The 113,899-nt window shown below is 43.5% G+C and overlaps 2 protein-coding genes across 4 annotated transcripts in view; one reads left to right on the forward strand and one right to left on the reverse strand.

Annotated features, from left to right (window-relative positions):
* LHFPL4 (LHFPL tetraspan subfamily member 4) overlaps positions 1 to 3,021 on the forward strand; it is a 168,213-nt gene extending 165,192 nt beyond the window's left edge. For both annotated transcript variants that reach the window (XM_073591999.1, XM_073592000.1), the window contains one exon: positions 1 to 3,021. This exon is cut by the window's left edge and continues 1,707 nt beyond it. The gene's annotated coding sequence lies outside the window, so the exon portion shown is untranslated.
* Positions 3,022 to 28,510: 25,489 nt separating this feature from the next.
* Positions 28,511 to 92,389, reverse strand: SETD5 (SET domain containing 5). 2 transcript variants are annotated; one of them, XM_073592001.1, is made up of 23 exons: positions 92,184 to 92,389; positions 82,741 to 82,846; positions 80,566 to 80,777; positions 80,334 to 80,392; positions 77,617 to 77,804; positions 77,229 to 77,267; positions 73,074 to 73,316; positions 72,777 to 72,925; positions 70,625 to 70,742; positions 66,300 to 66,409; positions 62,946 to 63,195; positions 61,897 to 61,974; positions 59,232 to 59,480; positions 58,421 to 58,732; positions 55,914 to 56,156; positions 54,543 to 54,666; positions 52,198 to 52,448; positions 47,077 to 47,133; positions 42,122 to 42,604; positions 40,319 to 40,614; positions 39,038 to 39,171; positions 35,506 to 35,585; positions 28,511 to 32,943 (listed from the first exon to the last, which is right to left on the reverse strand). In XM_073592001.1, exons 1-23 carry the CDS (start codon positions 92,252 to 92,254, stop codon positions 32,386 to 32,388), a joined length of 4,410 nt encoding a protein of 1,469 aa, XP_073448102.1. In that variant the 5' UTR covers positions 92,255 to 92,389; the 3' UTR covers positions 28,511 to 32,385. The 2 variants fall into 2 exon arrangements, with proteins under 2 accessions (XP_073448102.1, XP_073448103.1); XM_073592002.1 differs by lacking the exon at positions 47,077 to 47,133.
* Between the last annotated feature and the right edge of the window lie 21,510 nt (positions 92,390 to 113,899).

Below are 113,899 nucleotides of genomic sequence, written 5' to 3' on the forward strand. Positions count from 1 at the left end.
GTTAATACATCTTTAAACATTTATATTTTTATATAATATGCAGTACTGTGCAAAAGTTTTAGGCAGGTGTGAAAAAAAAATGCTGTAAATGAAGAATGCTTTGAGAAATAGAAGTGTTAATAGTTTATTTTTATCAATTAACAAAATGGAAAGTAAATGAACAGAAGAGAGATGCAAATCAAATCAATATTTGGTCTGACCACCCTTTGCCGTCAAAACAGCATCAATTCTTCTAGGTACACATGCACACAGTTTTTGAAGGAACTCGGCAGATAGGTTGGTCCAAACATCTTGGAGAACTTATCATAGATCTTTTGTGGATGTAGGCTGCCTCAGATCCTTCTGTCTCTTCATATAATCCCAGACAGACTCCATGATGATGTTGAAATCAGGGCTCTGTGGGGGACAAACTATCACTTTCAGGACTCCTTGATCTTCTTTACTCTGAAGATAGTTCTTAATGACATTGGCTGTATGTTTAGGGTTGTTGTCCTGCTGCAGAATACATTTGGGTACCAATCACACACTGATGGTATGGCATGATGGAAATGTATTTGCCTGTATTTCTCAGCATTGAGGACACCATTGTTTGGGCAAAGTTGAGGACAGTAGGCGCAGTGGTCAACCACAGAAACCTAATGCAGCAGATGAAAGACACATAGTACTTACTTCCCTTTTACATTGGAAGATGTCCAGCAGTGTCATCAGCGGAAACCAGTGGGACACAGGTACACCCATCTACTGTCTGGAGAAGTCTGGCCAGAAGTCTTCATGAAAGAATTGTGGCCAAAAAGCCATACCTCCAAGGAAACAAGGCTAAATGACTCAACTATGCACAAAAACATAGGAACTGGGGTGCAGAAAAAATGGCCACAGGCGCTCGGGACTGATGAGTGAAAATGGGAAATATTTGGCTGTAGCAGGAGGCAGTTTGTTGGGGAAGGAATTGAGATCAGTACAATAATAAGTGTCTGCAGGCAACAGTGAAGCATGGTGGAGGTTCCTTGCAAGTTGGGGGCTGCATTTCTGCAAGTGGGGTTGGGGATTTGGTGAGGGTCAATGGTGTCCTCAATGCTGAGAAATACAGGCAGATACTTATCCATCATGCTGTACAATCAGAGAGGCATGTGATTGGCCCCAAATATGTCCTTCAACAGGACAACAACCCCAAACATACAGCCAATGTCATTAAGAACTATCTTCAGTGTAAAGAGAGCCCTGGTCTCAACATCATGGAGTCTCTCTGGGATTATATGAAGAGACAGAAGGATCTGAGGCAACCTACCTCCACCGTAGATCTGTGCTTAGTTCTCAGAGATGTTTGGAACAACTTACCTGCCGAGTTCCTTTAAAAAATGTGTGCAAGTGTACCTAGAAGAAGTGAAGAATTGATGCTGTTTTGAAGACAAAGGGTGGTCACACCAAATATTGTTTTGATCTGGATTTCTCTTCTGTTCATTTACTTTCCATTTTGTTAATTGATAAAAAAAAATATTATTGCTTCTATTTTTGATAGCAGATCTATGCTTAGTTCTCCAAGATGTTTGGAACAACCTACCTGATGAGTTCCTTCAAAAGCTGTGTGCAAGTGTACCTAGAATAACTGATGCTGTTTTGAAGGCAAAGGGTGGTCACACCAAATATTGATTTGATTGATTTGGATTTCTCTTTTGTTCATTTACATTTATTTCATTAATTGCATGCAATGCCTAAAACATTTGCATAGTACTGTACGAATGGTATATATATATATACAGTGGGGACGGAAAGTATTCAGACCCCCTTAAATTTTTCACTCTTTGTTATATTGCAGCCATTTGCTAAAATCATTTAAGTACATTTTTTTCCCTCATTAATGTACACACAGCACCCCGTTGTGACAGAAAAACACAGAATTGTTGACATTTTTGCAGATTTATTAAAAAAGAAAAACTGAAATATCACATGGTCCTAAGTATTCAGACCCCTTGCTCAGTATTTAGTAGAAGCACCCTGTTGATCTAATACAGCCATGAGTCTTTTTGGGAAAGATGCAACAAGTTTTTCACACCTGGATTTGGGGATCCTCTGCCATTCCTCCTTGCAGATCCTCTCCAGTTCTGTCAGGTTGGATGGTAAACGTTGGTGGACAGCCATTTTTAGGTCTCCCCAGAGGTGCTCAATTAGGTTTAAGTCAGGGCTCTGGCTGGGCCATTCAAGAACAGTCACAGAGTTGTTGTGAAGCCACTCCTTCATTATTTTAGCTGTGTGCTTAGGGTCATTGTCTTGTTGGAAGGTAAACCTTCCGCCCAGTCTGAGGTCCTGAGCACTCTGGAGAAGGTTTTCATCCAGGATATTCCTGTACTTGGCAGCATTCATCTTTCCCTCGATTGCAACCAGTTGTCCTGCTGAAAAACACCCCCACAGCATAAAGCTGCCACCACCATGCTTCACTGTTGGGACTGTATTTGTACAGGTGATGAGCAGTGCCTGGTTTTCTCCACACATACCGCTTAGAATTAAGGCCAAAAAGTTCTATCTAGGTCTCATCAGACCAAAGAATCTTATTTCTCACCATCTTGGAGTCCTTCAGGTGTTTTTTAGCAAACTCCATGCGGGCTTTCATGTGTTTTGCACTGAGGAGAGGCTTCCATCAGGCCACTCTGCCATAAAGCCCCGACTGGTGGAGGGCTGCAGTGATGGTTGACTTTCTACAACTTTCTCCCATCTCCCGACTGCATCTCTGGAGCTCAGCCACAGTGATCTTTGGGTTCTTCTTTACCTCTCTCACCAAGGCTTTTCTCCCCCGATAGCTCAGTTTGGCCGGACGGCCAGCTCTAGGAAGGGTTCTGGTCATCCCAAACGTCCTCCATTTAAGGATTATGGAGGCCACTGTGCTCTTAGGAACCTTAAGTGCAACAGACTTTCTTTTTGTAACCTTGGCCAGATCTGTGCCATGCCACAATTCTGTCTCTGAGCTCTTCAGGCAGTTCCTTTGACCTCATGATTCTCATTTGCTCTGACATGCACTGTGAGCTGTAAGGTCTTATATAGACAGCTGTATGGCTTTCCTAATCAAGTCCAATCAGTATAATCAAACACAGCTGGACTTAAATGAAGGTGTAGAACCATCTCAAGGATGATCAGAAGAAATGGACAGAACCTGAGTTAAATATGCACAGCAAAGGGTCACAGCAAAGGGTCTGAATACTTTGGACCATGTGATATTTCAGTTTTTCTTTTTTAATAAATCTTCAAAAATCCACAATTCTGTGTTTTTCTGTCAATATGGGGTGCTGTGTGTACATTAATGAGGAAAAAAATGAACTTAAATGATTTTAGCAAATGGCTGCAATATAACAAAGAGTGAAAAATGTAAGGGGGTCTGAATACTTTCCGTCCCCACTGTATATTATATATATATATATATATATATATATATATATATATATATATATATATATATATATAAAGATTCCAAACATGGAAGAAACCAGATAGAAGTCAGAGTCAGCTCACATTGGTCCATTGGAACAGTGCTGAGTATAAATCTACTTTAAGATCCTGAAACTTTAACTTTTGCCTGGAGTTCTACTTTAACAGACCATAATAAAATGCTCTAATTAATGAAGAAGAAATGGTTTCCCATGCCCTCACATTCCCATTCAGAAAGCCCAGTTTACAAAATAATAGGAAAATTTGAAAAGGTTCCAACCAGAGTGAGCAAACTTTATTGAAGTTTTTGGGATAACCTTGTGGGGAGTATACCAAATGTACAAATGTCATGATGTATTTATTAATGGCTTCTAAGATGTACGGGAGTCTTGGAGGAAAGTGGCTTCTACTTTTCAAATTGATTGCTTTTCTTGCCTAATAAAAAAAAGTCCAAGAAGACTTCAGGACGTGTTGGTTGGTATGTATTCTTCCACCAGTCCTAAGAAACCTTCCCGGAATTTTATTTCTCCAAAAACAAGAAAGATGAACAGCAAACAAAAGACGTGTAAACTGGAAGAAGAACAACTGGGCTTGTTATGTCTAGTCATGTGAGGATCCTTATCCTGATGTTTCAGAATTGTGGCTTGAGCCTACTATGGCAGTTGAAGAGAAAAAAAAAAAAACATTTCACACCTTGCTTTTTTCTCCTCTGTTTTTTTAAAATCCCCTAACTAGGGAAAAACAAAAATGAAAATGTTAATTTCCCAGAGAATTTGGTGAAATACATTGAAGTCAAGAAGAAAAGTGCAATTAAGGTGGTTTTTTGGTGGTTTTTAGGGGGATATCTAACAGCAGTCCTGGTTACATAAGCTTTTTTCAATTATTCTTGGATCTGATCTAGTGTCAAAAACAGTCCTTCATTAGCCTTTTGTTTTACTTTTGTTCACAAAAAAATAAAACATGGTGGAAGAGTGAAATAAAATAAATAAATAAACCAGCAGTACAGAAATAGTAATTAAATACACACAAAAATTGAAAAACACAAAGAATAGTAAATTAAATAAATGGAAGTCTGGTCATAAACCCAATCATAAATATCATAAACCCAACTTCCTTAAATTAACACCCTCTAAATAAAGACAAAAAAATACTTTTTTTGTCCAAACAAATTTTGTCTAAGCAGCTCAATGAGAGAAACTGAAAGACTCTGCTTTGGCAAACATCCCTAAGCTTCATCCATCTGAAATTTTTTTGAATGGTCCCATGTTAACCATTTTCATTCCAGTTCTCAGAACGCTTCTCTGGTTTGTGACTGGCTTTCACCACTGCCTGCCAAATGAGACAGCCAGTCTCAGCTGATAACATGGGTGCTAACAGCTACAGTACAACTTTGATTATTTTTGTTCATTTCCCGGTTAAAAACATAGCTAAAGACCTCAGAGGTCCACCACTGGTGAAAAAAACCTTTTTGGGCCTTTTCACACTGTTACATACTGTGTTACATACTGTGTTTACCTGAAAATAAGACCTACCCTGAAAATAAGACCTACTGTGATATTCGGGGAGGGCTGCAATATAAGCCCTACCCCAAAAGTAAGCCCTAGTTTAAAGTGGTTGTAAACTGCTAAAATCCTCTTTATGTATCCTCTAATGTAAAAGGTGTTTCTGTAATCTAATTGAGTCAAGTACCTTATTATAGCTCCGCTCGGCGCTCAGCTGATCTCCCGCTGCTCTCCCCTTCTTTTCTCCTAGGTTTCAGCCGGGGATCTTGGACCCCCCTCCCTTTGCAGTGCTCGGAGCGGGCCATGGAAGCTCCGCTCAGCTGATCTCCCACTGCTATCCCCTTCTATTCTCCTGGCTGTCAGCAGGGGATCTTGGCCCCTCCTTGTGCAGTGCTCGGAGAGGGGAAGACAGCTCAGGCAAGTCACGGAAGTGCCGAGTGTTGCTATAAGAAGGTATTTGACTCAATTAGATTACAGAAACATACACCTTTTACATTATATACTACAGTAATAGAGAGGATTCTAGCATTTTACAACCACTTTTACTATTATTCACACTGGGGATTCCTGACAGGCAGAGAGGGAGAGGGGGAGAGAAGACAGCACATTAAATGGCAAGCCCTACCCTGAAAATAAGCCCTACTGTGTTTTTGATGGCCAAAATTAATATAAGACCCGGGCTTATTTTCAGGGTTCACACGGTAGTTAGTTCATCTAGTTCAACCAATAAATGGGAAAAAACAAAACAAAAAACATACAATCCCATATACACAATCTTATAGTTGATCCAGAGGAAGGTAAAAAAAAACCCCAGCAAAGCATGATCCAATTTGCTCTAGCGGGGGGAATACATTCCTTCCGGTTCCCCCGGGAGGCAATCAGATATTCCCTGGATCAACTTTACCTATAAATAATATAAATAGTAGTACCCAGTTATATTCTATACATTTAGGAAAGAATCCAGGCCTTTTTTTAAACAATCTACTGAGCTGGCCAGAACCACCTCTGGAGGGAGTCTATTCCACATTTTTTCAGCTCTTACTGTGAAGAAACCTTTCCGTATTTGGAGATTAAATCTCTTCCTTTATATATAAAAAGTGCCCCCTTGTCCTCTATGATGACTTTAAAATGAATAACTCAACACCAAGTTCACTATATGGACCACTTATGAATGAAATATGTATTTATGTAAACACTGATGTAAGGCATAGTATTAGCTTACTCCGTTCCCGAGTGTTTCCGAGGCTTTCCGAGTTCAGCTGAGCTTGTCCCCAAGTATTTCCGAGGCTCTCTGGCACCCCCCCACCTCTGGCCACATGTGGTATTGCATGTAATAGAAGTCAATGCGGAACGAATTATCTTCGTTTCCATTTACTTCTATGGGGAAACTCGCTTTGATATGTGAGTGCTTTGGATTACAAGCATTCTCCTGGAACGGATTATACTTGTAATGCAAGGTTCCACTGTATGTGGACCTTTAGGGTAAAAAATACATTTTCAAGCAGGAAGGTTATTTATTGTAGAGACACTATGCATTGTATGTACATTTTTTGGACCATTGGCAGCCACTTCATAATGAACCTAACATAATGCACCCTAATGCAGATGCCATAGTGCACATTAGCGCACCACAATGGATCACAATAGTGTAAATGTAGCCTCAAGGAAAAGGATCACGACAAGAAAATAAACAAGTAACTTTATTAAAAAAAGACAATACACTTCAGAGAAGTGTCAGAAAAAAAGAAAAAAAAAAAAGATCTGTGCCACCAACCAACCAAATTCCTCTTTTCCTTTAAACTGGATTAAATACAGTCGGAATCTGGCTGGTTGTCATGGGCAAGACATAGACATGTTCCTTTTATTAATTCCAAAACTGATTACAAGCTTTTGACTTGGTTTGTGTTAGCCTATTTGCTGTGACTGGCATTGTAATGGTCTGTGTTGATGGGCTTTTGTGTACTTCAACAGAGTTTGCATTCCTATACAAGTCTATGAAAATTTAAAACCCACTTGAAGCAAGCCAAATGTAGGTAAGAAGAAGGTCAACTGAAGGCCAGATGCACCTATCAATGAATTCTGAATAATCTCAAACTGATGCCAAAAATAAAAGCCCAAAGCCTGTGGACACAGTCCCAAACATGGCTCTGCAGCCATTTAACCATTGCAGCTGAACCAGTCCCATTGAGCTTTGACAGTCAGATGGCCAATATTTAAAATAATATGCCCCAAACGCCCCTTTGCATAGCTGCTGAACGATGCATCATGGCTGCCGTAGCATACCATAAAATTATTACTGTACAAATTACTGCTAGATTTTGGAAAGAATCAGGACGGGATTTCTAAATATCCATAAAATGTATACAAGAGACACAACCTATTGGCCAAGGCTTTGACATCTCATCCACACAAAGCTGTAGCTTGCGCAATGTTTTTTGTTTTGTTTTTTGGATAGCAGGGTAAGGGTTAGAACTTCTGCTAGGTTTTTATTACTCTCTATTTCCCCATTGGGGAGAATGTCCAGCATTTCCTGTATCTGTGACAGAATAAGAAATGAGTGGATATTTCCTCAATGTTAGCCAAAATCCCATAAATATCACCAGATCAGTTCTATAATATTAAATTATACCAGCGGTCTCCAAACTGTGGCCCACATGGTGAATATGGCCCATTACTTGCCTTTATTAAGCCCTTGGGGAACTATTCTATCCACTGACACCAATGGTGGGGCACTATTCCTCCCATTGACACCAATGATAGGGCACCATTCCTCCTATTGACACCAATGATGGGGCACTATTCCTCCTACTGATACCAATGATGGGGCACTATTCCTCCCACAGACACCAATGACGAGGCACTATTCCTCCCAATGACACCAATGATAGGGCACCATTTCTTCTACAAACACCAATGATGGGGCACTATTCTTGCTACTGACACCAATCACTATATCTCCCACTGACACCAATGATAAGCTCCATTCCTCCCACTGACACCAATAATGGGGTTCCAGTCCTCCCACTGACACAATAATTGGGCACTTTTCCTCCCAAAAATCAATGATGGGGCATTGTTTTCCCCTATTGACACTGGGATATTTTCTACTGCCACTGACCACAGCCCAGGCCCCCTAAAGCCTGAAGGACAGTAAACTGACCCTTTGAAAAGTTTGGAGAAACCTGAATTATACCTTAGTTTCTTTGACTTCTGTAGGTGGTGATACAAGCAGTCCTCTCGTCCCAGGCCCAGGCCCCATTGGTGCCCACCCCCCAGTAGTTCCTGGTACCATCACTGTCTTCTACATCACTGGCCACAGAGAAAGAGTACCTGGTCTGAGCTCACACAAGTTGCATGCCAGCCATTTAGAAAGTGAAGTGGCCCAGACAGAGACATGCCCGCTCCACAGGTGGTTGCCAGGACCACCATTGCGGTGTCCTTGCAGTATGAGACAGTACAGCTCGCAGTTTGAAGCTGCCCAATCAGTGACCTTTTAGGAAGGCAACCCGAGGGATATGGGATGTCACTTAAGGTGGCTGCTTGCCACAGTCTTCTTTCTGTGCTACCTCACTGCTAATCCGTGAGGAATAAGAGCGGGCGTGGGGCCTGTCATTTAGGCTGTATGAGGCCCCATGATTTCTTATGGTGGCCCTGGTCACCAGGACCAAGAGGGAAGATCCCACATAACAAAACAATTCTAACCCATTCCCCCACTAGAAGAAGTTTCAGCTTGAGTTTTTACTTGTAAACTGTCTTTTTGCTGGTAATTGGGTGGGAACACCATTGGATGAGCCATGTGAATGTACAGATTGGGTAATCTTACCTTGACGAAATAGGAGGATCCCTGCTACATTCTGGAGCACAAGAGGAGGGATACCCAACACAAAGTCAATGTAACAAGAAGCTGTGAGAGCCTACTGAATCCTGCCTGTGATCGTACATAAGATTAAATAAAGGTGAAGGGTTTCACCAGGTAACTATTTTTTCTCCTTTAAATGACTTGGAGCAAACTAAAATTTTTGCATTGTTTGGGATTGTTCAGTAAGGCAACAATGTACTTTGCTCTGCCTTATAAAATATATCCATAGGATGAGTGTCACATATGTTTTATATTCTACAGAGGACATGTACTAAACTATCTACTAAAAGGAGGGGGTATTGTGGAGTTAATTTTATTGTGGGCTTTGTAACTGTGCAGTAAAGTTCTTTGCACTATTTTTCATAAGGATCTTTTGCACTGTAAATTTCATGTGGACACCTGCAGTAAATTCCCCAGCAGGGTGTAAAATGGGAGGGGCTTATTTATGCAGGGGCGTGGTTAAGGAAAGCAGGGGTGAGGCTTGATGGCTGGAATGAGGATCATTTTGCTGTGATTTTTTTCACTGTGGATTGATGTCAATTATTCTTTTGTTTTCAGAAACAAGTGAGTTTCTTCAAAGACAGTTTTGTTTTTCTTTCATTTTCTTGTATATCTTGTTGTATAGATTTGAGAAGAATACCATCTTCTGAACCTTACAGTCCACTGTGAAAGAAACATTTAAAGCCCACTTGTAAAATGACATCATCATACTAAGAGCTGACCTAACTTCCACACTGCTAAGTTGCTGAGTTTTCAGGTATGCATTGTGATGGGAGGGGAGGGGGGGGGGGGGGGGCTTCAGGTATGCCAGGCACTCACGTGCAATATAATGGTGTCTACAACTTCTGGTTCCCTATTAAATAAATCAATTCAAAACCTATACAATAATAAACCAAAAACAAAGACTATACAAACCCCAAGCAGAAGAGTACATTTTATCTTGATTTTTTTTTTTTTTTTTCAACACGTGTAACATAAACAGTGAAATTAATATATGTACAATAAAGTCAAATTATTATTGCCACTTTTTTCCTTCTGAAGTCTCTAAAGCAGAAAGATTCATTTTGTTTGCATTCGGATTACAGATTCTAATCTGTTTGTATCAACACATTTCCCCACATGTCGCGAAAGTATTTCATCTTGTGACATTTTTTCTCATTTTTTCCTTCTGTATGCAAATATTTGTTTGTTGAATTCAATCCATAATTAACTTAATATTCAGTTCACTGCTAGAGAAAATTACCTCTTCCTTTAGCAGAGATAAAGTACTTCCTACATCTTTTATTATGTACTTTCAAAGTCTACGAGCCAAGAATGCCAAAATCGGCATAACTACTTACTACTACTACAAGGAAGAGGGGGGAAAATTGGCAGAACAAATGGAGGGACACTTGATCATAAAGCCAATCAATTACTACTTCAGAGGGCTTATCCAGAGAGTGGACAATTTTTTAATTGTACAGAAAATGCAGATGGAGGAGCAAGAAAAAGTTCTCCCACAGTACATAGAACATGGAAATGCAATTATTTCAGTAAATATAAACCGCTAAATAACTTTTCTCAGCAGTATATAGCAGTCTTGTGACTTCTATGACTGTCTGGTTAAAGCTTGTAGGAGGAGTTTTCATCCTCCCACGATTGCCCTATGAGAATGCAGGACCGCTGACCCTCTGTCTAGACCAGTGTTTCTCAACTCTAGTCCTCAAGGCACTCCAACAGGTCATGTTTTCAGGCTCTCCATTATTTTGCACAGGTGATTTGATCAGTTTCACTGCCTTAGTAATTACCACAGCCATTAAATCTGAGGGAAATCCTAAAAACATGACCTGTTGGGGCACCTTGAGGACTGGAGTTGAGAAACACTGGTGTACTGTAGAGAATGCTGATTGGCCCTGTGCTGATCATGTGCACTTTCCCAAGAAAAGACATCTCTCTAGAAATACACATCAAACTGAGCATGTGCAGCCTGACTCCAATAACTCTGTCTTGTCCGGAGATGTTTTGGAGTCAGTGGAAGAAGGAGATGATCAGAGAAGACAGGATCAAACAGCCTTTTTACACAATGTAGAGGATTAACCCCTTAGGTTCCACAGTTTGTATAACAAGCATGCTCTACTGCATATACAGAAAAAAAATGTATACAAAAAATAAAAAAATAATAAACCAAAAACAAAGACCATACAAACTCCGAGCAGAATAGTCAATTTTATCTTGATATTTATTTTTTCCAACGTGTGTAACAAACAGTGAAATTAATATATCTACAATAAAGTTAAATTATTATTGCCACTTTTTTTCCTTCTGAAGTCTCCAAAGCAGAAAGATACATTTTGTTTGCACTCGGGTTACAGATTCTAATCTGTTTGTATCAACACATTTCCCCACATGCCACAAAAGTATTTCATCTTGCAAATTTTTTTCTCATTTTTTCCTTCTGTATGCAAATATTTGTTTGCTGAATTCAATCCATAATTAACTTAATATTTAGTTCACTGCTAGAGAAAATTGCAGCTTCCTTTAGCAGAGATAAAGTACTTCCTACATCTTTTAATATGTACTTTCAAAGTCTATGAGCCAAGAATCGGCATAACTACTTACTACTACTACTACAAGGAAGAGGGGGGCAAATTGGCAGATCAAATGGAGGGAAGCTTGATCATAAAGCCAATCAATCACTACTCCAGAGTGCTTGTCCAGAGAATGGACAATTTTTTGATTGTACAGAAAATACAGATGGAGGAGCAAGAAAAAGGTCTCACTTAAAGTGAACACTTCAACACTTCATATACCTGATATGTGCCCGCTGTACCATGTACTTGTATGAGAAAGTCTCCTGTTCTCTTTGTACTGCTTCCTTTATGTGGATCCCTGGTGTTCCTGCCAGTCCCTCTGCTTTCCTTTTAAAAAATGACCACACTAAGCAGGAGAGCACAGAGTGGTCAGTTCTCTAGCTACGTAGGCTGTGCTCTCCTCCAATGATCAGACTTGTGCTGACATGCCTCCCCTGCACAGCCATTCACTGGGAAGCTCAGTGTGCCGTTGCTTCTCTTCCCCCAGCTCTTATGCAATGTGATCACTTATTAAAAAAAAGGATTGATAATGTGTTTTAATCAATAAAATTAATAGTGTGGCGCTAAATTTGAATCTTAAATTCTAAATCAATTGTCATAGTGATATACATATAAAGTAAAAAAATGACATTCAGATTAATATAAGGGAGGAGCCAGGTGACGTCACTTCCGGTCGCGGCTCAGACTGGAAGCTGGGAACTTTTTGTGAATTTGCCTGCGGGACCCCACGGTCCTCTACACTCGCTGCTGAGTGTTTTATTATATGTAAGTGTTTACTAGGTGGTCTGCGTCCCGAGCCCACCCTATTTTGAAGTCTATTAGAGCCTCTGGCTCTGATCAGGAGCTTAAAAAAAACCTGGCCTCTGTAATAATTCATGTGCTCGGTGCCCTAAATGGGGCCGGACGCATAAATAGGGGGTGGCCATGGATAAATTCATGCTATGCATCAATCTGTCCATTGCATATAGGGGGGTGGCCTGGAGAGAGGGGGCGGCGCCCCTAATGAACGGGCCACCCCTGATGCTAAGAACAAAGGGAGATAGGCATGGGGATCCCTTCAGCACTGGAGAACTGGGAACACAGAGAGCTCACACGCAGTAGTACACGGGCACGTAGGTCCGGAATGGTGGCAGCCCACAAAGATTATACAAAACACCATCAGTGTGCACAGTCTATTACATTAGGCATACCTCCCAACATTTTGAGATGAGAATGAGGGACACCTACAAACGCACATACGCATGTAGGCATAGGACACGCCCCCTGCCACACACCCTTAAAGGAGAATTAACCAAAAAAAAAAAAGGTTAATTAAATCCACAAGGGCATTTTTTTACCACTACTATTCCTTTATATTGGCTTTTAAAATTTACAAATGCAGCAATTTAGAATTTGGATGAAAGGTTTAGCATTTTATATACAACTATATGGATCAGACCAAATGAGGGACAATTGAGGGCGAAAAAGGGACAGAGGGACATTGCTCCAAATCAGAGCCAGTCACTCCAAATCAGGGACAGTTGGGAGCTATGCATTAGGATGTGCACCCCAGAGCACAAACACACAGGTGTGTATATCAGCAGAGCAGTGAACGGTGTCAGTAGAGCAAAGATTGGTGTAGGTAGGACAGTGGACGGTGTCAGTTGTTTTTTTTTTTATTATTTTGGGGTCAGTCATTTTTTTTATTATTTTCTTATTATTTATTATGTAGCAAAATCTCTAACCTAAACCTAACGTTCAACAGTTCTCTCAGCTTCACTACAATGTCCACTTGTAGCTCTTCAGCCCCTTGAGCTCCCGGTCTCTCACTGGACTCTCTGATTCACTGACTCTGAATCCCGTGAGCTTCTCAAGGCTTTTGCGGTGGTATCTCCCTCAAGCGTCACCCACGCTTCCCTGCTGGGTCCCTAGCTTGGCACTCCAGATACCTTTCAAGCTTCACCCCTACTGACCAGCTCGGTCCCTGGCTTGACACACAAGGCTGCTCTGCAAGCTTCACCTCCGCTGGTTGGGTCCCTGACTTGATCACCGCCTGAAGTTTCTCGATTCTCCACCATGCCCTTTCGGTGAGAATGTTGCTCCGGTACTACTACTTGCTTCAGTTACTCACTGTGGTCCCTGGTAAAGGTGGTTGGTCCCAAAGTGGCGACAGCTTCCCTTCTACCTCCGACCATGACAGGTTCTCCGGCCAGCAGAACCGTCACTTTTGGTTGGACTTAAAGTCACAGTCCCAACCCTGAGCTGCCCTCTTACTTCTCGATAGGCCCTCACACAGCCGGGCAGCCAGATGCCCCCGGGATAGGCCCAATCTCCGGCTTAGCAGCCCGGGGCAACACGACACACATCCACCCAGACGGCAATCCAGGTGGCACAGAACACAGATCACCTGACCTCACCCGAATATATAGGCTCTCCCAGCAGGCACCCCAATTTCCAAAGAGAATAAAATAGAATAGAAAGTCCAAAAAAGCAAAAAAAAACAGCGTTTTGCATTTAAAAAAGTCCCTGATCCTTTTCAAAAATGCAGAGGCACAAAAATGCATTGATATGAACGTCTTCCATAGGAACCCATGCTAAAAAAATTGTCCTGTGTTTCTGCAAAAAGCATGAAAAAACGCATTAATGTGAACCGAGCCTTAATTTCGGATACATGCGACTCGGGTACCAGGACAGGGTTGTCCAGTGCCCAGGGCAAGGATGCAGAATTGCGTCTCCTTCCCCCACTGTTAATACATGCTGTAGAATAGGTGTACCTCCTTGCCTCCATTCTTTGCCCCCTAGCTTCACTGCACCCAGGGCAGCTGCCCCTCCTGCCCATCCCTTGTCCGGGCCCTGATACGAAACGAATCTTGATATACAAAATGAATCCTGAAAACAAATCATTCTAACGTAAAAAATAGGACAAAACAAAATGATTTAGTTAACGATTGAATCTGAAACGAAACCCATTTTTTTCTGTCGTGTACATCTCTAGTGAGAACTGCTTAGAGAAAGGGTGTGCCAGGCCAGGAAAAGAATGGCGGCACAGCAGTTTACATGACTTATCAGGTGAGGTGTGGCATTGTGCAGCAGTCAGATAGAAACTGACATTCATTCAGTGGGATTACAGGTACTAGCACAACTACAGGTAACAGTTCAGCCTTGTATGCCTGTGGGACTATAAGTGACCGATCAGCTTTAGAGCTCTTTCACACATGCTTTGATCTCTGAAGAGTGATCTGCTTTCGGATTGCTCTTCAGAGAGCATTTGACACTCAGTAAGGAGGCATTGTATCACCTTCACTCTACAACCACTTGAACCCCACACTAGCACGCCACAACTGCGTGCAATTTCCTTTGAATGGGTCTTGCTCGATGGGTGCAAGCAACAGGGGGTATAATCAGGGCTGTCTTAATGAGAGGGCACACCTGGGCACTGCCCAGGGGCCCCGGCTGCATCGGGGGCCCCTGCACTTTCCCCAAAGCAGCTGGTCCTTGAGAACATGCTGCCCCAAAATTGGGGGCCCCATGATGGCACTGAGAGTGATGGATACAGAGGGGAGGCAGGCTGGCAGCGGTGCGCCGTGCTGTGTAGAACGATACCTATTATTTCACAGCCAGTAGGGAGGGGTGGGGCCGGAGCGCCAGTGATGCTCTGACCCCGCCCCATGCAGCCTAAATGCTCAGGACTCGAAGGAGTCGGCAGCACTGAGAGCCCACCTGTGGAAGTAGCATTGTGGATGGTGTCATGTAGAGCTGCACGATTCTGGCCAAAATGAGAATCACGATTTTTTTGCTTAGAATAAAAAGATCATAATTCTCTCACGATTCTCGCGACTTAAAATCTTTCACATTTTACAAAAAAAAAAAAAATAGGCTAACTTTACAGGTTAGTTTTGTTTTTTATTTTTTAATTCATTAAAGTCATTTTTTCAAAAAAAATTGCATTTGACAGACCGCTGTGCAAATACAGTGTGACATAAAATATTGCAACAACCACCATTTTATTCTCTAGAGTATCTATTAAAAAAATATAGATATATAATGTTTGGGGGTTCTAAGTAATGATTTTAACTTGAAACCAACAAATGTCAGAAAAAGGTTTAGTATTTAAGTGGTTAAACTTTTTTCACTTACACACAGTCTATTCCATTGACAAATTGTTACAATGTTTAAACTTTCACCCCTTTCACACTGGGGCAGTTTGCAGGCGCTATTGTGCTAAAAATAGCACCTGCAAACCGACCTGAAAGTGCCGCTGCTGTGTCTCCAATGTGAAAGCCCCGAGGGCTTTCACATTGGAGCGGTGCGCTGGCAGGATGGTAAAAAAAGTCCTGCTAGCAGCATCTTTGGAGCGGGGAAGGAGCGGTGTGCATACCGCTCCTGCCCATTGAAATAAATGGGACACCGCGGCAATACCGCCGGCAAAGCGCCTCCGCAGAGGTGCTTTGCGGTGGTTTTTAACCCTTTCTCGACGGTAAAGCGCCACTAACAATAGCGGCGTTTTACCGCCGACGCCGCCCTCCCCGCCCTGTGAAAGGGGCCTTAGTTCAACTCATAAAGAATGTTTTGATTCCTGGCAGACTGCCCAGTTTTTCTCTTCCTTTCTTTTGAGGGCTGTGGCTTCAGTAGAGCAGAGAGAATTCTTTGCATAGAAAGAATCGGGAAACACTTTAGTCAAGATTGCGATAACAATTCTTGACGATTAATTGTGCAGCTCTAGTGTCATGGTGAGCCCAGCTGTCCAGCATTGTTCGCACCGAAAGGCTTGGAATGCCCGGAGGGATGCTCCCTCCTCCGCCCCTCCTTCTGCCTGGTTGATTGGTATAGGTAAGGGCAGTGCTGAAGGTGGGCACATAGCCAAAAGTTTACATGCACTGTATCTTCACTGGAAAAGGGGGTACTACATGGATGGAATAATGGTGCTGGGGGATATCAAGGATGTATGGGGGGAAACAATGCTGAGGGGGGATCTGGGGTGTATAGGGGGTAGTAATGCTTGGGGTAGCTTGGGTGGCTATAGTGCTAGAGGTATCAGGGATGTAGAGAGGCCACAGTGTAGGGGGTATTAGGGATGTAGTGGGGTCACAATACAAGGGGTATCTTATGGAATATGGTTACAGTGCTGGGGGATATCTAGGGTGTAGAGGGGTCAGAGTGCTGAGGGGATATCTGGGGTGTAGAGGGGTCAGAGTGCTGGGGGGGATATCTGGAGTGTAGAGGGGTCAGAGTGCTGGGGGGGATATCTGGGGTGTAGAGGGGTCAGAGTGCTGGGGGGGATATCTGGGGTGTAGAGGGGTCAGAGTGCTGGGGGGATATCTGGGGTGTAGAGGGGCCAGAGTGCTGGGGGGATATCTGGGGTGTAGAGGGGTCAGAGTGCTGGGGGGATATCTAGGGTGTAGAGGGGTCAGAGTGCTGGGGGATATCTGGGGTGTAGAGGGATCAGAGTGCTGGGGGGATATCTGGGGTGTAGAGGGGTCAGAGTGCTGGGGGGATATCTGTGGTGTAGAGGGGTCAGAGTGCTGAGGGGGATATCTGGGGTGTAGAGGGGTCAGAGTGCTGGGGGATATCTGAGGTGTAGAGGGGTCAGAGTTCTGGGGGAATATCTGGGGTGTAGAGGGGTCAGAGTGCTGGGGAGATATCTGAGGTGTAGAGGGGTTAGAGTGCTGAGGGGATATCTGGGGTGTAGAGGGGTCAGAGTGCTGGGGGGATATCTGTGGTGTAAAGGGGTCAGAGTGCTGAGGGGATATCTGGGGTGTAGAGGGGTCAGAGTGCTGGGGGGGATATCTGGGGTGTAGAGGGGTCAGAGTGCTGGGGGGGATATCTGGGGTGTAGAGGGGTCAGAGTGCTGGGGGGATATCTGGGGTGTAGAGGGGCCAGAGTGCTGGGGGGATATCTGGGGTGTAGAGGGGTCAGAGTGCTGGGGGGATATCTAGGGTGTAGAGGGGTCAGAGTGCTGGGGGATATCTGGGGTGTAGAGGGGTCAGAGTGCTGGGGGGATATCTGGGGTGTAGAGGGGTCAGAGTGCTGGGGGGATATCTGTGGTGTAGAGGGGTCAGAGTGCTGAGGGGATATCTGGGGTGTAGAGGGGTCAGAGTGCTGGGGGGATATCTGAGGTGTAGAGGGGTCAGAGTTCTGGGGGAATATCTGGGGTGTAGAGGGGTCAGAGTGCTGGGGAGATATCTGAGGTGTAGAGGGGTTAGAGTGCTGAGGGGATATCTGGGGTGTAGAGGGGTCAGAGTGCTGAGGGGATATCTAGGGTGTAGAGGGGTCAGAGTGCTGGGGGGATATCTGTGGTGTAAAGGGGTCAGAGTGCTGAGGGGATATCTGGGGTGTAGAGGGGTCAGAGTGCTGAGGGGATATCTGGGGTGTAGAGGGGTCAGCATGCTGAGGGGATATCTGGGGTGTAGAGGGGTCAGAGTGCTGGAGGGATATCTGAGGTGTAGAGGGGTTAGAGTGCTGAGGGAATATCTGGGGTGTAGAGGGGTCAGAGTGCTGGGGGATATCTGGGGTGTAGAGGGGTCAGAGTTCTGGAGGGATATCTGGGGTGTAGAGGGGTCAAAGTGCTGGGGGGATATCTGGGGTGTAGAGGGGTCTGAGTGCTGGGGGGATGGCTGGGGTGTAGAGGGGTCAGAGTGCTGGGGGGATATCTGGGGTGTAGAGGGGTCAGAGTGCTGGGGAGATATCTGGGATGTAGAGGGGTCAGAGTGCTGGGGGGATATCTGGGGTGTAGAGGGGTCAGAGTGCTGGGGGGATATCTGGGGAGTAGAGGGGTCAGAGTGGTGGGGGGATATCTGGGATGTAGAAGGGGTCAGAGTTCTGGGGGGATATCTGGGGATTAGAGGGGTCAGAGTGGTGGGGGGATATCTGGGATGTAGAGGGGTCAGAGTGCTGGGGGGATATCTTGGGTGTAGAGGGGTCAGAGTGCTGGGGGGATATCTGGGGTGTAGAGGGGTCAGAGTGCTGGGGGGATATCTGGGATGTAGAGGGGTCAGAGTGCTGGGGGGATATCTGGGGTGTAGAGGGGTCAGAGTGCTGGGGGGATATATGGGGTGTAGAGGGGTCAGAGTTCTGGGGGGATATCTGGGGATTAGAGGGGTCAGAGTGGTGGGGGGATATCTGGGATGTAGAGGGGTCAGAGTGCTGGGGGGATATCTTGGGTGTAGAGGGGTCAGAGTGCTGGGGGGATATCTGGGGTGTAGAGGGGTCAGAGTGCTGGGGGGATATCTGTGGTGTAGAGGGGTCAGAGTGCTGGGGGGATATCTAGGGTGTAGAGGGGTCAGAGTGCTGGGGGGATGGCTGGGGTGTAGAGGGGTCAGAGTGCTGGGGGGATATCTGGGGTGTAGAGGGGTCAGAGTGCTGGGGAGATATCTGGGATGTAGAGGGGTCAGAGTGCTGGGGGGATATCTGGGGTGTAGAGGGGTCAGAGTGCTGGGGGGATATCTGGGGTGTAGAGGGGTCAGAGTGCTGGGGAGATATCTGGGATGTAGAGGGGTCAGAGTGCTGGGGGGATATCTGGGGTGTAGAGGGGTCAGAGTGCTGGGGGGATATCTGGGGTGTAGAGGGGTCAGAGTGCTGGGGGGATATCTTGAGTGTAGAGGGGTCAGAGTTCTGGGGGGATATCTGGGGTGTAGAGGGGTCAGAGTGCTGGGGGGATATCTTGGGTGTAGAGGGGTCAGAGTGCTGGGGGGATATCTGGGGTGTAGAGGGGTCAGAGTGCTGGGGGGATATCTGGGGTGTAGAGGGGTCAGAGTTCTGGGGGGATATCTGGGGTGTAGAGGGGTCAGAGTGCTGGGGGGATATCTGGGGTGTAGAGGGGTCAGAGTGGTGGGGGGATATCTGGGGTGTAGAGGGGTCAGAGTTCTGGGGGGATATCTGGGGTGTAGAGGGGTCAGAGTGCTGGGGGGATATCTTGAGTGTAGAGGGGTCAGAGTGCTGGGGGGATATCTGGGGTGTAGAGGGGTCAGAGTGCTGGGGGGATATCTTGAGTGTAGAGGGGTCAGAGTTCTGGGGGGATATCTGGGGTGTAGAGGGGTCAGAGTGCTGGGGGGATATCTTGGGTGTAGAGGGGTCAGAGTGCTGGGGGGATATCTGGGGTGTAGAGGGGTCAGAGTGCTGGGGGGGATATCTGGGGTGTAGAGGGGTCAGAGTTCTGGGGGGATATCTGGGGTGTAGAGGGGTCAGAGTGCTGGGGGGATATCTGGGGTGTAGAGGGGTCAGAGTGCTGGGGGAGGCATCAATCTAGCAGAAATATTATATGCACAGGACAGCTTTGTTACTTTATGTATGAAGTATTTCCCGCTTTTTCTTTGCTGTACAGAATGATTGTTCATGTAGTTAATGCGGAGCTCCACCCAAAAGGGAAAGCTCCGCTTGTCTGCCTCCTACCTACTTGATGTCTGTTTATCTGCACTGTCTCCATTGTAGGGGCCCCAGAGCATTGCTTTGCCCAGGGGCCCATGATGCTATTAAGATGGCCTTGGGTATAAGTCCTGCCAAAGCAAAGCAGCGCAGCCTTGGCATGTGTACACCCTTGGCTGCTGCATCTGCAGCTAAAGAAGGAGTAGTTGGGAGGCGGTAAAAACAAGGGTTAACATCTGGGCTTTACCATTCCTGTCAATGAGTGTTCGATCCGTGGAAGCAGTTGGTGTTGGATGGGGCAGGTCATACATTGTAGATGGAGTACCAAGACCAGAATTACAGGCACAAGAAAGGGTCATATCCGTGACCATTTCCTCTTCGGAGAAAAGCAAAGTGACCTCATTCTTCTATAATCACAAAATTCTAGTCCGTTCTCAGCAACACTGAGTGTAAATCTGAACATTTTTCTTTTTTTTTTCTATGGGCTCATTAGAGCCATACAGCAGACAGATGGTGGGAGATCGTGACTCTGGAGCTACAGACGGCAGATGGGCCGCAGAGCTGTCCACACATCAGCCACCACACTCCATCACACAACACCTGAGCCAGCTCTGGGCTGAGGTTTTATCTGCCCTTCTCCAGCTGGATTCATCTTCTGCTCTCAAGATTTTTAATTTATTAAAAGAAAAACAAAAGAAGGAATAAGGAGACAGAGAAATGACAAGCCCCATGTGTTATCATCTCCCGCCTGGAATCTGGGCTCCTCTGTGGAGCAGAATGAGATGTTCTAAAGCTGCGACAGCCTTCAGTGGGTCATCCTTCCAGAGGTATTGTTGGTGAATAATGCCGCGTACACACGGTCAGAATTTCTGACAGAAAAAGTCCAATGGGAGCTTTTGGTCGGATAATCTGACCGTGTGTATGCCCCATTGGACTTTTTCTGTCGGCATTTCCGACGGACTTGGAGAACATGCTCTAATTTTTTCCATCCGAAATGCCGACGGAGCTTGTCCAATTGTCCGTGTGTACGTGGCATGAGAGAGAACATCATGATCAGTGAGGTGCTTCTGCTGCTAAAAGTTGGCCAATAAGCATAGATATTATGCTGCTTTCACTGAAAAGGATGGAACAGTAGGGGCTCAGATACAGTGAGTACAAAACATACACTATATTTCGAGAAGTATTGGGACGCCTGCCTTTACACGCACATAAACTTTAATGGCATCCCAGTCTTAGTCCGTAGGGTTCAATATTGAGTTGGCCCACCCTTTGCAGCTATAACAGCTTCAACTCTTTTGGGAAGGCTGTCCACAAGGTTTAGGAGCGTGTCTATGGGAATGTTTGACCATTCTTCCAGAAGCTCATTTGTGAGGTCAAGTACTGATGTTGTATGAGAAGGCCTGGCTCGCAGTTTCCGCTCTAATTCATCCCAAAGGTGTTCTACATGGTTGAGGTCAGGACTGGTTGAGGTCACGTTCCTTCACCCCAAGCTCGCTCGTCTATGTCTTTATGGACCTTGATTAAAAATGAAGGAATCACCGCTCCAGGTGAACTGGTTTGTGCCTGATGAATTCCAGTCAAGTGCTAGCCCCGGCCCTCCTACAAGGGTAAATGAGTAAAAGAAGAAATGGCTGCACATTGATAGAAATCCAAATGCCGTTTATTGATCACCAAGATCACATCAAAAGACACCAACACACAAATCTAGACACACTTTTAACACAGTACAATTGTGCTTAATCATTACGGACCTTTATGGACCTTGCTTTGTGCACTGGTGCTCAGTCGTGTTGGAACAGGAAGGGGCCATCCCCAAACTGTTCCCACAAAGTTGGGAGCATGAAATTGTCCAAAATATCTTGGTTTGCTGATGCCTTAAGAGTTCCCATCACTGGAACTAAGGAGCCAAGCCCAACCCCTGAAAAACAACCCCACACCATAATCCCCCCTCCACCAAATGATATGGACTGGGTTGAGGTCAGGACTCTGTGCAGGCCAGTCAAGTTCCTCCACCCCAAACTCGCTCATCCATGTTTTTATGGACCTTGCTTTGTGCACTGGCTAAAATCATTTGGTGGAGGGGGGATTATGATGTGGTATTTATGGTGTGGTAGTTTACCTGCCCCTTCCTGTTCTGAATGGACAGAGTCTGCACCAATTTCTCCTGTGTCCAATCATAACTGAAGCATAATAAACTGCATGAGATGTCAAATTTGCACCTTTCTTAAGTAAAGTATTGAAACGTTGTTCCTTCCTGGTCTATAGTTACTAAAGAGGTGTATTGTAAGTAACCGACACACACATAATTCACAAGTGGGTCTCAACACTTTGGAGTATGAATGTATTCATGTGGAATGGAGAAATGTGAAGACATGAGTAATTTCCAAGAGTAACAAGAAGTGTAATAAGCGACCCGTCGGTAGCGTGTACCAGGGCCGGGACAAGGGGTGGGCAGGAGGGGAGGCTGCCCTGGGCGCAATGGTTTATTGTAGGGTTTGAGGGGGGGAGTGCCTCGTGCCAGTTGCTTCTGTTGCAAGGCTGACAGGAGTACTAACAGCAGCATCACTGCTAACCCTAAAGGAAGGGGGGGGGGGTGCAGTTTGGCATCTTTGCCCAGGGTGCTGAATGAACCTGTCCCGGCACTGGGCATGTACCTGTTATAGGTGGCACAGCCTCTAGCAGCGAGGGAGATCTTGTCGGCACTCCTTCTGCCAGCGGTCTGTCTCCCATAGCGACGGGAGCGCATTGCACTGCAGAAGTCTGCAAAACGCTGGACAGGTGGCTGTGGACATGTGCTCAGCGTGTCCCTCCAAAGTCGCAGGGAAGGTGTACATTGTCACGGGGACCTGAGAGTTAACTGGAGAACAGCTGCAGTGCGAGTGTCCATGATGTACGTTCATCTCCAGGAATGGATGCCCACCTTAAGGTTGAGTATTCCCCCACGGCAACCTTGGCCTTGTTCCAGGGCATTGATGAAGATGACACAAAACAGAGGTACCCCATGAGTGTGTGCAAAGTGACCCTGAAACCAACACCTAACGTAGCCCAGAAGAACTCACCCCAGGGTAGGCCTCTCATGTGACCCTTTCTTGGTGCCCGAGGAGGGAAACATGGAGGATCTGACAAATGACCGCCTACCTTTACTAGTTGTAAGGGTTCAACTAAAATGCAAATTCTGTTTTAGGTGGTGTTGATCTTCAAATTCATATAAATATATGGAAAACGTCACTAGATTTTTGGGTCCATCCACATAAGTTTACTAATAGAATTCTCAGTAACCTTCCAGGCGATTTGGCGTTTTACATCAGCCGGGAAGGACTGTGTCACCTAGTCCGCCACATCTGCCAGCTCAGAGCTATAAAGCCGCACATCAGGATGTTGGCATTGATTTATGAAGTGCCCATTGGAGTTAAGTGGCATCAGATCTACCCTTCAATGGGACGATGTATAAGGTGACACAAATGAAGTGGAAAAATCCCGGACTTTGCCGCTCACGTCACCAGCGCAGCAATACTCCGTGAAGGACAAATAAGACGCGAGTAGAGGAGAGCAGACCACATAAGAGGGCTTTCTGTATTGTGGAACTACAAGTTCCAGCAGGCTCTGTCATTACATATATTATCCAACCTGAAATGTATGTACACATATGTACAATGACATGTAGTTTCCTAAAGTACTGAGTCTTAACAAATAGCTATTTTTTTTTTAATTGGGTTGATGCCCTAGGCATCAACGTACCAAGACATTTTAGACAATTTCATGCTCCCAACTTTGTGGGAACAGTTTGGGGATGACCCCTTCCTGTTCCAACTTGACTGGGCACCAGTGCACAAAGCAAGATCCATAAAGACATGGATGAGCATGTTTGGGGTGGAGGAACTTGACTGGCCTGCACAGAGGTCTGACCTCAACCCTATAGAACACCTTTGGGATGAATTAGAGCGGAACCTGCGAGCCAGGCCTTCTTGTCCAACATCCAACAAATGCTCTTCTGGAAGAATGGTCAAACATTCCCATAGACACACTCCTAAACCTTGTGGACAGCCTTCCCAGAAGAGTTGAAGCTGTTATAGCTGCAAAGGGTGGGCCAACTCAATATTGAACCCTACGGACTAAGACTGGGATGTCATTAGAGCTCATGTGCATGTAAAGGCAGGCATCCCAATACTTTTCAAAATATAGTGTATGTTTTGTACTCACTGTATCTGAGCCCCTACTGTTCCATCCTTTTCAGCGATCCTATCAGTAAAAGCAGCATAATATCTATGCTTATAGGCCAACGTTTAGCAGCAGAAGCACCTCACTGATCATGATGTTCTGTCTCATGCCACGTACACACGATCAGACTTGCCAACAGGACAAGCTCCATCGAACTAAAGCTGGGTACACACTATACAATTATCTGTAGATTTTTTTTCCTTCAGATTTACCACAACCATATAATACGAGTTTCAATTTGTATGCAATCAGGCAGGCCCTTGCACTACATAGTTTTGGTAAATCAGACAACAAAAGTTGTAAAGTGTGTATGGGGTCTTTGGCTGGGATGCCATTAAAGGTCACGTGTGTAAAGGCGTCCCAATACTTTTGGTAATATAGTGTAGTAGGAGCAGTACGAGATTCAGCCCTCCATGCTGTTTTAGGCTCGGTTCACACTGGGGCGACTTGGGATCCGACTTGTACGCCCTCAAGTCGCCCCAGAAATAGTTTCAATGGGAGTGAACGCTAGCGTCTTAATAGACGCTACTGAAGTCGCTCCGACTTCAGAGCGTACTCCCTGTACTACTTTGATCCGACTTGGTAGGCGACCTGTACCATAGAAATCAATGGAAGTCGCCTCCAAGTCGGATCTCTCTGTAAAGTCAAGCGACTTTGCAGGGAAAACCCCTCCCTCCCCCCCTCCCTCCCAGAGAGCTGATTGGCCACAGGCGAAGTCGCCTGTCATGGAGGCGACTTCAAGTCGCCTTGTAATTTGCTGAAGTCGCGGTACAAAGTCGCGCTGAAGTCGTGTTGCCCCAGTGTGAACCGACCCTTACGTGAATGGTGGAATCTACAGGTGTATAGCCAGCTTTATAGTCTCCACAGGAAGTCCATGCAACAGAGTGACAATGCAGGAGCATAATTGGGAGAAAGGGATTGAGCACTGTCACCCTACAACAGGGGTTAACAAGCCTTTTGAAAGATGAGCAACTTTTTTTTTTTTTTTTTTTTTTAATTCTGACTCAGTTTGTGAGTGTCGACTCAAAACGAGCAAAATTCAAGCTAATGGGGTGTGCAGTACTGCATTTGGCCAGAGGTGCAGAGGCGCCGGTGACACTCGGAACGGTTCAGAGCCATTCGGAAATACTCAGTCCCAGAGTGTCCCTGAGGCTCTCCGGCACCCCCCCCCTCCACCTCTGGCCACATGCGGTATTGCATGCAATAGAAGTCAATGCGGAACCAATTATCTTCGTTTCCATTGACTTCTATGGGGAAACTCGCTTTAATATGCGAGGGCTTTGGATTACAAGCATTCTCCTGGAACGGATTATGCTCGTAATCCAAGGTTCCAGTGTGAGAGAGTGTGTGTGTGTGTGTAAAATTACTGGTTTAGGGGGTGAGCATTCCTACTATGTAGCACTTGGGGGGGGGGGGGGGGGGTCATGGTTTGAAACCCAACCAGGACACTATCTGCATGGAGTTTGCAGTTCTCTTTGTACTTGATTGGGTTTCCTTCCCACTTTCCAAAGACATGCTGGTAGGTAAATTGGCCTTAGTGTGTGCATGCATGCAAGATCGGGACCTTCGATTGTAAGCTCCTTGGGTGCAGGGACTAATGTTAATGTTCAGTATGTAAATTGTTGGTGCTGCGTAAACTTTAATTTTTCTTTCATAGATGCATGCAGGGAATTAGACCTAGATACACAGGCCCCTGAAATTTAGGAGTAGAGGGTTACATTCTGATTGGCGGCTAGGGACATCCTTTAATAAAAGACTGCCTGCAGATTTAATACAAGTGGGCAAGCAGGGCTTCACGTCTGAGGGGGCGAAGGTAGAGATTAAACAAGGGAGGCAGGATCAGCTAGGGAGAAGGTGCTACAGGCGCACTTCTGTTGCCAGGGAAACCTTGCAGTGGTTGCCATGGGGATGCTGATGCTGGCACTAGAGGTGCTCCGTCAGCACATGGTGTGGAGGTGGGTGAACCGGAGGGCGAGCGGCAGCGGAGAGTTAATCACGCTGAATGCTGATGAGGGGACACAAGGGGGTCCTTCAGGAAGATGGGTGAACACAAAGGACTATGCATTGCCAATTTCAAAAGAAATCATCACCACGTTCTGTGCAGCCTCCGTTTTAGGGGCACAAACTTTTCAGGGAAAGGGATCACCATCTGCGATCCCGGCTTCTTTAAGTCAGTGAATGTGGAACAATTTAAAAAAATAAATAAATAATAGGATTAGCACACCTATGTCTGAGTATGCAGCTGAATAGAACTAGGGGTCAATTTGCTAACATTTATTGCATACAATATTAGTGTCACAAGACCAATTAGCATAAATTGTGGCATGAGATAATTTAAGATTCATCAGTTTTTTTTAAATTCAACATTCATCATGTAGTTCATCGGTAAACAGAATATTGACAAAGCTTTATTAAAGTCAATTCACTATAGACAAATCTCATGGTTCAGGTACTTTGGGATGTTTTAGTAATAGAAAATAGTCAGGGTAACCCCAACACTGGTCAGTAAGGCCGGGTTCACATCTATGCATGTCCGGAACAAGGAAAATTTTGCAGATGCACAGCAGTCATTGTTAATGGCACCCCCCCCCCCCCCCCATGCATCTGCAAACGTGTGCGCCAAACCGCATGGTGCCATAGAGCCATGCAGTTCGGTGCTGCACATTTTTGGAAAAGGGCCAGGGTCTATTTTGCTTTTCTCATGCATAGGGTAGCCCATTGAAATGAATGGGCTGCTCTACAAACAACGCAGCCGGTCACAGCTGTAAGGTGTGAATGAAACCCAAGTGAATAGAAAACAATGCATCAGTGTCAGAACGCAATGTTGCAAGCTTAGGATTCAGAATGTAAATAATTTGTAACATTGCACCAGAGGGAGATCATTCTGAGAATAAAGGCACACGAAGGCCTCATACACACTGGGCGTTCCGCATGGGGCATAATGCATGGGGCTCTGGCACTTAGCTGCAGTTGGAGAGCACAGGTGTACTGCCCAGCACCACTGTCAGCAACCTAAACAATCTAAGGTGCCATGTTCAGCCCTCGGGGCCTATCGTAGTTTGACAGGCTGCCGGTAGCTAGGGTTGCCTACCACCCGTAAATTTAGGGCGTTTGTTGCTATGGGGGCACGCGAGCAGGCATGCTCCTGTAAATGGACACTGTCCATTCAGAGAGAATGTAGCTCAACATAGCCATCCAACTTTTATTGGCTCAGTGCCTGCGATTGACGGCAGCAGGAGCCAATGAGGTGAGAGATCCAGGAGAGCCACTGCTCTCATGCACATCACTGGATCGAGATGGGGCTCTGGCAAGTATATGGGGGTGACTGCTGCACACAGGTGGGTTTTAGAATGCATTAACGTTAATAAAAAAAAAAAAAAGGGTCTGCCTTTAGAACCACTTTAAATATTGTCTTAGTTCATAATAGGAGTTTGTCAAATTTCAGGACATATATATATATTTTTTTTAATGCACAAGGCTTGCACCCTTGCTTCTTGTTCAATGAAATATTCGATTGAAGTTGCCCGCAGCATCATGAGCACCCAGCTCCTCCAGTAACTCAAATAACCACTCGTTACAACCAAGGTATGCAGAATACCATCTCTGAACGCACAACACATTGAATCTTGGAGATGATGGGCTACAGCTGCAGAAGACCACACTGGGTGCCACTCCTGTCAGCCAACAGGGAACTAAGGCTACAATTCGCACAGGATCACCAAAATTGGACAATAGAAGATTGGAAAAAAGTTGCCTGGTCTGAGGGAGTCTCGATATCAGCTGCAACATTCAGATGGACAGGGCAGAATTTGGCGTAAACATGAAAGCACGGATCCATCCTGCCTTGTATCAATGGTTCAGGCTGGTGGTGTAATGGTGGGGGGGAATATTTTCTTGGCACACTTTGGACCCCTTAGTACCAACTGAGTATCAGACAAGTGTGCCATCTGTCTTCGGTGTTCCCTTTGCTTGTGAGTACCCAAGACTACAGCCAAACCATCAGAAGCCACCCCTCATCTCCCTGACTAGCATCCTCCTTGCACACTTTGATCACCGATGCTCCAGTGTGTTGCCTGGCTGATCTGAATTTGTGGCAAGGGCACCCAGAACTTCCCATCCTCCTGCACCCAGCATTGTCCTGCCCAAGACTGTCCCCTGCAGATCATACTGTTCAGACCTCCCTCCACCAAGACCACACCTCACCAGTTACCCAGGACAGTCAGATATGTGTAGCATTGAATCCCTGAGCCCTGGTGTGTTTGCTTGATGTGCCATATTGCCACCCTATAGACTTTCTCCTCGCTGTGCTATATTGTTGCCCTGTGGATCTTGGAGTTACCCCTGCAGCTTAGCATTGTTATTGCTTGACTTGTCTCTGGCTGGGTTATACCACCACACAGTGATCTCGCTGTACGCCTCCCTGCATTTCTACTACTTGTAGCCCCACCGCTTGCTGCACCCATCCTATATATCACAGTTCCCGAAATAAAAATCCTGCAGGGTCCTGTGATATTTGCCTCCATGTACTGTCCCCTGCATTTCTAGTTCCTCAGAGTTTATAGCGGATCAGGCTGAATCAATTTGAATAAAAACAAGACACGCCAACATCATGGTAAGTATTTTATTATCAAAATTATTACATCTCTTCTGAAAGATCAAATGTTACATCATTGTGTAAAAACTCCACGTGAGTGATGATAGCGGTCGGCTCCTTCCTGCAGCCTCGCATTCCATGTCACGAGGCCTAACAGAAAGTGGAGGCTTGCGATACAGACCCTGTGATGTTTATACACACACATAATATACAGTATACAAGACCCAAAACAAGGGTGACGTGATTTCCATCCCTAACCAGTCTCACAGTTGTAAAAGTCTGGGGGAGAAAAGAAGAAAAAAACACAAAACAAAAAATAAACCAGAGGCAGTTAAAAGGAATTAAAATAAAATTTGAAGGAAGCAGAAAAAAAAAGAAATCTTTATTTTTAGTTTAAAATCTCTTCCTGCTTTTAAAAGGGACTCAATCTTTATTCCAGGGGACAATGCTCTGTAACAGTCACCGAATGAGATTAAAACCTAATTAAAAAAAAAGAAAAAAAAAACCTGCTATTTAGGAGATCTGGATAGAGAGAAAGTGAGCGAGAGAAGGGGGTTCGTAAAGAATCACAGCATTGTCTTGTGGGAGGGGAAATGAAAATTTCATGTAGCACCGTGGATTATAACGCCCGTATTGTTAGCTAGCCTACAATGCTTCAATTTGAATATAAAATTAGATAAATATCTGCCAGTTACTACAGTAAACAACTGAGGGAGAGGAATAATAGCTCCAAACCTGTTCATATGCATTTTTGTTTTAAAGGTTTGCCTCCCGTCATAGTTACAAAAAGGAAAAAAAAAACAAAAAACAAAAAAACAAAAACATAAGCTTATGCTGAAAGGTCTGACAATAAAATATATCAGGTAGAAGCAGCAAAACTAAACATTGATCAGCTCCACTGTATACGGTGTCTTGGGGTTTAGCTGAAGTGGCTGGTAAAGTCTCATTTTCGTTTTAGCCAGGAGGATATTGAACGGTTTTCATGCACGGGCTTGCTCAGTGATTTCTAGCTCTTGACACATTATAGGACAGCTGAGGGATGTGTGAGGTCTTTGGATGGCTGATCTCAGATGAGGGCTGGGGGCTCATAATTGGAGTTCAGGTTTAATTCAGCCCCTTAAGCACTTGATGAACCATGGGGACTGCTTTTCATTCAATTTTATCTGTAAACTTGTGAATCAAACTAGTATTTTTGGAAAACTGTGCTGCCAGATGCCCATTTTCTGACTTGGTAGCAACAGCTGCAAGGATTTTAATGCAAACCTGTATTTTAAGTCTAGCTGGTACAGAAGTAAACTTATCTGGACTTGGCAAATCATGACAAAAGGTTGTCAGTGCTGTCGGTTTAAAGGGAAAATCTAGCAGACCTAGCTTACTGTGGTGGTGGTGATGGGGGGGGTGGGTTGGGTGACGGCAAGTTTACCCATATACATAAAATGTGGACAACCCCTTACTCTATCAAAAAGGTACACTGCAGTATTTGGTGACAAACAGCTGTAAACCCAATTACCAGCAATTGCTATAGACAACATTCAATCGGTCTAAAATCCGGTGCAAACACAATGCCTCTATTAAATGGCCAACATAAAGCACATAGGTTTCATTATTTTTTTTGGGAGCCCCGCCCAATACATGTGAAGAACAGAACTTTAAGCACAAAACTTTAAATAAAAAAAAATAAAAAAAAAAAAAGGACATTTTCTTTTCTTTTTCCATACAAAAATATAGGTTATCATTAGGATGCCCGTTACTATACAGCATAGTACAATGCAGCAGTTACCTGGAACATGAACCTGCTTTAGAGTATGTACAGTTGTTACAAAGAATCAAAGCCTATATACAGCCAGCTAACGTTCTTACTCAAAATACATAGGAACCGATTCTGCTCTTTACATTGTCAGTCGTCACAGATCTGCCATGCGTTTACATGAGGTTATTGGCCTTTAGGGAGGGAAAAAAAAAAAGAGAATATTTATCTAAACCCAACTAAGTAGCAAAATGGTTTTGGTATTTGAAATTCGAACTAGACTTCAGTGCAGGTATCGTTTTAAGTTTCAGCAATAAACAGGCCGATTGTATGAATAGGAATTATCCCAAGGTCTTTGTTGGGCTTCACCATCCTTCAGCCATGTTTGAGGCCCAGGTCACATCTCCACTGCGTCAGACAATGTCATCCTCGGTTATCTTGCATAATCTAGTTTCAAATCAGACCAGGGGGGAGTTCACACAGGATGACGGCATTTCATAAAAAAGGTCACAAACCTACTTTCTAGAGTTAGAAGATGGAACTGCGCAAAAGAAAATCTAAGTAGATGACATTGCAGCACACTATTTTAGCAATTCTGCACTGATGACCAATTCGTTTTAAGGGCCCATATGGAGGGGCTTTTGGAAAACCACGGCTTCTTTCCCTATACAACTTAATGGGAATATGCAAAAGCAGACTGGACAGGTTGATTGATGCAGCATAAGGAGGTGGACAACAGGTCATCTGCAACCCCCCATCCTTGATCTTAAATTAAGCAGAATGCACCTGAAAGACACCGCGCCTATAAACCAAAGCCCCTCAACACGGGTCCCAAAGTTATTCCCCAAGAAACACTTGGGGAAGACTTTGGATGCCATTTGAAGTCACCTGTGCGGAGCTATAGCTAGTAGAAGTAGTTAGTGTAGCTACTACTAGCTATACCATGATCTGGATAAAAGGAGAACCTTTACAGACACACTGTGCCAAGGTCATCGGGCAAACAAAAAAAAAAAAAACAACCTGTGGTGAAGATAGCTCGTGCAGGTAAATTTGATAAATTACAGAGCAGCCCCCATCCATCAATGAAAAGTTGAATTCTTTCCTGGAGAATATCTGAAGAGAAGTGTAATGGTCTGCTGTAATCTAAAGCAGTCGATCACACATCAGACTGACTGAACCCTGGCTGCTGAGGGTTACAGGCACATCACTGCGCTATTCAAACCACAAAATGTTACAGACTAGCTGCTGCATACTTAAATGACAGTCATTAGCTAATGCTAGTATGGGAACGGCTACTTTTAACGTGTAAATCAAGACTGATGACAGAGCAGATGACATCTCGCTACGTGTACAGTATTCTGTTGTATTTCAAGCCCCAACAAAAAAACAAAATCTGTATTCTAAGCAAGGTTGACAACTTTCCTACCAGTCTAAGCTTTTTAACTCTTCCGATAACAAGAAATAAAAACGTGAAACGAATTAAAAAAAAAAAAAAATTCCACAGTCTTGCTGTCAAGAACCCTTTTACCGTGAACAGATGTCACCTTGCAACTGGAAGTGGTGGTGCCAGATACGGAGGAATGGAGGACAGATCTCTGTGTTTCAGGAATGATTGGCCAAACTGTATAATTCTGGCCCCTACCCCGGATCCCCTCGACACCCCCCCCCCACCCCACAGAACAAAAAACAAAAAACAAAAAAAAAAAAACACTTGTTATATCCCGATGCTACAAAATATAGGTGCTTCTTTAAACCCCTTTCTCCTTGCCCTTTTAAATTCATCTTTTCTATTAACCATTTAATTCTTATAAAAGTTGTTATTACTGCACAAGTGACTACAGGAGGTTTCTGGTGATGGAGAGAAAAACCGAGCAACTGCATGATTTTGAAGGTCTACGCAACTTAATTCGATTCTCGAGGTGTTCACTTTTCTTGCAATGTGTAAAGTGTAGAGAGTGGGAGCAGATACTACCAGCAAGCTTTAGCTTAGCCTCCACCTTTTCCTCAGTCCAAAACCCACCCAACCAGGCTCCTCTGGAGCATGTCTGTGCCACCCTTTTGATCCAGCCCCCCTCTTTTGGGGCAGATGTTAGGAATGGCTGACAGGATAGTGCTATGCTGTTCTCCCCTCTTAAGCAGTCCTAGGAAAGGCCAGTCTGCGTTTTAACTCCTGAGCCTTGCATCTGCTGCAGTCGGTACTGGTGAACACTAGAGGTGCGCTGTGGATAATGCTGCGGGCTAGACACAGCAGAAATCCTGGAGCCTGACATGTTTATAGTTCGAGAGTCTGATCTGGACCCCTGAGGGGTGGAGTTGCCAGAAGCCCCAGTGCTGGCTTGTGAGTCTGAGGGTAGAGAGTCTGTCCTGAGCAATTGGGCTGGACTTGCCTCACGACTGGGTCCCCGATGGTGGAAGCTTTTCCTTGGCTGGCACGTGCCAGCATTGCTCCCATAAAGCTGCTGGCTGTTGTAATACCCAGAGCTCCCTGAACTCTGGGTACTGGGCGAGTCTGTGGAAGCAACGTGGGAAGGACTTGAATAAGAAGTGGAAATGACAGACGACTCGTTGTGGCTGTGCCCCGTCCTCTGCAGTGTCCTGTAGCTGTAACCACTGGGCTGAGCAGCTGGGCCGCGGAAAGGTGACGAGCATTGAGAGAGGAGGTTGATCGTCTCTTGTTGAGGACTGTCACACTGCAGGAACTAGAAACATAATATAACAGGTGAGGAATGGGCACAGCTTGTACAAAAAAAAAAAAAAAAAAAAGAAGAATCTAAACTGCTAATAAGTAGCCAAGAACTAAAAATCCTAATGTACGCACTATACATTCCTGTAGTATTCAACTGAACAAAGTAAGGAAGTCCAACTTAAAGTGGTTGTAAACCTCAGACATCAAATATGAACAAAGCATCTCTCTATAATGTGTACTTGCCTCAATTAAGAGCACCAAAGTGTCATTTGTCTGCGGCTTTGTTCCTCTGCTATCTACATGAATCACTTCTGACAAGTTTTCCTGACACCAAGAGAACAATGGTGACAGGGGAGGGACCTCCAGCTTACTGATGGCCTCAGCTCTGTCCCTGCGTGCCAGGGCCACTTTAAAGCTTCAATCATATTATAATAATTGATCTTAATCCAATCTGAAGATGTGGTATATGTGACTGAACACTCTGATCTGGTACAATGCAATCACAATAAACACCTGCAATATACAGACTAAGGAAGGAGCAACAAGTTCCTGGATATTCAGCAGCTCTGATTACAAACTGGGGCTTGTAACACTTTTCCTCATCGGGTACATTTTTAATGTGAGAGAACAAAAGTTCCTTACAGTTTTCATGTTACAAAACAAATGAAAATAATGCAGACTACACAAACAGGAAAAAGGCCGCAAACAGTGCAGTCTGCGTAGTACAAAGCAACTAATCACGGCTTACACTACAAAGACATCAAACAGTGCTGGTCATTAAATGTTTTATAGCATTTCACTTGCTAATGTTTTCTATACATGTTCAAAGGGAATAACAAATTCATAAAGTACATTATATCCTCTGTGTAGGTGTCTGTTTTCATCTGTTACATTCACTGAAGATTGTATCACCTAAGCATCCTTTGACAGGAAAAGGGGCGCCAGGATAGACCTTCCATTCCATATTGTGTCAAATTTATACTGGCACCCTCTGTGCTGATAGGTCAGTTTCTCTAGGTGTGAAATAGGGTCGATCTTTTCCATGCTTTGTTGCATGGTGGGTGGGTGAGCAGACAACCAGTATTCTGCAATAAACTCTGACATCTTTGTCATCTTTAGGCTCCATTTTTGGGGGGCGGCAAAAAACAGGCAGTGAGGAGGCGTTGCAGTGCTTCCTCACTGCCTGTCAGTAGCCCCTGGCACACGATCCAAATGCAAATCCAGCATCAGAGGAAAGTGTCTAAATCTAGCCTTGCAATGGAAGAGAAGCCTAGGGCCAGTTTTACACAGGCTTCAGCTTGTATAAAAAAGAGCAGTGTGTACAGCAAGCTTTGACAAAGCATTTGCGGAGCTTACAGCAAACTTTGTTGAAGCTTGCAAAAGTACCATTCAACTGCAAATCTTAAACAAGTAGATAAAAGCAAAGAGAAAGGCGCCTTTTAAGTCAACTGCAGTCTGTGCCAGAACAGATCCTAATGGAAATGTTGATTGCCATTTTAAGCAAGCTGCTAGCAGGCTTTCAATAAGCTTCAAGAAGTGCTGAAGACTGCTAGCAGCTTGCTTAAAATGGCGATCAACATTCCTATTAGGATCCGTGTTCAACATTAACAAACTGGAGCTTAACGGTACTTTAGAAGCTTCCTGAAAGCACTGCCAAGGCTTTATCAGAGCTTGCTCTGTACACACTGCTCTTATACAAGCGGAATTCTGTGAGGAGCAGGCCTTTGTCTATTAAAAGTGTTCTCTCCCCCCATCTTGCCTATTTTCTAGAAAAAAAACACAAAAACAAAACGACGTGTATACTTCTTTTAAATCCGCTCCATTCATGTGTTTGCGCAGCTCCAGCTCCCATGCCAGAGAGGCTGCTGTAGGGGAGAGGAGGCAGGGCTAACAGTGCCTGGGCTATGAGTGATGCCATGGCTCCTGGAATTCCCAGCCGTTGAGAGCTCCCCAAGCCTGTGCTGCAGTATCATGTGACCGGACCAGATTAAAAATAGGTAAACATTTTTATACAGGTTGGGCAGGAAGAGGGGGGAGGGAACCACTTTAAGAATCGTTAGACTTAGGCTTCCAATTTAACTACTGTCTTTTATGAGCCGCTCATGTCCATTACAGCATATTAATTCGGAGACCAAAAGTGGTTTGAGGAATGACTTTAAGGCTACTTTCACACTGAGGCATGCGGGCACTGGCGGTACAGCGGTGCTAAATATAGCGCCTCTTTACCGTCATTTTAGTGGCGCTAGCGGGGCGGTTTTAACCCCCGCTAGCCGCCGAAAAAGGATTAAAACCGCCTGCAAGGTTTGCAGCACTACCCATTGTTTTCAATGGGAAGGGGCGCTTTAGGAGCGGTAAATACACCGCTCCTACAGCGCTCCAAAGATGTGGCTTGCAGGACTTTTTTGACCGCCCTGCAAGCGCACCGCTCCAGTGTGAAAGCCCTCGGGGCTTTCACACTGGAGTGCATTGAGCGGCTCTTTTGGGGCGCTTTGCAGGTGCTATTTTTAGTACTTTAGCGCCTGCAAAGCCCCTCAGTGTGAAAGGAGCCTAAGGCATTATTATCATGAATGGTTACCTGATAGTTGTATCTGGAAGGGCTGTAGACGACTGGTCCTTTAGAAACGGCCATATTCATCGCCTCCGAGTCTCCATCCTCTGTGATAAAAACAAATTCATGTTTACATAGAAAACCAATACACGATTTCTGCAGGTCTTGCATAAGAAAATGAAAAGGGGGGGGGGGGATACGTACAGTCTTTAAATTCACCCATGTACTCTGGGCTGTCCCGAGAATCACTAAGTAGGACCAGTACAGCAGAAGGGAGAGATGACAATGTATAATGTTTGAAGTATGTCTACCATACACATAAAAATAATAGACACTGAAGAAGGAAAAAATCATATGCTTGGTGTTCAGCTGATATCTTTGTGCGAGTCCTGAGATCCACATGGGCAGTACTCTTCAAAGCAGAGAGGGTTCCCCCTTAAAGTGGTTGTAAACCTCAGACATGAAATGTGAACAAAGCATATCCCCCCTCTATAGCAGGGGTAGGCAACCTCGGCACTCCAGCTGTGGTGAAACACCAAATCCCATCATGCCTCTGCCTCTAGGAGTCATGCCTGTGATTGTCAGGGTCTTGCAATGTCTCATGGGACTTGTAGTTTCAAAACAGCCGGAGGGCCGAGGTTGCCTACCCCTGCTCTATAGTATAGACTTGTCTCAATTAGGAGCACTAAGTGTCATTTCTGTCTGCCATCAGCAAGAATCACTTCCTGGCACCAAGAGAAAAAATTGTGACAGGGGAGGGACTCTCCAGCAGATTGATAGCTTCGGCTCTGTTCCTGTGTGAAGGGGGGGGGGGGGGGGTCTCTTCCCTCCAATCAGCTCTCAGAGATCTCTTCAATGATGTAACTTCAGCTCTCCACCCCCTGCTTTTCAGAGCTGAGAAATCCTATGTACTTTGAATGGATGTAGAGGGAAAACTGCTGTAGAGAAACAGGTGCAACTTATAAGGATTTTTTTCATCTCGGTGTATCACCCGATGCCAGTCACTTCATTGGGTGTATGTAAAGGTTTACAACCACTTTAAGTATGGAGCATAAAGCATAGATATTCTAAGCATTCATATATGACACCAACTTGACAAGAATGCTTAGAACTAAATATTAAGGGGCTCTCTGTAAGTTGGTAGCACAAGCCACAAACATGTTAGATTTAAAAATTCCTGAAAAACAGACTATTGAAATCTGTGTGCACCCACCATGTGTGGTCTCAACAGATTTATCATTTTTGCAGTCAGGGTTTGCTTTAGAAAATGCTTCATCTTTGAAAACAATCCTAGAGAAATTAATTCTGATCAGAAGCAGATTAAGAGCCACTTAAAGTGAGATATTAAAGTCTTTTTTTTTTTTTCTTTAAAAAATAACAAACATGTTATACTTGCCTGTTCTGTGTAATAATTTTGCACAGAGCAGCCCAGATCCTCATGTTTTCGGGTCCCTCCCTCCTATCTAATGCCCCCACAGTAAGCGGCTTGCTATGGGGGCACCTGAGCCAAGGCTGTGTCCCCCCCATTCAGATACAGAGCCACAGTTCGGCCCTGCCCCCCCCTCTCTCTCTCCTCATTGGCTGACAGCAGTGGGAGCCAATGGCGCCAATGCTGTGTCTTAGCCAGGAGGGAGAGTCCCGGATGGCCAAGGCGATCGAGATGGGGCTCAGGGAATTATCAGCAGTGGAGTCACAAGGGGGGCCAGAGGGGGTCATGGTCCCAACATTATACAGTGCCCCCCATGTGGCCTCCCAATTAAAAGAAACTGACACTGGGAGCAGTCTGGAATGCAGGGGACATGGACAGACTGAGCCACTGTAGCGCTGGCTCCGGCTCCACCTGTCCCCTGCAATACAGCCTCGGAGGCTGGCTAGAATCAACAGCCCGGGAGGGAGTGGGAGAAGACCTCACCAGCTGTCACCCTGACCTGAGCAGCAGTGGGCGCAGCATCCCCGGCACCTCCCAGAGCCTGCACTCCTCCTCCAACGTACCCTTCCCAGCTGTCACTCAACAAATCGACAGGCTGACCGAGGGCCCAGAGGACGGGCGCGAGGTAGGTGCACCACACACACCTACCCACAGATGGGGGGGGGCACAGCAGGCAGGGCTATGGGGGGGGGGTCCTCTCCCATCCCCCTCTCTCACCCCTTCCTCACACATCTCCCCCCCCCCCCTTGCATGCAGGGGGAACCAAGTGGACACTGACCAACAGGTGACAGCAAATGATAGTTGGTGATCCCAAAGAAGCACTGCCACTAAACCCATCCACCCCCACCACTGCAACTGATCCCATCCTCCTAATGAAGGGCTACAGATCCCAGCATGAACCTGTGATCACCCTTAGATCTCACAGGTTCATGCTGGGACTTGTAGTCCTTCAATTTGGAGGGAGTCACATCCTTAGATCTGAGAAGTTCATGTTGGAACTTGCAGTCCTTAATTTTGTTTGGGAAAAAAAATAAAAAAAAAATGTATATATATATATATATATATATATATATATATATATATATATATAGTGTTTTATAGTGTGCCCCCCCCTAAATATGAAAGCTGGAGATGCCACCGAGTATTAGGGGGCTGCTGCACACTGAAGGTTTTTTTTATCTTATTGCTCAGAACGCATTAACCTTCTGCCTTAACCCTTTTAACCCTGAATATTAAATGTTTTTGGCAGATCCTGGAGACTTAAAGCATAACACCAGGCAAAAATTAAATATTTATTACAGGTACTTCTATAGCGCCCTCAATTTACGCAGCACACACACATATATATATATATATATATATATATATCTATATAGAGAGAGAGAGAGATTTTATATATCTCTATCTAGCTCTATCTCACTCTAGCGCTATCGAATAAAAATGAATAGCTCAAAATACTACAATAAAACCAGCTTTTGCTGTAATATTCATCATCAATCCATATACATCTCCTGTAGTACCCTTTTCCACCACTGGATGCTTCAGTCTGATGGCCAGCATCATGCAACCCTCTTCCTGAGTCCTGGTTATCTTGGACACAACACCCCCTCCCTGTGACTGGACAACGGAAAGACGCAGCAGTGATGAGCTTATATCTATCTTTCACTCTTTCGCATCCAAACACAATGTTTTTTTGACTGCACAGAACTGATTGGCTCCTTGTTCTACCTCTACTTCTCACTCCAACTCTGCTGTACAAGGATGGCAAGAGGCTGATATACCAGGTCATACACAGGTGCTAATAAAAAAAAAAATCATTGTGTAATAATGAAAACAGAGCTATGTTACGTTGTCTTTTATATGCACCTACAGTTTAGACCACCTAATATCTAGATTTCACAGGTTGGCACACCGGTTTCCGCCAATACGTAGGCCCTATTACAAATTTTGGGAGGCAGAATAAAAAGACATAGAAAAAGCACTGCTTTAGGGGGCGAGTGATGCTACTACTGTTGCGGAAAGATTTCCATGGTGCAGATTTTTTTTTTCTCTTTCTTGCACTACAACACATTTACAGATGTGTTAACTCAAGTAAGGCGCAGTGAAAGCATGAAGTGTTTTTATAGTTACCAGATTCTCTGTCCAGACTACTGTCTCTGGAAGGTGATCGCTCTCCCCGTTGTGGCACTTTCACCCCACTCCGCAAGACACGCTCCAGGATTCCCTGTCCCTCACGTAGCCGCTCCACTGATGTTGGAACCATCCTGCCAATACATACATTGCATGGATTAATTATCAGCAGATATAAATGCTAATAAGACTTACAACTAACCACTTGAGCTCCGGGAGGTTTCCCCCCCGTTCATGACCGGGCCATTTTTTTTTGGCATTTAGCACTGCGCTACTGTAACTAGCAATTGCGCAGTCATGCAACATTGTACCCAAACAAAATGTATATCATTTTTTTCACACAAATAGAACTCTTTGTGGTATTTGATCACCACTGGGTTTATTTTTTTGCAATATAAATGGGGGAAAAAAAAAGACCATAAATTTTGAAAAAAAATATTTTACTTTCTGCTATAAAACCTATCCTATCCAATTTTTTAAAAAATGTCTTCATAAATTTTGGCCAAAGTGTATTCTGCTACAGGTCTTTGATTTAAAAAAAAAAAAAAATCCCAATAAGTGTACATTGATTAGTTTGCATGAAAGTTATATTTTTGTTATACTTGTAATGGCCAGGCAATCTGACACTGATGCTGGGGGGGGGGACGGACGGACGAAGGACAGACACTTTTTTGGGGACCAGTGAGTTGTACCAATACAGTAATCGGTGCTAAAAAACATACTCCGTTATTGTACTGACACTGACAGGGGTTAACCTCTACCATGATCAAGGGGGTAAATGTGTGCCTAACAATGTGTAATGTATGCATTATGTGCTGCTTTTACTAACAGATCTTGGTTTCTTATCTCCGCCGCTTTAATGATACAGCATTGGAATAGTTTGAACCCCATTTTTCCATGTTCCCACCCCTTTCCAGACACACAACTCAAGTGAGAGTAATTAGTCCCTTAAATCCTTGTCACAGGAAAAAAGGGGCCCCTATTGGAAGATATTCCCTCTATTTCTCTTCCCTTGACAAATGTAGTTTTGGATTCCTGGCCTGGTCACCAGGACAGAGGGAAAATCTCGGAGATAAAGACAGCAATAAAATCTGGACAGATGTTTTACCTATTTCCCAGACCATCTAAAAGTTTTATTACATGTTAAAATATTAAATACACTTTAGGTTGATTGCATAATTTATATCTAAAAGACTTCAGACCAGACGTTTCCTTCAACTTCTAATAGTAGGACTAGGTGCCTAATTCTCAAATTCCAATGCAAATTTAGGTTTTATTTACCAGCGGCTACTGATGTTTTCCACTGTCTTACTCGGACCAGAGCTCACTGTCCTCACTTCGGTAGGGCTGACTTCTTCGATCTGAGGCATAGATGAATGGGATGGAGAAGAGAAGCCACTTTGTGGGGAAGATGGTGCCTGGAGCTGCAACCCAACAGACAGGTCTGTGTCAGAAATGGAGCCGTTGCTGCTTTGACGAGTTGGAGTCCCAGCACAACAGCGTATTATGTCTCCGCCAGGGGAAGACGTCACCTCCTTGGCTTCCTGCTTCCTCTTCCGATACTCTAAGAGTGATACCTGCATGACAAATAAATCCATAAACCATCAGATGCCTGAGAGCGAGAGGAACTTTGGTTGTTCCTCCCCATCTGTGATGTCAGAAACCAAAACTTCAGGTTTGTTTACAAGCAGTTACTGGCTTGTAAAGTTTAATCATCTGCTTTGGAGTGTAAGGGAGAGATCTGGTGTCTAATAGACCCCAGATCTTTCCATAAAGATGACCTGTCACGGCCCAATGCTATCACAAGAGATGTTGTTCATTTTTTGTTAAAGCAGTAAAGTTTTTTTTTTTTATTGAAAAGTATAGTATAGAAGAAAAAAAATGAAATTTTTTTTTTATCTCTCTCCCATACCCCCATGCTCATGAGCAAATGTGAATGCGCACATAAGTTCCGCATCCATATGTGAGCAGTGAACGTACCCACAAACGTGAAGTTACACTGCGAGAGTGAGAAATCATTTTAGAACCGGGCAACCTGTGTAACTCTAAACTGGTAGCCTTTAAAGTGGGAGTAAAGTCCCTTGGTTGATTTTTAGGAAATAATTTTCATGCAAAGCCACCTGGTGACATCACAGGCGCATGCACTCTGAGGGTAAGGGTTATCCTTGAGTCCTGTGTCGTGAACAGCGGCTCCCCTGCACATTCCTGGGAGTGTAGTCACCACAGCTCGTCTAAGGGACCGGAGCCCGCCGACCAGGAAGAAAGACTGGAATGAAAATAGCAGCGTGCCGCTGGAGGGCTTCATTTTAAGGCAAGTTTCACATAATGTGCTAGTATGCAATGCATACTAGCAAATTATAACTTTGCCTTGCAGATTTAAAAAAAAAAAAAAAAAGCCAGCCGTTTACTACTACCCCTTTAAAAACGTTTTTAAAGCGTAACCTCTAGATCATTTATGGGCGTTACATTCTGGGTATCTATTTACTTGGTGCAACATCTTTTATTCAAAAATTGGATACTATATTGTATTTGTATGCACTAAAATTAGTTAAAATTTTATCTTTTTTCCTGAAAATCTGTGTTTGATAAACCACTGCGCACATATCATGCAACAACCACCATTTTATTCTCCAGGACCTCAGCTTAAAATACAGGTTTGTTGGTTCTATGTAATCTTCTAGCCACCCCAAAAAAGAAAAAGCTTTGGGGCGTTTACATTTATGAGAGAGAATTGGCCCGAACTGGAGGTAGTTAAACTGCAAACCAATGTCCTAAAAAAGCAGGCAGCATTTTTTTCTTTTGTTTTGGACAGCGTGAGAAAAGCACTGAACTGCAAAGAAACAAAACGGATTTCAGTAAAATGGGAAAAGGTCAGGACAAGAACCAGAGCAGGAAGTTCTGACTTGCAAAAGGGACAGGATGCGAGAATCTACCTGGAGTTGCTAAAAGCAATACAAATTTGACAGAATTCTAGATTAAAAATTATATCCAAAACTAACAGAATCATAGGTCTATTAAAAACATATATCCAAAACAAATACGTTTTGGCTGGATTTGGTTTTCACTTTATAAACAGAACCTTACCTTTTTCCTTTGTGGTGGGTTCTGAGGAGAAGACCTGATGCCCTCACAAGTTCTTTCGCTGCAAGGAGACATGGATCCTTGTGCAGATTCTTTTAAAAGTCCAGGACCTGCTCTGTTATAAAAGGCCTCCACTGGAGAGCCACAGTACATATCTGATTGGGAAGGCTTCCTTTCTCCAACAAGAGGTGAGCCCCGTAATGAGCCGTCTGCCCGGGGCATAGCATTTAATGGGGAGAAAGCATACATTAAATTGAACTCAGTCCTGAAAGTCTGTTCCGAAGTTCTTAGCAGCATTGAGCCTTCTCCGGATTTTCCAAGAACATTTGACTCTGATGAGACACCGTGCGGCAGAGACGTGCTAGGTGACTGAGCAGCAAGATCGGATAGGCCAGTGGTGACAGTAGTTTGGTGCTCTTGGCAATTTTCCACAGATACATCCAAGAAAGTGGGCTTCACCAGGTCAACATCAGGCCGAAGACAAGGCTGAGATGAGGAGCAAAGATGATGAAGGGGTGGAAAAAAAAAAAAAAAAAAAAGAATGAAATAAATTAGTTACATTTTTCAAGCAATTAACACAAATTAACTCTGAACAAGCTATCAAAAATCAGTTTTCATAAATACAATGGGGTTGATTTGCTAAAGCTGGAGTGCGGTAAATCTGGTGCAGCTCTGGATAGAAACCAATCAGCTTCCAGTTTTTTTTTTTTCGTCAACGCTTAATTGAACAAGCTGAATTTAGAAGCCGACTAGCTACCATGCACAACTGCACCAAATTTTGCACTCTCCAGTTTTAGTAAATCTACCCCAATGTCTCTCAAACTGGTCCTCCCAAGCCCACACTCTGCACAGAAATCACATTGAATTAGCATGACTGGCAGCTAATGAATGGCATTGAGCTCTTAACTTGCTAGATGGTGGTACTTCTGGACTAGGAATGGGTTTGGAAAATGTGCTTAAAAAGGACCTGAACTGTGGAAGCTGTGCCAAAAAGGCAAACAGAGGGCAATGAAAAAGTCACCAGTATTGGATGTAGGTTCCCAGCAGCTGATCATTTCTCTGTTCCTGATTCGAGAAGCCTTAGTCTGGACTTTGTATTTGTGAAGGCGGTCATCTTAGTAGAGCAGCAGTGTTTTGCTTACTTAAAGCTGCCTCAATGACTATAGATCTCAACCGGTGGGGGTAAGATTCAAGAAGTTCCAGAAGTGGAGGGGGCACAGATCCTTTGCACTGCAGGTCCTCAGGTACAGCTTTCTCTCCAACAAGGAGAACTGTAAGCAATAGTAATGACATCACAAAATCTCTAGCAGCTCAGAGGAAACTGCCTTGGATTTCACATGGCTGGTACGCAGCTATGAGGCTAAAGGCACAATAAGAGTATCAATATAAGGTAAGATGGCAAAAAGTAAATTTTTCAGACTATCACTTAGGCAAAAAACATTTCTAGACGATCCCTTGTTAGCAAATCAATTTTTCTTAGTTAAGGTCCATTTTCCAGTACAGTTTTCAAAGCCATCTGTTGTCTGTCACATTTTTGGCAAACAAGTGATTGAGGAAAGGTCAAAATGCAAACACCACAAAGATCAATAGTACTTTATGCAAGGACAAATCTTCTGTCCTCCTCAAATAAAGGTCAGGAAAAACTTTTAAAAAAAGTGCTGCATGGTGATGGGCTGTTCTCTAAACCTCCTGTTGTCCCAGTAGCAGTGAGAAGCTAAAAAAAACTTTCCTGTTGCTTTAATTTTTTGATTAAAAATCCTAGGCAGCAGGTAGCCAATGTACCAAAAAAAAAAAAAAAAAAAAAAAACTTAGTTGGTGCCTCATAACTTTTGATCTTTTTCTATTAGAGAAGCACAATCAGGTGACTGTGGACTAAAAAATAGAAATGGACTTAATCATCACCGGAAGTCAACATTAATCTATCAACCACTGGATCTAAACAAGCTTGTGAGCTCACGCCTTAGAGAAGTCATTTATGACCGAATGCCTACAAGCTCAAACATTGGGGAGTGCGCAAAATCTGGTGTAGCTTTGCATAGAAACCAATCAGCTTCCAGGTTTTTTTTTTTTTATCAAAGCTTAATTGAACAAGCTGACGTAAGCAGCCAATTGGCTACCATGCAGAGCTGCACCAGATTTTGCACTCTCCAGTTTTAGTAAATCAACCCCAGTGTTTACTTGTCATTAGTGCATACATTTCAACTTGTTTGCAAACGTCAGGTGAGTGGGCACCAAAAGTTCACCAATTGGTTGCTGTGGGTTACAGCACTCCACGGCCATTGCTCCATGTTAATAAAGCACCTAAAGTAGAACTCTTGCCTGGCAAGAAGTAGTTGGTCATATTTAACTGGACTTGTTCTATAATATTGAAGATGGTTTGCTACTCATTTAAGCAGCCTATTCAGTTCTGAGTGTCAGGAACATATACAATATAAATACTGAGGTATGTTCACGACACTCATCAGAACTGAAGAATCTGCTTAGACTAGCTATTAAAACGTCTTAACCTACAACCGGCTATACCATGGATACTGGGATACATGAGGACCTTCACAGACAACTCCTGTTTTCTAAGCATTGGATATACTAGGGAAAGGATAGAATCTCCCATGTTTTGACTAATGTCCATAGACAAAAGAATAAATTTAAAAAAATAATAAAAAACAAACATGAAGGGGTCCGAACCTTCACTTTATCCAAAATAAAAAAAAAATTACTTTAAGAGTTCAGTAATAAACTTGGAGAAATAAAGCTTAAAAGAGGGGTTTCTTAGGATTCAGCAAGCTTCCATGCAGTGCAAAATAAAAACGTGCAGAGGAGAATGGCATGCATGTTGAATTACATGTTTTTTTGCAATAACAGCACCCACATTTTCTACTACATCAGCACATGCGTGTCTTCATGCAAAGCATTTCAAGGTGATAGAGGCTGATCTGATACTGCTCTCTCTTTTTTATAGTCTCTACCATTTTACAAAACTCAAACAGTGAGGAAAGCTCAATTTCATGTAGACTTTCATGATTAAAAATAAAATTAATATTTTAAAAGGGAAGGCATTCATTATCCATGGCAAGTTTTCGTTAAAGAAAATGTATATTTTCTACATTTAAATTCTTTTTTTTTTTTTTTTTACTTTTTATACTAAACATCTCTTTTTAATCAAATACGAAATGCTAAGCTTGAGGGTTTCACATTGACTACCTGCAACTCCAAGCAAAAAAAGATAGTGTATAGCAGTTAAGACCGGAAAAGTAAGGATCCGACCACAACAGACAGCGGTGGGATGTACCTTCTACTTCTTTAATGGCAGAGACAGAACTATGTGGTCAAGTTGGTTATACTGGCCCAGGAATTAATCATAAAGGCAGCAGTGGTGTTTTTTTTTTGTTTGTTTTTTTTTTTAGTTAAGTCCAGCATGGTCTGCTAGCTGTGTTTCACACTCTGCACTATTCACATCAAAGGAATATTTACCTTAAAGATAACTCCAGCTAAATCTTGTGGCATCACAGTAGTGAGTTCATCTGCCTTCCAGCACTGGGTACCAACCAAGACACTATGGGGTTGACTGGAGCATTTAAAATAGTTTTGCAGCTCTGGGGAGAAACCAATCAGCTTCCAGTTTTTTTTTTTCTTTTTGTCAAAGCTTAAGCTGAAGTTAGAAGCCGATTGGCTACAATGCACAGCTGCACCAGATTTTGCACTCTCCAGTTTTAGTACATCAACCCCCTATGTTCTCCCTTTGTGTGGGTTTCCTCTGGGTACATATGCATGTGAGATAGGGGACTTAAATTGTAAGCTCCTCGAGGGCAGGGACCGACGTGTTGATGAATAGTAAACCAAACGGTGCCAACACCTGTAATAAATGTATTTCTGTCCAGGTATTCCACCGGATTTTCTTTTCCTGTTCTGCACTCAGACTAAAACCCAGAGGCCCCAAGGGCCCTGTCTCACTTTTTTTCAAAAATGCATATCACATTTTTAATACACTTTTGATGCTTTTTTGATTTCCTTACTCCCAGTACGCACTTGTGAAACATGGATGTGACTAAAAATAAAAATGCACCAAAAACGCAGATGCAGTGCCCATTTGATGCATTTCCATTGACTATCGAAGGTGCCTTTTTCTGGTGCGGTTTTGAAAAATTGCACCAAAGATGCAGCATGCAGGACTTTTTAAAACAGCACAGCGATATTAACAGTTAGACAGGATTTAGGGCTCCATTCACACTTGAATGACTCCAAAGTTGCCGCAACTTTGGAGTGCAATCTTGGCGCCCCAGTGGTAATGGACTGTTGCATTGTATAACATTCAGATATGACTTTCTTGCAACTTTTGAGGATTAACATTGAAGTATATGGTCCTCAAGCTGCAAGAAAGTTGGACCAAAGTAGTGCATGAACTCCTTTGAAGTTGCTGCAACTTTAAGTTGCACATATAAGAATGGTCATTATTGGAAAACATGGGGAATGTCTTGTCATACGACTTTTGATGCTCAAAGAGGGACACAAGGCATGACAATGGACAAAGGTCATTACCTTTCCTGGCTCTGCCCAGAATTGAAAAACATTTTGGCTGCAGTTAGGCTTTACGGCTCAAAAAGTGAGAGACCCATTTAGCACAAAACAAACATTAAAAATAAAATCAACTAGACTGCCATCTACATAATGTGCCCTAGGACTGGATTCCTCTAGCACTCCCATGCTTTCTCTGTCCCTCCATTAAACAGCTGAGCAGACCATGGTAGACATGCATAGGACATTTCTAGGCCTCACCAAAAAACATGAAACTGATCAAATTAGGTATACTTTTAGTTTGTTTTCAATTTTTTTTTCTCCTAAAGTAAATGTTTTCATCGTCTAGATATTGTTATCCCATGAGAATACACAAGTGGGAGAGTTGCACTTCTGCTGCCCACACACTGAACACCTAAAGCAACAGACATATTGGCGATAACTACCTCTGGTGAAAGGGACTCAGGCCTATGCGCTGGGGAGCTCTCGGGGGAGGATATGTTCTAGAGGAGGGAAAAGCAACTTGTTATTCAGCTATTCAAACACGCACAACAGCAAAATAATAAAAAAAAAAATCCATCATGTAGCCACAGCTATTACTTACTACAAAACACATTCAGTGTGAACTGTTATTTGTGACAATACCTGCAAGAGGAATAAATTACAGGAGTAAAAAATTAAAGGCGTTGTAATTTGTAAATGTTCGTGTTTTTTCACCTTAATGCATCCTATGCATTAAGGTGAAAAAACACCTGGCATTCACTGCCCCTCCGTTTTACTTACCTGAACCCCTTCATTCAGTTGGCGGGGAAGCGCTGTCTCTCTCTCCACGGGCTCCCGGCTCTTGATTGGATAGATTGATAGCAGTGCAGCCACTGGCTCCCACTGGTGTCAATCAAATCCAATGACGCGGGCGCCAAGTCCTGCATAGGCCTCTATGGACGCCGAATGCTGGACTCGGGAGCGCGCCCGCAAGGTAATCCCTCGGGAGAGTGCTTCTCCTAGGGGGTTATCTGATGCAGGGAGGAGCCGCCGAGGGACCCCAGAAGACGAGGTTTGGGGCCACTCTGTGCAAAACGAGCTGCACAGTGGAGGCAAGTATGATAGGTTTGTTATTTTTTATTTTTTTTAATTACCCTTACAATCACTTGGTTCTTTATGGGCAATTCAATAAATCGCTGCTTTTTTACTTTATGCACAAAATAACCACTGCAAATAGTGATAATAATTGATATAAACTAAATCTCAATAAAATATATGAAAAAATTATAACATGAAAAATAAATGTGTATCAAAACGTATAAGGAAAAAGTCCATATAATATGTGAAAAATAAATAAACCAAAGTCCTAAAATGAATCTCCAAAATTAGAAAAACCGCCTGTGTGGATATCACTCTCCTAGGTTTTTTCACAACCAAACACGTCCAAAAGATTGAACTCAGATGAAACCTAGGAGAGCGATATCCACACAGGCGGTCATATTCCACAGCGAGTCTGATCTCTGTAATAGGGATCCACCATATCTGCCCTCTTCTGTTTTTCCTTACATGAGAATCTCCAGATCATTGCTTCCATAAGAGTGTCCCGGGAGTGAAGATTGACTTTGCTGGTTCCTTGAAAACCGGTGGATATTTCCCGGCTTTTTAACCACAGCAAGTTCACCTGCCGGCAGGCTAATGCACAGGCGCTTTTCATCTCTATCATCCGAGATCCAACTTATCTGGTAAGCAGTTTGTATTTGCACATCGTGCACCGCATCTCAGATGGTTGAAGTGAGGAATATGTGTCCTGCTTTCTGGAGATTTATTGAAGGACTTTTCTTATTCTAATTTTGGAGATTCATTTTAGGACTAAATTTATTTATTTATTTTTCACATATTATATGGACTTTTTCTTTATATGTTTTGATACACATTTATTTTTCATATGTTATAATTTTTTTATATATTTTATTGAGATTTAGTTTATATCAATATTTATCACTATTTGCAGTGGTTATTTTGCGCATTTTTTCCTTTATTTGTTTTAGGTTTCAGTATTTAACTTATAGAGGTGCAGCATTTAATCACGTTATCTGTATACACAGTCATGCACTCATATATATTTTTTTCACTTTGGATAATATTTTGGTGGTTAGCGCAAATATCCCCCCTTTTGTCTTTTTTACTTTATACCTTCAGTGATTTTTTTTTTCTCTTTAATATTTGGTCAGGCAGGAAATTATTCCACTTGAGCTCATATACACTATATTGTCAAAAGTATAGTGACGCCTGCCTTTACATGCACATGAACTTTAATGGCATCCCAGTCTTATACCGTGCAGGCCAGTCACGTTCCTACACCTTAAACTCGCTCATCCATGTCTTTATGGACCTTGCTTTGTGCACTGGTCCAATGAGTTAAGGTTGTTATAGCTGCAAAGAGTGGGCCAACTCAATACTGAACCCTATGGACTAAGACTGGGATGCCATTAAAGTTCATGTGCGTGTAAAGGCAGGCGTCCCAATATAGTGACAATATAGTGTATGTCGAAAATCAAACAGGTGACAATTAAAGTATATGCATGGACAAAATATATATTAAAAAAGTTTGTGCCATGGCGAGTACCTGGCACTGGATCCAGTGACCAAATTAAAAGTTACAGGCCGGCCACAGGCAGTGGGGATACAGTGCCCAAGATAACAGTTACCAATCTGAAAACTGTTGGATAGCCCAGGGCAACATACAGTCAGTCCTTGACAGAAGAAAAAAAAAAAATTTCAAAAGTCGTCCATAACCCTCAAGGACATTAGCAAAAAATTGGATCTCACAAAATAGGTGGGGTTATAAAAGTGTACACAAAGGGGCATCCATAGCAAGGTTTTGTGGCCAGTGTCCAATCAAGTGAAGGTAGCTTGCATATAAATCCTTGGTCTATGAATACAAGTCTTGCACAGTATGATTAAGATAAACATATTGAGCACAGCTCTTCAATGCATTACACATTGCCCTACGTTTAAAAACGCCCAAGGTACAGAAAAATAGATGCTCTGCCGAAAATCCAATGAGCTAACTTCCTGTAGTGGGTTGACAACACCGTGCCACCACTGCACTTAAATAGTAAGGAAGCTTGTATAAGAGAGGAGGGAACGGATGAGATTAAAGTGCAACTTCAGCCAAAAGAGTTTTTTTCCACGTTTCTGCCCCCCACCGCTATCACTTTTGACTACATTAATTTTTTTAGGGGGATTTTGACAGGTACTCACTACCACTTCTGCTCAGATTACCTAGGCGGCGGTAACCCAGCAAATAAGAACAGCTTGGGGCTGACAAGGCAGCTTGGCATTTCAGTGGCATGGAGAAAGTGTTGTTAGATCACTAAAAAAAGGTAAGGAGATATCTACATTTCTGGCATTTTCTGCTCATTAGGTATTTTTCAGCATTTGCATTGTTTTTTAGAGAGACAGAACATGGGAAATGTGAAAGTATTGAAGATCTGTGCTGTAAAAATGTTGTATTAGAATGAAAAAAAAAAAAAAAATATTATAATATATATATATATATTTTTTTTTTTTGAGAGAGATATAGATATATATAATCTATACACACACACCATAATATGCTAGTATGCACAGCAAATTAGTACATTATGGCAGACTTACCTGTCAAATGGTGCCCTCCAGCGCTGCGATCAATCAGGCGAGCCCCCGTTGCCTTGAGCCATTTGATAGGCTGGGCTGCGATGATGTCACTGCCACACACGAGCACGGTAGTCACATCGTCCCGCCACAAATTGGAGCTGTAAATGTTCGCTGAGCTGTGCATGTGTAGCTCAGTGTACATGACGGTGACAGGCAGGAGGATGCATTTATGGCAGAAGAGACCGATAGGGTCTTCTGTCATAAAGACCCTCTGCCTGTCAGCATATTTAAAAAAAAAAAAATTTTATTCCACTTTAAGGTTGTCCAAACATACACTTTAAGTCAAAGCCAATCTGCATTCCTGTTCCAGATCAGTGACTCATAAGTATTGAAACCACTGGATCAGAAAAACCAGTATCTGTTTTTCTAATTTTAGATTTTGTAGGGACTTGCAAGTCACGAGAAATTAGCTAACATAATAGCTGTGGTTATCATTCAGCTCAAAATAACTAAAAAACACAGTGCTCTCTTTCCATAACATTTCTGTACTAACAGCCATGGTTACAATCAACATAAAGAAACGTTAAAACTGAATTTGCATTATATTCCATCCCATTATGCTAGTGTCCTAAACTGGTATGAAGAGAAAGCACTGTACATATAAAATACATAAAGATTTAGCAATAACATTGATACATAGCAAAGGAAATGCTCCAAGGCAGCAGTGACAGAGGGTGCAAACTATGACAACACTTCATAAGAAATTAGACCTGCCAGAGCATCATCTGATAGAATCAATTTGCAGACTGACTTTCTTTTTTTAGGTAAAAATGACTATGCATATAGGCGAATTGTGATTTTTAATGAAAACCTGAACTTCATCTGATTTATTTACAGTCCTGGAAATCAGGAAATTTAACTTGCGCAAAACCAGAAATTCAACTAAATCAGGATACCAATTCTGTAGTGTGGTGCTGGAGTTGCATGATCTGATGTAATCTTCCTAATTCTCACAGGAAGACCACAATTATAGGAGTGTAACCTATTGAAAGAATATTTTCCTTACACTTTATAGGAAAATGGACTCTATGCTAGTTGTTACCATGTACCGTAAAACCTGTGATGCAGGAGCTTCCAGCAGCCTCTCAGCCAATTTACTGTACTGTGCAGAACAATCTCTGCATTCTACAATTGTTTTAAGCCAAGGGCCTCATTCATTTTATTATTTATAATGAACTTACATTTACACTCTTTCCCAAACACCCTCCTGAGGGATGCATTAATACTTTTGTGAGACTCGTATTTGCTTGTCACCACATTTGGATTTGTCCTATGTGCTGAAAAGGGTTGGAGCATCGATCCTGTCAAGTCAAACGCAGCAGATTTTGAACCTGTGTTGTCGCACTTTTGCATTCCCATACAGGTCTTTGAAAATGCAAAATCTGCTTGAAGCAGGTCAACTGCGGGTCTATGGCAGTTGTCAATGAATACTGGCATTTCAAATCAATGCTGTCGACAGACCCTAAAGCGGTTGAAGTAATATTTTACACAGCTAACCTGCAGATTCTGAAATATAAAACTAATATGATAGCCAATCAAAATCAATGCCAGAGGGGCTATGGACCTTCTGCATAAAACCACAAGAAAGCAAGCGTTCTGCAGCTGGTATTTACTTAAAGTGGTAGTAAAGTCCAATTTTTGATTTATACCCGGCAGGCAAGCCTATAATAAGGTTTACCTCTAGGTATAGTAAATATCTCTTAAATTTGCAGTTTAGGACATTTTTACTTTAGTAGCAGCTGGTGACATCACTGGCACATGCCCATTGCGCTCTGAATGGGTGGCTCTGTCCACTCAGAGCTCTGTGCTGTGGCCATGACTTCCGTGTGCAAATTTTCAGATATTGAACAAAGTAGCAAGAACGGCAAAAGTCTGCTATCCTTTACCTCAAACTGTAGTGGAGTATTGCAGCGACTAGCAGTGAGGGATGGGATGGGAGAGAACAAGAGTCCATATGCATATCGGGATTCCTCTTCACCGGGAAGGGAAGAGCTGGGTGTGGTCTGCAGGGGACTGAGGGAATCTGTGTTGGTGGAATTGGGGAGAGCATGGGGAAATGGTGATGGGCTTGACACAATGGCGGAATTTTCTTCCAGGATGTATTTCGTCTTCCACTTTTTTAAAGGGGCCGTAACTTCTGTGGGGTAAAAGCAATACAAAGATTAGTAAGAGGAGAAAACTTTTTTTTCAGTTGTGCAGTCTGATAAAATGGCAATGTATCAATAACCTGCAGCACACTATTAAATGATCACATATACACAGCACACTAATTCGTTCACTTCAACACAGTGATAAGCAAAATTTAAAAAGTAGATCCGAAACGTTCTCATTTTAGATAAAGCGTGAAAAAGTTAGAACCCCTGACAGGTTTTAACTGCTGTTTCTGATCCCAAGAGGAGGGCTGCTTGGGAAGCAACGCTGTCAGCCCAATACAGGATGTCTGTTAGGATCTACAGATATTTCATAGGGAAATTGCTTGTATTGCAGAGATGTACTGAATATTTAAAGCGGTAATAAACCCAAAATTGTAATAGATTTCAGCTTACTAATCCTTCATCCAAACCCCACACTGTGGATGAAGGAGCAACCTTTAGACACTTAGACAGCAGCATTGTTAATCTGGGGGGAATGTTAGAGGTACTACTAGATTTAAAAAAAAAGACTAAAAAATGTAAGCAAAGGATAGATCCCATGAAGTCGCACATCAATGCAGACCCGTAGGTATTGGAATGAATGGCAGTTTCAGCCTAGGCGGGGGGGCTTAATCATTTCCCCATGATTAAGCTCTGAGGGGCGAAGTAAAAAATGTTGGGGGGGGCCTGGCAGGAGCCCAGCCTGAGACTGCTATTCATTCCAATACCAGTGGGTCTGCATTGATGTGCGGCTTCGTGGGATCCACCCTTTGCTCAACAGTTGTTTGGAGTCGAGACAAGCTCCTTCCCTGGCCTGCAGTCACAGTGGTAGACACAGGATTGCTTTCCCTTGTAGCTTGAGCGGCACACATTTTCCATTACCGGTTCACACTAAAAAAAGATTTAAACTGAACTCCACCCAGCAATTTATATGCAATTAGAGCAAGTTTTTTTTTCCCCTTTTGGGATAAAGGTTTTACATGAATGAAACTGGCCATTGTAAGCGCCCCTGTCATTGGTAAATTGTTTATCTCAATCTGCAGGACAGCTTTTCCTGTTGCACAGTAGTGTAGTGGGTAGCACTCTTGCCTTGCAGTAAAAAGGGTCGCTGGTTCGAATCCCGACCACGACACTACCTGCCTGGAGTTTGCATGTTCTCCCTGTGCCTACGTGGGTTACCTCCGGGTGCTCCGGTTTCCTCCCACAACCCAAAGACATGCTGGTAGATTAATTGGCTTCTGTCTAAATTAGCCCTAGTATATGAATGTGAGTTAGGGACCTTAGATTGTAAGCTCCTAGGGACTGATGTGAATGTACAATGTATATGTAAAACGCTGCGTAAATTGACGGCGCTATACAAGTACCTTACACAAATAAATAATAACAGACTCACTGGCCAGGTCACCAGGTGAAAATAAAGCCTAAAGGAAAACTATTGCAGCTACCACATCTAAGAATGGGTAAGATGTAGTATAATTGCTTTGGGTTTGTTCACACTTGACTAAATTTCTAAAGCTTAAAAAACGCTCCTATAGCGTTAGTATAGGCATTAGACTCGCTTTAGTATGGGCATTAGACAGGTGTTTTACAAGCATTAATGAGTTCAAAATGCTCCCCAAACACCCTATGGGCAGTTTTGAAGCGATTAACGAGCGTTAAGGCACATTAAAACTGCTCCAAATGCCTAATCCATTACAGTAAATGAACTAATTTTAATGCCCCACAACCGCACCTGCCTGAGTGTTTGCGAGGAGTTACCATAGACTTGAATGGGAGGCATTGAAAGGCTTCAAACGCCTCATGATTCTACATGAAATTTTGAAAATGACGTGACGCTAAAGCATGAACAGTCTATTGTATCTTGTGCATAGGCGTTTGAAGGGCATTTTTAAACGCCAGCACGAACTTAGCCTAAGGCTTTTATACTGCTGTAATAAATATTTATAAGAAAACATAGCATCGAAATGTAAAGTGTCAATATTTCTACATGTTTTTTTATGATCATCACAGCCCATCTTTAAAAAAAAAAAAAAAAGAAAAGAGTGTTCATGTGAAAAGATGCAACAATCACACAATGGTTATAGGGGGAAGCAGCATACCTGTATTGGTTCCATTGTTGGTTGAGCTGTTGCTCTCATTACTTTGGTATAAAGGTTGTGATGTTTTCTGTTCAGTACTGGCTGGCTGTGCCACAGCCTCTTCCAAGGCTTGTTTCATCCAGCGCTAGCAGTGGGAAGAATGAAATTTGTTAGAGGCAGAATAAATCAGTGAACACTTTAAAGCGTGCTAGCACAATGTACTCCAACACAATTTGTTCACACTGCACAGCCATACCATTGATTAAAACGTTGATTATATAGAGACTATGCAAACATTAACAAATTAACTTCTTTTATTTGTTCCATTTGAGTCTGTTTAAAGGATAAAGTTCACCTTCAGAAACAGATTACATGTTCCACCTGTTTTTAGGGTGGAATATGCAGCATGTTCCCACTGCTGCAGCTCTCCCCGATCAGCCCCCCACCCCTTCACAGCAGGTCAGGGATCTTCTCCCCGCTCCCACAGTTTGAAAAGAGCACCCAACACAGTCATTCATTCACAGAGTTCTGTGATCGAATAGATTACAAGTAACGACGAGGGTGCTGGTGAGCATCCTTGTATTTCACTGAATCTTCCTGGATGCACTCCACAGGCCTCCAGGAGCCTCTGTGTGAATTGACTGCCTGTATCGGATGGATGTACTGACAGTCTGCAGCAGGTTGACACTGTACCCAGCATCTGCTGATCACAGGTGCAATGGTTAGCAGGTTCCCCAAGGTAAAAAAAAAAAAAAAAAATAGTACACCTTTTTACTGAAAAAAAATGTGCACATGGTGAACTTATCTGTTATTCTACCACTGGAAGCATTTAAATCTCTTTATTGGCCTTCATGCAGAAGAAAATTGAGTGTGGAAGTGGTCGTGTAGTTTTGCAAAAGTTTTTGCAACAGGGCTTAAGAGCGGCAGATCAACAGGTATTTTTTGTACTTGTAGGGTCTTTAAAAGGGATAAAACATGGAGAAATCTCTTGTATTGCAGAGGTGTGCTGCATGTGTTTTTTTTTTTTTGCTGTGACATATGCTTTAAGTGAATAATGTGTCATTTTTGCAACCAGAGGTCCATGCTCTCTTTGCCAGGGGCTGGCTTTCAAGTAATTAAAGGCAAAACTATTTTTTTTGCCTAATTTTGAGGAGCGTACAGGAGGGTTGTAACCCCGGTCAGGTTTCTCTCTTTTGCCATCTGTGTCTCATAGGGGAGACTTCCTTTCCCGTAGCCAAAACAAAATGTGAAAGGAAAACCTTGAGGGAACCTTTAGGATGCATTAAGGTGAAAAAACACAAGGCTTTGCAACCCCTTTAATAGACACTCTGACTGGCCGTGACGTTCAAACTCATTTTAACCCCCACGTCCAAGAACATGCTACACACTCACCTTTTTACATGATCCATAAGTGCCATCCACCTTTGGGGGTCTCCTTCGCCTCTCAGGCATATACGGAGATACAAAGCGTATGTAGTGTTTGGGAAGTGTGTTAATGGAAGGGGAATTAGACAGTCCAGGGAGCATGTTAAGGGTGGTTGCCAACACTGTGGGATCTGTGGTAATTCGCAACGGCTGATCCATGGGACAGTCCTGCTTCTCCACCTTGTCATTTAACCATTCTGTTACCAGGTACTGCAAAGGAACACAGGCTTATTAGAGAGGAAAATTCTGCTAGCCAAACATTTTTAAGGCAGCCACATCACAAATTAATATTACAAAACCTATTTTGACCTGCAGCCTCTACAACTGCCTCCAAAAAAATCCCATGTTCCTGCAATGCAGGGGAATTGTGGGTGTAAAAAAAAAAAAAAAAAAAAAAAAAAACTCCCCCAGAAACCTAATTTCCTGCTATAAATGACTTGCTGCTTTTTCCAGAAGTTTGAATAAAACTAGAATTGAGCTTCGAGGGTTGCCTTACAAGTGTTTTATTTCTACTGATAACTTCAAATATGCTGCTCAGCTAACAGGATGCAACGGATGCTCACATGGTGATAATGAAAGATCTTTCTACCTAGCGGTCAGTTTGAGATGATAGAGATGATAGAGATCTACAAGACTCTGGTCCGGCCGCATCTGGAGTATGCGGTCCAGTTCTGGGCACCAGTCCTCAGGAAGGATGTACTGGAAATGGAGCGAGTACAAAGAAGGGCAACAAAGCTAATAAAGGGTCTGGAGGATCTTGGTTATGAGGAAAGGTTGCAAGCACTGAACTTATTCTCTCTGGAGAAGAGACGCTTGAGAGGGGATATGATTTCAATTTACAAATACCGGACTGGTGACCCCACAATAGGGTTAAAACTTTTTCGCAGAAGAGAGTTTAACAAGACTCGTGGCCACTCATTAAAATTAGAAGAAAAGAGGTTTAACCTTAAACTACGTAGAGGGTTCTTTACTGTAAGAGCGGCAAGGATGTGGAATTCCCTTCCACAGGCGGTGGTCTCAGCGGGGAGCATTGATAGCTTCAAGAAACTATTAGATAAGCACCTGAATGACCGCAACATACAGGGATATACAATGTAATACTGACATATAATCACACACATAGGTTGGACTTGATGGACTTGTGTCTTTTTTCAACCTCACCTACTATGTAACTGATGATAGAGATCAAGAGAATATATATATATATATATATATATATATCTCATCTATCTATACGACACACACCTTTATCTCTCGCTCTAATGCCTCGTATCCACTGAGCGGAACAGTTTGGGTCAGTACAGTTTGGAAGGGTTAGAATGGTCCGGCCTAGTCAGGTGAGCGTTTCCACTGCAAGTCGGAACACCAGGGGCCATACGGGGTTTCAGATGTGCCTTTGACGTGAACATTGATGTTTTTTCTGTCCGCCAATCAGTGAAATGTATCGTGTGATGTCAGTAGCTCCACCCTAACACTACAATTTTCTATGGCCACACATCTGAAACAGGACCATGAATGGTGCGGTATGGTTTGGTTGTATGGGCCGCTTTCATAATGGAAACACCCAAAATAGCGAACCGAACAGTGGAAACGAGAGATCTCTCTCTCTCCACACACACTGTGTATATATATATATATATATATATATATATATATATATATATATATATATATATATATATATATATATATATATATATATATATATATATACACACACACACACACACACACACACACCCCTTTATTAATTTTTCATGCTAATCTAAAAGTAGTTGGCAGGCTCTCAGAAAAAGTAACTGATAATGCTGCATGCTGGCTTAAACCCTTACCCAGTGTCACTCATAATAAACTGAAAGCTGTAGTAAACACCGCATGGTATCTTGCACAAGGAGTATCCCCTAAATGTGGACTCTTTAGGAGATTATCTCTATTTCTGCAGCCAGTGACGTCCCCGTCGCACTGCACTCTGAAGGGAGGGCATACTGAGTATGTGCTTCAAAAGTGCTGTGCCACGGCCATGACTCCCGTGTACATGCGCAACCCACGAAGACAGGGTGACGATAAAAGCCCTGTAAGTGGTGACAGCGTGCTGCTTGAGGACTTCCTTTTAAAGACATAACGTGCTAGTATGAGATGCATACTAGCACATTATGACATTACCTCGCAGAGGACCTTTTTTTTTTTTTTACAAACTATTTTTTACTACTGCTTTAAGTTAATTGACATAGACAAGCAGTAAAAGTATTCAGGTAGACACTGCTGTGCTATCAGAAAAGTATAGTATATGCCTGCACAAATAAACATTATAGGGTAACCCAGTAGGAAATAGTTTTAGGTTTTCACTTTTACACAAATTTTCATCCAATTAAAAACTCCTGAATAGGCCAAGCATTTCAAAGACCTCATCACCAAAAAGGATAACACAAATACTAGTTTTACACATTTCCTCTGTATAGGAGAATCATACCAACCTTTTTAGTCTTGTGGTATTTATGGCTAGCACGGGTTGGCTGGGCCACTGCCTGGGTAACCGCAGGAGATTCTGACCCTTGTGGGGCTTCGCCCGTTCCTAAAGCTTCTAAAGCACCAGTGTCTGTGGTTCCTGAACTTGCAGTTCCTTCCTCAACCACTGGGGGTGCCAGTTCCACCTGCTGTGCCACAGATTGCCTTCTCCTTAGCCTTTGAGCGGAAGCGCTTCGATAACGCGACATGCGGCTTTTTGGACGCGGCCTTGTTGATTTTGGTGCAACCGATTTAGGAGTAGGTTTTTCTGCAGTTGTTTCCTGTGAAAAAATGTTTTCAAAGTGTAATTAGCAAAAAAACAAACAAAAAAAAAAAAACAAAAACAACTTGTATACTTTTTTTCTTATGCTGACTTTGATGTAAATTGCACAATGTACTCCAGAAAGGACTGCATCATTTTAACAAATCTGCTGCATCATATACAAATAAGTTGTTAGATTTGAGTTGCTTAACATTCACAATGCTTGAATATCTGCAAAATGGTAAAGGCTTCCTATTAGCCAATACAGTCACAGAGTTTTTGCAGTGACGTGTAAATCGAAGGACACAATGGATAAAATTGCAAATCCTTAAGCAGGTAAACACCTACCATATATTTTAAAAGTGTATTTAGCCATTTGCCCTGGCATTCAGCTTGAAATCTCAGAGAAAGTAAATTAAAGTAAGCTGGACTGTACACCATCCTATAAAAAGGAATGCATAGAACTGATGAATTATTATGCGCATAAATTGTTGACGGGTGGCAGATGGCCTCCTTACCAGGGCTTGTGATGATCTCCTGGTGTTTACTCCCAGAGTGGGAGTGGCTACAGGCTCCGGTATCAATGGACTCTCAGGTTCTGGCTCTGGTTCTTCAGCCTTAATTGCAGGATCAGATGCTGCCTGATCGGCAGAAGGTGCTTCGGGCTCGGCAGCAACTGGTTCAGATGGCTGTTCTCTGCGCCGCCTTCGCTTATCCGAGGTGTCCACCACATGTGGGGCAGGTTCAGTTTTCTTCTCCTCTTTGGACTATATTTAAAAATATCAGCTTCTTTATCATATCCTCAACTGCAAGTTTCTAATTTATTACAGTAAGTCATGGCTCTTTACTATTTGATCAGCTGTGTCCAATCACAGATGATCACAGTGTAAATAGGAAGTGCCGGTGTTCTGTCAAAATAGCCAATTCATCGAGATCTCCAATCATGTCACTTCCGGTTACTGTAAAGCATTAGTAATTGGAGATTTAGATGAATTACTGTTTAGACACAACACCGACAAACGTGTACACTCCGGTACACGAAGAGTTTGCTGTTTTGACAGAACAGCAGCTAAGGAGGAAAAAGTTGTTGCCACCTCGGAGGCGGTCATTTTTTTGGTTAGCATCAGGTGGACTAACAATGTCCGCTCATAATATCGTGTACCGGAGTGTACACAGTTGCCAGTGTTGTGTCAAAACAGCAATTCGTCTAAATCGCCAATTACTAATAACTGAAAGTGACACAATTCGAGATCTCGAATAATTGCCTATTTTAGCAGAAAACCGGTTATCGATCCCCGTCCGAACTGATGGAGCTTGAGAGGTGCTGCCAAGAAGAATTAGAAAAGTGCCCAAAAATAGGTGTGCCAAGCTTGTCGCATCATACTCAAAAAGACTTGAGGCTGTAATTGGTGCCAAAGGTTGTGAATACTTATGTACGTGTGACTTTTTTAGTTTTTTTTATTTTTTAATAAATTTGCAAAGATTTCAAAACAAAATTCTTTTACTTAGGGCCCTTTCACACTGGGGCGGGGGTAAAGCGCCGCCATTGTAAGCGGCGCTTTACCGTCGGTATTCGGCCAATAGCGGGGCAGGTTTTACCCCCCGCTAGCGGCCGAGAAATGGTTAAAAACCACCGCAAAGCACCTCTGCAGAGGCGCTTTGCCGGCGGTATAGCCGCGCTGTCCCATTGATTTCAATGGGCAGGAGCGGTATACACTCCGCTCCTTTACCGCTCCGAAGATGCTGCTGGCATGACTTTTTTTTACCGCTCCCGTGTGAAAGCCCTCGGGGCTTTCACACTGGAGACAAAGCAGCGGCACTTGCGGGTCGGTTTGCAGGCGCTATTAATAGCGCAATAGCGCCTGCAAACTGCCCCAGTGTGAAAGGCCCCTAATCATTATGGGGTATTGTTACAGTTGTGGTATTTTGCAAAAAAATTAAAAACCCAGCAGTGATTAAATACCAAAAAAGATTTAAGTGAATAATAATAAAAATTTCATATGGGTGCAGTGTTGACAGCGCAATTGTCATTCAAAGTGCGACAGCGATGAAAGCTGAAAAATTGGCCTGGCAGGAAGAGGGTGAAAGTGCCCGGTATTGATGTGGTTAAAAACACAAAGCTCAGGAATCTGCCTCTGACAGAATACCGTATATACTTGAGTATAAGCCGAGTTTTTCAGCACATTTTTTGTGCTGAAAGTGCCCCCCCTCGACTTATACTCGAGTCAAGCACTTTTCTGGTGCAAAAAATTACATTTTCTGAACTGATTTTGGGGCCCCGTATCTTGGGGCCACTTAATCCTAGGAACCCCATATTTGGTGTGCAAACCCAGTAGATCTAGCACTACAACATATCCAAAGAAGGGGGGTTCCTAGCACAAAGTGACCCAGAGATACGGGGCCCCAATGTCGGTTCGGAAAATGTCATTCTCTGCTGCAGAAAAGTGCTTGACATTTGGGGCCCCGTATCTCAGGGCCACTTGGTTTTAGGAACCCCAGCTTTGGAAAGGTTGTAGTGCTAGTTCCACTGGGTTTGCACACCAAATTTGGGGTTCCTAGATACAGGGCCCCAAAATCGGTCAACTGTGTCCATCTGCAGCAATGTCATTTCGGGACCCTTTGGGTCCAGAGACCCCAAATTTTGGCTGCAGCTAGGGGGCATCTAGGAAGCCTTAACTACCGAGTTTGAAGTTCAGGGGACCTATGGCTGCAAATGGGCACAGTGAGGCATGCAAATGGGCACAGTAAGGCTGCAAATGGGCATTGTTGACCCTCTTTTCCACTTACAGTAGATGCGCATTTCTCACCCTAGGCTTATACTCAAGTCAATACGTTTTCCCAGTTTTTTGTGGTAAAATTAGGTGCCTCAGCTTATATTCGGGTCGACTTATAGGCGAGTATATACGGTAAGACATTCAATGACTTATAGGCCGAATATCATTTTTAGGGCAGCATCACCTGTAGTCAGTCTTCACAGGATCAGATGCACAAACCTATGTGTGGCCTGTGTGTAACAGAATAGCTACTTCCATCAAAGGCTTCTGAGACTGGTGTTTGGCAACAAAGCGAAAGGGAATATGTCAGGAGGCTAAAGATAACTTTTGTTATGCGCTTTGCATGCTACAAGTGGTTTCATGCTCACTTTACTACGTGCCAACTGTGTACAATAAAGGAAGAACTCACCCTTCTAGTTCGAAAAGTGGGTCCCGACTCCTCTTCCTCCTTAGTATCTTCCTCTTTAACTGCAACCTCCCCTTCAGCCTTTTAAATGACAAGACATGGCAGAGTCAGCAAAAATATTATCCAAACACTTCAGAGAAAAGACAGGATTCCGGCGATACAACATACATTTAAAGTGAACCTGTCATTAAGTTAAATAGAGTACAAAGAGTGGGTTTTGGGGGATTTGGCATTACCAGTATCCCTCCCTGTTATAAATCCCTAAGCAAGTTGAGTTTTAGCTGTAAACTAGGCAGACATTCCTGTGACTAAAGGGTCTCTTTACACATTTCTGTGCACACAATGTGGCAGTGTATGTGCATTCAGGGTCCTATGAAAATAAATGGACATGCATAACAACGTTTAAAGAGGCCCTACAGACAGACATTAATAAAGCACTGAAAACAAAAGGAGGATGTCATTACTGAGCTCTCCTGAGGAATGCTAGTTTGTTTTTTGTTTTTCTTACTCACCTTTGTCTAATGTCTTGTGGCTGCTCACGTGATGGGCTGGGTCCTTTGCTGCTTGGACTTTTCTTTCTGGTTGGTCCTGGACGATCCAGCGAGCAGTGCTGACGTGACAACATAAGTGGTACTCTTTGCATTAATACAGGGCGCTGTGCACAATGGGCAGGACCATGACATTATGTACTCTCAGTATATCCCAAGTCCTCCGGGTTAAGCGACAATAGAGCATCATGTAGTGAAGTGGTACTGTTGGGGGCAGCTTAGGATTTAAGGAGAGTATCGCAGCCAAAGCTGCAATACTGTTTGCAAGCCAGGCTGGGGGGGGGGGTTTAAACTGGTTTGGAGTTGGCCTTTAATATGCAAATATATTATAAAGCATTTTAGTGATTGTTTTTTCCAATTCGTTTAATCTGGTAAGACCTGTACAGATTTTTACTATGAATTGTGGCTACAGAAAAATGGAAATGTTAACGCGTTTCCATGGAGCAGAGTAGTAGTTTCAGTTGTCCCTTGTCCACCAAATTTAAAACAAAAAACTGTCTTTACCTCATTGTCTCCAACAGCTGAATCTGCAGCAGGGGCTTCCGCCAGACCATCATTTTGGTGATGGGTGCTATCATCCAGCACATAACCTTGCAGTTCCAACTCTCTTCTTCGCGCCTTACGGTGCCTTGTCTCTGCTCCTATGGTTAGCGCTGGAGGGATAGGGGGTGCCAAGTCTGAGGCTATAGGATTCCGCTTCTGTACCGGGCAATTCCGATTCCCTTTGTGGCACGCGCAATCGACCTTATAATTACTGCAAAGCAAGATGGACGAGTCATCAACTGCTGCGTCAAATCAAGGTGCAAAGGTTTGTTACTTATTCTGCTACAAGATCGTTCGAAAGTAATTTCTTACAAATGATGATCTGACGACTGAAAACACTGCTCTCACACATGCACACTTCTTAAAATGCTGGAGAAAACACATTCACAATTCAGACTGATATGTGGAAAGCCATACGGACACACGATGGCCTTGTATAAATTGGTTGCTAAGTGTCCGTATATCTTCAACTGTAAAACCTTACAGAATCAATTACCTTAGTAAACGAGTCTCCAAGTCCGTTGGTAGATCTACAACTCCAGGATTTTAGTGCAGGGTTCGGAGCCCAGGGCCGTTCCCAGTTAAAGGTTCCGACTTAATTGGGTATTTTTTAAAATAATCAAAATGCCTGCTTGGTTTTGCTTAAAGCAGCATATTCCAGAAGTGAAAACTACTAGTTTGCATCTCTAGTTTGTGTTACATGCAGATTTAAATTAAGGATGAACAAAATCATTCTGCTGTGACCTAAAGGGAGGGGGTACTTACCCCATTTTCCTCCATTACCCCCTATTTGCTTATGAGGAAATGTCCTGTTTTATCTGTTACTGTAGCTTATCTGCATGCATTAAAGCGGACCTTCAGTCATTTTTTTCATCTATCCATCTAGTAAATTCTTCTGCTCTTGTTTTAACCCTGGGAAGTAAAACATTTTTTTTCTGCCAGTAAATACCTTATACAGCCCACTTCCTGTTTCTTGTCTGGTCATTAACCTAGGCTTATGTCATCATGTGGCTTGGAAGGGAGGGGGGATGAGTCATAAGATGGCCAATGAGAGCTGCAGGTGTGCCTCTGTGTCTGTGTAAATCCAGGAAGTGAACAGGCAGCAGCTTCAGCTGCCCACAGTTAGAATGGATGCAGCCAGACTCAGTGGAGGGAGATTTCTGCAGCATATTTGGCAAGTACAGAACTACAGTATATATATATATATATAAAATAATATGCAAAGTGGTTGGAGGGAAGCTTCAGAGTGGCAAAGATGTTTTTATTACAAATTATGTGAGCAGACTGCAGTTCCTCTTTAAGTAGTGTTTTAGCATAAAAGCTGCCCAGAACTGATCTTCAGCCAAATGCCTGAACACTGGCAAAGACAAGACTTCTTTGCACGCATGCAGACATTGCCTGATTATTATGCCAGCAGAACAGCAGGAGATCCAGTGTGATGCCAGCCAGGCTGGCAGTAGGCATCCTAGCTTTGACTTGTAATGTTAGCTTTTGTCAGTGGCGTTAGTGCTATTCTACAGCATTTTTATTCATCGAAAATTCTTCGCATTTAAAAAGGCAATGGACATGTTAAAAGGCATAGACTTGAGATTAAACGCTAACAATTTTTTGCACCACGTCGCACCTATTTTGCACCTGTGGCAGAAGGACTTGTAGTTCCGAATGGAACACGATTGCGGTATTCACCGCACTGGTAGTCTAACACTTTTTCTAACTCTGCTACTGAAAGCTCGTACCCCGTAGGGCTGGAGGAAGGGTCTGCAGGAGCATGGCATTGCACCTGCGATCCACTGATTGTGGGAGCAATTTTTTGCAGGCTCCTGTGGGGAAAAAAAAAATACACATTTTTTGCCTGCAAACATATGCACATTTATTTTTTTTAAAGTGAATTTAACCTTTAACACTTGTATCTAAGAATAACATTTTTAAATAAAGTGTATCTAAATAAAGAAAAAAAAAAACGTTTATTTCAGATAACCAGCTCATAGATTTAGAGGCTCTCTTTTTTTTCAGGCATTTCTAATATATTTTTACCTGCTGATTCTGTCAGCAACACTTCCTGTCGTAACATGACAAAGCTCAATCATTGCACTGTATCTATAGAGTAGCAGCATGGCCAACCTTTGCCGTTTTCCAGAATTATATATACACACCTCCTCTCTTATTTCAACTTAGGAGAAGGTGTTGTGTAGTTTACAGTACAGAACTGGGAATGCGTATACTGAGATTTCAGTTCGGTGCACAAAAAGTTACAAGGACTCAAGATTTCTGGCAGGATCAACAGGTATTTTCTGTACTTAAACTGTCTGAAAGAAAAAAATGAAAGCAGCCACATCTAAGCCTGCACTCACACGTGTAGCATGTGCATTCACAAAACATGCAAAAAACATGTGTCATGCGTGCCATTCATATATTATATCCCAAAAGGGGCCAGCAAGACGTGCATATCTGCTCGCAAAAAAAAAAAACCCCAAAAAAACAGCAAAATGCACAGGTACCGAACGCACCAAGCCCAAAAATTTACTTTGGATTCTTTTCTGTGCTGCTTGTATGGCAGCTCGATCAAATGAATGGGCTTGCCCTAAAAGTGAAGTATAACACACAAACAAAAGCACATATGCACGACATGCTACAGTAGTGTGAATGGGGACTGGTAAGCTAAAAAAAAAAAAAAAAAAAAAAAAGATTGCATTATTCTTGGGTTTGGATATATCTCTAGACATGTTAGCCAATTTGCCCAAGTTACAAAACAATTAGAAGATAAGCAGTGACACTGTTCGAATCTCAGTCAGTTCAGTAGGAACCGGCCAAGATTCAAACTGTATGGGCAGGCTGAATATACCAAGTTGATCAATCAACTTGGGTAAAACCAGTATGTCGGGTATTACCTGCGATCACCGCTAGCGACTGCTTTAGCCGCTAGCAATAATCACGGTCTTCTCCTGGCGGGGATGGTTTCCCCCGCCCTCCTGCCTGGAGAAGACAACAGCCCAGCAGGAGGTATTCCGGCATCACTGTCTGTGTTGATGGGGGTATTGAGCAAATTTATTTCCTTCAACCTGTGAAGTTTTTTTTTTCAATGAAGTCTGTATCAAATGCAACCTAAAATCTGACTTGCAGAGTAGGGAAAATATTGTCAGTGTTTAGTAATGACACATTACGTCCACGACACCTGTGGTAGCCAAAGATATCTTTTAAAAAGCAGAGCTCAATCTGCTCTAATCAGTCTGAATTTTCTACCTGAGCCTCTGTCCATGGTTACTGGAATGTCAGATTTAGAAAAAGAAAACATAAAAAATGTAAGTGGACACTCACCAGTTACTGTAATCGTAGTCAAAAGCAATGGTGACCTCCGTGTCTTTTGCAATAGCAGCAATAGAATAAATGCACAGATGAATCATCCCATCTGCGATCATGTGACGGACCTAAATAAAGCAGTCATAGGTTAGATGTTGTACCCTACTACCAGGTTCTAAAGCTAAAACTACCATATCTGATAAAAAAAAGCTAGATAAAATTAAAATAAATTGCATCTTCAGGAAAAGAATACATCAAAATGAAAAATGATTGCATCTAAAGACAGCTAGGATTCTTGGAGAATTTCATCCTCTTGATGCTTATGCCTGCTGTTGAAAAAAATAAAAATAAAATCTAAAGGCCTGCAATTGAGAATGTCCATCTCATGCTTTTTAACGCCTGTTTTTTGGAGGCTTTGGTACTTTTAGTGACTATGAAAAGACATGCAATGAAGTCAGATCTCCCGGTCTGCACGCTTTGTCCTGGACAGGGATTCAGGTTACTGAAGCCAACGGATCAGCTCAATGATGACATTTAGCATTTTCAATGGCAGTCAGCCCCTTTCTTTCCCACCAGGTTTTGTCTAAGGCCACTTGCACATGCTTCTCCTGTTTAAGCATCTTTTTCAGACATCATTTCAGGTGGCTTTTTTGTAAGTATTTGCACGTATACGCGTTCACGCTTTTTCATGTAAATTTATTTTCGTGTTCTCATTCTGTACAATATGCAAATGGACATTTGCTTGCATTTGTGTGCAGATTTTTCAATTTTTTTTTTTACTGAACAATGTATGGCGCTTGTGTACACGCCTGTGTGCATAGGCACATTACAATTAATGGGGTTTATTTTTGTTTAGAAAATGTTTTTTTTAAAAATTACAAGCTGTACTGATCTTTTTCAAGAGGCCTGAAGCTGTGAAATTTTGATCAGTAAAAACAGTTAGTCATTCTCATCCAGGGTTCTATGGAACCGCAGGGTTCCTCAAAACGCTGCAAGGGGTTCCTTGAGCTGTGGCTGACTGACCTTCAGTTTGATGGTACCTGCTTAATTCCAGGACCGATGCAAAGCCTTCAGCTAGACACCAGCTGTCTTTTTAGCGATCTGTAAAGGTAGTATTCTGACCAACACTGTAAGAGCCTGGTATACATGAAACGTTTTTTAAAAAGTGACAGCTCCAGTTGGAGCCACTGTACCAACGATCCGACGTTAGTACCGTGATCTCCGCTGCTGAGCTGTTGTGTTCTGACGGGGGATGCTTGGTGAGAGGGTGACAACAGTTGGTGCGATTATTAGGAAGAAGCACAAAATAACTGTCAATCTCCCTTGGTCTGGGGCTCCTTGCAAGATCTCACCTCATGGAGTTTCAACGACCTTGAGAACGGTGAGGAATCAGCCCAGAACTACATGGGACAATCTTGTCAATGATCTCAAGGCAGCTGGGACCATAGTCACCAAGAAAACAATTGGCAACACTACACCGTGAAGGACTGAAATCCTGCAGCTCCTGCAAGGTCCCCCCACTCAAGAAAGCACATGTACAGGCTTCATCTGAAGTTTGCTAATGAACATCTGAATGATTCAGAGAAGAACTGGGTGAAAGTGTTGTGGTCAGATGAGACCAAAATCGATCTCTTTGGCATAAACTCAATTCACCATATTTGGAGGAAGAGGAATGCTGCCTATGACTCCAAGAACACCATCCCCATCGTCAAACATGAAGGTGGAAACATTATGCTTCGGGGGGGTGTTTTTCTCCTAAGGGGACAGGACAACCACTGCATCAAATGGATGATGGATGGGGCCATGTACTGTCAAAATCTTGGGTGAGAACCGCCTTCCCTCAGCCAGGGCATTGAAAATGGATCGTGGATGGGTATTCCAGCATGACAATGACCAAAAACACACGGCCAAGGCAACAAAGGAGTGGCTCAAGCACATTAAGGTTCTGGAGTGGCCTAGCCAATCTCCAGACCTTAAACTCATAGAAAACATGTGGAGGGAGTTGACGGTTCGAGTTACCAAACGTCAGCCTCGAAACCTTAATGACTTGGAGAGGATCTTCAAAGCGTAGTGGGAAAAAAATCCCTCCGGAGATGTGTGCAAACCTGGTGGCCAACTACAAGAAACGTCTGACCTCCGATTGCCAACAAGGGTTTTGCCACCAAGTCATGTTTTGCGAAGGGGTCAAATACTTTTTCCAAATGCAAATCAATTTACTTAACTTTTTTTTAAATGCCTTTTTATGGATTTTTGGGTTGTTATTCTCGCTCACTATTAAATAGACCTACCATTAAATTATAGACTGATCATTTCCTTATCGGTGGGCAAGCGTACAAAATCAGCAGAGGATCAAATACATTTTTCCCCTCACTGTATGCGTCAAAGTAACTGCCCCACTGCTGAGATTACAGCATAAAGTTGGTCAAACACTGAGCAAAATTTCTCCAGTTCCTGATGGCACCCGACATCCTTTGATTGAAAAATTTAAGGCGCTTGGTGAAAAAATGTCAGCCAAACAGTGGCTGGCTGCCTTTAAGCAGATGCAGCCACTGTTCAAGTATTCTGACAGCTGTCAGAATACAACAGCCAGGACTGTAGATTCATCCATCTGTGCTGGATGGGTGGATGGAGGAACATGTTCATTTTTTTAATTTTTTTTTTTTCCCAGCAGGTTGAACAAAATAAATCTCAAGTGTACAGACAGCATGAAACAGTGTATACATTTTATCAACATGTACCAAGAATGAGATAATCAGTAAAGATAGGCCACCGTCTATGACCCTGATCAGAACCTGCAAATGTAATGAATTAAATAAGCTGACCCATATATCTATAAACATTCAGGCCTCATGCACACGGGTTTATTGTAAAACACTTTCTCCAAACAGGTGAAAATCAGCATTTAAAAACTCACCTAAGCTGCATTTTTTTTCAAAGCAGTTTGGCAGAGTTTAGTGCTTGGGCATTTATTTCATTAGCCAGAATTTTCATTTATTCTGGCTATTGAAATTAATAAATGCTGAAGTGCTAAACGCACCTAGCATTTAGACGAGTTTAGCAGCGTCAAGTGTTTTTTCTGTCAAAACTCTGCTGCTCCTGGACGAACTGGCTGTGGGGTTTTTTTCTGCCTCTAAACTCCCTTGCCACTAATGTGTGCATGGACACATAAGATAACATTGAGAGGAGTTGAGGCAAGAAAAAAAAAAAAAAAAAAAAAGAAACTACCAGACGCCCCTAGAAGCAGCTGTTAAAACATCCAGTGTACATGAGGCCTTTGAAATTATACAAAACAAAAAAAATTACAAAATATAACATTAAAGTATAACTAAAGGCAAAACTTTTTTTTTTAGTTTTAGAGTGGAGAGGGATTAGACCCCCTGTCAGTGCCCCGTTAAAGTGGTTGTAAACATTTAATTTAAAGAAAAAAACACAACACACAACAAACATGCCTATACTTACCTGCTCTGTGCATTGGTTCTTACACAGAGCAGCCCTGATCCTTTTCTTCTGGGGTCCCCTGCCGGCGCTCCAGGCCCCTCTTCGTCAGGTTCCACCCCCCCCTACGGAAAGCCACTTTCCATGGGGGCACTCGTGCGGGCTTGCTCCCAAGTCCCGCTGCTGCATCCACTGACAGATAGCAGGACTAAGCCCCGCCCCCCACATCACAGCTTTTGACAGAGGAAGCCAATGGCTCCTGCTGCTATCAATCTGTCCAATGAAGAGAGCGACAACGGCTGGAGCCGCTGTGCTCATGCAGATTGCTGGATTGGATCAGGCTAAAGGAAGAAAAAGGGGCACCTGGGGGGGGGGGGGGGGGGAGCTGCAGCACAGAAGGTTTTTCACCTTAATGCATTAAGGGGAAAAAAACCTTAAGGCTTTACAACCACCTTAAGGGCGAGTCGCCCTCTTTACCATTAGCACTGAAAGTAAAAGAAAATGCCAAATTTTGGGTTGTCCCCAGAAAAGCATTTGAGGGAAAAATCTAACAATGGGGACACTAGTTCTGGTGACTTGGGGGTCCCCAAGGAATTTTCAGGGATTTTCTCACTTCCTGTTTGGCTATGGGGCAGGAACTGAATGGAAAATCTCTGAAATTGGACACAGATGGTAAAAATAAAAATTTGACGGGTTATAATCCTCCCTTTACTTCATCCAAAATGGGAAGAAAAAAAAAAAAAAAAGAGTTTTGCCTATAGTTCCTACTTTAATAAAGTACATCTGATCACATCTGTACTTAAAATTAAAAAAAATAAAATAAAAATAGATTGTCTTGGAATTTACCACGCTGGTTGCAAAGCCTACACTGCTCACAGAAGACTTACAAGCAATTTGATCCTGCCTACCTCAGCATTGGGTGTACAGGACCGTCTGATAAACCTGGCATCATTCCCAAACGTACGAGCATCCACGCACATTTCCAAGCCATTGATTTTGGAGTAGAACAGAACAAAGGGGTATGGTCTAGAGAAACACAAATTTACACCTTGACATTATAGGGAGCATGTGCTGAGAAAAATAGAGAGCCTGCAATTGCTCATCTCCTGCAACTTTTTCAGAAAGACGTCAGCAATGGCAGTCAACATTTCTGTCAGTACAGTTTTGCGTAAAAAAAAATAAAATATATATATATATAAAATAAAAAAACTGTTAGAGAGTCTAAATCACTGTTTTTATCTGAACCACTGCACTAAATTTTTGTCTATGTGTGTTCTGGTACAATACTGAATATTTCACCCAAGGACAATACAAGATATCATTAAAAGCCACTAATTGCTAACAAAACATTTACACACAAAGCACTACAACATAATACACACTATTTAGACACACAAAGTGAATATAGGCGTCAACTTGCAGACTTAAGAAAATTAATCTTTTAATAAAGCATCTATTTATTCAAAAATGTCAAAACTGTGCCCGTTTCAAATAAGGTTGGGGATATTACAATCGGTCAGGAAGTGCAGGAGGAATAAAAGCCAGCAGAGATTGCAGGAGAAGAGAGCAGAGAATATGATGGGTAGTAAAGTTTTCAGGAGAGGAGTAGGAAAGGTATGATGGATGCAACAGAAAATAAGTGAGGAGGGCAATGTGTGAAGGCTATGAGAGGAGACCTAACATTTCGAAAAGTTCAGGGAGCTGGAGTCTGACCTATTCTACTCGGCTGTACTACCCTTAGCAGCCCAAACCGGGAAAGGTGCGGACAAGGCAAAAGTTGCAGAGCTGGGAGCAGGACAGAAGACAGGAGTTGTAGAGGTGCAGGAGGCAGCAGAGGGGATGCTAGACTGGATCCAGCTTTGACTAAGGCTTATCATACACATTACAATCAATCTTAGAGCTACAAAATATTAATATGAGGATCTATTTAAACTATATCCATTCATGCAGGCCTTTGCACTATATGCTTGTTGGTAGATCTAAAGAAGATTGTGCAATCAGATTGTAATGTGTGTGTGGTGACTTTCAGATTTGTGGAGCAGAGCGGTGCACAGTAGGGAAGTGTTAGGCTGGCCATGCACAGTGCAAATTTCTTTCCTGCAACCATGGGTAGACAGGGGAATCCCTCCTGCTGAGCAATTGTCTGTTCCCACTAGGGGGGGGGGCAATGTCCACCAGGAGAAGACAATGACTATAGTAGCCCCTAGCGATAATCGCAAGAGAATCCAGCAGGCTGGTTATACCCAAGTTGATCAACTTGGTACATTCAGCCTGCTCATTAACTGTTCAAGACTCAGACCGTTCCTGCTGAACCGGCAGAGATTCAAATCGTGTATTGCCGGCCTTAGAGTTGAAGGTGCAAGAGATTGGAGTGGTCAGCTTGTCTGATCACCTTGCAGTTGCTCAGTTCAACCAGCTCAGCCTCTAGTTGCTGGATCTGGTAGAGATATGCAGATGCTACAGAACAGCAATTCGCTGGCTATGGAGCAAGTCCCCAAGGTATATGCAATTCAACTTGCCAACACACACCTAAAATGGAAATATTTGTGGATAGACAGGTACATTAAAACTCCACCTGCGCTGCAATGGCCAACTGCTCCTTTAGGTCTACAAGGACTCTGAAAAGCACCTTTACTTACCTGATCCTTCCCCTCCTGCATGCTCATTCACAATGTTAGACTGCTCACCGCAGCCTCTCCTTCCCCATGTTCTAGTTCTCTGAGGTCCTCTGAAGTCAAAACGATCGATGCAGGGACCACAGTTCTGCACTGGAGGTGAGGACGATCAGGAACAGTCCATTTCTGGAGCATGGGGGAGCTCTGTCTGCTAGGGGAGTGAAAGTTCAGGAAAGTATTAATGCTGTCCTGTCCCCCTAAATGAGCAGTTACCCCTTGCAGTCCAGAAGCTGCCCCACCACTGCAAGGTAGGTCTTTTAGCTTTCCTGGAGTTAAGATGCATGAAACTCAAGCAGTTGCAGCTTACAAATTGGAAATGCTTAATATAAAAAAATAAAATAAAAGTTTACTATTTAGCATAAAGCGGGAAATAGCAGAAACATACTTTTTGAAAAAGTGCCCATTGACTTCGAACTGCTGCCGTAACATGACTTTGCCTCGGTATTCAATGACCAGAGAATTTGCTGGCAAGTCTCTTGCAGCTCGCAGAATCTTGCGATGCTTTTGAACACGTGCCACTCTGCCTAGCTGGAACTGTGACAAGGAAAGTTCGGTTAGCGAAGGCCAAACAAAATCTGGAACCTACTGCATCCAACTGAAACAGAACTGAAAAATCCACTATAGTGCTCGTAGCACATTTGAAATACAAGTTAAAACGTTTCATCAAGCTGCAGCATTATACCTGCATCTGAGAGCCCAAAACGGTGTTGTTACAGGACAGTTCAGACTTCTTTATGGTTTCAGGCAGTGTCGCTTTGCCCGCCAGCTCTTTCATGGAGCGAACATGCCTCTCCAGCAAGTTTTGCATATCAGCGCTGTACTGGTTAGTAAAAGCTTCCTCATACTGGTCAGTCCAAAGCCTGATGCGATTCTCCCAGCCTTCTGCCGTGTTCTCGTCCAAGGTTAGAGCTTCACATGGAGAGTTCTGTAGACCACAAGGAAGAATGCCTATAAGATCAACAGAGGGCTGGACATATCCCAGAAGCCAGTGCAAGCCAAACAGGCACCTGACTTTGTTCAATACTTGACTTCAGGGAAATCATGTGTCTGGTAAACCTAGCTTGAGTTCATGCAGAAGTATTTATGTAACAGGTACCAGTAAATGAACTCCAGATGCCCCTCATGCCACTGGCTGGCAACCAATCGCTGGAAAGTTATTTTGGTTTTGAATCTTTTTTTTTTTTTTTTTTTTTTTTTTATAATTTACAAACATATTTTAACAAACTTAAATTTTGCAATTTTTTAAAATAAAATGTTTAAAGAGATTGGAGAGAAAGAAAAACAAAAAAAACAAAAAAACAAAAAAACAAGTGCCAGTAGCTTATTTATGGGGCACTTTGTCTTCAGCGGCCCCTGGCTTTAATAGTTAAATCATCATGAAATAAATACTAACTGTTGTAGTAGCCTTCCCTGTTGAAAAAACTGGTCAGCCCAGTATGCCATATGTACACTTTGTGATCACACTAAGGGGTGCAGTGTCTCTTTATGAGGGGTGCTGTGGTACATGTGGTGAGACTTGGCAGCACTACTGGCTTCGGCCAACAGGTGGTGCTGCAGATTCCTATGTCAGTGTTAGCACTATTTTTTTTTTTTAAGAAACGAATTGTAGGAGAGCTGACCTAGGGCTTTACTGATGTTAAGGGGGCTTTGCATTGGGAATTCTGGTTTACTGGATAAGGAAAAGTGAGGGAAAAAAAACTGCTCACAGGCAGTCATAGTTAGTTACAGTCATGCTGTCTTCCCACACTGCAGATTGTCCTGCAGCTGGGTTCATTCCGAATGTCATGTGTAAGTCTGTGGGCACTCACAGTTCTCTGACTTAGGTATTTCCCATTATAAAACTGACTTCAGGAGTCAGATCTGTAGTTGGCGCGTGTTAAATGTGACTTTGTGCACTTATCCTCGGGGGAGACTCTGACCCCATCATGTTTCCACTACAGTGTCATGTGTGGGCGTGTACTGAAAGCATGGTGGTACATTTGGTGTCGGGCCTAGGCTGGCAGAAAACAGCCGACTAAAATAGCTGGCAGTCAGTTGCCTCCATTGGAACACAAGCTTATTTCATCTTGTTGGTAATGGCTCAATCGCAAGGTTACAATAAACTCATCGCTATTTTAGAATGGACAGCCTTTGCATGCTTTTAAAGGATGCTGTGACTCAGGGGTATCGAACTTTATTTAATTGTGGGGCGCATCAGCAGTATGGGTGCGCCCGGATCAGGGGGTGCGCCGTGTACAGAGTGCAGGGTTCCGGGGTGCGCCGTGTACAGAGTGCAGGGTTCCGGGGTGCGCCGTGTACAGAGTGCAGGGTTCCGGGGTGCGCCGTGTACAGAGTGCAGGGTTCCGGGGTGCGCCGTGTACAGAGTGCAGGGTTCCGGGGTGCGCTGTGGGAGCAGAGGGTGAAAGCCAGAGTTTGATGAATAGAGTTCTTCAACTATCCAGTTGTAAAACTGGGTGAGAGGGCCACATGACTAGGCATGGTGGAGCTGGATTCGGCCTGAGGGCCTTGTGTTTGACACAGGTGAAATGACTGATAAAGGTTACCAAATGCTGCATTAGACATGCTAGTTTTGTCAAGCAAATATTCCTGCATCCATATATAAAAACAAATATTGTATATGGCACCTCTCAAAACAACCAAAACATTTTCTAGTTAGGTCAAACATTTTCTGGGAACTGCAACATGCCCAAAGCACTCTCCTGACATTGGCAAGGATCACAGCAGGGAAAGAAATGGGCACCTGTAATTGTCTATCTCTAGAGCGGAGCACGTTCAGATTGAAATTCAGCTGGTTCAGCATGGTCTAGCCCAATTTTAATCTGTGTGTGGCCCTCCCTTATCAATGGAAGTTGATTGTAAAGCTGGCCATACACTATACAATTTTCCTGTTCAACTTTCCTTTAGATTTACCAAAACCATATATTATGAGGTCAAACCTAAATCCTTTCAATTTGTATGCAATCAGACAGGCCCTTGCACTACATAGTTGAAGGTAAATCTAAAGGAAATTGAATCAGAAAATTGTATAGTGTATGGCCAGCCTTAGACTGATGGACACTCAGGAAACCTCATGGCAATCAGCGAGAGCCTGCTGTCACAATGCAATGATCCAGCGGACATTGCAATGCCATGTTTGTGTGGATGAAGTGTTTTTTTTGTTCAGCCAGCAGACTGAACAAAAAAAAAAATGAACCATCCATGCCCAGCCTAGCTCTGTACCCCTTTTCCTCCATGCTGCACCGCCTGACAGAAAGATTACTATATATTTGTAGTAGCTGTGATCTCCAGCATCCCTGCTCTGCAGCTTGAGGTCAAAGAGAAGCAAACCAAAGAAAGGAAACATTTGTCCTTGCTTCGGCAGGACATATACTAGAAAGGAAACATTCAGAGTGCTCTTTATATGTTAATGAAGCCTGAAGCAGTGCAGAGCCAGGGTAGGAAGGAAAGCCCAATCAGTGTAATTATGTTGCAGGAGCTTAGTCCCTTTGATCGTAAAGATTACACTGCAAAAATATGCTTAGCAAGGATCCTGTGCTGTAAGAATATAAAAATATAAGTAGAAATATTGTTCAACTGAATATCTGTTTTTAGTGTTCCCTCCAACATACTGCCAGCAGCTGGATCACATCAGTGACTAAAGGCAGGCTTGACTTATCTGTATTGACCACAGCCACTAGGTCTTCTATTTCTTTCAGACACATTATAGAAGAATTCCAGCCAGTGGCAAAACATTCTTTACCTTAATGTATGCAATTGCATTGAGGAGAGGAAAAAAAAAAAAAAAAAGTTGTTTTAGCTTTAAGACCACCTTAAGAGAGAAAAAAAAAAAAAAAAAAGCTCCAGTAGCTTTATTGCCACCACCCTCCCCACCTCCCTAAACAATTATCCCAGGCCTATTTCGATCCAGCACTGTGTCCATCTGCAAGGGGCACAGTGCCGTGGGTGAGCGGGGCCGAGCTGTGCTGTGTATGGACACAGCCTGGCTGGTGTGCTTGCCTGCACACGTGCCCCCACGGCAGCCAGCTTGCTATGGGGGCATTCGTAGAAGAGCGGAGTGCACCAGCAGGTGACACCAGAAAAGGAGGTAAGGTGCCCCTCTGTGTAATACTATTACACAGATCAGGCAAGTATAACTTATTGTAGGGGGAAAAAATGATCCTTTATAAAACACATTAAAGCAGTTGTAAATGTCTTCTTGAAAATTACTAATAATTTATTTTCCCTTTACATTATGTACAAGATAAAACAGAGGGAAAAAAAATTCTAAATACTCCTTTAACATGTTCTTCCAGTCTGATGATTCTCTTTTGGAAAGTGAAATCTGCATCGCAGCTCAGGGTCTTCTGTAGACATCCTGACTCACTGCTGGATTAATAAGCCAAGTATTGATGCCAGGACTCCATACATAAGCCTGCCAATCATGCCCACCAGTAATGCAAACTAGTGACTAAAGGACCTTGCTAGCTCACTAAGTAGGCATAGTGTGCTATATTATCCATAGGGGAGTGTGCACATCAGACTGACACCACATCTCCTGGATTCAGTTGGTGGTGCTGTCACCCTTTTAGAGGAAGTGCTGAGTACAGACTTAAATTGGCAGGATCAACAGGTAATCATAAATGTATTATCTGCAAAACACAATTAACCTGGAGTATTATATTGCAGTTAAAAACCATACATTTCTGGTGAAAATTTTATTCCAACATTTGCAATAAATGGTTTTTGAACTTCACATTTTGATGGGAAAACCATAAGTTAAAAAAACCCGCTGTTAATAAAGCATGCAAATCCCTTTTAATTGAGCTGGTAATTGTAAAAGAAATGCTGAGAAACTCACCTTCATTCGTAAGGACTTGCGGGAACCTTCTCGAAATGCCTACATGGTTAAAAAAGGGAGAAAAAAAAAAAAGTCAGTACACTGAGAATTCTGTGATGTATAACCATTATGTAAATCTATGAAAATGAGGACACCTTATATAATCAGTGTCATTCTACAAACAACATTGCTTTGAAGAGTCTCAGAGTGCACTAAGCGCACAGTGAGTGATGATCAGGTCTACAATAGAGTGCAATAAGAGGACATCAACTATGAGTGACCTTAGGAATATATCTATATCACAAGAGCACTGTTCACTGAAACACGACTTGGTATTTACTACAGCCTCCTGATCTCTACCTCCTTAGAAGGTATGAGGGCCTACTAGCAAAAAACTGATCCTCTGTACCTTTATTTTCTTAGCCTTCGGAGCATTACGGGCCTTTTCTGTGCTTTTCTTCCTCTTTTTGGGTTTACTCCTGCGAACCCTGTTGACAGTGAGTGTGATGCTAGTGGGCGTGTGCTGGGTGGCTGTGTAAAGCACGGTAGATGGAGACAGTTCCTCATCCCAGCTCTCTGTAGCACTGCTCTCCCCTCCTGTAAAAAGAATAAGAAACTCTTTTGAAATAGGCAGGACACTTCAAAAAGTACAGCATTGGCCACTTTATGACATCTCAGCGTTCATTCAGGTCATGTTCAGTTTTCCACGGCTTGACACGTGGTTGCTTTTTTTGTGCAAATCATTGAGAATGGAGGATAATCATTGCTGCACTAGAAAAACAGTCAAATGCCCAATGGGAGTGTTAGGCCCCTTGCGCACTGGGGCGGGGTGGCGTCGGCAAAACTGTGCTATTTTTAGTGCCACTTTACCATAGTTTTAGTGGCTGTATTCGGCCGCTAGCGGGGCGGTTTTACCCCCCTGCTAGCGGCCGAGGGATAAAACCACCGCAAAGCGCTGCTGCAACAGCGCTATGCCGTCGGTGTAGCCGCGCTGCCCCATTGATTTCAATGGGCAGGAGCGGTGTTATACACCGCTCCAAAGATGCTGCTAGCAGGACTTTTTTTTACCGTCCTGCCAGCGCACCGCTCCAGTGGGAAAGCCCTCGGGGCTTTCACATTGGAGACACAGCAGCAGCTCTTTCAGGGCGCTTTGCAGGCGCTATTTATAGCGCTGCAGTGCCTGCAAAGCGCCCCAGTGTGAAAGGGGTCATAGGATCTCCAGATCAGGCTCTCGCACAGCTATACACAGATAAGACGTTAAGTGGACAAATGTTTGTGGACACCAGATAAATCACAGCTACCTATACCACTAAAAGTAAAAGTATTTAGTCACCACTCAAAGTTCAGGTGTTTCCAAGATACTGGATGCTGGTACAGCATACAAAGACTATTAAGACAATTGTGTGTTTCCTACTAAGTGACAGCAATATGAACAAGGTCCTTTTCTGTTCCAGCTCAACTCTGTCCCTGTGCATAAATCCAGTTCCATTGAAAAGCGAAGTTCACCTTTTGGGAAAAAAATAAATGCACATTGCAGGGATTTTATTTTTTCCCCTCACAGGAGAGCGCAGAGCATTGCACCTGCAATACAGTGGATCACAGTTGCAATGTCAGGCTCCTGCAGACACTGCCTGCAGGTCTGTTCCACATATACCTTTGTACAAGCTCTGTTACAGGCAGCATGAAGGGACTAGGAGCGCGCTGATCAGCATGTTCACGGTCCACTGAGCACTACACAAGCTGTCTGCTGGGGTGGAAGATGAGACTTGGTTCTCTCGTTCACAGATTCCTGCAAATGAATTATGGGGGGCTGTGCAGGTGGAACCCTGCACGGCTAAGCCATTTTCAAAATGTAACGACAGGTGTGGAGAGAGAATCGTATCCTATGCATTTAAGTAAAAAAACCTTCTGAGTCAGGTCCCACCCCGCACCCCCTTATACTTACCTGAGCCCCATCTCGATCCAGCGTTGTGCATGGGAGCAGCGGTTCTCGCTTCTCATTGGCTCACACAGCAGCGGAGGCATTGGTTTCTGCTGCTGTCAATCACAGCTAGTGAGCCAATGAGGAGAGAACAAGGGGTGGGCCCGAGACGTGTTCTGCGTGTGAATAAAAAAAAAAAAAAAATGTCCATTCACAGAAGGACAGCTCGGGACCAAGCCTGCTCAAGCACCCCCATAGCAAGAGGCTTGCTAATAGGGGCACTGGGGGGGAGGGGGAGAAGCAGATAGGGGCTGCTCTGTGCAAAATCATTGCACAGAGCAAGTATAACTTTTTTTTTTTTTTAACTTTAAAGTTCTGCTGGGAAGAATATTAGAGACCTGCACACAGCCCTGAACTCACCCTTCCCGATCATCTCTAAGATGAATCAAAATACTGACTGTGAATCAGGTCTTCCTCGTCCAAAATCAGTTCTTTCTCAAATGCTCCTGGCTGAAAAAGCAAAAACTCCAAAAATCAGATGGGAAAAGCTTCCCAGAGACAGACACAAAAGGGGCCAAACCTATGCTTATGGATTTGGAATGGGATTGTCCAACAATATCATATAGATGATTAGGTGTCTACAAATATTTGGCTATGCAGTGTCCCCACACAGAATAGCATACCACATCCTTTCCACAGTTGTAGTCACAAGCATAATGTAGGAAAGAATGCTACCTGCAGGTTTGTAAAAGGAGACCAGAGTACATTCACAAGAACATGTGAAATCGCACTACTTTGCAGACAATTTGCTCGATGTGGGCCGAAAACTCAGGACCCCAAAAGTACACAGCCCTCCTTTTCCAAAGCCATTATCACTTTAAAGCGGAGTTCCGACAACATTTTTTTTTTTTTTTTTTTAAAGTCAGCAGCTACAAATACTGCAGCAAGGCAGTATTGTCCTCACCCGAAGCCGACCTGTCCCACGGAGCCTGCGGCGATTTATGCCCAGGATTGGGAACAATACCTGGATTAGACAGGTAACTGCTCCCCCCTGAAAGATGCCAAATGTGACACCAGAGGGGGAGAGGAATACGAAAAGCTGAAATTCCATTTTTGGGTGGAACTCCGCTTTAACCAGTGAAAACAAGATCTTCTAAATGTAAACCTAACAAAAGTACAAAAAGAGGCAAATGATGACTACTTACCCGAGACATTGTCCTGCTTCCTACGATTCAGTTGAATCACCTTTCCTCGGTTCACACCCCTTTATTCAAAAAGGCAAAAAAAAAAAAAAAAAAAAAGATAAAATTAAGCACATATCCACATAAATGTATACATCACAAATAGGAATGGTCAGCAAAAAGAACTTTTGCAAGAGCAACAGGCTGCCCATGTGCCAAACTGCTTCAAGACCAGTGAGTGGGATGCCCGACTCACCTGCATTTCTCACACTTCACAAGGAAGCCATCCGCCGAAGGATTGCATTGGCACCAGCTGTCGATTCCCTCACCCTCAGAAGAGCTGTCGCTATCCCCAGAGTTCTCTTCTGGTGAGTGAATGCCGTTTACCTCTGCAACATGGGGAATGATGGCCTGTACTGGTGGGGAAGCAGGGGGTGTAGGTGGTGGAGGGGCTCCGTAATTGTGATCCTGTGGGGGAATGACAGGCTTTTAGTCCTCAGCTGTACCACACAAAAACCACAGGTAAACAGTCCTTTACAACAGTTCTATATATTCAGGTGAATCTGTCAGTATATATTCTATGAGGGCTGCTCTCCTTTGCTGAATGTTGGAGCATAGAGAGGAAATCTGACAGTTAGGAACAAATGGCAAGAGGCGGGACATTAAGGGTGACAAATATACTTAAAAAAAAAAAAAAAAATTGTATTAAATATCAACTTTATGCAGTACTTTTAAGGCTCCTGAGGAAGCTGCTTTGAGTGAAACATGTACAGCAGAAGTGGCTGCACTGTTGTATGAACATTTGTCATTTTAAAGAAATTGATATTTAATAAAATTTATATTTTTTTAAAAAAAGTTGTATATTTGCCTTGGCACCCTTAAAGTCCCGCCTCTTGCCATTTGTTACTATTTATTGAATGGGATGTGGTGCCTATTTCTGTTTTTTCATCGCACTTATCTTCATTGAAATCTGACACTCGCTTATGTGACTTACGATGAGTGACGGGTCACATCAGCGGGACTTTAGTTAGAGCGACTTGAGTCGCACCAATTAGAACGGTTTCACTGCTGTCGCTTGACTTTGCCAGGCACCTTCCTGGTGATTTGCTGGGAACTTGAGTACTATTTAATGCGACTTTGTAGAGACTTTCAAGAAATGCCTGGGCAATCTGAACCAAACCACATCAATAAAGATGAGGATCGGACTTGAAGTCAGAAAGAAGTCTCCTTGAAGTAGTACAGGAACTTTTTCTAAAGTCGAAGCGACTTCAGTAGTGCTAATTAAGACAGCTCTCATTGACTAACATGGGATTTCACGTGTCATGCGACTTGGGGTCTCAAATCGGATCCCAAGTCGCGGCAGTGTGAAACAAGCCATAAATCAGCACTACTGAAGCTGCTCTAACTGTAGAAAAGGTTCTTGTACACTACTTCAAGGAGATTTCTAATCGACTCCAAGTCGGATCATCATCTATAATGATGTGGTTAGGATCAGATTACCCAGGCATTTCCAGAAAGTCTCTTCAAAGTCACATCAAATAGTACTCAAGTTGCCAGCAAATCGGCAGGAAGTTGCCTGGAAAAGTCAAGATCTTACCTGCAACCACAGGAAAGAAAACAGCTTGATTCACCGATTGTGTTGATGGGGAAAACTTTCCTGTGACTCTACAGGGGGGAGCCATCCTGGTCAAGAGAACACACTGATCGCTGGTGGCTATAGCCGCTGGCAATAACATGAAAAATTCAGTGAGCTGGTTGTACCCAAGTTGATAGATCTTGATCGAACATGGGTACAGCCTGCCCATTCATGGTATGAATCTCTGCCGGTCCCTGCTGAACTGGCCGAGATACGAACAGTCTATGGTCGGCTTAAAAGAGACCAACCAAGCCCTTGCATCACATTGCTTGTACAGCTAGCCATACACATATATAGTTCTCTTCTGTTCAGCCAGTTGTAAACAGCACCATGTGTCACAAAATTTAGGCCTCATGTACACTGCTGCTGGTAAAACGGACATTTAGGAGCAGTTTTTTTTCAGCTGCTGCGTTTTTTCTTCAGCTGCCACTAAACTCTCCTCAATGTTATCTTATCAGTACATGTACACAGGGTCGTTTCTAGACGATTCTAGGCAGTTGAGTTTAGAAGCATTTTTTGGAAAGCCAATAAAAATGCATTCAGAACAGATGTTCAGAGGCCATTGAAACGCCAAACGCCTGCAACAGCATGTAAACGCGGTAAGTCGCGTTTAGCTGCGTGTTTCGTTTAGGCGTTTTTAAAACACTTCCAAACGCAAGCGCAGCATGTAAACGCGGACATTTTTAAATGTCGCTTACTATCCGTCAAGTTCAAATAGTTTAGGAGAGGTTTTAATACGTCCCGTGTACATTAAGCCTTAGACAGCATTATAACAGACTGGAGCACTGTACTTACCGCATAAGGCAGGCCTCTGTATCCGTGGCTTTGGCTGCCTGGAAAACTATGGGCTGTATAGATGGTCTTTCCGCTAACTGCTGGACTGGCTTCAACTGATTCAGGGCTGAAGAAGATGACATTTATTAATATTCAGACATGCAGAAAACTTCATACAGCACTAGATCACTTCTCATACCCAGCTCCACTAATGTCAAATTCTAGACACCTGCACAGCCCCAACCTCTATGTTCCAAAAGGTATAAAATGCATCCTACGGCTAACTTGACCTTTGCATTGGAAAACAGAGCATACAGAGGGGTCTTGGGGGGGAAAGGGTAAACCTGTTCTGTCATGGTACCCAAGGCCTAAGCCTGCACCATCTTCCTCACAGCTTAAGGGTTGCATTTTATTAGAAGATGTTTAAAGGAAGCCTGTACAGGGGAAATACGAAGGCCAACATTGCTGACTTTTGAAAATGCCAGCAGCCTGTCATGTTGATCAATGGCTTCACTGGGTCACTGACCTGGAACAAGTATGCTGACCGGGGGTTCTGCCTACTTTGTCTGGGTCAGCGATAAAAAAAAAAAAAAAAGTTACTGAATCCAGGAAGCCAGGCAACAAGCATTATTTTGAGACGGCAAGGGTCGCAGCCACCATACTTCTCTTCGTACAGGCGTCATTTAAAAGACAGCACAGCTGCCATTGGGTTTCCGTGGCCTCCTGAGCATTCACAGACAGTGGAGAACTTTGGTCTAAAGGCGGCAACATCTCATTCAAGCTCCAATGTCCAACCAATACATATGAAACATTCAAACACCAGAGTGGAAGGAGGATTGTGATTTCTAATCTCTGAGACAAACATTCATTCATGAATCACCTGAGGCTTGTTGATCATCACTTGTCTATCAAGAATGTCCGACTAAACAGAACAACAAATTTCATTGTTAATTGAAAGGCAAAAGTACATTGTGCAAATGAGCTCTCAAATGTTTTAATGACAAACTCCCATCACTTTTACCCTCAACAAAAGTCATTTCCACCTTTTAACAACTAAAATCTAAATTTACAAGGCACGCCCGTCTGAACCCCTTTCCACCCAGCCCAACGCCGGTGTCTTGTCAAATACAGTCCCCTATCATATAGTGTCCACCCTGTACTGCGCAGGCGCAGTACAGAGGACAAACGAGACGCCGAAAGTCTCAGAAGTTTAACAGCTGATCATCAGCTGTACACGGCGCCTGCACTTTTATTCTCACCCTATGTCCAGGTTCATTCCCTACTATCCAAGTGGACATAGAGTGAGAATAAATAGTTGCCGAGCGCAGCCCTCTTACACTGCCATCGCTAACAAGTGCCCGAGCGCCGTGTAAGCTGATGGTCAGCTGATCAATTTCGGAAACTTTCGGCATCTCCTTCTGCTCCGTACTGCGCAAGCGATGCGCCTGCGCAGTACGGAGCAGACACTATCCGATAGGAGGACAGTATATGTCAGAACACCGGCCTTTAACTGGCTCTTAAAGCGGAACTAAACCCTCCTATCATTTTCAGCCAAGGAAGCTGCCATCTTAGCCTCTGTGTGACCTTCAACTGCCACGGTGCTGCACATGTGATCCGGTCATTTGTTGGTTTGAGAGCACAAGCAAATGTGACAGTTATAAAAAAAAAAAAAAAATGGATGAATGACAGTACACTCTGAATGGATGTCAAGCTTTATTGTAGTAAATCAAAAAATAAAACAGCACAGAAAGAACCAGGAGATAGATTTTATCTCCTGGTGCTCACTGTGCTGTTAAAGGGTAGCAAAGATAAAGGATAGCAAATAAAAAAAATATAGCGCATATAATTGCGACACAAATCATATTGTAATTGAATGTTATTAAAAATGACCTTTCCTTTTTTAATCTGCAGCGCTGTAATTTTCTGAGAACGAATTGCAATATGGCTACCTGGGGTTGTTCTGTACACAGAATATGTACTGACCACTCCCCAGAAACATTTCCTGCTTGTGTGATTGGCTCTCCAATTTTCCGAGAAATCTGCACTAAGATACAAGTCAGATTTCAGGCATCCCCTGCAACAAAAATGTCATTTTTGGAGAGATACTTTCAATGTCTAAAGGGATGCAGGCCCAGCAGATTTCCTCATTCGTGCCCTGCTGCTGCACACCAGACAGTTATTTATGAAACCACTCCCATCAGACCCACTCAGTACAGAGGCAGAGACAAAGCTCGACATCTATCCAGAGTGTGTGACCATTCATTCATTCCTGCTGATCCGGGAGGTAAGCCAGGCGGGCTCCTCTGTCTTGGATGCTATACAAGACGTGCAGCACCTACGCCTTGGGCGGGGTTCTCTTATTTGACAAATGTGAGTTACATTCTCTGGAATGCAACTATTGAAACTGTTAAATCGATGAGTTTAGTTCCGATTTAAGATGGGCAGGCTTCCCAATCACATGACCACAGTGACTGGCAGTTGCAGTAACCACATGAGTGGGTACCCATCTGTCAGCTCCCGATCATAAATATAGACCAGGGCCTGTAGGTAACATCTTGGTCAGTGTGTCATGAGCACGCTCCCAGATCAGCCTCAGCCGCCATCGATGCATTTATGTGGTTGTTAAGGCCCACTCTCCTTGCCACTACACACATGCATTACATAGTTGGTATGATGTTGATTCAACCAACTTGTTGAACAATAACCTGTCAAGAGCTTTCTGCTTTGTATGCTCATAAAAGTGGATTACACTGCAAGCCATTAACACAAAATCAAAGCCAATTTTGCAGAAATTGATTAATATGGAATAGGACGGCATTATCCGGGGGGAAAATGCTGCTCCAAGCTCCCTTAGACCCCATTCACACCTGAGCATTTTGTAGCTTGAAGCCTCAGGCTACAAAACGCTGGAAGGGAAAAAAATCTATTATTCTCTATGGAGATGGTTCACATCTCCACTCCAAAACTCTTGAAGCCAGAAGCTCCAAAAAGCCTGAAGCTTAAACAAGTTCTGGAGCTTTTTTTTAGGCAGATTACAGGTGTTTTTCGGCTTTTTACATTGGTGACCTTTTGACCTGTACAAAATGCAAACGCAGCCAAAAAACGTGCGACTTTCTGCCTGAAAAAACGCTACGTACAGGTGTGAATGGGGCCTTAGGTATTGGTCAAAAGTGTGAAGGCCTTGGTACATGACCATGTAAATTCTGAGCATGATAAATCAAAATTCACATTAACCATTTCTCACCTTCAGCAGAAATTACATGACTGAGGGCGCCACATAAAGGAGTTGATTTACTAAATCTGGAGTGTGCAAACTGTGGTGCAGCTCTACACAAAATGAATTGAACAAGCTGACGTTTGAAGCCGATGCATGCACAGCTGCGCCAGTTTCTGAGTGCTCCAGTTTTAGAAAATCTCCCTAAGCCCTGGTTCACACTGACTGCGGGAATGAAATCATTTGAGTTCATTTCCGCAGGTCAGTCCCAACTTCGGGGCGATTTCAGAGACATCTGTGCTGGTTTCTGCACAGATGTCAATGGAAATCGCACCCCGAAATCGCCAAAAGTAGTACAGAAACTACTTCTGGGAATCGGTGCAGAGTCGCACTGATTCAGACGCTGCCATTGCCGGTTATTGCTGCCGATTTGGCATGTGATTTGACATGTCAAATCGCATCAATGTGAACCAGGGCTTGGTGTCAGCACTGAACAGAGCCCGCAGAAGCATTTTCCCCAGGAACTTCAAATATTTCAGCTCTTTGATTACTCTATTTAGCCAATCCTAGAAACACAACTAATGTTGGCTACATGTTCGTGTTTATATACAGGCCCATTTTAATACTATTCTGGCTCAACTAGAAGGAGCACTTCCAACAAAATAAAGATCTTCATGCCAACATTAACAAGTGTGGCAATTTGGGTTATTGGACTAAACAGAACTCGCTGGTCTTAAAGCTACACACACCAGCAATAAAGCAGAATTTCAAACAATGAGCCATTTACAAGGTTTCAATGTGTTCCGGGACAACTTAAAGTAGAACTCCAGTCAAATCCATTTTAACGATGCTGTTGCCGTGTCACCGGTGAGAAAATGTCTTACCTTCCTTCGGTGTGTCAGCGTGACAGGAAGTGGTAGGAAACAAAAATTACATATCCTTGCCTCTAGGGAGCCAAGTAGCTTTGTTAGACCCCTTGAACACCGAGCCAGTTTTTAGGCGTTTTAGCGCTAGAAATAGCACCTGTAAAGCGCCTGAAAACTGCCTCCCATTCTCTACAATGGGTGCTTTCACACCTGGGCGGTGCGCTTGCGGGACGTTGGGAAAAGTCCTGCATGCAGCATCTTTGGGGCAGGTTGGGAGCGCTGTATACAGCAACGCTCCCAAAAAGCCCCTGCCCATTGCAATGAATGGGCAGCGCAACACAGGAGTTTTAACCCCTTTTTTTGGGGTTAAAAACTCCCCGCTAGTGGCCGAAAAGCATCGCAAAAGCGCCGCTAAAACAAGCGGCACTTTAGCGCAAACGGCCGGCGCTTTCAGTGTGAAAGTTCTCTTAAAGTGTTACTAAACCCACAACGTACCAACTTTGCAGTTCAGCTTAGACAAGGAGAGAATACAAGTAAAGACACTAACCCCTCTATCTGTGACAGGTTAGATCTGCATTACAAAATTAAGGGGAAAAAAAAAAAAAAAAGCATACATTTTATTCCCCATAAATTTTACCACCTTCACATTGAATTCCCTTTTAAAGAGATAACATTTTCTTAGAACAAGTATCGACTATACCTTTAAGGCTCCATTCACACCTGAGCGTTATGATTACTGGTGTTTTTCAGGTGTTTTTTTAAAGCTTTTCTTTGCGTTTTAGAAGTGTATTACAAGCGTTTTACAGCTTCGGGCGTTTTTGTTTAGCCAATAGACAGCACTAGGAGAAGGAGAGGAAATTAGAGGTGGAGAGCTGATATTTGAGCATTTTACAAGCGTTTTTCAGGCCAAGTCAGGCGTTTCTATTGAAGTCTATGGCAGGGTTTCTCAACTCCAGTCCTCAAGGCGCCCTAACAAGTCATGATTTCCATTATTTTGCACAGGTGATTTGATCAGTTTCACTGCCTTAAGCCTCGTACACACACAATCAGATTTTTGACCAACCGAGCGTCAGACTTTTGTCCAAAGGGCGTGTACCAGGAACTTGTCTTGCATACTAACGGTACACAATGATCGGCCAACAAACACAAACGCAGTGGCGTACTTAAGTGGAATTTCAGCTGTTGAGCGCCACCCTTTGGGCACCTTCTGTTAATGTCGTGTTTGGTGAGCATTGATTCCGAGCATGCGTATTCGTACTTTGGCTTTTTGTGTGACGGACTTGTGTACACACGATACAAAAATCTGACAACAGACCGCTGTCCACCGAAAATTTACTAGCCTGCCATCCAACATGTGTTGGCGGAAAGTTGAACAACAATTGTCTGAAGGAGCGTACGAACCGAACTTTAGGCAGCCCGTCATCACACAATTCTCTGCTGAAAATCCGATAGTGTGTACGAGGCTTTAGTAATTACCACAGCCGTTTCAAATGAGGGAAATCCTGAAAACATGACCTGTTTGTGCCTTGAGGACTGGAGTTGAGAAACACTGATCTATGGGGCCAAAAAATGCTTGTAATCTGCCAAAAAGAAGCTTGTGTACTTTCTTGAGCTTCAGGTGACAAAACGCTTATATGTGAAGGGGGGGGGGGATTGAAATTAATAGGTTTTTGCTTGTTGGGCTTTTCACAGCTGAGTGTTTTAAAAGCTGTAAAATGCTCAGGTGTGAACAGGGCCTAAATCCCTCATCCATTCAGTAATCGGGTACACACAGGTATTAATGGTCAGAAATGTAGGTTTGGGAAAGGCCACACCTTAATAAAAACACTACACTGCGATTTGCCTCTAAACACCTTTGCAAAGGTATAAATAAGGTGAAAACACACACAGGCTGCCATGGCAGAGGGAGGCAGCAACCACAAAACTGACGGTAGAGGGGGGAAAAAAACTTCCCAGCTGACAAGGAAACAAACCACGAGCAACATATAATAATAATAATAATAATAAGAAGAAGAAGAAGAAATGTGCATTTGAAAGCAGAACTGTGCACTAACCACATATGGAAAAGCAACAATTTTCCTTTAAAATAAGAAAGAAAATGACAGCAACAAAAAAAGAAGGAGCCAGGACTAGAAGGTAGACTGTTAGCACGATCCCAACCTCAACATTCAATTTATCATTGAAAAATAAAAAATTACACGTGTATTTTTAAAAACTTGTGTTTAAACGAGTACTGTCTGGGACATTAATTAGAATTTTGTAGGCCAAGTTTATGTGCTGCATAAACGGTCTAAAACTGGGTGGAAAAATATCTGCCAGTAGGTGGCGCTCCAGGATCATGGGATTTCACAAAATGTCAGACGCAACGCTCACACTGCGGAAATGAAAACATTAATACAGCTGCTGCTGCCATGGCTGACCAGAAGGTTCATTCCTACAAATCACAAGGAGCTCCTTTATTTACAATACAAACTGAACTACAAATATTCCAAAAATACAGGCTGAGGATACCCAACAGGTAATCAAGGCTTGACTAATTTATTAGGAGGAAATTCTGCTAAAAGATATTAAAATATACCCTTGACATCTGCAGGCAGCTATAAAAAAAAAAATTACATTGTACCACATTACAGCCACGTGTTAAAGCGTGGATGGCAGTTAATGTGGGACACTGTAGTAGAAAGGCATTGATGTACAATCACAGCACACCACATGTCCATTTTTTTTGCCCATTGCAAAGTGTAATTCACAGAAAATAGAATAAATTGCAGCTTTCCCGTCGTTAGCTTTGCTGGCTGTGTAAGTCCCCCCCACCTCTCTTTAAATTTCTTCCTGCTGGCAACAATTCCTGTCCTATGGTGACAACACTTCCTGTATTTTCACAGGAAAACAGAAGTGTGTCACCAATGCATCACACATCTTCCTCTCTCCATAAGATGGGAGCGTTCCCTAGTTTAGGACTCGGAGGTGGTCTGTGCGGATTGCTTGAGTTCACGAGTCCAAAGTTATGAGCGCTCCTTTATGATCAGGTCTTGGTAGATTGTGATCCAGTGGGTTTTGACTATAGGGGTCTCCCCTGAACTGGATCCTATACCTAGTGATGGTGAACCTTGGCACCCACGATGTTTTGGAACTACATTTCCCATGATGCTCATGCTCGCTGCAGTGTAGTGGAGCATCATGAGAAATGTAGTTCCAAAACATCTGGGGTGCCAAAGTTCTCCATCACTGCCCTATAAAATGTAAGGTTGTAATTATTTGGTCCTTTTGACTATAGGTATAAAAAAAGAATCATGAGGGGGGTGTTTTTTTGAGCAACTTAATGTATGGTTATATCTACTCTTAAAATTGGTCATCAAACCTTTAGTTGTACTTTGTATAACATTTCTTAAATAAAATAAAGATTATAAACAAAGGTATGAGCTCTATTTGGGCTTCTGCACTTTTTCCTTCACTTATTTGCACTTGAACACAACATAAAATACAAGTACCACTACGTGTGAATTCCTTCCCGACAGCCCCTTTATTTGGGCTTTAATGGCGGGCGGCTGTGGGGGCCTCACGATTACATGATCACTACAATTGGCTCCCAGCAGTGATGGGATCAGGAGTTAGTCTCACTTACATCTGATCAGAAGCCGTGACCGAGAGCAGTCTGAGAAAGCTCAGTTAGAATTCCATGAGCGTGCTCTCGGCACACAACCTTAAAGTGTTACTAAACCCAGTAATAGGAAAATAGTTCATCCACACCCCCGTGCCCACAGCTTATAAATCTTTTTTACATTAAAATATTACCACTATATACATTTTTGGATGATCTGTATACCACGGTTAGTGATAAACTGCAGAGTTTCTCTAGTGCTGAGAGTTCAGGTAGGAGGAAATTTCCACTGCACACATGTGTGATGCCAATATCATGTGACCTGGCTATCTGAGAACAAGTAAATGTTCTCCTCCAGCGCAAAAGACAACTGAGCATGTGCAGGTCGGCTACCATGCCTGTGTTAGCTGGCTTTCCCCAGATAGACAGTGCAGGAGGGGGGAGGATCTATGCATACAGGATCAAACAGCCTTTTTACACAATGCAGAGGATTCACCCCTTAAGTTCCACAGTGAGTGTAACAAGCATGCTTTACTACATATACAGACCGATTTTACTGTTGTGGGTTTAGTAACACTTTAAGCAGCCACTAGTGCAGGTGTGGCAGCTTGGAATTAAAGGCCAAGTTTTCTGCTGCCAAAACAATGCATTACGCAGTCAGCAAGGAGTCTGACGGGCCCAAAAAAGCTGAAGTTTCCCCCATTTGGGGGGGGGGCACCTTGTTACTTAGTCCAATCAAGCATAATCCTTAAAATTGGTACTAAAGGTAAAAGGCTTTTAACCTTAAAGGCTCAAAGTCCAGCTAAACTAATCACTTTAAATTTAGCTAAATACAGTTCAGGTGCATCAAAATGTTGTTTCTCTGAAAACTTCCTCCGCTGAGTCAGCACTAAAGTCTTCCAACCAGCAGCAAAGCGTTGCCGATAACAGAACTAAAAGGTTCTGATTCAACATGGAGCAGAGTCGGACCTCTGCAGAGAGACCAATGCTTCCACACAAAGAAAGGGTCTCTCTACCGCATGCAGTAAGCTGTGCCCTCCAACCTGCTCCAACTTGCAGCATTTAATACTTTCTAGGCCTTTTCACGTTCCGAACAAAAAGAATTTGTTCGGAACTTGACCCATGTATGGCCTGCATTATCCTCTTCCCATCTGCCCAAGGGTTCCTTTAACTGAGCCCCTACTACAGCCAGGGGTGGGAGGGGTCTGACTAGTCATGTGACCACTGATTAGCTGTCACAGTGGTCTCATGATCAGGAGCCGGTCCTGCCAGTTTCCGCTCATTAGTACAGGACGAGAGCTGTCTGGCAAGCTCGGTCTCTGTGCTGGGAGCGTGAAATTAAAGCACAGAAACCTCTGCCACTCATAGACCTGTGTGGCCTAGGGTTGTCAAAGCTCATCTTCTTTGCTGGTGCACATATGTATTACGTAGGCAGCAAGGGGTTAATATAAGGTGCATCACACACAGATTTTGATGTGTGGTGGACTTCTTTAAAAGCATACCCATCATTTATACAGCCAGTTTTTTTTATGAATTTAGAGAAAGTATGTGGCCTATAATGGCAAATAGAGCCTAGAATGGCTGTTTTCAGTGTACATAAGAAGTATATAATTTATTCCAGATAACGGAGCGCCACGCTCAGTTGTTGCAGTGAGGTTTGAGACATTTAGAGCAAACGTGACTTTTCTATAAATACAAGTACGATTACCCAGAGCTCTCATCTACGGCAAACACTTGAAAGATTTAGGTTGACGAGAGCTGTATACAAAGAACTGAGCCTTACTCTGATCCAGCGGCCATGTCTGAGTAGGATGTATCTGGTGTGGTGACTCCCAGAGGGATTACAATGCTCATGACGTCCGGCACTACGGTCGGAGAGAATCACGGGGTCGGAATCGCAGCGACTGACCACACCGAAGGCGGGGAGCCGCAAAGCCACGAGAGATACTTCACGGACATGAGGAAACCTGTAAGAAGAAGAAAAAGGAGGCAAGTTAGCAAGGTGAGCAAAACACGAGCTGAATATTCAACGTTTACTAACAATTCCATTTATGTATACTAAAGAACAACTAAAGTGGTTATAACACAGTGGTCTGAATCAATAGAAGCAGACGAGGCTTGGGAACGAGCACGTACGAGTGCCCCCCATAGAAAGTGGCTTGCTACGTGGGCACTCGGGGGAAGGAAGCCAGTGGGGGACCAGAGAAGAGGAGGTTCAGGCACACTTTGTGCAATTCCATAAAACAGAGCAGGCAAGTATAAACCTGTTTTTTTCCTCTTTTTTTAAGGGCATTTACAATCACTTGAAGGGCCTAGTCACAGCACAGTGCGCTGCAACACGTGTTTTCATGCATCTGCATGGGCAGCCCTCACAGGTAAAATAAGAACGAACATTTCCCCCCACAATTGTACATTAACCTGTATTATTCAAGTTTTTTTTTTTTTTTTTTAAAGACATCTAGCGAAAATTTGTGGCATTTCCCACACATAATAGCACAAGCATATTATGCAGTTCTGTACAAAGTTCACTGTTCACATTAACCTCTACCCCAGTGGTGCTGACAATCTATGTCCCTATCATACCCACAAGCATGCTCTTCCTGTAGGCGTTCCACCACAAGAAATTATACACCGGTTATAAATGGCCAGCAGAAAAGTTTGTGGACAGTATTTCACAAATGGAGGTGGTCAGGTTTTGTAATGCACTTCCAACAAACATGGAAAAATATCTTTCAGAGGACAACAGAAAAAAAAAAAAAAAAAAAAAGAAAGGTTTCAGAAAGGTTGGGTTTGTGCTCCCATTCTGCATAGGAAACCAGGCCATTAAACCTGGTACGCAGTTTTTCCAACAGGTAGCAAAAAGCGTACTACCCCCTTACACAGGTACCCTTCCTAAACCAATCCTTACACAATAGACTTAACACAGGGATGAGTCCAGTGGCTGTACCTTTAATTTTGGGGGGGGGGTTATCATCTTCATTGGCATCACAAGGGATGATCATCATGTGATAGGGTTGTTTATAGTCGTTTCTAGGCAATTTTCTTCAAGCGCTTCTAGACGCAAACGCGGCATATAAACGCGGCTAAACGGCTGTTTTTAGACGCCGGTTTCTAACCGTCAAGGTGAATCGTTCAGGAGAGGTTGAACAACATTCCATGTACATGAAGCCTTAATAGACCAATATCAGCACAAGGGGCATAAATTCTAGTCATGTAGGATGTGTCCCTTGTGCTGATGACTCTCTATTAGGTGAAATCCTCCTCTTCTCTTATAGACTTCAGGTCCACTTTAAGACAGAGGAGTTATCCGACAGGGAAGATTTATAAAATGTTAATTGCACCCAAACAGTTACCCTGAAAAATCGACATTACATTTCGATTTGCTGCCGAAAGATAATACAAGCGGTCCCCGGGTTACAAGCAAGATAGGGGGTCTGTAGGTTTGTTCTTAAAGAGGAGTTCCACCCAGGGGGTCCATTTAAAAAAAAAAAATTAAAAGTCAGCAGCTACTGACTTTTAATTGGACACTTACCTGTCCCTGGGTCCAGCGATGCGGGGGATCGAAGCCCCGCTCGTCCCCCCCCACCCCCCTTCGCTCGTCGGCATTTCAACTGTGGGCGCCGGGCTGTGGCTTCACAGCCTGGCACCCACTGTGCGTGCGCGGGCGGCGCCGCGCGCCATGATTGGCCGCTCAATCACCTGGGACCTGTAATGGGTCCCAGATGATTGACAGGAGGGAGGGAGCAGAGCTGAGCCCTTCCTGTGCCGAGGGGGAAGTGATGTCACCAGCCCAGGCAAAGGAAGAGGCAGACTACGAGGGACCACCTAGCAACAGGCATTTAGAGGCAAGTAAAAAAAAAAAAAAAAAAATATTCAAATGTTTTTTTGTTTTTTAGAATTTTTCAGGTAATTTTGTTTTTTTGGGTGGAACCCCACTTTAAGTTGAATCTGTTAGTAATTCGGAACAGGTACATTTAATTTATTTTTAAGTGTAGCTCCAGCCAAAAAAAAAAAAAACGATGTTTAAGCTAATTGGGTAGCATAGAGAAGAGTTATCACCCCTGTAACATTTGTTTTGTCTGTGCCCCGTTCAGAAGATTGCACCTCAATTTCGGTCCCAATGACAATTGAATTTTGTAAATTTTGGGCTATTGTGGAAACAAGCCTTGGTGATAAAGCTTCAGTGGAGACTCCTTTTCCCCATAATAACTCTTACAGGAGTGAATTTCCCTTCCTAGGGGTAGATTTCCTCTCACTTCCTGCTGTCTCCCTTCCTTTGTAAGTAGGAGTCATTTGTAAGTCAGATGTTTGTAACTAGGGGACCGCCTGTAGTGCACTCTCTGTGCCTAAGCACCCTGTTCTGTAACCCAAGGCTGAATGTCATTCTTGAGATCCTGTCCCTAGAGAATGTGACAGTGACCAGATTGTTAGAAAATGCCGTGAGAACGTTTACCTGCTTTCTGTGCGTCATTACCTCCCTGGATTTGACAAACGCTTAAAAATTAAGCTGCAAGAAAGCCATGTCTCACTCCTCTAGCTGGGGATGGAGACACTTGCAGATGCACTGCACTGCCTGCATGTGTCCTCTAAAGCGATCCAGTCGCTGGCAAAGTTCTCACCAGGAAAAGGATCAGTAATTGGTTGCAAGTGCGACATTGGCAGTATAGCTGTAGTGTGAGATCATCTAAGGCAGTGGTCTCCAAACTGCGGCCCTTTGCTTACTTTTATCTGGCCCTTGGAGTACTAATTGCTCTCACTGACACCATTTCTTTTGCTGACATCAACAGTGGGGCACTATTCCTCTCATTGACACCAAAAGGGCCACTATTCCTCACACTACCACCAATTATGGGCCACTATTCCTCACACTACCACCAATTATGGGCCACTATTCCTCACAATCCCACCAATTGTGGGCCACTATTCCTCACACCAGTGTTTCTCAACTCCAGTCCTCAAGGCGCCCCAACAGGTCATGTTTTCAGGCTTCCCATTATTGTGCACAGGTGATTTGATCAGTTTCACTGCCCTAGTAATCACCACAGCTGTTTCAGAGGGAAATCCTAAAAACATGACCTGTTGCGGCGCCTTGAGGACTGGACTTGAGAAACACTGCCTCACACTACCACCAATTATGGGCCACTATTCCTCACACTTCCACCAATTATGGACCACTATTCCCCACACTACCACCAATTATGGGCCACTATTCCTCACACTACCACCAATTATGGGGCACTATTCCCCACACTACCACCAATTATGGGCCACTATTCCTCAAACTACCACCAATTATGGGGCACTATTCCCCACACTACCACCAATTGTGGACCACTATTCCCCACACTACCACCAATTGTGGACCACTATTCCCCACACTACCACCAATTGTGGACCACTATTCCCCACACTACCACCAATTATGGGCCACTATTCCTCACACTACCACCAATTATGGGGCACTATTCCCCACACTTCCACCAATTATGGGCCACTATTCCTCAAACTACCACCAATTATGGGGCACTATTCCCCACACTACCACCAATTATGGGGCACTATTCCCCACACTACCACCAATTATGGGGCACTATTCCCCACACTACCACCAATTATGGGGCACTATTCCCCACACTACCAATTATGGGGCTCTATTCCCTAGCCTACAGATGTTAAATAATATTCTTACTCCCACTGACCACTAAGCCTGGGACATTTTCTAACCCAAATGGCCACAGTCTGGCCCCACTAAAGTTTGAGGGACAGTAAACTGGCCCTTTGTTTAGAAAGTTTGGAGACCCCTGATCCAAGGCACTGATGTGATATTTGATAATGTCAGTTCTGTGCTGCTAACAGTCCTCTTCTTGCTGGGGAAGTTGTTCCCGAGGACCTACAAGGATCTCCCCTTCTTCGGATTCATTTCTCATAGGAATCTGTTCTTGTCATCTCTCCTATTTTTTTGATCACTTAGTCACCAGTGTCATCAAATAGGCCACAGTTACACAAGGAAGCAATGCCCTGCTCCTCTACACAAATGATAACCACATCACAGAGACAGTACAAAACAGGGCATGACCAGAGATATAGTCTATATATAAAATTCAATATTTAGTATATTAACATTTATGATACACACGATTAGTTCAGGGAGCCTATAGGCAGTACTGGAACTGGTGCCTCCTGTGGACAACCGCACAGATCCTTTTAAAATCAGAAAAATAAACTGGCTTAAATTCATTATAGTTTCCCCTTTAATCTACCTATCTATACATGCATAAAAAAATTACACTGCAACAGCAATACCTAAGAGACCTAGGTAGGCATATCGCATCATATTCTGAGATGCAGCACTGCAAAAGTATGGTATACTCTAGGGCCTGAATATGTCACATGTGTTCTATCTATAGAGATTTTGATTCATTAAATTCCATTTTTATTGTTTAAGGAGGGGATATTTTTAGGCAAATGACAATTTTACAACAGGGATTTGCGGCTGCATGCTCAAATTACTACCCAGACTGCTGTGAAAAAAACGAGGCCTATATAATCAGTCTAGAAATATGGTAGGAAGGTACCAGGCTTTATCCTCTGCCCACGTACACATAGGCTTTTAGCAGAGTTACGGATCTGCCACGTTCAGGTGAGGTTAAACCTCCCTCTCCTGAATGCAGAAGAATCACTTTCAGGATAGCAATGTTTTGACCACAGAAAAAAAAAAAAAAAAAAACGCAAAATGCATTTTTGCAGCATTTTCCTTTTTATGCAGCCAGGGTAGGCTAGTGTACATGTAGCCTTAGGCAACCCATCAAGAGAAAAAAAACAAACAAAACAAAAAACAAAAACAAAGGCTGCTGTTGCTGACCTGTTTTTGAAACTGCTAGATGCCAGGCTGTCTTGATGTTCCTCTGGCTTTAATAAACTCACTGACCCAGAACAAGTATGCATTCCAGCTCCCATTCAGTGACTCCATAAGTATTTAGGCAGGAAGTCTGCAAGCGACAGGCAACTAATCTCATGACAAGTTTCAGGTAAGCTGGCCATAGACTGAAATTTGGCCAATTCGGGAGGGACCAGCAGAATTTCCATGAGTGTGTGGCTGTCCTAGAGATGTGAAGGCCCGGAAAATTAAAAAAAAAAAAAAAAAAAAAAAAAAAAGAAGAGTAGCTGCAGAAGCAGAGACGGATACTGACAATTTCAGCTCAGAAAATGACTCTGATTAAATGTCCATTGAAACTTAGTTCCACTCTCTTAACACTTCCCCCATCTTCAATTCTTTTTATGAGAATGGGGTTTTTTATTTTTATTTAATACTGTGCAGAGGAAATATGAAAAATTGTTAATTTTGGTTTTGAAAATTGTTTTGTGGAGGCTTTTTGGCTGTTCCACATAAACTAGTAAGCAGTTCAAGAGATTTTTGCTCCCATTGCTACAAATAAATATTATAAAAAAAGTAAATTCTGTTTGTGATAATTGTTTGGCTACACTATATTTTTAATATGCTAGTTGTGATAATTTTATGCCAAGTCAAATTGTCCATAGTCATATTTTATGTTCCTAAAGTAACAGAATGACTTTCAATCTTAAAAAGACAAAAAAGTGCTAATTTAGCATTTTTTTCAATTTTTCTGAAAATTTCAGTTTTTCCCCCCCAAAAAAAGGGGGGGGGGACGTTTTTTTTTTTTTTCCCAAGCTTCAAAATTTCCGGAAATTTTACATCTCTAGGTTGTCCCTGCTCAACAGAAGTCATTCAATCAGCTTCCGCAGAATGAGAGTGTGTTGGACCAGTGTTTGGGGGGGGGGGGGGGGGGGGGATGAGGAATCTGTTCAGGCTGAATGAGAAAACAGCTAAAGTCAGGTTTAGAGGAAGGACTCATCCACCGACTTCTCTCAGATACCCCAGAAAAGGGCAGCTTTCTTGCTGCATTCTTAAATTTGCAGAAGAAAAAAGTAGCAGGTTTTTGGTTTTGTCAAAATCCTCCCTTCTGTTTGGTCACATCAATCCAACTGCCAGAACAATGTTATTTTGATTGACGGAACTGCTTTTTTTTTTTATTTATTTATTTTTTTTATAGACCCAATTTGCCCAACACGTTGCGCCTCCAACATGACAAGCAAAATTTGTAACCAGAGCAGGAATAAAAAAAATAAAAATCCACTCGGAGAAAGAGGAACATGTTCTAAATCAGCAGGACGCACATTTGTTATGTTGCAACTATCAATCTATAAACCGGTTTGCCCACAGGAATCTAGGCCTCATTGTTTAGATATTTTGTGATAAACTTGGGCTTGAAAAAAAAAAAAAAAAAAAAATGGTCACGTCCAAACATGTTATAATTGAAGCAGAGTTTCTGAACGTAATTGCTTTGACTAAGTAAGCCATGGACCAAGGTGAGGGGTGTAAGAGTTACACAATCCATAATTATCGGAAGGAATCTGACCCTCCTTTAAAACTCCAAGTATAACTAAACGGTCACACTAATGCCCCGTACACACGGTTGGAATTTCCGATGGAAAATGTTCGATGGGAGCTTGTTGTTGTAAATTCCAACCGTGTGTAGGCTATATCGGACCTTTTCCATCGGAATTTCCGTCACACAAAATTTGAGATCTCGATCTCAAATTTTCTTGACAACAAAATCCGTTGTCGTAAATTCCAATCATGTGTACACAATTCCAACGCAAAGTTCCACGCATGCTCGGAATCAAGCAGAAGAGCCGCACTGGCTATTGAACTTCATTTTTCTCGGCTCGTCGTACGTGTTGTACGTCACCGCGTTCTTGACGTTCAGAATTTACGACAAGATTTGTGTGACCATGTGTATGCAAGACAAGTTTGAACCAACATCCGTCGGAAAAAAATCCATGGATTTTGTTGTCGGAATGTCCGATCAATGTCCGATCGTGTGTACGGGGCATAAGAGTTAGAACCACCGTCAGGTTCTTATTGTTTTGTCTCCATGTTAGGGAAATATATTCTCTAATAATTTGGATCACCAATGTCACCCCGAATAAAAGGGTAAATCCCGACACTGTTGACCTTTGGAGCACTGCTTGGCCGTGACGCCGGAGAGGCCCAGTGAGAGTCGCATTAAAAGCGGTTGTCCTGTCATCTGTTCAAAGATTAAAAAGTCAGCAGCCACAAAAACTGTAGCTGCTGACTTTTAAATAGGACACACACCTGCCCCAGGATCCAGCGATGTCCTCACCCAGCCGGTTTCTTCATCAGGCTTCGGTCCCTGGCGGCAGCATACTAACTGCTAGTGGCTTCACAGCGGGCTGCTCACTGTGCGAGCCGTGCCATCTGATTGGTCCCGCAGCTTTCTGGGACCTGTCACATGTCCTAGAAGGGCTGTAGGGGGAAGGAGAGGGAGTGGGTGACGTTCTGAAAAGATTCTAAACCTCAAACAAAAACTTGTACGTCCAAGAAGAGATGAGCTCAGGCCTGTTCCGATCCTAGTCTGAAATCCACCTGAGCTATCAAGTCAGGAAGCAGTCACTGCACATAGCCATACCTAAGACCAGGGGTCTTCAAACTACAGCCCTCCAGTTGTTCAGGAACTACAATTCCCATCATGCCTAGTCATGTCTGTGAATGTCTGAGCTTTACAATGCCTCATGGGATGTGTAGTTCTGCAACAGCTGGAGGGCCGTAGTTTGAGGAACCCTGCCTAAGACAGACCATAGATGTTGCGATTTTCCTTCCTGCAACACTAGCTGTGTTAATGGGGGGAACCCCACCCACAGAGCTATTGGTGTTTTCCCAGCAGGGACGGCTCCCCGTGCCCACTTAACTTTGTCAGGAGAACACCGTGATTATTGCTAGCAATTGTGCGCAAAAATCTGACATACTGGTTTGTACCAAAGTCGATTGATGAATCAACTTTGGTGCACTCAGCCTGCCCATAGATGGTTTGAATCTCAGCGGGTCCCTGCTGAACTGGGCGAGATTCAAACCATAAAAACAAAAATTCTGCGCTGGGGAAGATTTTGAACAAAAAAGCAGCCTACACCAAAATACCAAATTAGTGTATAAATAAAATAGTGTGGCGCTAAATACATGATCGAAAATATATAGTGAAATAAATGCAAAATAACATTTCATAAAAAATACACTACCATAAAAAAATTGGTGTGTTGAAAAAAAAAAAACACTCAAATCCTATAAACAAATAAGATTCAATCCCTCTTGTGGCTGGCTTAAGTGGCCTTGGCATTCCATGCTCCGCATGTGTACAAAGGGTGTGTATGTGTGTGGCTGCAGAGCTGGGAATGCCTTGGCCGCTTATGATTGGCTCTTTATGGTGAGCGTGCTGGCTGGATAGTTCAGGTGGGTTCAGACTAGTATTCGAACAGGCCTGAGCTCATCTCTGCTTCCAAGTCTCCCTGGCCTCCCACAATGAAGCATTTGGACTCAGAGAAGCTCCAAGCACGTTCACGGGAAGTAGGAATTCTGCATAGACCTGTGCAAGTATGGACATTTTGCATTATGTAGCGTGTGCTCTAGTGAGAGGAGAGCAAGGTAAAGTTAAGAGCATATACTTCATGGTGCCTACTATGCACTGGCAGGCTTATGCTGACCATATACTATACGAAAAATCTGCCTAAATTCGGTCATTTGGCCAGTTCGTTCTTCGGCCAGTTAATGGGCACAAAACCGCTGGGACGTTTTTTTAAGCCAAAAAACGAAGGACAAGTTTGGAAATTTTCTGCCGAACTAACGATAAATTGAAAGGTTAATGTGCTTCCCGTCCAAACTTTTTGCACTAGGTATATGTAAAAAGAAAAAACAAAAAAATTGATTCATTTATGTCCACTGAACGATTTATCGGTCACTACATGATGGCACTACCGTTTGCTCTCACGGCCGAAAGTTCGTTTTTTCGAAAATGGGTTCGGTCGATTCTTTGTATAGTGTCCAGCATTAGATTTTAGATTTCTCTCTACTCCCCTCACCAAAGGACCACTTTAATATGGAGAACACAGCGATTAGCCATACAGACATCTACCTGGCCCTATAATGTCTCACGCACCTCACCCAGTATAAATAGAGCATATGTGACTAAAATGATCCTCTCAAGACTGACATACAAAAAAGGAAAGAAGAAAAAAATTAATCAAAGATTCCAGAGTTTTGCACTGGGTCAGACTGTTTGTCCTCCCCATCAGAAGATTGACATTACCCCAATACTTGCATATACAAATGCAGGTGTTATCCAAAGCAACCGGATTGTAGCCCTTAATTTTCCCAGAGCAAGTTAGAAAAAGAAAAGCCAGCATGTGACTGGCTGCTATGAGCCGAATCACGTTCTCGGGTTATATTAACATTTAGTAAAGAGAGCAGTTTCTACATTTGCCTTTAGTGCTCCAAACAAGAGTTTCTTCTACAAACATTGTACTATCAGGAGCAGAAGACTCAAGCTAAGCCATTTTCACTGTGTCATTTCCTTTCAGATAAGAAATAGATGTGGGATTGTGTTTGGAGACGCTGATGTCATAACTAGGACAATGTTCATGTCTGAAGTAAGGAAATGCTTTTGATCAGGGAATGCTGAAAGCTTAGCAGAAACAATGTGCAGGACAGAAGCCTTGCTCTACGCCAAAAACAGAACAAGCTACAGCACGCCCGAGTATTCCTGAGATATTTCCAACCACTGGGAACCAGGCGCATGTGCTACCGATTGTTCAAAAGGTGCTCATGGTTTGTGTACGCCGACAAAGGGATTGCATATTACACATAGTAACAAGATGAAAGTGTCACCACCTGGCAGTCGATTCTCTTCAAGCAGGCTCTATGGTGAACTTTACAATATTATCTGTCTGCTAGAAAAGCTACATTTAAAGCGCAACTCCAGTCAAGTACAGTTATTACACAACCAGAATCAGTTTTTCCTGCCAAATTGATATTTAAAGTGATGCACACACTTTTTTTTTTTACCCACTGCTGCTGTTCCATATGACTGTATAGCTTAATAGCTCCTGGGCCTAAAACTCCAGACTTTGTAACTATAGTGCTAGATTAGAGAGGAAATCATGGACACCACTCATAGATGGTGTCCAAAAACATACATGTGTTTTTATTGGTGATGGAGGGGCACGCTTTAATCTCTATAAATATATAATGCCAACATTATTTGAATTTCTCCGGAACCTGCCCAAAGCCCCGTACACACGGAAAGAAAGCAAGGAGACAATTGCCGGTACAAAAAATACCAGCTGACATTCTGCCCAATTGTATGTCGGTCAGCCAACAGACTCCCGATCAGCGCTCTCAGCCAATGGCAGAATGGAGTGTTCTGGCGAGGGGGGGGGGGCGCTGGGGATATCCCCCTTCAGAACACAACAGCTCGGGGGGGAACCATTGGACCAACCTCACATGGAAGAATGGTCAAACATTCCCATAGACACACTCCTAAACCTTGTGGACAGCCTTCCCAGAAGAGTTGAAGCGGTTATAGCTGCAAAGGGTGGGCCAACTCAATATTGAACCCTACGGACTAAGACTGGGATGCCATTAAAGTTCATGTGCGTGTAAAGGCAGGCGTCCCAATACTTTTGGTAATATAGTGTATGTAGGATTCATTCCTTTCTTCCAAAGGAGCATTAAAGAGGAACGGAGTTCCAAAGAACTATTGCTGTGCAATTTAGGTGTGGGATCTCCTTTTATAAGCATCCCTAAGTTTTAAACTTCTATTAAATCTTTCAACAATCATACAGCATTATACTCATAATTTTCTTCCACACTCAGAATGCTGTAATAAACATTTGTTAAAAAGGGAAAGCAGACAAGTGTTTACTTTTGAAATCTAAAAAAAAAAAAATCACTCTAAAAACGCTTCCTTCTATTCAGAAGGGATTGTGAACATGGACATTTCATTTAGCTACTATATTTGGGGCCATTGAGCCACAACAGAAAATATCAGCCTCCACCAACAAGGATTGTGCCATACCAGAATGCCACATTCGTCAGTGGCGCCTTTGTAAATATTAAGCCGAATACCAATGACTCTGCTGCATTGTGTCCAGGAATAAACTGTCCATGTGATACATGCAAGCCCATAGAACTACCACATGCCTGACTGTGCAACTGGATAGCTTGACCTGATAAGGGACTTGGTTGTTGGTTTATCAGCCTTAGGAACTGGTAACGTGAAAGTAGCTGCCAATCTCAAAGAGTTACGAAAATTGCAACTGGACGACGGACAGGGCCACCATTGACGGACAGGGCCACCATTGACGGACAGGGCCACCATTGACGGACAGGGCCACCATTGACGGACAGGGCCACCATTGACGGACAGGGCCACCATTGACGGACAGGGCCACCATTGACGGACAGGGCCACCATTGACGGACAGGGCCACCATTGACGGACAGGGCCACCATTGACGGACAGGGCCACCATTGACGGACAGGGCCACCATTGACGGACAGGGCCACCATTGACGGACAGGCTCTTGTGATGTTAACTCTAGGACAGCTGTCACAGTGGCGGGGACCATTTACTTTAAAAACTATGAAAAGGGGGGGGGCCCTGGCTCCCCAATCAACATTTATACAGCAAAAAGTTAAACACTTCATGTGTTGGTATGGCTATTTTAGTTATTTTTACAGCACAAACATTAGGAATAGTACATTAGAGTTATCGCATATTTTTAGAAGCTAGGTTTCCCCTATTCATATGTGAATTAACTCATTTGGTTCATGAACCTCATGCAACAGGAAGGGATGTTGACAGGAAGTTGGGGGAAGGAACAAAGGACCTGAACACGGCCATGTGCTAGAAAGAAAGGAACTGGTAGTTTTTGGTAAGGCAATATGAAGCCAGGAGCAGTCTGGAGAGATCCTGGATCAAAAGGAGGACAACTCCAACAAGAAGAACCAACTGATTGGTGAATACCTATCACATACATTGTCCATGCTCATTTGCCAAAAAGGATCGATAACTTGTGCATTTGTATATGGTTTACATATTTTGTGACAATTTGTATGGGGTGCATTGTTTTCCTAAAAATTGTATGTAGTTTGATAGCAGTTTTGTGTAGTAAAGCATATGAATACACCAGAGGTTTTTAGTTCAATCTTATTCTATTAGAAAGGATATCATAACATATACATGAGGTTACATATCATCCAATATTAATGATAACATTGCATATTTATTGCATCTACTAGATATAGCTTTGCCATGCTCGAATGATTAATTCTGAATGTTGACGTTCAAGTATGACCATATCTTAACCTATAGCTCAATAGAAATTAGCGAACATCGCCATCTACTGTATGGGCGGACTACACTTCAGTAGTAACATACCAAATTGTATTATAGGTGGTCGATCAAAGATGTGCGACAAAAAATATGCTGTAGGGAATCGCATAATTTCTGTGTGTCGAGACAAAAATTGTTGAGGCGGTTGCGAACAGCTCACACACATGTCGAGAGGATTTGAGGAAAGGAAAAAAGAAAGATGGCTGTATAGCAGAGAAGATATGAGTATAAGGCACTCCATCTAGGCTATTCCGCGATGGGAACAGAGTCTCGGCCCACGAGATGAACCCTTCGGACCGAAAGAGGTTTTTACTATTTACTTAAAGCGGAGGTTCACACAAAAATTGAACCTCTGCTTTTTGCAACCCTCCCCCCATCCGGTGTCACATTTGGCACCTTTCAGGGGGGAGGGGGGGGTGCAGATACCCAATACAGGTATTTGCACCCACTTCCAGGCGTAGACTCAGACGGGAGTCTACGCCACTTCCCGTCCCCCCACGCTGTCTGATGGGACACACACGGGTCCCAGAGGCAGCAGGGACCGTTCTGATTGCGCAGCGCGACTTGCGCATGCACAGTAGGGAACCGGGAAGTGAAGCCGCAAGACTTCATTTCCCGATTCCCTTACAGAAGATGGCAGCGCCCGAGCGACGGTTCGGCCTCGGGTGCCGACATCGCAGGACCCCGAGACAGGCAAAGTGTCCATATTTTAAAAGTCAGCAGCCGCAGTATTTGTAGCTGACATTTCATTTTTTTTTCGCGGGACTCCCTCTTAAAGAGTGAATTTACACTGGGGCATCGGCGGTAAAGCTCCACTATTTTTAGTGGCGCTATTCAGCTGCTAGCGGGGCATTTTTAACCCCCGCTAGCGGACGAAAAAGGGTCAAAACAGCCAGTAAAGCGCCGCTCCAGCGGCGCTGCCCATTGATTTCAATGGGCAGGGGCGCTTTAGGAGCGGTGTAAACACCGCTCCTACGGTGCTGCTGGCCGGACTTTTACCGTCCTGCAAGCGCAACGCTCCAGTGTGAAAGCCCTTGGGTTTTCACACTGGAGTGAGAGGAAAGGCGCTATTTTTAATCCTATAGCGCCTGTAAAGCGCCTCAGTGTGAAAGCAGCCTTAGTGAAACCTGTCATATCTTCCCAACACAACAGAACTATTAGTAGTACTGCAGTGTCCACTGCCCATATGGGGTTAAGCGAAAACGTGCAGCTTTCTTTGGCACACACGAGCATTCCCCAACATCGTGGGCACGCTGTTTATTTCACCTTGAAATGGTAAGGACCCGCTACATAACTTTTAGCCAGTATGTATTATATTTCAGACAAAGGTATCTGGAAACTTTGCCCACAGCACCCATAATTCTGGAGGGTAACCATGATCTCCATTTTGTGGTTTCAGAGCGGTACGTAAAAGAAATTTTCATTGGCTGCACAACACCAACAGTCCAGCTTTAAAGACACTGATAAAGAAACTCCAGTGTATTAAAAAGCAGAAGAGAAACCAGCTATGATTGAACACAGGAGGGCCGCCTACTGTATCAAAATAATAGAAGCCTAGCTTTTGCTGGCTTAAATAAAAATCGGAGTCACAGATCCAAAGCAAGGCAAGTGGAGGCAGAATTTCCAATGAGCATATTTGTTCTGGGTCAATGAGTGAAAACATTCAAGGCAGAGGATGGCAGAGACCGAGCATTTTCATAAGGAGATTAGCAAAGGCAGTATATTCCATGACTCCGTACAGGTCTACGTGAAGCGAGCAAAGATTTACAGACACTTGTAGTTCCCGTGTGATGCAATGTCACAAGGTTACACGGTTGACTACAGACAACTCCAGACCACGAGCTGTCAAGGAGCTTTGAAGAATATGCCATCCCAGCATTTCATATTCCCGATATGTCCACGCTGTACTATGTACTTGTATTACAAAAAAAAAAAAAAAAGTATTCTGTTCTCCTTGCATTGCTTCCTTTGTGTGGAATCCCTGGTGATCCTGCTAGTCCCTCTGCTTTCCTATTAAAAACTGACCACACTAGGCCAGAGAGCACAACACGGACAGTTCTCTAGCTGTGCTGGGAACCAAACCTGCTCTCTAATGATCTGACTGATGCGCGCCCCCCCCCCCACCACCACCACACACATACACAAAGCCATTCAAGACCAATGTGCTGCTGTTTCACTTCCTCCAGCTCACTGAGTTCATTAGGCAGCTGAGAACAGAGGGAATGTGATGTGAAAAGGTAAGGAAAAAAAAAAGTGTTTACATTTTTTTTTTTTTTCATATTTATACAGAAATGTTTTGCTATTCATTACTATTTTACACTGAATGGGATGCTTATGAAGGTGACGGTTTATATATACTTTTAATTCCCAACATACCCAGTTACTGGAACAAGGTTAAAGTGGTTGTATACACACAAAAAAAGGCAACCCCCCCCCTGCAAGACAAAGGCATAATGAGCTAGTATGCACCGCATACTAGCTCATTATGAAATACTTACCTTAGAAAGAAGCGCCTGCATCACCTCCCAGTCACCGCTGAAAGAGCCGACATGTTGCCACAGCGATTTTTCCGGGTTCGCGGCTTCCGGCGCTGTGAGTGGCCGGAGCCGCGATGACACCACTCCTGTGCGGGAGTCCTCTTTCCGGCAAGGAGCTCTGATTTTCTGGCAGGGTCCGCCGGACCTTCAGAGCGCATGCGCCGCTGACGTCAGCGGCTGCATGCAAGGTGAATATCTCCTAAACCAGGGATATGTAATTAGCGGACCTCCAGCTGTTGCAAAACTACAAGTCCCATTATGCCTCTGGGTGTCAGGCTTGTGGCTGTCAGTGTCTTGCTATGCCTCATGGGACTTGTAGTTCTGCAACAGCTGGAGGTCCGCTAATTACATATCCCTGCCCTAAACCATAGAGGTTTAGGAGATATTCATTTTACCTACAGGTAAGCCTTATTATAGGATTACCTGTAGGTAAAAATACCCTACAGGGGTATACAACCGCTTTAAGGAAAAAAAAAAAAAAAGTAGGAAAAGCAAAAAAAGAAAAAAGAAAAAAAAAAAAAGTTGTTAAAACACATGCATCAGAAATACTTGGTTCTGAAGAAACATGTATCCCTGAAGAAGACAGCTGCACAATTTAAAATAAATTAAAAACCATCTGTTATTTCATACAAAAATCCTAATTTTCTGGTTATAAATGTAGCAGTTTTGGAAAGTCTCATAAACTAGGTTTTAATAGCCTTTTAGATTTAGAGCCTGGAGATGGACATGCAATCTGCGTGTAGCAGAGGAATTCCATTTTCCATCTCATGGTCTGCATCAATACTCCAGTGAAAGCAGCTCATCGATTCATTGAAAATCAATGTCATCACTCAAGCATGACTGATGGTCACTATTTCCATATGAATCCATAAGCCTCGTTCAGGAATCCTGTTTTGCACGAGGAAAACGGCCAGATGCCTCCACCAGAGTGACAAGGCAAAGTAAAAGCAACAAAAGAAAATGCTTGAAGAACTCAGGCATAGAAAAGCAAGCCATTGTTTTAAACCAAGAAGCGGATTAGACCACAAAAAAACATCATGAGTGGATGCAAAGTCAAGAAACCAGTCATCCAGGCCAGAACAAGAGATGGACACCATCTATAAAAAAGGAACAAAAAATACCTTTAGGGCTAGTGTACTCTAGCATTGCTCTCTGAAGAGGGATCTGTGTTCGGAGTGCTCTTCAGAGAGCATTTGACAGGTGCTGAGAAGGCATGGTTTCACCTCCTCACCGCTTGCTTAAACCCAGCACGTCGCAATTGCGGGGCAACCTCATTCAGCTGAATGGGTCAGGACCAGTGGGCAGTACAGGTCGCGGCATATGTACTCCCCCCTCCACTGCCTTAGGGGGACCAGTTGGGGGGAGGGGGGGTCAGTAAAATGCAACTCAGTGCCCACCCCACCTACACAACTGTAAATGAGACCTAAAAGAATTTTCTTGCTAAACTGGTCAGCAGAAGAACAGAAGGAGGACATAATCTGAAGCAAAACCAAACAGAAAAAAAACAAAAAAAAAAAAAACACACAAAACAAAGGCTGGACAACTGCAGGCCTGACTCACTGAAATAGTTACCGGTAAAAAATTCTAAAATTGTCCTCTAGGCCAGCACATAAGAGGATAAGCGAGAGTTTACCACATTAGGGGGGGGGGGGGGACAAAAACCTGGAGAACTCTCCTCCAAAAGGGCTGACCATAAAGAGGATAGATGGCGCTGGATAAATCAAGCGAACACGGTGATATATAACAAACACCTAAAGAAAAAAAAGTCTAAACAGTATTGGACAACTTGGCATATACAACCAAAATACACATAACCTCCATATGAAAGCCACCAAGAACTGACTCAACAATTAAATATACAAACAGAAGGACCAAACCATAGTGAGAACTTGGACAACCAAGGACATACAAAGACCACCAAAGTCTGTAGTAAGAGGGTAATAGGGTAGGGGTCAAACGGTTCAACCTGTTCGGAACGGCACACAAATGCGCAAGGGAAAGGCCGCGGCTTCGGCCTAGCTCCAGAGCGGCGGCCATCTTGGTACACCCGGCAGCGGCGGTGTGCGCTGACGTCATCACCCCTCAACTTGTGGATCTGATCTGGCCGGCTTGGCGGCTTTTATTCTGTAAGGTAAGACTAAACACTAGTCTTCGTTCCTAATTCCTATACTCATACTGTATATACAGTGGGGGGGGGGGATGACGTGGATATTACAACAGTGGGGGGGGATGACGTGGATATTACAACAGTGGGGGGGATGACGTGGATATTACAACAGTGGGGGGGGATGACGTGGATATTACAACAGTGGGGGGGATGACGTGGATATTACAACAGTGGGGGGGGGGGATGACGTGGATATTACAACAGTGGGGGGGGGGGGATGACGTGGATATTACAACAGTGGGGGGGGGGGGGATGACGTGGATATTACAACAGTGGGGGGGGGGGGGATGACGTGGATATTACAACAGTGGGGGGGGGATGACGTGGATATTACAACAGTGGGGGGGGATGACGTGGATATTACAACAGTGGGGGGGATGACGTGGATATTACAACAGTGGGGGGGGATGACGTGGATATTACAACAGTGGGGGGGGATGACGTGGATATTACAACAGTGGGGGGGGGATGACGTGGGTATTACAACAGTGGGGGGGGGGGATGACGTGGATATTACAACAGTGGGGGGGGGGGTGACGTGGATATTACAACAGTGGGGGGGGATGACGTGGATATTACAACAGTGGGGGGGGGATGACGTGGATATTACAACAGTGGGGGGGGGTGACGTGGATATTACAACAGTGGGGGGAGGGTGACGTGGATATTACAACAGTGGGGGGGGGTGACGTGGATATTACAACAGTGGGGGGGGGGATGACGTGGATATTACAACAGTGGGGGGGATGACGTGGATATTACAACAGTGGGGGAGATGACGTGGATATTACAACAGTGGGGGAGATGACGTGGATATTACAACAGTGGGGGAGATGACGTGGATATTACAACAGTGGGGGAGATGACGTGGATATTACAACAGTGGGGGAGATGACGTGGATATTACAACAGTGGGGGAGATGACGTGGATATTACAACAGTGGGGGAGATGACGTGGATATTACAACAGTGGGGGAGATTGTGGATATTACAGCAGTGGGGGAGATTGTGGATATTACAGCAGTGGGGGAGATTGTGGATATTACAGCAGTGGGGGAGATTGTGGATATTACAGTGGGGGAGATTGTGGATATTACAGTGGGGGAGATTTTTTTTTGTTGATCCGAAAAAGATCCGAACCGTGACTCCTGATCCGAGGAACGATCCAAACCGTGAGTTTTTTGATCCGTTGCACCCCTAGTAATAGGAAGTTTAGTGAGCCGTCTATTTGGCTCTGAGCGATTTCTGAAGATCTACAAGAAGAAATCCCTTTACACTCACCGACCACTTTATTAGGTTCACCTGTTCAATTGCTTGGTAACACAAATTGCTAATTAGCCAATCACATAGAACGCATTTAAAGTGGTTGTAAACCCTTTACAACCACTTTATACTACAGGCAAGCCTACGAATAGGCTTACCTGTAGCTACATTGGACATCTCCTAAACCTGCACAGTTTAGGAGATATCCCCTGTATTTGCATGTGCCAACTTCATCGGCACATGCGCACTTAAGCAAACCGAAGCAATGGCAGTACGTGCTGTTACCGGTGGCTCCAGCGCACATGGGAGTGCGCACACGGGAGTGACGTCATCGTGGCTCCAGCCAAACAACGCCGGAGCCAAAATTCCCGGAAGTAACACACAACCCCCCCGGAGAGATGTCAGCCGCTGGAGCGGTGAACAAGGACCGCTGTGAGGGCTTCGATCTCTGTTAATTCATAATGAGCTCGTATGCTATGCAAATGAGCTCATTATGCTTTTGTCTTGCAGGTTTTTTGGGGTTTTTTTTTTGGGGGGGGGGGGGGTTTATAGGGTTTACAACCACTTTAAGCATCTCGACGTGGTGAAGACAACTTGCTGAAGTTCAAACTGAGCATCAGAATGGGGAAGAAAGGGAATTTAAAGGACCTTGAACGTGGCATGGTTGTTAGTGCCAGACGGGCTGGTCTGAATATTTCAAATACTGCTGATCTACTGGGATTTTCACACACAACCTTCTTTCGGGTTTTCAGAGAATGGTCCGAAAAAGAGAAAATATCCAGTGAGCAGCAGTTGTGTGGGCAGACTGGTTCGAGATGATAGAAAGGCAACAGTAACTCAAATAACCACTCGTAACAACGGTTCAAGCTGGTGGTGGTGTAATGATGTGGGGGGATATTTTCTTGGCACACTTTGGGCCCCTTAGTACCAATTGAGCATCGTTTAAATGCCCAGGCCTACCTGAGTATTGTTGCTGACCAGGTCCATCCCTTTATGGACTACAGTGTACTCATCTTCTGATGGCTCCTTCCAGTAGGATTGCTGGGGTGAGGTTTATTGTTGCTGGGGGAGTCTACTGTTGTGTGAAGGATCTATTGTCGCCGGGGCGATCGATTGGTGCTGGCTCCAGGGGATCCATTTTACTGCTTTTCTTATTAGATGAGAACAAATCTCATACAAATTATTTAGCAGTACAAAATGGCACTTGGGGCAGTACTGGGAGGTGGGTAGGGGGTGGAACCAAGGGACGGTACTCAAAGGAGGGTAGGGCGCTGAGACAAGGGGGGGGGGGGGGGGGGACTCAAAAGGGGAGGGGGGGGGGGTTCTTGCACCTATTCTCTGAGGAAAAGAAAGCCCTGCCAAAATCCCTTTGGAAATGTGTTTTCCAGCACCGGTAGCAGTAGGGAGTATAAGGGAGTATAGCGGTACTGCTACTCATGAGTCTTTGCAGTCATTGACCACGTTAGTAGCAGTCAGTAGTAGTATCACCTAAATGTAGATAAATGCCAAGAAAATCATGTTCTGAGGCCTCTACTGAATTGTCAATACATTGTCACCACATAAAATAGGCACAAGGATTGCAGTGTAAGTATGCAATCTGAACACCCTGCAATACTGCACAAGGAATACATAAAAGGTCATAACCCTTTGCAGCAACATAAAATACCATTTTACATAGGAAGTTGTGGAAGAGGTTTTACACTGTGGTAAGGGACAGATGTCACCAAAAGGTCATAGGTACAACACATCATGCAAAGGGTTTAGCCTAGGTACCCACAAATGTGGTGCAGGAAACGCAGAGATCCCTGTGCAGTTCCCACATACCAATGGCACTGTTTGCAATTCGCTGCAGGTTTCAATACAAAAAGGTAATGACACCACAATAGGGTTACCTGCACCGGATCACATGGTCCAAAACAACCATGAATTGGGGTTGCAGTGTCTCCCCAAAAAAGGTGCCTGTATTTTTTCCATTTCAAAATGAATAGGCTAAAAGCGCACTGCACTGAATCGCATGTGAATTGCACAGAAATGCCGTGAGATTCACATGCGAGTTATACTGCAAACCGAAGCTTAGTGCTGTATCATTACCTGCACAAAACAAATGCTGCAGTGTAAGCACAACACATAATCAATGTCTTAAACCTCTGCAGCAACACAAACTATCGCACCATCTTCATAGGAAGTTATGTGAGGTGTTTGAATTGTGGCACTAGATAAATTACACTACAAATAGCGCATAGGCACAACACATGCCATGGGTAGGGCTAAGTGCTGTAATATTTATGCAGACACAATGACTAACATAAAAGCCGTGCAGGAGACCCCTGCTGACAAACACTATGCTGCAACTGCCTGAACAGCGCAGCAATACTACAAAATAATTTTGCAGCCTGAGCTGTAAATAGATTATTCCTGAGATGATATCCAGCTATACAAGTACGCAAGAGCTCCATTATTTTAAATCACCTTATGACAATATCTTGCATTAAGCCCCCTGCTGCTGCATTACCAAACCTGAATACCATGGTTGAAAAACTGCAATATATTGTTTTTTCTTTTTTAATGACACATTATGAGGTCCAACCTCAAAACAGACTAATGTATTGTAAACTCAATTGTAAAAAAGGTCTGCCTAAAATCTCACATGGTATCAGACTGGAACAGGGTACTATTGGATATGTAAAGGTTCCTTAAAAAACAAAAAACAAAAACCATGTCATATTTACCTCCTCTGTGCAGTTGGATTTGCAGAGTGGCCCGGTCTGCATCTTCTGGGCGTTCTCAGTGGCGCTCCTGGCTCCTCCTCGAGTGCCCTGTTGGAGAGCCGCTCTCCCTCGGGGCACTCGTGCGGGTGCGCTCCCGTGTCCTGCTGCTGCGTCCATTGACACAGACAGCAGGACCCGGCCCCGGCCCCCGGCTGCACTGGCATCAATCTGTCCAATCAGGACCCGAGACACCGGCTTGAGCTGGTGTGCTCGTCCCAGTCACTAGAAAGATCGGGTTTGGGTAAGTTAAGGGGGGGGGGGGCTGCTGCATCACAGGAGGTTTTTAACCTTAATGCAGACAATGTTTACAACCCCTTTAAAGCGGATCTTTACTGCATCTGAACACCACAAACCAAAAATACTATTTAATTCATTTCTAACATTCAAAGCAAACTCATCCATCCATGTCTCAATGATTTCTTTTGTTAAAGTGGATATAAACCCGAATTTTTTATTTTTTTTTTTATGTCATAATGTAGAGTATAAGATTTCCTATCA

The sequence above is a fragment of the Aquarana catesbeiana genome, linkage group LG07 (assembly GCF_042186555.1).
Source record: "Aquarana catesbeiana isolate 2022-GZ linkage group LG07, ASM4218655v1, whole genome shotgun sequence".
Classification (NCBI taxonomy): Eukaryota; Metazoa; Chordata; class Amphibia; order Anura; family Ranidae; genus Aquarana; species Aquarana catesbeiana.

Coding starts and splice junctions, on each gene's coding strand:
- SETD5 (XM_073592001.1), bottom strand. CDS start 92,254: ATGAGCATTGTAATCCCTCTGGGAGTCACCACACCAGATACATCCTAC. Junction 61,975..62,945: donor CAGCTGTTGGAGACAATGAG/GTAAAGACAGTT, acceptor GTCATTTAAAAG/GCTGAAGGGGAGGTTGCAGT. Junction 40,615..42,121: donor ACCCACCACAAAGGAAAAAG/GTAAGGTTCTGT, acceptor TTTGTCATGCAG/GTATCACTCTTAGAGTATCG.